This window comes from Dipodomys merriami, unplaced genomic scaffold (assembly GCF_024711535.1).
Source record: "Dipodomys merriami isolate MVZ:Mamm:240054 unplaced genomic scaffold, mDipMer1.0.p SCAF_81, whole genome shotgun sequence".
Taxonomy (NCBI): domain Eukaryota; kingdom Metazoa; phylum Chordata; class Mammalia; order Rodentia; family Heteromyidae; genus Dipodomys; species Dipodomys merriami.
The window spans coordinates 4,022,915-4,166,666 of record NW_027206413.1 but is presented as its reverse complement, the minus strand read 5'-3'; the positions used below and the strand labels follow the sequence as shown (position 1 = coordinate 4,166,666).

General features: G+C 46.7%; 2 protein-coding genes across 6 annotated transcripts; one reads left to right on the top strand and one right to left on the bottom strand.

Annotated features, from left to right (window-relative positions):
* The first annotated feature begins 19,383 nt into the window (after window positions 1-19,383).
* LOC138819715 (peptidyl-prolyl cis-trans isomerase C) lies at window positions 19,384-33,548 on the top strand. 2 transcript variants are annotated; one of them, XM_070011256.1, is made up of 6 exons: window positions 19,384-19,536; window positions 22,458-22,571; window positions 23,129-23,222; window positions 24,911-25,095; window positions 27,300-27,460; window positions 33,303-33,548. In XM_070011256.1, exons 1-5 carry the CDS (start codon window positions 19,420-19,422, stop codon window positions 27,426-27,428), a joined length of 639 nt encoding a protein of 212 aa, XP_069867357.1. In that variant the 5' UTR covers window positions 19,384-19,419; the 3' UTR covers window positions 27,429-27,460; window positions 33,303-33,548. The 2 variants fall into 2 exon arrangements, with proteins under 2 accessions (XP_069867357.1, XP_069867356.1); XM_070011255.1 differs by lacking the exon at window positions 33,303-33,548 and having other exon boundaries at window positions 27,300-28,207.
* Window positions 33,549-36,200: 2,652 nt separating this feature from the next.
* LOC138819717 (sorting nexin-24) lies at window positions 36,201-137,167 on the bottom strand. 4 transcript variants are annotated; one of them, XM_070011257.1, is made up of 8 exons: window positions 117,316-117,436; window positions 99,678-99,911; window positions 88,665-88,748; window positions 81,942-82,046; window positions 43,745-43,839; window positions 42,213-42,245; window positions 41,715-41,779; window positions 36,201-37,666 (listed from the first exon to the last, which is right to left on the bottom strand). In XM_070011257.1, the coding sequence occupies exons 2-8, from the start codon at window positions 99,741-99,743 to the stop codon at window positions 37,599-37,601; spliced, it is 516 nt and encodes a 171-aa protein (XP_069867358.1). In that variant the 5' UTR covers window positions 99,744-99,911; window positions 117,316-117,436; the 3' UTR covers window positions 36,201-37,598. The 4 variants fall into 4 exon arrangements, with proteins under 4 accessions (XP_069867358.1, XP_069867359.1, XP_069867360.1 ...); XM_070011258.1 differs by lacking the exons at window positions 99,678-99,911; window positions 117,316-117,436 and adding an exon at window positions 137,084-137,167; XM_070011259.1 differs by lacking the exons at window positions 99,678-99,911; window positions 117,316-117,436 and adding an exon at window positions 133,564-133,676.
* Between the last annotated feature and the right edge of the window lie 6,585 nt (window positions 137,168-143,752).

The following is a 143,752-nucleotide window of genomic DNA, read 5'->3' as shown; positions in this document are numbered from 1 at the left end:
TCCAGTAGACCCATCTAGTTTACAATCACACTCTACAGTTCTGGGAAACTTTTGAAAATACTAAATTGATGTTTTTCCTTCATTTTCTTATGTCCTCTATAAACAAATTTCTCTCTCCGAAATATAAAAAACTCCTATAATTGAAACATCTATATACATTACCTAATTTTATTCTTTTCATTTCCTAGTTTCCATTTATTTTTCTCTAAAATCTACAAGACTCATTCAACTTTGTCAGCACTTCAAATTCCACCCCTCGTATCTTTTTGACATTATGCTGTTAATTTCCAAAAATCATTTCTTTGCATTTAGGAAGTTCTTGAGCTTTTGCTTTTTTTTCTTCTTTTCCTTTCATTCTCTTGCTTTGCTTCTGATTGCTCCCTAGTTCCATTTTCCCATGTTGATCGACTTTGATCTCTAACTTCTAGGTTAGTGACATTGCTCACACCCCATTGGTTGAAGCTCCCATGTGCTTCATTTAGGCTTCCCAGGGTTGAACTTCATTTCTGAATCTTCATTTCTGAATGACCTGGCAGGGCTAAAGGGTTGGGGCAATCTCGGGTATCAGTCTAATCTAAGTCCGGTCATGTCCAGCCCAAATATCCTTCTCTTACTCTCTGCAGGGAAGTAACATCCCAGGTAGGGGAAACAGTCCCGGGTAGGAGAGGCAGCCAGTGGAAGCTCCACTTGCCTCCCAGCAGTGCCTGGTTGGGTCTCCTTATTTTGCTCCTCATCAACCCCTTTCCAGATGTCCCAACTGCTGCCAAGCCATGAGACTCTTGGGACCTTGCAAGTCAGATAGGCTGCTCCGTGGCCCCTCCCAGCCCAGGGTTAGAACTCCGCCTCCTGCCTCTGCAGAGATGTGTCCTAGCCACCCACTCTGAAACTTACAGTACTGTTCTTAATTTCTGTCACGTTCATTTTGTCCTGGTGAATTTACCTTTATTTTACAACTCCGTGCTAAGATTCTCAGTTGGGTTTCAAGGCTCAATTAGACAAATGTGTTCAACCTGCCATATTATCTAGGAAGTTCTATTATGAATGATTTTCAAAATTCTATTATAAATACTTATGCTTGCTGTATGAAGTATGTAATTCCAGAATATGTGAGAGGCCAGGCATGGTGGCCTATGCCTGTAATTCCTCCAACTCAGGAGGCTGAGATCTGAGGGTGAAAGTTCAAAGCCAACCTAGGTGGTAAAATCTGAAAGACTCTCATCTCAAGTTAACCAGAAAAAAGTCAGAAGTGGAGATGTGGCTTAAGTGGTAGAGCACCAGCTCTGAGTGGAAAGGGCCAAGTTCAAGCCCCAGTACCAACACACACAAACACACACACACACACACACACACACACACACACACACACACACACACACACACATCCCAGAATATATGTAAATTGTGATACCTACATAAATAACCACCTTAAAAAGCTTAAGTAACCATATCAGATAAAATAGTAAAGTAAAAACTAGACTCTCTGAATTTTAAAAAACAAAGCTGAAGAAAGAAAGAGAAGAGCTGGGTGCTGGTGGCTTACACCTAGCCACTCAGGAAGCTAAGATCTGAGGATTGTGGTTAAAAACCAGCCTGGGCAGAAACATTCATGAGACTCTTAACTCCAATAAACTATCAGAAAGCCAGAAGAGATGCTGTGGCTCAAGTGGTAGAATGCTAGCCTTGAGCACAATAGCTCAGGGGCATTGACCAGACCATGAGTTCCAGCCCCAGGACCAGCACAAAAGAAGGAGAAAGAAAGATGGAGGAGGAGGAGGAGGAGGAGGAGGAGGAGGAGGAGGAGGAGGAGGAGGAGGAGGAGGAGGAGGAGGAGGAGGAGGAGGAGGAGGAGGAGGAGGTAGAAGAAGACAAAGACTTTTAATCTAATGTGGGTGATTTCAAAAGTCCAGCTTCCTTGTAGACCAAGGGCAGTGAGCTATTATACAAGTGGCCACACTGATTCACAGATGGACGGTTATTTGATATTTGCTCTCCGTTCAGGCAGGTGGTCTAAGCCATCAAGGACTTGGCAGCAGGAGCTGGGATTTTTGAGCAAGACTAAGAAGGAAAGAACAGCTCAGGCCTGGCAAGCAATGTGCCAATAGAGAGATGCTAGTGGAGAGCAGTGTTCTGGAAGGGAGACTAAGGGAACCCCAATGTTTGGAAGCCATGGGACTTCCTTCTGAATTCAAAGACCCCAAAATGGAGGACCCAATGTTCAAATAAATGAGAAAGTGAAGACAAGGGGAAAGCTCATGCGAGTTTAGTTTTCACTAGGAGAAGGAGCTGGAAAGTGAAAACGATTTTTATATATGTAGTTCCAAGTAATATATTAGTTCATTTGGAGCTAGATGCAATAAATATTTAAGTCACCTTCCTGGAGTACCTTATTCATCTCTTTAAAAAAAGTTGGATTCTCACAGAAGCCTGGAAGATGTACGATTTCACAGAAGCCTGTGGCATAGGATGGAGGGTCAATTCCAAGAGTAAGAGGCATAGTCTTGGGTGATGGATTTTGGAAGAGAAAATTCCTGATCTGGCTGGCAAATTAGAAGGAGTCCTCTGTTTGGGGTTCTGAGCTTCTCTATGGGAGAGAGAGAAACTGAGATGCAGCCTTGCAGGGAAGGTTGCTTTGGCAGTCCAACTGCAATAGTCTGGTGGGATTACCTTTTCATTTATTTCATATTGTACAACATCAATGGAGCGCCACTTCATGACAGGCAAACCAGGGGCACAGGAAGAATCTGGCATGGCATGTCCCAATAAGACATTCTAAGAGATATTTTAATGTGTGTGTGTGTGTGTGTGTGTGTGTGCAGGTACAGGTTTGAACTCAGTTGCTTCTTAGTTTTTCTCTCAAGGCTGATGCTCTACACTTCAACCACAGCTCCACTTCTGGCTTTTTGTGGAATTATTGGAGCTAAGAATCCCATGGACTTTCCTGCCTAGGCTGGATTTGAACCACCATCCTCAGATCTCAGCCTTCTGAGTAGCTAGGATTACAGGTGTGAACACTGCTGTCAGGTGTGGGAATGCTTTTGAGCATCAGGAGACTGCGTGGCTATTCCTCGAACAAGGAGCATATTGACCCCTAACTGGAATCTCCATGATGCTCTGCTTTTACTTCCCTTTGTTCCTTGCTAAATATAGAAGCCTAAGACATATTACATCATTATCCACATGCCTGCTTTCATTGAACACATATGTGATCCAGTCTTTCCCTGTCCAATAGCAAAAGGCTGTTCTCTGTGTTAGTCTGGCTCTTTTCTAAGTCAGGAAAATTTCACTTGAAATCCACTCGACATGCTTTTCTTATAGAGCTGGACGGGACAGGGATGGTTGTGGCAGGAACTGTGGTACCCTGTGTGTGTGCTCGGCTTCATGGCCAGCCGAGAAAGAGCTTGGAGCACCATATGTCTATGTTCTGGTTTTCCATTTCTCAGCGACCTAGCCTGGGACAATCAGCAACCCTTGCATTGCAGGGCATGCGCATCCCGGCTTGAAGATCTGCAGCTCCATGTCAGCAGGATGTGCACCAGAGCTGCCAAGACTGTGTCAGTCAGAGGCGCCACGAGGCCTGTGCTGCCCAACGTTATCCATGTCAGCCCTCTGGGTCACGAATCCATCACGTGCGAAGATCGGGTTCTACAAGTGCTGGCTGAAACAAGCTGGTCTAGACAAGAGAAAGTGACTGCCAGCGAAGGAGCACCACTGGTATTAGTTTCCCGTCCACTGTCTCGAGACTTACACCCCCAAAGAAGGTACTGTACTTGTGCAGGGGTGACTGGAAGTTGTGCGGGCCACCCAGGGCTGTGGATTTAAGAATGCTCAGGTAATCCTAAAGGTTTTATTGGTTTAGTTTGTTTTGTTTCAGACAATGGTCTTGACCTTTCCATTTCCTGTTTCAGTCTTCTCAGTGCTGGGATTACAGGTGTGAGCCACTATTCCTGCTTAAAGGGTTTTTAACTTATTTTGTATTGTTGAATGTAACAAAATACTATGCACACCACTGATGTTGGAAGAATTATTTAGAAACATGTAAGATGTGCAGTTAAGAACATTTGCCACAAGAGTAATGCCAGAGGTATACAACAAGCACAAAAATAGTAGCTGTCATAAAGAAAATACAAATGACTTGGGGAAAAAGATAATAAAATTGAGAATGAAATCTTCCTTAAATTGAAGTCATACAATGAACAGGAAAAAAAATCTGAGATTGGTGAGTATAGTAATACCAGTCAATGATAATGTATGTGGTATTGTATAAGCAAACCTTGACGAACCCTTTTATTTTCCTTTAGTGCCAGTCCCAGGGCTTGAATTCAGGGCCTGGGCATTGTCCCTTAGCTTTTGTTCTCGAGGCTGATGCTCTACCACTTGAGCCATCCCTCCAATTCTGACTCTTTGGTGCTTAATTGGAGCTCAGAGTCTTGCAGACTTTCCTGCCTGGCCTGGCTTTGAACCATGATCCTCAAATATCAGCCTCCTGAGTACTTAGATAACAGGCATAAGCTACCAGCACCCAACTTGGTTTTTCTTTATATTTTTTGGCAGAACTGTGGTGAACTCAGGACCTTGCGTCTTCCTAGGGAAGTGCTCTACCACCAAGCTACAATACCCCAGAGCTTTATTCTAAAGTCTATTCTTTGCATGGTTGCAAATAAAGTGGATTTTTTTAAAGCCCCAAGCAAAGAAATTCTCCAGGTTTGGGCACTGTTCCTGCAAAAGGCATTATGTAAAGATTTTCTCCAATGGCCACCCGCCTGAACTGGTCCCATCATGAGCGCAATGGGATTGCTTCCCAAAGCAGCCAGTGCCTGCAACAGCTTCTTCCTTGGCCCCCACCAAAACTTAGTCCCTACCCACATACTTCCATCTGTCCATCAAAGGAAGGCTGGCCACGGACGGTGCTGGTCAGAGGAGGCAGCAATCTAACTTTGGTTTGCTTCTACAATTTCCTCTTGGCTTGATTTATCTTATTAGTTAATACACTAAAGCATGGCAGTATTCGGAATTAAAATATTGTTATGCTACATTGGCTGACTGAGCTAAATTGCCTCTGATTCACTTTACATTTTTAAAACAAAATATATTCATGATCTCACATTAGTTTATTTAATATGCTCATTATATCATTCTCAAGAATTATGATCCTATCTGTCTAGTATGGGGGGGGGGTTGGAGATGGTACTTCCTCCTTCTCTGGGAGGGGGAGGGGAGCAGCTCCCGGGCTGCATACTGCAGCACGTCCTGGGAATGATTAGGACTGTCCTGTCCAACACGATTAAGACAAATATTCCTGCATGAGGGACAGCGTTCTTCACAGTGGTACTGAGTTGGCCAGATGGTACTCACAAAATTCCATCTGTCTTCTGTTTCGACTGGGGCGTGAACTCAGGGCTGCTCACCCTCCCCTGGCTTATTCACTCAAGGTGAGCACTCTACCACCTGCAGCCACACGTCCGCCGTCAGCCTTTTGACAACTGGAGAGAAGAGTCTCACACACTTTTCTGCTTGAGCGGGCTTTGAACCTCGATCCTCAGATCGCAGCTTCCTGAGTCGCTAGGGCTGACAGGCAAGCACCGATGCAATTCCATCTGGGCCTGGTATCCTGGCACCCCTTGGTTGTGGATTCTCTGGTTTATTTCTGCTAACAGCCCGAGGCCTCTGTGAACTATGGGTAGGGGTCAGCCTGTGCTATCCCTTGGGCTTGTGTTGCTTATCCAGCCTTGCTCGGTGGCTGAGGCTGGAGATGGGGGTGAGCGGGAAATGGCCTTGCAGTGACTGCGCGTCCGGAGGCTGGGCTGCCTGGGCTGCTGGGACCGGAGGGACAGGGCGCACCTGTGGTGGTCGGGACTGGTTATTGCCAACAGCAGACTTATGGCAGCTAGTTGAATGGCAGCTAGTTGAAGCAGAGACATGTTCAAGGGGTGTTGAGTTCCTTGTAGAAACTTCTGGACAGGCTAGATGGCTGGGCTTCGGATTCTGGAATCTTCAGCCCTGTGGCTCCTGGAAGTCCAGTGCCACCGCCCGGCTCTGGCAGGTCTGCTGTGCCCCCGCTCCCACCCGCTTGGCATCCTGAGCTCCAACGGCACGGCTTCTTTGGGCAAGGAGACCCTGTGTGGGGGCTAACTGCAGGGAAGACCAGAGATGGTCCTTCAGGACGGAAAATGGGCAATTGAAAAAAGATGTTGACTGAGGCCATTTTCTACATCTGTCACCCCCTACACGAAAGCAAGCTCCTGTGACTCACGTGGTATGAAAAACCCCTCATCCGAGGGCCGGTGGCTGGGAGTCTGGACAGCAGGCTGGGCGTCAGAGGGGGCCACCGCAGCAGGAAGCCCCACAGGCTGGAGCTGGTGCCGGCTCTAAGGGAGGGTGACCCGCATGGAACACAGCCACACCCACGAGTCCTGGTCCTGTCTCTGCAGCTGCACTCTGCAGTCCCCAACTGGAGCTAGGCCTCCAGGTTTGCATCTTACCTCCCCCCGGCACCAACTCTCCATCTCTGCGTTTCATACCTGTCTATACACATACATCTTTTTGTTTTGTTTTTGTGGTGCTGGAGATTGAACCCAGGACCCTGCACAGGCTAGCCAAGCACTCTACCACTGAGCTACACTTCCCAGCCCAGGATATATATTTTATATATCACAGGAGAACATACATCCATTTATAATAATACTATATATTAAACAGGACACGGCGTACAGTGATTACTATAATGTTCGATCTCTTCAACTGGGGATGAGATTACATGCTTTTTACAACTCACTATAAACTGAAAATACCAACAGCTGAAAACACATTGCATATAACTAACCCCTTCCTCAGAGATTTCTGAAATAACTGCATTTGTTAAGCCCTGACTCATGCTAGCCGGGAATGGAGCAGATTCTGTGACCTGATACACACTTACCAGAAGCATTGTGCAGCAGCAGTTGGAAATATTTCCGATGGAGCTTAGCAAGGAACATTGTGTGTGTGTGTGTGTGTGTGTGTGTGTGTGTGTGTGTGTGTGTGTGTGTGTGTGTTTTAATTACTGGCATTTTGGGAAGGAAGACAGAAATTCTTTGCATTTCACCCTCACAGGTTGTAGTTGAGAGGGGCGGGACTAGCCACGAGGGTGGGTTTGGGTGGGAGGGCGGTCCTTCAGGTGTGTTTGTTGGTCTGGATTGGTTGGCTGGAAGCACAATGTTGCTAGGGCATTTGAGAGAAAGTTTTCACCTTCAAGAAAGTGAAATGGTCTTTTGTTCTCAGCTAGCCTGTAGCTTGGGAACTGAGACATCTGTCCCCTCTACCCCTCTTTCAAGCCTTGTTATCAAACTAGCACACCTCAAGATTTTTCTCATTACCTCTTGCATTATACAATGACATTTCAAACACAGCACATATCATCAAGTGACAGCAAGCCTTCTTAATTTGTTTATGCGACGTTTACATCATGATGAATCTTGCCTAATGAGAAATGTCTCTGAACATAACCTATCTATCTATCATCTATCTATCTATCTATCTATCTATCTATCTATCTATCTATCTATCTATCTATCTATCTATCTATCCATCCATCTATCTATCTATCTATCTATCTATCTATCTATCTATCTATCTATCTATCTATCTATCTATCTATCTACCTACCTACCTATTCTATCTATGTGCATATGTATTTATATTGGTTCTGCCTCTCTGAAGAATCCTGAGCAATACAACGTGGAGTGTGTGTGTGGGGAGGGGGGTATATTTTCTCCCTTTCACGTATTTCTAAATCCTTGGCAGGCATCACAGAAGGATGGTTACTTGGGTGCCTGGAAAGTGCACTTTACCATCACTTTAACAAAAGCTCTTGGGAATGGGATTCATAACCTCTGGGGGGTTTTGTTTGGTTGTTTTGTTTTAAACTATAGTTTAAATGCACGGACTTTATGAAACCCTTCCAGGCCCAAGTATCTAGAATTCCAGGATTTACATCAAGCCTTGAAGCCTAGCAGTTCTCTCTTGAGTCTTGTTATTGAAAATGGTAGTTTTCAAATGTGTCTGGTACGTTCTTCATTGAGTGGAAAACGCCAAGGCTTTTCAGAATAATTTCCAATGAGCTACTGGATGCTGGAGAATTGTGCCTGTGATACTAAGTACTCGGGAGGCTGAGATCTGAGGAAGAGGTTCAAAGTCAGCCTGGGCAGCAAAACCTGTGAGGATATTAGCTTCCATTAACCAGCAAAAAAAAGCCAGAAGTGGAGGTGTGGCTCAAGTGGTCGATTACCAGCCTTGAGTGTGTACGAGCATGCACGTGCACACGCGTGCACATGCACACAGATGAGAATCATTCAAATGAACTTATGATGAGCTTGTGGTAGGAAAGCAGGGGAGGTAGAAGCGTTCCCCTATTTTAAAACATTCTCTCTGCCTTTGCTTGCACAACTGCCTCTGGCCACCGCAAGTGGAGGCAGCTGGGGCAGCAGCTCCACCTGCAACGGGAGGCAAAGTGGCCCTGCAGCGTCCCGCCTGCTGACAGAGCTGCCCCTACACAGGTCTGGGTCCGTTCACTTCCCTGGACCTCGGCTTTCTTTTCTGTTAAGTGAGGGCTTCTGGGCTGCAGTTGTTCCTGGAAAGACTCTAGCGTCAGGCTGCATGGGGCCGGGCATTCGTGCCACATTCTTCTCTGTGCATACACCACTGACCGGAATGTTTCTGTGCGTGCCCCAGAGCGGGAGGGTGGGGTGGGGGCCTTGGTTCTCCCTAACCCTGCCCCGTCCAGGTGGAGATTCTTTTACTTCTCCCCACTACCTTTAGTCCTACTCTGCAGAACAGCTGTGTGGTGTTTATGGGATTTGGAAAACAACTCCTCCTCCTCCCTCTCCTCCTCCTTGTCTTCTTCTTCTTCTTCTTCTTCTTCTTCTTCTTCTTCTTCTTCTTCTTCTTCTTCTTCTTCTTCTTCTTCTTCTTCTTCTCCTTCTCCTTCTCCTTCTCCTTCTCCTTCTCCTTCTCCTTCTCCTTCTCCTTCTCCTCCTCCTCCTCCTCCTCCTCCTCCTCCTCCTCCTCCTCCTTCTCCTTCTTCCCCTTCCCCTTCCCCTCCTCCTCCTCCTCCTCCTCCTCCTCCTCCTCCTCCTCCTCCTCCTCCTCCTCCTCCTCCTCCTCCTCCTCCTCCTCCTCCTCCTCCTCCTCCTCCTCCTCCTTCTTCTTCTTCTTCTTCTTCTTCTTCTTCTTCTTCTTCTTCTTCTTCTTCTTCCCCTTCTCCTCCTCCTCCTCCTCCTCCTCCTCCTCCTCCTCCTCCTCCTCCTCCTCCTCCTCCTCCTCCTCCTCCTCTTCCTCCTTCCATTATTGCTGGCACTGGAGTTTGAACTTGGGGTCTCACGTTTGCTCAGCTTGCTCAGCTTGCTTGGTGCTCTACCACTTGATCAATGGCATTTTGCTGAGATAGAATCTAGAGGGTTTTTCTTCCCAGGCCGGCTCAGAACTGCAATCCTCCTACGTAGGTAAGATTACAGGTATGCATCACCAGTGCCTAGCTGTAAAATCCTTTGGATTGAACAATTTTGTTGTAGGAAAATAATTGTTTTTCTGTAAGTTATCTACTAGCTTCAAAAAAAAAAAAAAACCTCTCTTCATCATAAGATCTCAGAGCATTATAGTAATTGAATTCAGTGAGAGTCACTGGATTCAAATCAAATCAAACACAAACAGAAAGAATGGAATGGGAAGCACAAAAATATGAGTAGTGTTTATTTGAGGAGTCTGGGAAATAGAATATTCCTTCCTGAGCCATAACTTAAAATTTTATTTATTTTACTCTTTTAAAAGATTTTTTTTATTTTATTCTGTGTGTGTGTGTGGGGGGGTGAGACAGAGAGAGAGACATAGGGAGGGATGGATGGAGGGAGAGAGGAAGGGAGGGACAGAGACAGAGACAGAGACAGAGAGACAGAGAGAGAGTGTGTCCTGGGACTTGAACTCAGGATCCAGACTCTGTCCTTGAGCTTTCTTGCTCAAGCCTAGTGCTCTAACACTTTATCCACTGCTGCACTTCGGGCTTTCTGCCTGAGCTGGCTTCCAACGCAGTCTTCAGATCTCAGCCTCCAGAGTAGCTAGGATTACAGGCATCAACCGGCAGCACCCAGGCTATTTTATTTTACTTTGAATCTATAAAGGCTTGAACTCAGAGCCTTATGCTGTTTATACTCAAGGCTGCACACTACCACGTGAGCCATGCCTCTAGGTCCAAGCTTTTAAAAAGTGTTACATACAGGAAAAATAAGTTTATTTTAAAAGACTGATCAAATAGTCTCATGCAACTGAGAATTTCATTTTCACTCTCATTAGCTTGTTTGTAAAGACTTGTGGAGTGTATCCAGCAGCCCACTCTAATTTTACGGCCACAGATTAACCTGTGATAGTGAATGCAGGTTGGATTTACAAACTAGAGTCTTTTCCCTCCAAGCAAAGCATTTAAGCTGCCATTCTAAAGCCCCGGCCCTCTCTACCTGGAACCTCAGGAGCCTTCAAATAGAGGGAAAAAAGAACAAGCCAACAAAACTCAAGAGAAGGGACTTTCCTGCAGCAATTTCAAATATGTACTTGCTTGCTTTCTTAAGCTGGGCCCTCCCCACTAAGCCCAAGAGAGACTTGCTTATCAGTAGATGGAGGGAAGATACTCAAAGGAAAGCTATACAGATGCTGTTAAGCCAGTGGCCAGGACAGAGCATGCGAAATGATAAGAATGTCAATGTTTAAAAGAGCTGGAACTTTTTGAAACAGAAGAGTACATGGACTTTGTCAATCTGATGTTTTAACGAGGAGACAGATGCCACCACTTTGCTCTGCCAACTTTTTTCTTGGGGGAGGGTGGTGTTGGGGGGGGGACAGTTGTTTCTGGGGATACTAATTATATCTGAAGTTGCAGTCAAGAAAAAAAAAGTATGTAGATTTTACTGTTACCACCAGGGCTTACGATTGGGTATTTGTATAAAACAACAGCCCTGGAAGTATCTTAAAGTCATTTGGAAATACCGATATTTTGAACTTTCCCAAATTTCCAACTTTTTTTGTCAGTTGTGAGGCTTGAACTCTGGGCCTGGGCGCTGTCCTTCAACTCTTCAGCTCAAGGCTAGTGCTCTACCACTTGAGCTACAGTGCCACTTCTTTTTCTGCTTATGTGGTGCTGAGGAATCAAACCCAGGGCCTCATGCATGCAAGGCAAACACTCTACCACTGAGCCACCTTCCCAGCCCCCAAAATTTCCAACTTTTAAAGGAAAATCATTTAGGCTATTTCTCTTAATAAAGAAGTGACAGAGCTGTATGCTGGTGACTCACACCTGTAATCCTAGCTACTCAGCAAGCTGAAATCTGAGGATTTAAGTTCAAAAACAGCCTGGGTAGAAAAGTCTATGAAACTCTTATCTTCAATTAACCAGCAAAAAGCCAGAAGTGGAGGTATAGCTCAAGTAGTAGAGCACCAACCTTGAATGAAAGAATTAAGGGACAGCTGGACAGGGGCTCAGAGTTCAAGCCCAGTACTGGTACAGGAAAAAAAAGAAAAAAGACAAAAAGAAAGAAGGAAAAAGTGACTGGAGAACTAGGAGCATAGCTCAAGAGACATAACCTTATCTAGCAAGAACAAGATCCTAATTGAATCCCTATTCTCCTTTCTCTGTCTCTGTCTCTCTTTCTCTCTCTCTCTCTCTCACACCAAGGTGAATATAGCTAGGACTATAGTTCAGTGATAGAGTGCTCACATAACATATTCAAGGTTTTTCTCTTCTACAACTCTACAGTTTTCTCTAATACAATGGAAAGTCATTATCAATACGAATTAACTTGTATTTTACCTTTTCAACACAACATATCGTATGATTCAGTCCCAGAAAACAAGACTTAGAGTAGATAAATCTGTTTGTGGTGACTTAGCAAATGTTCCTTTGACTTTGGATTTGTTATTTCAACGGTCTCTGCTGAGGGCATTTCATGTCCTTATAAATCTCTTCCGTTTCTTTTTGTGTTTTAGTGCCTCATGTTAATGGTTCTGTAACTGTTACATAAAACACATCTATCAGCAAAGGTTTAGGCACAAACATTTATACCACGACTGTTTAAAAGTTGGCAGCCTTGGCCAACAGTAAATAACAGTGAATAGGACAGAACATAAATACACAGATCAATTTAATAACAGATTGTCTCCAAAGAATTAAAACCAGGGTTGCCTGAACTGTCAAGGAACATTCCTGGATCCTTCTAATCAATGCTGCATGAAGTGGAACCATCAGACGTCTTCACAATGAGACTTCAGCCCCCCCCCCACCCCGACTAAAGAAACTTCCTTTAAGTTTGAGTGATCTCAACGTTTCATTGAGCTCTTGTTTCATGTTAAGATGCAAGAGCCCTGTCTATCTTTGTCTTTGCTGTTCTTTTCGGCGGGGGCAGTGGTGGGCCTGAGCTCATACTCTCACGTGGCTTTTTGTTGAAGGCTTGCACTCTATCATTTGAACCACAGCTCAACTTTCAGCTTTTTAGTGGTGAACTGGAGAGAAGAATCTCGTAGGCTTCCCTGCCAGGCTGATTTGAACCACATCCTCAGATTTCCGTGTTCCGTGTCGATAATGGCTATGGCTCCAGCGGTAGAGCAGCAGCCTTGAGTGAAAGGCTAAGGGGTAGTGCTTAGACCCTGAGTTCAAGTCTCAGTACTTGTGCCAAAAAACAAAAAGAAAGGAAGAAGGAAAGGAAGAAAGGAAAGAAAGAGAAAGAAAAGAAGTAGAAAAAAGAAAAGAAGAGAAAACTACAAGCCCAAATGACTTCTACCAAGCATTGATGGGAGACGTAACAATTTTACAAATGGGAGATGTAACAATTTTACAAACTTCTTTTTTTTTCAATACTGGGCTGACTTGAGCCATGTCTCCAGGCAGGCCTTTTGCTGGTTAATTGGAGGGAGAGCCTTGTTAGACTTATCAGCATGGGCTTCAAACAGCAGTCCTTCAGATCTCAGACTACTGAGTAGGTAGGATTTACAGGTATCAACCATGAGTACCCTATTGCCCAGCCCCCTGCTAAGCCCTGCAATCCTGGCTTCAGTCAGAAGCACCTGCCAATGAGTCAGGACAACACCAGTGCAAAACCCAACCGGAAATTCCTGGACAGGAAAACTTTGGCCTAGTCTAATGCTTCCATTTACATAACTATCCTAAACATTAGATTAGCAACAGGAAAATGTCAGGTGGGGATCACCTGGCTTTTAGCTGGGAAGCCAGAGGGATACCTGATGTTTCTTTCCTCATTGTCAGGAATGAACAATGCCTTTTGGTTATAGGTGTCCAGGAAGTTTGTTAATATAATAATAAGTCAGGCACTAGTGGCTCATGCCTGTAATCCTAGCTACGCAGAGGCTGTAATCGGAGGATTACAGTCTCACAGTCAGCCCGGACAGGAAAGTCCACGAGGCTCTTATTTCAAGTTGTAGAGCTGTGGCTTAAATGCCAGTCTTCAGCAAAAAAGCTAAGGGAACACTCCCAGGCCGTGAGTGTAAGCCCCCGACTGGCACAAAATAACAACAACAACAACAACAATACCTCAGCAAAGCACATGTAATATATACAAAGGCCAATCAAGTCAGGTAGCAGTGGCTTACACTTGTAATCCTAGCTCCTTTGGAGGCTGAGATCTGATAATCATGGTTCAAATCTACCCCAACAAGAAAAGTCTGAGAAACTCTTTTTTCCAACTAACCATCAAAACACCAGTAGTGGAGCTATGACTCATACAATTGTAGACCACAAGCCTTGAGCAGAAATGTTCAGGGACACTGCCCAGGCCCTGAGTCAAGCCCCAGGATCAAAAACAATGGGGTGGTGGTGGGGAATCTATGTTGGACATAGTCCAGAATTCAAGATTGTATTATGATTTGAAAAGCAATGCAATTCATCCCATTAACAGAATAAGAGAAAATTCATATAATTGTTTTAGTTGATATCAATAGATGATGTTAAAATTCAAATAAGTTCATAGTTAAACAATAAAACACTCTTAACAAAGTAAGACTAGAAAGGAATGTGAAAAGGACACAATCTTCACCCAATATCATACATAATGGTGAAATATTGAAGTCATTCCATACGGGCTTGGAACCAAGACGCAGTATATAAAGTACCCCAAATCGGGACACAACATAAGAGAATGGAAAATTACTACTTTCCAAGGTTAGATATTCAAAACCCAGTTGGTGCTCCCTCTTAGGACTCGAGGGGGAGGATCCTTCCTTGGTCTTCAGGGAGTTTAATGCAATAAATCTTTTCACTCTCTGCTTCCTCTTCCCATGATGTTCTTTGTGTGCCGTGTCTCTTCTCTTCTTTTGGTAAGAACACCAGTCATAGTACAATATGAACACCCTAATGCAGGATGACCTTATCTTAACTTGATTCCTTTGTAAAGCCTCTATTTCCAAACGTGTCATGTTCACAAGTGAATGTATCTTTTAAGGAACAATGCCACTCACAACACACAGACTTCCACTACTGTCTCTGTCTTTTTTTTTTTTTGTCGGTTGTGGGGCTTGAACTCTGGGCTTGGGCACTGTCCCTGCACTCTTCAGCTCAAGGCAAGCACTCTACTGCTTGAGCCACCTGCCACTTCTGGTTTCCTAGTGGTTTTTATTACAGATAAGAGTCTCACAGACTTTCCTGCCCAGGCTGGCTTTGAACCTCGATCCTCAGATCTCAGCCTCCAAAGGAGCTAGGATTACAGGCATGAGCTACCGGTGCCCGGCTGTCACTATCTTTTGTAGAATAGCATACAACCAGTTCAATAAGGTAAAAAAAAAAAGAGAGAAAGATGTATAAAGATCAGGAAGGGACATGGTCCCCAAAGAAATATTCGGGGTGAGGGGAGCTGGGGAGTTCAGGGATAGAAGGGCTAGTGGGAGGTAGGAGAACAATGCTTGACAAGAAATGTACTCATTGCCTTACTCATGTACCTGTTACTCCTCTGTACAGCATCTTTACAATAAAATAAAATTTAAACAAAAAAATAAATACTTATTAACTATAACCCCTCTGCACATCACCTTTATAATAGCAATAAAAAATGTGAAAAGAGATTAGGAGGAATAAAACCTCCATTATTCATGAATGATATAATAATCTATGGAAATATTCTATATATCCTATAAACAACTAGAATACATTCACATATATGTTTACTTATAAAATTAGTTTTATTTCAATAGAAATAGGAACTAGAAATCAATGCCTAAAAAGGTACTGTTGAGAATAGTATATAAAACTAAATACTTGGAAATCAATTACACTCACACTCACACACACACACACACACACACACACACACACACACATCCTTTTATGCAGGAGGGTATAAATTCTTGTCAAAAAATTTAAAAATACCTAAATAGGTTATGTGAACAAAGCCTATTCATAATTCATGAATGAATTGTAAATTTTGAGTCTTTACAAAATGATCTATACATGCAATATGATCCCAGTCAAAATCCTTGCTGATAAGATTTTGGACAAGCTGATTCTTGGGTTTATATGAACCAGGAAAATGTCAAGAACAGCCAAGAATTTACTGACCAAAGTTGAGAGGACATATACTGTGAATATTTATTATTAAGCTACTTTAAGACCATGAGGTATTAGACAGATAGGCCAACGGGATAGAATTAGAGTTCTCCCAAACAGGCCTGTGCATTTATGGACAATTGTTCCAAAACAGTTGCAGTGACAGAGCAGTGAATAAGTGAGACATTCTTTAATAAATTGTGAAAACTGGGAGAGAGCAACGGAAAGAGTGACACTGTCCAAAAAGAAGTGTAGTCCTTACCTGACTCATGTAACTGTAACCCCTTTGCACATCACCTTTACAGTCACAATAAAAAATAATACAGTGGACACACTCAGATTTGCCAGTCTTTAATGTTTGCCTTTTTATGTGTGTATATGATGATGTGTGTTTATCATACACTATTATATAAAAATTATACATGAGCTACTATGTGTATATACAATAATTATTTATGCTTTTTCTGCATTATGGCTGAATTGGATAACATTGGTAGCAGATATCATTTTAAATACCTTGGGCTGGGAAGGTGGCTCAGTGGTAGAGCGCTTACCTTGCAAGCCTGAGGCTCTGGGTTCGATTCCTCAGCACCATATAAACAAAAAGAAAAAAGCCGGAAGTGGCGCTGTGGCTCAAGTGGTAGAGCGCTAGCCTTGAGCTGAAGAGCTGAAGGACAGCGCCCAGGCCCAGAGTTCAGGCCCCATGACCGGACCCCCCCCCCAAAAAAAAAATAAATACCTGGATACCTGCATGTTAAAAAAATAAAAAAGGAAATTTGCTTCACCTTAAACTATACATCAAGCTGGGCACCAGTGGCTCATGCCTGTAATCTTAGCTACTTAGGAGGCTGAGATCTGAGGATCATGGTTCAAAGCCAGTCCAGGCAGGAAAGTCCGTGAGACTTTTATGTCCTATAAACCACCAGAAAACCAAAGTGGTGCTGTGGCTCAAGTGGTAGAGTGCTCACCTTAAGCTGAAGAGCTGAGGCACAATACTCAGGCCCAGACAGAGTTCAAGCCCCATGGCCGACAAAAACAAAAACAAAAAACCCCCCAAAACTATGCATCAAAAATAGCTGCATGCAAAATCATTGAAAAATTTCACAAATTAAAAAAGATCACACCAGAAGATTGCATTCATTTAAAGTTGAAGCAAGAAGTCAGGACTGAAGTCAGAAATACAGTTAATTCGAGGAGGAAAATGTGTTTGTAAGTAGGACAGGGTAGAAGAGAACTTTCTATAGAGCTAGTAAATATTCAATTTCTTTTCCTAAAGGTGGCAGGGTGGTAGTATAAAAATAGTTGAACGCATCTATTCACATAGCAGGAAATATTTAGCACTCTCTTTCAGGCACTGGGCTAGATCTGGGTCATCCTTAGGAATAAAACCAGCCAGGATCCTTGCTCTGGTGGTGCTGGGTCTGATACCAGAGCCAGACTAAAGCAATTACAGAGAGGAGTGCAGATAAATCTACTCAATCACCCCGTGGGGTGTATGCTCTGAGAGATGCCCTTGGCGTGTTCCACACAGGGCCTCTCACTTTATTGGGTGCAGGGTGAGAATTGAGGCGATCAGATCCTCAGTGGACTGCATTATAAATACCTTCTATCTCTAAGAAGTGGTTACTCCTCTCAACGGGAGCAAATGTTTCCAAAGTCATTTTAGACATACTTTTGGAAATGTCATCTTCTTATCCAAGGAAAATCTTACTTGGAAAGTCACATCAATAGTTCCTAAAAGAAAAAATCAAGAGAATTATTATTAACTATAAATGTTAAGTTTAGGGATATCATGCTAAAGTCAGAGTCTTTTCAGATTCACAGTTCAAAATGCAGTGTTTTAAGATAAAACTTGCCAGGTTATAATATGCTTATAGGTTCAATATAGAAGGCCAGGACCTCAGAAAATTACCAATTCCCTATTTCTATCCCCACAGCGATTGTTTTAGTGTATCTCTTTAGCTGTTGTTGCTGCTGCTGCTGCTGCTTTCCAGCTGTTTGAATTCAGGGCTGCTGCTGCTTTCCAGCTGTTTGAATTCAGGGCTTTATTTACACTTTCCAGGCAGGTGATCAACCACTTGCATCACGCCTCTAGCCTCTTCCAATCTTTTCGTGCACATATGGGGACTTGAACTCAGGGCCTAGGCACTGTCCCTTAGATTCTCACTCCAGTTGAGCCATGCTCCACTGACAGCTTTTTGCTGGTTAATGGAGGTAATACAAATATCAGGGACTTTCAGCCCTGGCTTCACTGCGATTCTCGGAGTGGAGCCGCTAGGGTTCTGGGCTCGCCGGCCGCTCTCAACTTATAGATAGATTGCCGTTCTGTGCTCATGCTCTTGGTTCTGTGGTGTTCACGCTCTCGAGTCTGTGTTCACGCTCTCTGTTCTGTGTTGATGCTCTCTGTTCTGTGTTGGTGCTCTCTGTTCTGTGCTGGTGCTCACGGTTCTGTGCTGGTGCTCACGGTTCTGTGTTGGTGCTCACGGTTCTGTGGTGTTGGTGCTCACGACTGTGTGTTGGTGCTCTCATCACGGTTCTGTGTTGGTGCTCTCATCACGGTTGTGTGTTGGTGCTCACAGTTGTGTGTTGGTGCTCACGGTTCTGTGCTGGTGCTCTCATCACGGTTCTGTGCTGGTGCTCATGGTTGTGTGTTGGTGCTCACGGTTCTGTATTGGTGCTCACGGTTGTGTGTTGGTGCTCTCATCTCGGTTGTGTGTTGGTGCTCACGGTTCTGTGTTGGTGTTCACGGTTGTGTGTTGGTGCTCTCATCACGGTTGTGTGTTGGTGCTCACGGTTGTGTGTTGGTGCTCACGGTTGTGTGTTGGTGTTCACGGTTCTGTGTTGGTGCTCACGGTTGTGTGTTGGTGCTCTCATCATGGTTCTGTGCTGGTGCTCACGGTTGTGTGTTGGTGCTCACAGTTGTGTGTTGGTGCTCACGGTTCTGTGTTGGTGCTCACGGTTGTGTGTTGGTGCTCTCATCTCGGTTCTGTGTTGGTGTTCACGGTTCTGTGTTGGTGCTCACGGTTGTGTGTTGGTGCTCTCATCATGGTTCTGTGCTGGTGCTCACGGTTGTGTGTTGGTGCTCACAGTTGTGTGTTGGTGCTCACGGTTGTGTGTTGGTGCTCTCATCTCGGTTGTGTGTTGGTGCTCACGGTTCTGTGTTGGTGCTCTCATCTCGGTTGTGTGTTGGTGCTCACGGTTCTGTGTTGGTGCTCACGGTTGTGTGTTGGTACTCTCATCTCGGTTGTGTGTTGGTGCTCACGGTTCTGTGCTGGTGTTCACGGTTCTGTGTTGGTGCTCACGGTTGTGTGTTGGTGCTCTTGGCTGTGTGTTGGTGCTCTTGGCTGTGTGTTGGTGCTCTTGGCTGTGTGCTGGTGCTCACGGCTGTGTGTTGGTGCTCACGGTTCTGTGTTGGTGTTCACGGTTGTGTGTTGGTGCTCTCATCTCGGTTCTGTGTTGGTGCTCACGGTTCTGTGCTGGTGCTCTCATCACGGTTGTGTGCTGGTGTTCTCATCTCGGTTCTGTTGGTGTTCTTCGCCAGGCGATTTCCCACTGAAGCAGCGGCTAGGCCGGCTCCCCACCGTTACCGGATCTTCCCAACACACTCGGTCCCCACGGGGTCTCTCTCCACAGGGACTCCAGGCGTCCCCACGGCGTCCCCTCGGGGTCCCCGCGGCCTCCACCGCGCCCCTCCCAGCTCCGGATGCCGGCCTCGCCCCGCACGGAGCCGGGGAGGCGCGCGTCCCGCCCGGCCCGCCCCACCTCCGGTGCCCTCCCCGGCCGTCCCGGAGCGCGCAGGCGCAGCGGCCGGAGCCTCGCCGCGTCCCCGCCGCGTCCCCGCCGCAGCGCTCGCCATGGGCCCCGGGCCCCGTCTGCTGCTGTCGCTCGCGCTCGGCCTGGGGCTCGCGGCGCTCGCGTCGTCTTCCGGGGCTCCGGGCGCGCGCCGGCGAGGCCCCACGGTGACGGCCAAGGTGACGGGCGGCGGCGGGCGGCGGGCGGCGGGCGGCGGGCCGGGCTCCGGGCAGGAGCGGGCGGGCCACGTCCCTCCCGCGCGGCGGCGACGGGGACGGACGGACGGACGGAGGCCCCGACCCCCGCCCCCGCCTCTCGCCCTCCTCCTCCGGCCTGTGTTGCCGGGTGTGGACGCGGGGGTGTCGGAGGAGGGCGGCCCGTCCCCGGCGGGCGCGGGGCGGGAAGGCCAGAGGCTCGGGACGGGGAGAGGGGAGGCCCCGCTGTCCCGGGCGCGCAGGCCGGGCCCCCCGCGGGCGCACGGAGCCCCGGGAGCCGGTGTGCGCCAGGCCGGGCCTGGACGTGCCCAGGGCGCCCTGCCGGGTCGCCTTCCCGCCGCGCGCTCAGCTGTCACCCGCCGGGGAGCCCGAGCGAGGTCCGGGCGGCGCGACGGCCTTGACCGCGTGGCCGGGCGGTGCCCAGAGCCGGGGCCGGGGGAGGGGGGGCGAGGCCAGCAGCGGCCCTGAGCTGGGCGGCCCCGACCCCGGGAGACCTCGTTCTGGGTGCGGGTAGAGCCGTCCCTGACCACCCTGTCTGTCTGTCTCTCTGTCTGTCGTTCTGGGTGCGGGTAGAGCCGTCCCTGACCACCCTGTCTGTCTGTCTGTCTGTCTGTCGTGCGGGTAGAGCCATCCCTGACCACCCTGGCTGTCTGTCTGTCTGTCGTTCTGGGTGCGGGTAGAGCCGTCCCTGGGGCCTCATGTTTGCCCCAGGAAGGACGGCCGCCATTCAGTGCCCAGCGTCCCGGGAAGGCCTTCGAGCTCCGGTGGACTTGGATTCGGGCGGTTGTCTTAGGCCGTTGAAATTGACGTTGGAGGTCCAATTAACAGGTGGTTTAGAGCAGAGATGGTGAGGGGAAGGAGGTAGGATTGCTGAGAGAGAGAAAATCAGGATGCATGGCCTCCCATGTACCTCTAAGATGAATGACGACTGACCTTAGTAGTGTTGAGACATTCCATCCAAGAAGCCTGTGAAGCAGCCAGCAGCAGCAGGGCCTGTTGGCAAAGCTTGAGGTGTGCCCCCTCAACCTACCTTTTAACACTTTCTAGGGGTTCTGGGGTGGGGAGCCAGGGCCGGGAGGCAGAGGCCTGGCCAGCCTGTTCCCAGGCGGAGGGCACTGTCCCTGAGGGATGTGTGCCAAACTCTCTGAAATGTCATTTCTCTAATCTGTTTATCCATCCAATTTGTCAAGGTCTGAAAGCTCATGGTATAGGCCCGTCTTGTACACATGTCCACTTACTCTGTTCAATTTATCCCTTTGCTTTTTAGAACAACTAAATAAGATGGAGCTGTGTCAAGTGGTAGAGTGCCAGCCTTGAACAAAAATTGTTAAGGACCATGCCCTGAGACTCTGACTTCAAGTCCTAGTACCAGCATACACAACGTGTGCACGCTGTGTGTGTGTGCACACACACTCACAAAGTTGAAAGCTATTGCACTTTGGGTGGGTGGAAGTATACTGCAAGGTTGAGTGCAAAAAATGGATTTTGATTGACCAGCAATGCTGGGTGACCAGCTTTCTTTCTTTTTTTTTTTCTTGCTTTCTAACTCCTCACAGGTGCAAGTTTCTCCTCTAGTTTAAAGCTCTGCAAGACCTTTCTGGTGCTGGCTGGCCGTTTCTCTCAGATTGCATGGCTGGATCTTCTTGGGGCTGCCATGCTGGGGCCTATGTTGTGTTGAAGCAGTCTGGCATTGACCCGGTCTGGCAAGCTTCTCTATTTCGAGGATCAGTCTCAGTCTTCCATGATGGGCACTTCCTGCCCTTGGGCCACACAGAGTTCTTTCCTTTTCTGAACTGCCTAACCAGGAGGGAGGGTCTTAATGCTTTCTGGAAAGCTCTCTTACATAAATAATAATAAAGCTAGTGCCGCCCTGACATGTAGAAACTGTAAATGCCACACAGCGCTGAATACCCCATCACACATGACAGGCCTGCTGACGTATTGGCAGAAGCTCTTGTCTTGAACTTCAGCTTGACAGTCTTTACTTACTGATTTTTCTAAACTGCAAGACATCTTTTTCCTTTGACAACCCTTCTTATATTTTTTAAAGCCATCTCGTGAATGTCTTTTTTTACCCATTCAAACAGTAAATTGGTTCCTATAATCTAAACTTGCTAATAGAATGCCCTTTGACTCCACGGCCTTTTCAAGCCTCTGTCTCAGAATTGTCTTCCGACAGTGATTTGTGAAGCATAAATGTGTATAATTTTGTTGCAGATGAACCAGTTTAAAAAAAAAAGTCCAAGAGAACTTTGAAGGTTTAATCTGCAAAGAAAATGACTCGTGTTCCCTTCTGGATGTGTTTCCTTTCTTTTGTTCTAACATGGGACAGAGAAAGTACAAAGTCACGTGGGTGACTGTGGGACCTGGGGGCGGAATCCAGTTCTAAGTTCAGCTTAGGATCTGAGTGGGTTTGCTGCTCTCGGGGTGAGGCCAGGACCCGGGGCCTTCTCTAGGTGCATATGGACGTGCATATGCACTTGTGCAAACACATATTCAAGTACATGTACACACACACACGCACACACAAGCATGTTTTCTACTACTTTCCTCACCAATGAAGTCAGGACACCGGTAGAGTTGGCCTCAGGTGCAAGGGAGCAGCTGGGTTCTTGAAGACTTTGTTGACTGAATTTGAGAGTACTGAATCAACGTTTAAACTCAGTATCAAGTGCAATACTTGCACTTGGGTACCTCCAGTACCCAAAGCAGTTTCCAGTAAGTACGTGTTGAGTGAATTTCTCACATAATGTATTTAGGGCAGGAAGTTTATCTGATATCAGGTCTCTTTATAACTCCATTGTAAAGTATTTGTAATGTTGACTTAGCTTGAAATTTGCCATATTGTAAAATCCTTTCATTTTTTGTATTTCACTTACCCACAGGTCTTCTTTGATGTGAGGATTGGAGACAAAGATGTGGGCAGAATTGTGATTGGCCTCTTTGGAAAAGTTGTGCCCAAGACAGTGGAAAATTTTGTCGCTTTGGCAACAGGAGAGGTCTGCCTGTTTTATTTCCTTTAATTGGGCATAGCATTCATTTCATCTTCTTTCTCTGTCCTTTTTCCTTTCGGTAGTACTGGGACTTGAATTCAAGGTCTTGAGCTTGGTAGGCTGGTATTCTACCACTTTAACCACACCTTCAACCCCATTTTTGTTGCTTTTGTTTTCTTTTGCCAGCTGTGGCTTGCACTCAGGGCCTGGGCACCATCCCTGAGCTTTTCTGCTCAAGGCGAGTTCTCTATCACATTTGACTCACAGCTCCACTGCTGGTTTCCTGATGGTTAATTGGAGATAAGAGTCTCATGGACTATTCTGCCGTGGGTGGCTTTGAACTGTGATCCTCAGATCTCAGCCTCCTGAGTAGCTAGGATCACAGGCGTGAGCCATTGGTGCCTTGCCATGTTTTTTTGTCAGCTGATGATAAATTTTTCTCAGCCTAATGGAGTTCCATAGTGATTTTGGTATCTCATTGTTAATCAGTCCAGGGGAGCACAAGGGCCTCTCAGGGTGGGGGTTATTTCTACTTGCATATTTAATTGAAGTCATCTCTTTAGAAAGGGTACGGATACAAAGGAAGTACCTTCCATCGCGTCATCAAAGACTTCATGATTCAAGGAGGTGACTTCACCGCTGGAGACGGCACCGGTGGTAATGTTGCCTGTTGTCTGCTCCTTTCTCCTTTCCCCCTTGCTTTGCTAAGTTAGGCCCTGAGATGAAGGCAGCATAGTAACCCGGTGCGTCAAGGAACAAGGCCCCAGACTCAACTCTGCCTCTGGAAAGGATGGGGTGGGAGCCTCCGCTAGCACACACTCTGTGGTTCTCTTGTGGTTCCAGGAAGTGGTCAGCGCTCACTGTCTTCCACAGTGGACGTGCGTTCATTTGGCAGAACATTTGCAGTTATTACAAATGCAGTACTACCAGTTGGTAGCGGTGTAGACAAATGGGTGGCCACAGAGGGTGGAGCTAAAGCACCAGGCCATGCGCGCTTGAGGGGGCGCCAGTGTGGATGAGGGGGGTGGGCGGAGGAGGGGCATTGCACAGGAGCATAGCACTTTCGTCCCTTCATTCAGAAGTTTCCTGTTATTGCAGGGTGCCAGAGGCTCACACCTGTAATCCTAGCTACCTAGGAGGCTAAGATCTGAGGATTACGGTTCAAAGCCAGCCAGGGCAGGAAAGTCCAGGAGACTCATCTCTGATTAACTACCAAAAAGCTGGAAGTCGAGCTGTGTTTCAAAGAGGTAGAGTGCTAGCCTTGAGCACAAAAGCTCAGACACAGTGCTCAGACCCTAAATTCAAGCCCCAGGACCGGCACACAACACACACACGCGCGCGCGCACACACACACACACACACACACACACACACATTTCCTGTCATTATTAGCCTTTTGTTGTTGTTAATGTTATTGCTTTTTGTTGTGGTTGTTTATTGGACTAGAACTTGAACTCGGGGCCTCTCACTTCACTAAACTTGTCTGCTCAGCTAGTGCTCTACCACTTGAGCCACACCTCAGTCTAGCGTTGCCAGTTAACTGGAGCTGGAATCTCCCAGGCTGTTCTGCTTGGGCCGGCTTCGGCCTGTGATGATCAGATCTCAGCCTTTGGAGTGGTTGGGATCACAGGTGTGACCCACCGGAGGGAGCCTGGAGAGACACTGAGAGCCATGGCTCCTGCTGCGGCCTCTGCTTTGCTGAGCTTTTCCTCTTCGTAGTTGGTCCTTGGTTGCACGTCACTGCGGTCACCCTCTTTGTCCTGGAACTCTCAAGTCCTGGGCCTGACTGCGGCCAGCTGCTGTGGTGTTGGGGCTGAGGCATGGCGCACTATGGGTTCTAAGTGAAAATCTTGCTCTGTTTTTTTTTCAAGTTGTGTGACTTTCCCAGTGCAGCCTGGGACAGAGCAGCCTGCCCCCTTGGGTCGCTGCAAGAATAAGCTCCATGCTGGGGTGGGTGCAAAGGCGGGAGTGGCCCGGAACACGCGACCTGGACCCAGGCTGCCCACCCCACTGCACCTGGCTTTGGGGAACACGCGACCTGGACCCAGGCTGCCCACCCCACTGCACCTGGCTTTGGGATCCCATCCTGCCCTTCCGTCCCCCCTCCTGCCAGAGAGAGACTATTGGGTTTCCCTTGGCCTTTGGGGGCACGCCATCTTGTGCTCTACGGAAGGCTTTGTCTGTGGTTTGTTTCAAGTCAGTGTCTGGTTTCTTTAAGAAGTTCGCCTGTCCCCGTCTTGCGTCTTCTTAGGTTTGGCCATCTTTTCCCACTCCTGTCTCCGTGGGGTTCTTTGAAGAGTTTTGGTTTGACTCCTGCTGCCTCCCTTCCTCTTCTGTCCTACCAGGCATGAGCATTTATGGTGAGACGTTTCCCGATGAGAACTTCAAGCTGAAACATTATGGGATCGGGTGGGTCAGCATGGCCAACGCCGGGCCCGACACCAACGGCTCGCAGTTCTTCATCACCCTGACCAAGCCCACCTGGCTGGACGGCAAGCACGTGGTGTTCGGGAAGGTCCTCGATGGCATGGTAACTCCCGCTCTCTCTCTTTCAACACTTGGTGTGTGTGAGGGCTTGCAGGGACTCATGTCAGTCTCAAAGTATATCGTCAGAGGTCGGCATCTTCCGATAGGAGGAAGGATTATAAAAAATGAGCCACTGTCACCCTTGAGAAGAATGGTTTCGACAATTCCCCAAATGACATGAATAATAAAAACACTGTTTTCTTCTCCATCTACATTTCTCCTGCAGCCTTCCAGGGTAGTTCCCCATCGCCTAAGCTCACAGCCAAGTGCCGGGCATGACCCACACCGCCCATAACCCCCGACCTTCCCCATGTGCGTGCAGCCGGGCTTTGTACTCCTGAAGATCCCAAACTTCCTCCTCACACCTTCCACCTGTTGCCTTGATTCCACTCAGTCACCATCCCAGAGATGAGCTGTGTACTCACTGTTCAGAAAACTTATCTAAAGTATTCCTCTCTCTCTTAAGTTTTTTAACTGGAAGTAACCGTGGTTGGAACTCGGGGCTTTGCGGCTGCCAGGATGGTATTCCACCGCTTTATCTGTGCCCATCGCCCTTTTGGCTGTAATTTTCTTTAAGTAGTGTCCCAGCCTTTTCCCCGAGTAGCTGAAGTGATAAACGCACCAGCACACTCAGCTTTTTCGCTCGGGCTGGCCTGAAACTGCCATCTTCCCCATCTCAACCTCCCAAATAGCTTGGACTACACATGTGAGCCACTACGCCCGGGCAGAGCATCTTTCCTGGTCCCTGATGTCCTTTGTCCATTAGTGTGAAGCACCGGTGGTCTGGGGGCCTGTGAAGCCAGCCAAGGCAGAGAACTGAGACTGGCTTGTACAGTGCCCGACTCAACACTGAGATCGATGGCTCTGATCACTTTGGAAATGGGCAAACCCAGAGCTAGGACCCTAGCTAGGACATCTAGCTTCTTCGGGTTCATTTTGTTATGTCCAAACTAGTACCAGAACAGAAGGGTCGCTTAGACTCCACACTAACTCTTAGTTTGGTGGTAGCAGGTAAGTAGAAATGCCTTCTGTCAGAGCCAGGTGCTTAGAAAGAACCTAACATTATTAGACCATCAAGTACTTCCTAAAGAGGAAATGAGAAAATAATACCAATATATTATCTGATGAACAAAATAGTAAATTTTATTGTGATCTATGTCTATATTATTGCCATACATGTATTGCACATATATGCTTGTAAATGTATAGCACACATTTTCCCATCCCCCATTTCTCTACCTCCATATTAAGTTTTCACACTTAGCTTGATTTAATTTTTTTCGTTTTCTTTTTCCTAGTATCAGGGCTTAAATGCAGGGCCTTGCTAAACTCTTTATTTTTTTAATCTCTCTCTCTCTCTCTCTCTCTCTCTCTCTGTCTTGTCAGTCACGGGGCTTGAACTCTGGCCCTTCAGCACAAGGGGAGCACTCTACCATTTGAGCCACAGCACCACTTCCGGTTTTCAGGTGGTTTATTGGAGATAAGAGTCTCACGGCCTTTCCTGCCTGGGCTGGCTTTGTATCACGATCCTCAGATCTCAGCCTCCTCAGTAGCTAGGATAACAGGTGTGAGCAATCAGTGGCTGGCTACTCTCTCTTTTTTATTGTTATTATAAAGGTGATGTACAGAGGGGTGATATTACATAAGTCAGGTGCAGGATGTATTTCTTGTTGGATGATGTCACTCCTTCCCTTGCTCCTGTTTTTTCCCTCCCATACATCCACAAGTTCTATAGTTAATTTTCATCATAGTGTCTAGTGAGTACCACTGTTGTGTTTGTTCATCCTTTGTCCCTCCCTTATCTTCCCAAAGACAGGTAAGTGAACAAACAAGACAGAAAACAAAAACATCAACAAAGAAAAAAAACTTGTTTCCATTTCTTGGAATTCATCTCAATAACCTTACTAAACTCTGGCTTTTCTTGCTCATGACACTCTACCACCTGAGCCACGCCTCCTGCACAGCTTTTGCTAGTTAACTGGAGATGGAATCTCTCAGACTCATCTTCCTGGGCTGGCTTCAAACCATAAACCTCCAGATCTCAGCCTCCTTAGTAGCTAGGATTACAGGAGTGGGCCACTTGTCCCAAATACTTGCATAATGTTTGTAATGCTAAACTTATTTCCCACAGAGCTGAGTTGGTCACATCTTGGGACTCCCATAGCTGTCAGTCAAAACTGAGTTCCATGTCTGCACTTGCCTCCCCAGACGGTGGTACACTCCATAGAACTTCAAGCAACTGACGGGCATGACCGTCCACTCATCACCTGCTCGATTGTCAGCAGCGGCAAGATAGATGTGAAGACGCCCTTTGTGGTGGAGGTTGCCGACTGGTGATGACCAGGAGAAAAGAAAACACTCTCGCCGGGGTGTGTGTGTACACAGGTGTGAGTGTGTCTGAGCGTGCACGTGAAATATGTGTGTGCCTGCTGGCCTGTGGCTGTCGATTCTCCAGTTTCTGAAAGTTTTGCTTTGCTTTATTATGCTCTTTTAACTTGCCACTCTTTATCACAGGAAAAAAATTTTAAAACTCATCGCTCAATTGGGTGCCGGTGCTAGTGCCTATAATCCTAGCTACTCAGGAAGCTAAGATAGGAAGAGTGCAATTTGAAGCCATCTGGGCCAGGAAAACCCACGAGACTCCTGATTAATCAGAAAAAAAAAAAGCCTGATCCGCCGCTCACGGTGGAGTGGCAGTCTTGAGTAAAGCTGAGACAGCACCAGGCCCTGAGTTCCAGCTGCAGTTCCAGCACAGACAACAGCACAGAACCCACTCAATGTTTGCTCTCTATGACTTGATAAATCACCTGTTCAGGGTCTTTTGAATTGAAAAAAAAAAATCTCTTCCTCTAATGGTGCTAGTTTACATTAGAAAGACTGTATTGGCTCTTTAAAGAACACAATCATTTATTTAGTTTCTCCTAAACTCATTGGTAGCTCCATGTTGGGTGGTGCTGAAGATTTGTTTGAAAAGATGAAGGCCTGAAGTTTATTATAGTGAATTAAATCATTTTTTGCTGGGCAGATGGAAGTTGGATTGGTACAAACTGGTGCACATCATAAGGAGTTTTGAGTGATCCAAGGTGCTTTATGTTCTCCATATTAAATACTTTTGATATAAATTCACTTTTTTGGTAAGAGTTCCTTTAAAATTTAAAGTTCTTCAAAAGTAAGTACAGAAAAGTAAATATACAAGTAAATATACAAATACACTTTAAAAGTAAATACACAAAAGTAAATATACACCTGTAATCCTAGCTACTCAGGAGATCTGAGATCCTGGTTTGAAGCTAGCCAGGGCAGACAGATCTGAGACTTTTACATCAAATTAACCAGCAAAAAGCTGGAACTGGAGGTATGTTTCAAGTGTTAGAGTGCCAGCCTTAAGAGAAAAAGGAGAAAAAGGTAAGGGACAGTGCCCAGGTCCTGAGTTCAAGCACTAGCCCCAGCACTTTAAAAATAGCTTTTATGTGTAATAGATGTATAAAATGTATTCACTCTAGTGGTAATGATGAACACATTACAAAGAGTTTTATGAATCAAAATACACAATTAGGTAATTTGGAATGGAAAGTCATAGAAATTATGTCCATCACATCCCAAATACATATGCGGATGATTCACTGTTTCACTCACAGTAACAGTAACCGTATTAGAAAGTTCCCTCGAGTCTAGCTGCAGTGGGAAGGAAGAAGGAATCTGTTAGTCCCTTGCATGGTTACAATTATGATTCAGGTTGTTTTTAAGCCAGATAGGACAGTAATGCCCTCCCGGATGAGAATCCGAGCTTTACAATAATAAGCCTAGTCTGTCCAGATGGGAAGGAAACAGCCCGTACCTCTTATCATACACCCAACAGAAACCAAAAGAACCCAGCTAAGGAAATATCTCAACAGCAGATGGAAATGGCCCTGCCTCCCACTGCTGTTGGGGACAGAGTATGTGGATCACTAGCACTCTTGTAGGACAGTATGGCGGCCCTTGCTGTTTTATGTTTAGATGTTTATTATTAAGTAGTCGTACAAAGGTGACAGCTCCACACACGTTTATTGTGGGTCTTGTGGATGCCAGGGGCCAGTTGGAGCTTTGAGGATACAGCAGTGAACACAGAGCCCTGGCAGCGGAGGTCCTTGCAGGGGAGACATGAATGAAAGGGGTGGTGAGAGCCATGAAGAGCACCTCTCCCTGGGGAGGCGGTGAGGAATGCCCCGTGAGGCCAGCTAGGAGCGCGGCTTTGAGGGATCTGTCCACGCAAAGGCTGGGAGGAGGGCAGGCAGGGTCACCAGGGCAAGCCAGGCAGGGATGAGGGATTGCAGGGCAGAAAGCTTTTTGGTGGTTCATTGGAAACAAATCTCACAGACTTTCCTGCCTGAGCTGGCTTTGAACCATGATCCTCAGATCTCAGCCTCCTGAGTAGCTAGGATGACAGGTCTGAGCCACCAGCATCTAGCCTTTTGGGGGGTGAGCAGGGGGCACCTTAGATCCAAACCACAATAGACGGATATACACCTGGACTGCTGGAGTCGGTAAGTCCCATGACGCGCATTTACTCAGTACAGGTCAGGGCTCTGACAACGTCCGCCCTCACAGCTCCATGAACATGACAAGAAATTCAGAAACACGCTACGTGGATACGCGGCAGGAAATCAGCTGGGAGGTAAAATGGGAGAGGGGTAGAGGGAAGGTGGTCGAGGCCAGCCTGTGTGGGGACTGATGGAGAAAGGGAGCCACTAGCGATGGGGACACTGGAAGAAGAGAAAGTGGGTGGAGGGACAAGTACAGAGCTGGGTTCCAGAAGCAGCAGAGAGGCCTGTGCGCAGAGCCTGGAGTGGGGGAAGGGCCAACAGAGCATCCCTGGGCCTGGGCCTTGGTGATGGCTTAGGCCTGAATAGTTGACCCCAGTGAAGTGAATGATGCTCAGTCGTGGGACTTCCTATAGGATTATTAGGAAAGTCAGCCCTCTTTCTACCAGAGGACTAAGAATGAACTCACCCAGAAGGGAGCCGCTCCAAGAGATAGTTGATTCACACCCAGCTTTCCATGACACAAGCCAATCATCTCTGGTTTTGCTTAGGCCAGGGTGAACTGATTTCCCTTGACTTGCAACCTAAGGTCTTTGTCTAATACAGCGATACTGAAAACATTTTCTGATAGAGACAAGGATAAGGAATTGCTAACAGAAACTTGAACCCCAAATGGTTATGAAGCCTACATCTCTGAAGACTGGTATGGCAGATACGGATGCAGATAGGGTTATGTTTAAGGAAAAGGGCAGAAGTTCTGCATGTAGCAGAACAAGGTCAGACTCACACAAAGTAAATGCAAGGGGTGGGATTTTTTTTTACATTTAAAACACATTTTTCCAATTTAAGGCCTTGGTTTGTGAGCACAGTGTATCCAGATCAACGTCACCCATCCCTCCCAACCCCACCCCATCCCTCAGTTTCCCTGCTTCCATTTTCACATATGTTCGTTGAATATTACCACCCTTCCTCTCTCCCCTGTCCGCCCTCATTTGATCTTACTTCCCCTTGGACTCCCAGGTCCCAGAGTCCTGGTAGTCATTTTGTTAGACTGTATGCTACTTGTTCAGAGGAGTTATACTATTGGAATCCTCCCCTGCATGGACCATATTCTAGTTCATACGTTTGTGTATATATTCAAACGATTCTGCTTATGCTTACACATATATTTATCACAAATCTAACTTTCACACATGAGAAAAATCATGCATCTTTTGTCTCTCATAAATTTTTACCAGTCCATCCATTTCCCTGCAAATGATGCGCTGTCATTCTTCCTGATGGGTGGGACTTCGTACTTTCTTTTTTTTTTTTTTTATTGTGAAAATATTGTACAGAGTTACTCTTTATTTCTGTACTTTATTTTCTTTGCAGGTTTCCAATTTTTCTCTAGGGTGCAATTAAGTAAAAGGAAAATTTATTTTTATCTTCTCCTTTGGAATTTTCTTTTTTTTTTTTTTTTTTTTGTCGGTCGTGGGGCTTGAACTCTGGGCCTGGGCACTGTCCCTCAGCTCTTCAGCTCAAGGCGAGCGCTCTACCACTTGAGCTACAGCGCCACTTCCGGTTTTCTGGTGGTTTATTGGAGATAGGAGTCTCACGGTCTTTCTTGCCCGGGCTGGCTTTGAACCGCGATCCTCAGATCTCAGCCTCCTGAGTAGCTAGGATTACAGGCATGAGCCACCAGTGCCCGGCTCCTTTGGAATTTTCTTAACACCAAGCAGTTGGCCTAGGGGTTTTATCTTCACGTGTCCATGTGTATAGGAGGTGTCTTGATCAGTCACCCCTCCCATGGCTCTTCCTCTTCCCCTCCTCCTCTCGCTTGCTCTGTTTCCACACGTGTGCATGTTCGCCCTTCCTCTCCCCCACCCTTTGCTTCTCCTCTCCTGTCAGCTCCCACCCTCCAAAAAGCTTCAACTTCCTCACCTGCCTGGTAATTGCTCAAAAGGGTTTCACCAACCTCTGGAGGTGTGGCTCGGCAGTTTGGAGCCAGTCTTACCTTATTTAAAATAAAAATGACCTAGAGCTGGGAAGGTGGCTCAGTGGTAGAGCGCTTGCCTTGCACGCATGAGGCCCTGGGTTCAATTCCTCAGCACCACATAAGCAAAAAGAAAAAAGCCGGAAGTGGCGCTGTGGCTCAAGTGGTAGAGCGCTAGCCTTGAGCTGAAGAGCTGAGGGACAGCGCCCAGGCCCAGAGTTCAGGCCCCAGGACCAGACCCCTCCCCCAAAAAATAAAATAAAAAAGATCTAGGATGGAATTAGGAATAACTGACCTTTTATATGTGCAAAAGTGCCTTTAGTCTCTGAGGTCAGAGGGCACAGCAGCTACTGCAAGTCCCCCCAGGGACCCCTCCCTCCCGGCCCAGCCTTCTAAGTGTGCTACCAAGGGTTTAGCAAGTGCCCCGTTCAGCGACAAAGCCAAAGCAGTTTGTGTTGGAAGTGCTGAAATTCTGAGACCACCACTCACAGGTAATAGATTATCACATCATCTATCTGTGGTGCCAAATGACACTGGCAGAGTTCTTAGCCTGTTGGGTGTCAGGGGCTCAGCCCGTAATCCTAACTACTCAGGTCTGAGGATCACTTTGGAAGCCAGCTATGACAGAAAAGCCTGTGAAACGCTTATCCCCAAAAAGCCAGAAGTGAAGTTGTGGCTCAAGTGGTAGAGCACCAGCCTTGAGCCAAACGGCTCAGAAGACATACTCAGGCCCTGAGTTCAGTACACACACATGCCCCAAAGGGAGGGGAGGAATGAGTTTATTTCTCCTCTGATGTGTTCTCCATGAAGGCATCAGATGAAAACATCAGCCAACTCGATGGCTGGGGAAGTAAGAGAGAACTGATCATTTTATTGGCCAGCATGTTCAGCGAAAGCTTTTGGAATACACTTCGGTTATTTTGTCAGCGGACACAAGAGTCCTGGGAGTGGGAATGGAATCAGGAAAATATTAACTGGACACCATGGCCAAGCCCGAATTATTACCATTTAGTCTAGGATCACTTGTTATAAACGATTTTAAACGTGTTGTTGTCCTCAGCCACAGTCTGTTTTATTCTCTTTCAAGTGCTATTCAGCCATTTTCTGTATCATCAACTAAGAATTCAGTGAAAATTATCCATGGGTCAGATTAGTTAGAATGACATTTTGGGAATTATCTCTTACTTCATTTCTGATGAATTTTTAGATTTTGAACAAAATTTGAACCTCGTTTCTCAGTTCAGCCGTTTTGAGTTACATAAAGACCAAAACATGGCAAGGATTTTATAGCAGGAAAAGGGTTTTTGTTTTTGTTTTCCAATATTCTTATAATTCAGACAGCTGAAGAAATCTTTGATCTAGAAGGTTTGGCAATTCAAAGACCCTTCAGGGCACTTTTCCCCCTTCCAAATTAAAAAAGAGTAAAAACAGTATTTGTAATGGAAAATGTTGGTGCCATAAAGGACATTTATGCCTTTCACTTAATTCTGTAATTCATCTTGCAGATTGAAGACATTGGCCCAGAGTAAATTCTAGGTGTGATATAACATAGCTTGCTCCAAGGCTTTCAAGTGTTGTTGAGATGCCGGAGGAGTGGGAAATAGCTGCTGGCATTAATGCAGAACTGGATGAAACAGTGTCAGAAAGAAATGTTCTATGTGGGATAAAACAAATGCATTTCAAAATTCATTCATGGAATCTTCTTTTTTGTAGGTTGTGGCGCTTGAACTCTAGGCCTGCGCGCTGTCCCTCACCTCTTCAGCTCAAGAAGATTGCTCTACCACTTGAGCCACAGCGCCACTTCCGTTTTTCTGGTGGTTAATTGGAGATGAGACTCTCGGACTTTCCTGCCCGGGCTGGCTTTGAACCATGAACCTCAGATCTCAGCCTCTTGAGTAGTTAGGATTACAGGTGTGAGCACCCGCACCCGGCTTGATTCATGGAATTCTTTTATTTTTTTTTTGGGGGGGGGTCCGGTCGTGGGGCCTGAACTCTGGACCTGGGCACTGTCCCTCAGATCTTCAGCTCAAGGCTAGCGCTCTACCACTTGAGCCACAGTGCCACTTCCAGCTTTTTTTCTTATGTGGTGCTGAGGAATCAAACCCAGGGCCTCAGGCATGCAAGGCAAGCGCTCTACCACTGAGCCACCTTCCCAGCCCAATTCATGGAATTCTTATCCCCTGACTAAGTTACAATAATCGGGAGTCACAAATTTGGAGAAGCCAATACACCCAACCCCCATCTCTCCACCCCTTTTTGTGACAGTTCCAGGGCTTGAATTTCAGTCCTTGTACTTGCTTTGGCTTGCTCGATGGTGCTCTACTACCTGAGCCACACTGCCAGCACAGCTTTTGGCTGGTTAATTACACGTGGAGTTTCTCAGGCTTGTTTACCCATGCTGACTGACTGACTTTGGACTGCAATCTTCCAGGTCTCACCTCCTGAGTAGCTAGGATTAAGGCGTGAGTTACCATGCCTGGATCCTCCCTGCTTTTTCTGTGAGTGTGCCAAGCCTGCGGCTTGAACTCAAGGGGGGGAGGGGCTGAACCTTTTTGGCTCAAGATTAGCACTCTACCATTTGAGCGGCAGCTTCATATCTGTTTTTTGGCAGTAAATGGTGATCGTCTCATGGACTTTCCTGCTCTGGCTCGCTTTGAACTGTGATCCTCAGATCTCAACCTCCTGAGTAGCTGGGATTTCGAGGCCTGGGCCACGGATGCCTCACTGATTCCCTGCTTTTGAGGTCCTGTGGAAGCATGTAGGAAGTGCGTGGACGTCTCCAAAGCCTCTCGAGTTTCAGTGTCAGGGATTTGCTCCTGCTCGTTCTAGGCCTTTAAACGCAGCTAGCGTGGCTGTCTGTCCCGGATGGGAGCTCTTAGGCTGGTCTCTGGGTAGAGAACCTTGCATGAAGACGTCCCCTGTCTTCTACCTGGACTCTGAAGGCAGATCTGCTTCGGGGACTCCGGCAGCTGCCCGTGATGCGGAGGCGCGGTCCGGTCAGCCAGGAGCAGGACAGGACTCTGTGTCCGGGCCTGGGCCCGCCGCGCAGCCTCACCTCCGCGCTCCACCGCGGTGGCCAGGCCTGTGGCTGCCTTGTGCCGCTCCCGGTGGCCTCGGCGTCTCGTGGGCTCAGCGGAGGCCCTGCCGATGGGCGCCCACCCGAGGCCTCGCTGCTCACTCCCTCGGTGTCCCCCACCTCCTCCCTGGACCAGAACGAGGGGTAGATGCTGAATCCGCTTCTCCTGGACAGAACGTGACCCACACCCAACTGCTGCTCCATCTGTAGGCCTAACACCGGCGACCAGCAACACCACACCCGGCGGCATGAGAATCCCTCAGGCCGTAATGGTTAAACACTGGCATTTGTATTTCAACTCTAGTGTTTTCCCAAGAGCATCTTTTTTTAAAAAAACAAAACCAACAAGGAAGCTTTCCCATTTGAGCCTTAAACAGAAGTAGCCTGGCAGGAGTGAGGCAAGTGGTTGCCGGGTGTGGTGGTAGACGCCTGTAGTCCCAGCCTCTAAGCAGAAGAGGCAGGAGGGTTAAGCCTGAAGCCAGCCTGGGCTAAATACTTATCAAAACCCTGTCTCAGCCCAGCATGTGACCCCCAAGTGCACGGCAGTCGTACTGAAATGACACGGACTGTCGCAGCCTTGGGAGCCAATGAGGTCCGCGCCCGCGGTTGTACCCAAAGGCAGGAAGCAGCTCATGTGTGCAGGCCACGTTTCCAGTCATACTCTTAGGACATCGATTTCTCTAGCAAATGACGACTACTCCCGTGGCCCAACACCGTCATAACACCTCCCCTTAATACAGGAATGTGTGTCCCTGCCTTCGCTGGAGCCGTGTCTGCCTGGAAAGCCAGCCAAGGCCCAGCATGTCGTTTGCTCCTTAGCCTGACTTTCTGCTGCTGAATTCAAAGCCTAGAATTGCCATTGAGGATGAAAACCAAAACAGCCTGGAACTGAGCTTCCCACTCAATTTCATAAACCCCGAGGTCTCTCCCTAGTAAATGGCTGGAAAACTCCAGCATCACATGACCACCACAGTGGCTAAGGCCCCGGGGAGTGAACGCATGACGTGAACAGCACTTTTTTATCCGTCTGGCATGTTGATGGAAACTGCCTCAAACAAACCAGCCTACAAGCTTTCTCTGAGCCTCATCCTTTGGCCAGGCCTGGAATCCCAGCTACTCGGCAGGCTTCAACCTGGAGGATCTGAGTTCAAAGCCAGCCTGGGCAGAAAAGCTCATGGGACTGTCTCACCAAGTAATGAGCAAAAAGCCATGCTAACAGTATGGCTCAAGTGGTAGAGCACCAGCTGTGAGTGAGCAAGCCAAGTGAGCATTAGGACCCGAGTTAACTCTGGGAGTGCCACTCCATCTTCTATTAGCTAACAAAACTGGGCTGGAGGCGTGGCTCAACCCTGGGTTCAAGTTCTGTTACTGGGATACACATTCGCACACAGGAAATGGGACTATGCTGCTAACTCATCCAGTATTCAATGAGTATTTATTGGCCTAATAATAAATGCTTAGAAAGAAGTGAGAGGTTTTATGTTTGTGTTGCATAAAGTTCCAGGCACAGAAGACAAATTCAAATATTTCTTGCTTTCTGTTTTTATTTAACTCAAAATAGCCAGTAACATAAAAACATTTAAAAAGTATCTGTGATACATGACTATTCAGTTATTTGGGGTTGATGGAACTTGATTGTTTAGTTCTTGCTCATTTCCAATATGTACTATAACATAATCTATCATAAAATATATCCTTAAAAGTTTTCAGCAGGGGGTCGACCTGTATCACTGAAGTCTAATAAAAATTCATGAAATAGTTATTATGCTTGATTTTAAATATTTTCTCCTACACAGAAACTTATGAGAACTCCCACAGAATTCTGAATGAAATGCCCACCTGCACCGCATCCATGCAGAAGGACCTATGCTTTGTTCTTGTACTACTCAGAACATGACGGTGGAATTGCGTCACCCACACTTCACTCAGCTCATGAGCTGAATGGGAAGGAACCAATGAGGAAGGCCAGACATGCTGGAGCAAAGCCACCGGGGGCAGATGCTCACCCGTGGGTGGAGGCTGCACGGCAGGCGCTCTGCAGGGCTACCTGGGATCCTGGGGTCGGAAGGTGTGTGTTTCCCCCGTGTTTTTGTTTGTGCCGCACCTCGGCTTCAATGCAGGGCCTCGGCCTTTCTGCGCCAGGCTCATGTTCTACTCCTTGAGCCACGCTTGCACTTCCAGCCTTTTGCTCATTAACTGGAGATAAAGTCTCACAATCTTTCCTGTCCCAGGCTGGCTTCAAGTCAGGATCCTGAGGCCTCAGCCTCCTGAGTAGCTTAGGGTTACAGGCAGAGCCGCCAGCGCCGGCTAAGTGCATGTTTTGTAGACAGACTCCCTGCAAACCTACCAACAGCATCAGCCGGTCTGCAGTCATGCTCATCTCGCCCACAGTAGAGGAAACTGCTGTGGGTTCAGACTTCCAACATGGCCATGCCTTTCCAAACGGCGTACACAGACGGCGGAAGCCATCCCAGGCTGAGCTCTGTAAGGCGGGATTCTGTCAGAGTCATGAACTCCCAGTCTGGCTCCTTCTTCACGGTTAGGCCATGGTGTCTGCGAGCCTCCCGTGATGCTTACGCTCCCACTCGTGGCAAGGCAGAGTAGTGAGTAACGAGCTCTGGACAGAAAAGCCAGCAACGCTGCTCCACCCGAGACGCAGGAGCTTCGGCTGGGAGGCAGAGCGCAGCTTCGGGGTGGGACACGCGGGCTCACGCGGGCAGCCGCCATCTGCTTCAAACACTGCGTCCAAACCACCTCTTGGGTTCTGTTTTGAAAAGCGCCATTCGCATGGAGACATCCTGCCCTGAACTACTGGGGCTGGGGCTGAATTTCTCCCCTAGCTCGAGTTGGGTCCGTGCAAGTGAATTTGGCAGATACCGGTTTTCTGGACTACGACTCTGAAACTCTTCGGCTCCTGGTACCACGGAGGACTTCTACCTGGGCTGCGGATGGGGGTAAAAGACCCCGTGGAGGACTCCTTCGATAACCACATTTGGAAAGTCTGCAAAACAAAAGGAACACTGCTTTTCATAGGGGTGTCCATCAAAGAACGGTATTTTGCAGCCTTGAAACAGAAAGCCAGAGCAGCCCACAGCCACGGCCACCACCACGGCCACGGCCACCGCCACCGCCTGGGGTGGGCGTGGCCTCACAGCCGGCCCTGGGTGTGCCATCCAGTTTTCCATCACTCATATCTGGGGCTGGAGACACTCTCTCTCCCGCCAGGCACTGCAGGAATGTGTGGCCAGATTTGTAGCCTATTGATTTAAGGGATGTTCTAATGGTGAACACTGCTAGGCCAGCTCTTTATCTGAATGTTTTCTCACAAGGAAGATGGATTACACTGGCAATTCAATTTCTAACAAAATCTCAGTATACTTGAAGGAATTCCCAGATTTCTACTGGGAATACTTGGCTGCAGTTTTTCCACTGTGGTTTACAGCAGCGTGGAGGCTAAATTGTCTTGAGTATACTTGTTCTGTTAAGGTTCTGCTCTCTATAAAAGAGCAGAAAGAGGAGGCCGGCCTTCTTAACCTAAAAGGGCAAATTCCAATCAAAAGCTATCCTATTCAACTTAGAAAATCAGCTCCGTTTTTATCGGCACTACAAAGGAAACCCAGAGTTACAGAGCACTGAGTGTCACATTCTGGGTATCAGAGCAGGAGAAATATGAACAGCTTTGATTAAATGAGACCCAATCTCTTTCTTGGTTTAAATGGTGTGTGTGTGTGTGTGTGTGTGTGTGTGTGTGTGTGTGTGTGTGTGTGTGTGCGTGTGTGTGTGTGTGTGTGTGTGCACCAAGGCTTGATCTCAGGGCCTGAAGCTGTTCCTGAGCTTTCTTGCTCAAGTCTGGTACTCTACAACTTGAGCCCCAGGCTGGCTTCAAACCATGATCCTTCCATCTCAGCCTCCTGCGTAGTTATGATTATAGGTATGAGCTACTGGTGCCCAGTCAAATGTTTCATTTTAAAATTTCAATCTATACATAATCACAGCTACAAGTTATGCTAAAGCCAAGCATAAATACGTGCTCCTTTAATAATTATGTAAGGAAACTGAGCACACCAGTACTGTAAGGCAGAGAAAAATAAGTGGACTGATCATGCTCTATAGAATAAGTACTGTGTTGTATCAAGTACTAAGGACTTCAGTCTCATTAGGAAGGCAGCAAGACTTCAGGCAACTATGAGGCAGGAAGAAGCAAGAGAACATTCAGAGACCCCAACAGAAGACAGGCAAGAAGAGTCACGTGTGAAGAGGCTGGAACGTAGAGGGTGCCGAGAGATGCCTAAAACAACAGAAATCCTGGCTTCACCTGCGACACTACGGAAGGGATTTAAACCAAGTGAGATGGCTTATCTATCTGAATATACATATAACATCAGTTAAATTATGGGATTATTTAAGAGGAGAAGGGGAAGCAAAAGGGAAAAAGAAAAGGTATATATTATTAAAACAATGCAGCTATATATGAAAAGAGCATAATGAATCTCAGTCAAGCTGTTAGTGATTTGGGTTGGGGCAGGCAAGGTAGAAGGCTCCATTGAGTAACAGGCCCCAGAGAAGGGGCTGTGCTAACACGGCAATGAATGAGGAGGAATATGATCCAAGCAGTTCATCTTCACGTGTGAAAATAGATCAATGAAAACTGTTGGAACTATTTTAGGAAGGGGTAAAGGAGAAAGGGAGAATGGTAGAGGGGTTAAGTGGGTGGAAATATCCTGAACACACCTCCCTGGACATGAAGAGAAGAGCAAAGATGATGACTGGCTGTCACGCACACGAGTTCTAAGTGGATATAGGTCAGTCCCATAGCTGCAGTAGCTCGCGAGGGAGATCACGGTGGAGGGTAAAGGGAAGTGGATGGCTTCTAAGAATGAAAGAAGGCTGGGCGCCGGTGGCTCACACCTGTCATCCTAGCTACTCAGGAGGCTGAGATCTGAGGATCGCGGTTCAAAGCCAGCCTGGGCAGGAAAGTCCATCAGACGCTTCTCTCCAATAAACCACCAGAAAACCAGAAGTAGTGCTGTGGCTCAAGTGGTAGAGCACTAGCCTTGAGCTGAAGAGCTGAGGGACAGTACCCAGGCCCAGAGTTCAAGTCCCATGATCGACAAAAAGGAAAAAATAAAAAAGAATGAAAGAAGTTACCTAACAATAGATTAGGTGTGATGAACGGTAGGAAGAGAGAAGCCCCCGGGGGGTGCTGAGCATGTGGCCTGCACCTCCAAGGGGAGGGGAAGAAGACCCAGATTGAGAGGGAAAGAAAAACCATCAGCTAGGCTCCAGTGGCTCAGACCTGTGGTCCCAGGAAACCGAGATCTGAGGATCATGGTTTGAAGCCAGTGAGGGCAGCAAAGTCTATGAGACCTATATTGGCAAGTTGCTACCAGAAAGCCAGAAGTTGGAGGTGTAGCTCAAATGGTAGTGTGTCAGCTCTGAGCACAGAGCTAAGGGACAGGGCTCCATCTGGCAGCACACACACACACACACACACACACACACACACACACACACACACACACACACACACACACACACACACACACACACACACACACACACACACACACACACACACACACACACACACTAAAAAAAACAAAGATCGTATAAATACTTTATAAAAATACTGCCTAATGCCTGGCACTGGCGGCTCACACCTGCAACCCTAGCTACTCAGGAGGCTGAGAGCTGAGGGTCATAGTTTGAAACCAGCCCAGGCAGAAACATCTGTGACACTCTTATCTCCAGTGAACTATTCAGAAAAAGTCAGAAGTGGCACTGTGGCTCAAGTGGTAGAGCACCAGCTTTGAGCAAAAGGAGCTTAGGGATAGTACCCAGGCCCTAAACTCAAGCTCCAAGACTGGCACCAAAAGACAAAAGAAAAAACAAACCACCACCACCACCACCAAAAACCCAGCTGCCTACTGCAGCTGCCTAGGTTGCTTTGTGAGTATTTACTACATACAGCATTAGCATTGCTAGGCAGAATCACATTATATCTGATAAACATGGGCAGCTGAGCGCATGCGAGAGGTAACTAACGACTCCACACTGACAAGACCTTACAGGAGAACCACTGAGATGACACTCTGTATAGCGATGGCAGCTCTGTCACCAGGGTGCTAGGAAGGGAAAGGCTGGAGTCTTGGTCACAACCAAGACAGAAAAGCGGGTGATCTGAGTGGGTGTGGACACACAGCAGTGTTTTGTCTCTTTCTGGGGGTGAAGTTTTGCTGTCAGAAACAAGGAACGGCTTTGGAGGCTCCTTCTATTCAGCATGCTGTTTTAGTGCCTCTCGGAAACAAAGGCGGAAAACTTACCAGGCACCAAGCACAGAGGAGAATTCAGGCAACAAGGTCTGTTCCCGCGCCGGTCCGGTCTCACACCTACCTGGGCCCTCATGTTCATAGTCAGCCTGTGCTAATGCCACCCCTGCCTATTCTCAAGGTTGCTGGGAAAATTAAATGAGATGATGTCTGCAAATGTGCCTAAGTCAACATTTTGAGAAGGACTCTAGGGAATTGGAATGGAGAAAGGACTCCGGCTACCGTATTGATCTCAGTTATACTTCAATCAATTAGTTGTGTTTAAAATATACAACGTCTAAAAATCATAGACTCCACCGTGTAGCATGCTATAGTTTAAATGGACGTGGAAATATGACTGTGACACATCTATGCAGTTTGGGAGAAAGACAAGATCCGAGTCTGGCTATCTTGATAAAAACAAAACAAAACAAAAAAAATGAGCAGAGACCCAAATAATACCACAAAATATCAAAGAAAACAAATACCCCTTCACTCTGATCCCTTCCTACTCTAATTCAAAATAGCCTGGTCAGAGAGAGAAAGAAAAATTACATTTCCTCTAGAAAGGCCGGCCCCAATTAAAATTCTAAATGTCTCTTACACCAAGAGCACTAGTTTATTGGCAGATTATTAAACCTTGGACCAATGTCACTCTGTTAGACCTGTATTAAAAACGTGGTTTATGTGGTGCAGGGTCAGATCAGTAAAGAGCTGTTAGCAGATGACAGGTTTGATTACCGCTGGCTACAGGCAAGACGAATGGATCCCTGAGGAACAGCAGCACTGGCTGGTGGGACAGTTTGCTGGAAAGGTCAAGAACAGGCATGTCAGCATCAGGGGACGACGGTAAACAGAAAACACTACAAACTAGCTTTGAGGGGATCAAACTGCCCAAGGTTTATGCATCTACCACAGAGTGTGTGAAGAGGAGCAAATACATCTACCAGAGTGGGTGGCAAACCAGCCCTCAGGGTATCATCTCCCTGTGCTCAGGGAGCTCTGCCCCACAGATACGGTCTACAACCTCTAACGCACTCATGCTGAGATCTTGGGGTATGGTCTCCCAGAAAACAGCATGCACACCATGCCTACCTGTAATTATAATGGGATGCTCCCCTCACTTCTTCATCAAGCGGTTATAATCATAAAACCAATTTCCAACAACATTCATGTCACGGGCATTTTTTTTGGTAACAAAACAAAAACAAAAAAAGCTCTAGGACTAACGAATCTTACCTCGACTCTTCTGATTCTGTCTCATCAAAAGATCTAAAATTGTTGTAAAAGAGGAAAAAAAAACAGACCAAGTTAGTAAGTTAGGTCAATGTTTGTGTCAACAATGAAAAAAATTACTAGGATTTTTAGAGCACTGAATTGGAAAATATTAGGAAAGAGAGAGAGGGAGAAAGAGAGGGAGAAGGAGGGAGAGGGGGGGCAGGGAACAGGGAGAGGGAGGGGGAGGGGAGGCCTGTGAGATTGTCTGAAACTATGGATCAGTAGGTTGATGACTCATCTCAAGAAATCCAACACTAGAAGATTCTTGCGTTTCAATTTTCCTTAAGATCACTTCAAAATCCTCAGGTTTCATGATCTGGATTGACTTTGTGCAATGGAGAAACTCACAAGCCATCACTGTCGGTGTCTCTTCTTAAAATACTCAACCTTCCCAGTGAACACATGCACCCACCTCGACACCGACCGCATAGACTGCGGGGCAAGCGTGGAGTATGACTAGGGGTTTGGGCATGCAGCTGAGTATGTACAGCTGTAGGGAGGGGCTGGGACGGGGTGAAGCCCTTCCCCGCTGCTGGCACCTGGACAGATTGTATTCTGCAGGAGGGTGAATCCTGTGGCAGCTGGCCCTGCCCAGGCATGCGCTTGGAGCTGGGTAAGGGGCTGCTTGCGGACTTAACTCTTTTTTTTTTGGTTGTCCTGGGGCTGAAACTCAGGGCCTAGGTGCTGTTCCTTGAGCGCTTTTACTCAAGGCTAGCGCTCTACCACTTGGAGCCACAGCTCCACTTCTGGTTTTCTGGTTGTTAACTGGAGTCTCGCAGACTTTCCTGCCTGGGCTGGCTTCCAACCTCAAGTCCTCACATGGGCTCCTCCTGAGTAGCTGGGATTATAGGTGTGAACCACCAGCGCCCAGCAGAGTTAATGCTTCCAGGGAGCTTTTTCCAGCTGCTGTGGTAGTGAGGCCTGGCTCTCTGGTGGCAGGGACTGGGGTCTGCGTCCAGAGCTTCCATGTTTGCGAGACAAGCTACATGTCAGAGGTGGAGGAGGGCTCACGCAGTGCAAGGCACGGGTCTGCCCGGCTACAAGGGAAAAGATCTGGGGAAGGGTGAGTAATTCTTGTGTCTCTGTGTAACCATGAAATGAAAGGAGTTGGATAAAAGAATCTGAAGGGTGATTTTAGCTTTAGAATGATACAAATATGTTAGCCAGGGAGTTGCAGGCTTGGCGGACATATCTACAGGTAAACAAACTATTCCTAAATAGGCTATCTAGACTCGGTTTCCTCCAGGGAACAGCTCTCTGGGCAACTTGGAAGGTCCTTATGACAAGCATGACTTACAGAGCCTTAGCCGGCTGGCTGTAGGATGGAGATAAGGACTTGGGGGGAAAATTCTTCAGACTCTAAGTGGAGGCAAGCAAGTGCGACCCAACCAAGACTGGGGCCCTGCGGGGACCATGATGAGATACTTGCTAGGCTAATCACTATCCCACAGCGACCTACGCTACAGATCCAAGACAGAGACAGTAGTTCTCACCCACAACTTTCGGCCTTTGGTAGAGAGGGCAAGTGTCTGACGTTGAGGAAATCAAGAAAGAGTTTGGGAAGTTCTTCATTTTCTAAAATGACAGCCTGTGAAAGAAGAACACAGAATTAGAAACTGAAATCAAGGTTGCTAGGCAATCAATCAAAGGAATTTTATCCAAAAGTCGTAAGTGTCCATCAAAGTCCTTACCAGCAACAGCTCTCCTCACCAATGGAGGTGTTATACCTATGTCTCCCCAAGAATCTGGACTGACACTGCCATGCAGCATCAGCAGACACTGTACTTCATTCATTCATTCCTTCAACCAGCTTTGATACAACACCTTCAACCCTTGAAATGCTGGCTTACAGATGAGACGGGAGAACCAGGTAAAAATGGTTCGTATCTGAACGAAGATCCTAACCCAGAGTGAGTATTTTAATACATGTTAATTCTACTGCCAAGATGTGTAGATCAAATTTCCCTCACAAAATGATAACGTGGCCTAGTATACACAGCTTTTCACAAGAGACAGTCAGGAAATAATTTTTTCTAACTGGAAGACTGAGTTTACCTCCTTAGCTATATCACCTATTTTGGTCTAAGATCAGATGACATTGCCTTGTGGACAGCTCTACAATTTTACTGCTAACTGTAAATCAGGGTATATCATTTTAAAAAATCCAGTTTTTCCATTTAAAGAACTCTGCTAGGGCTTGGAATGTGGCTAAGTGGTAGAGTACTTGCCTAGCATGCATGAAGCCCTGGGTTCCATTCCTTAATACCACATAACAAGATAAAGCCAGAAGTGTGGCGCAAGTGGCAGAGTGCTAGCCTTGAGTAGAAGAAGCTCAGGGATAGTTCCCAGGTCCTGAGCCCCAGGACTGGCAAAGAGAGAGAGAGAGAGAGAGAGAGAGACAGAGACAGAGACAGAGACAGAGACAGAGAGACACAGAGACAGAGAGACACAGAGAGACAGAGAGACAGAGAGACAGACAGAGACAGAGACAGACAGAGAGACAGAGACAGAGAGAGATAGAAAGACAGAGAGACAGAGACAGAGAGACAGAGACAGAGAAAGACAGAGAGAGAGAGAGAGAGAGAGAGAGAGAGAGAGAGAGCGCATGCGCACTCTGCTAATTAGCTGGAATAATGACATAAACAAGTCAGTACTCCAAGGTCTAAATGATAACAATTTTCGGAAAGAAATGGATGGAAAACAGAAGTGTCTGTTTTCACATATACTTGAAAAGAATCTGTCAGCAAGTGTGGCCTACTAACAAATTTGCCACCTCTCCCTCCCTCGTCCCCACTTTTTTTTTTTTAAACTCAGACTGGCCAAAAAGCACCAAAGATTGTGTGATAGGCTCTGGAATGAACAAGACTCTTTTGCTAACTCACCCTGAGTAACTGTTTCCCAGTAGAACATGTTCTTAAAGAACAATGAACGGAGCTCCTTCTTATAATCCTAGCTATTTAGGAAGCTGAAATCTGAGAATCTGCAGTTAGAAGCCATCCCAGGCAAACAACTCGGAGAAACTCTATCTCCAATTAGCCAGCCAAATGCCAGAGGTGGAGGCAAGGCTTAAGTGGTAGCGTGCCAGCCTTCAGCAAAGCAAGCAAGACTGGGAGGCCCTGGGTTCAAATACTGCCACAAAACAAACAAAAACAAAAACACCTGAGAGGAAGGGAAGCGGGCAATTACACCGAGTATTACGATGACGACAGTCAACAGTCCACGCACACGCAAGAAAACAGAATTAGGAGCCTGAAGGCGATGGATGGGGAAATGCAGGGGAGACTAACACAAGGATGGCGGATCAAGGTGTACTGCGCATACACAATGGGCAGGTTAACCTGTAACTCCTCTGTCCAACCATTTGAAGATTTTTAAAAAGAAACCATGGAAGGAGGTGGTGACATGTCAGGACCAACCATGCAAGCTGATGCGAAGACACAGAACAGAAGACGATGAAAAGCAGGCCAAATCGCGCGCACACATCATTGGACACGCGCGCTTGTTTCCAGCCCTCTTCACATCTTGAACTGCCTCATTTCTCATGAGGTGGTGGAACCCGCTACCCAGCCACACCCTGAGGTGTACACAGAGTCGGGGATGACCCGAGCTGTCAGTTCTAGTAGGCCTTTGTGGGTGGGACTTGCTACACCAATGCCCAATCACAGTGCTGCTTAGTCCCTCGAGACAGGACTGCCTGGGCCTAGCTCCATTCCTCCTGGTGCACCGTCACCTCAGAAGAGTAAGAAATAAAAGAGAAGAATTGTGATTGGGAATTCTACTTCTTATTAACAAAGTACTTACAAGTACTCGCTAGACATCTATCATATGAAGCACTGGAATGGTGCAGGGATCAGAGGCAGTAGAGCGGAGGAGGGGAAGGAGCCTTGTGAAAGGCAAGTAAGCTCACACCAGTTAAGGTGACCTAGAGTAGCAGACTCAAAATACTGCACCATTCCTGAATGATTCCACCCACCCATAAATAGAGAATAGGTACTCTGGTCCTTGATCGTGAACAAGTAAAAAGTTCATAAAATTAAGGTGAGGGTAAAGCCCATCCTCTGTCCAAAGACTTATTTTTATACTATTTCAGTTAAGTTCCTTCGAAGCCTTTGAACGCATCTGCTACTTCCCCCCAACGGAATTTTTTTGAGTGCCCAGGTCATTATTTTAGTGGCTAGAACTCAGAAGTTCTAGAAATCATGATGTATATGCATCTCCAAGCAAGTTTTGCAATGATACAAGAGGCAATGGTTACTGACCGGTTTCTAGCTCTCTACTTAGGAAGACAATGCAATACCTACTGAACAATAATGCTTACATGCTGTGACAAGTACTGAGCTGGTGGCCTGAGCCGTAGTTTTAATTATCTTTACAAGTGGTAGCTTTCAGATTTCAAAAAGAAATGAGGGAGGGTGCCACCATCTCATCTCCACCCCCACCTTTTTAAAATAAATTAAATCAATAACAAGTGTGGGACACTTTTAATGACCTGAACTACTTAATTTCCAGGATCTTAAGACATGCCATCCATCACAGCAGTATGGAGCAAGACATGTCTCGAGTGTTCAGGGGTTACTTTGGTTTTATTAATGCAAGATTTAGGGAATTTTAACAAGGTGAATTGTTTATTTGCCTTGACAGATTGGCTTGCAATGCACTGGCTACATCTATAGCATGATCATTAATGACAAAAGACAGGCAAAAAGCTGTTTACACTGCAACATGGGGACGGGGAATTAATCCGCTCAGCCTCTGTGCTCTCCAAACAGATGATCACATTGTTGGAGTTAAGACATTCTGGCCAAGGCAACACTGAAAACTCCAGAAACTTGGAGCCTTTGCTTTTGTTCCTTGAATATTCTCAATTAATATTTTCCAGAAAATCAGGACCAAACCGTTCTTGAGGATTTAAGAGCTCTAAAGAAAGCAACACCGTGGGGAGGAGAGGTTAGTTAAGCCTTCAGTTATGTGGGGCAGGAATATTTTCTAAACTCTGTTAAGACAGCTTGTATGAAAAGAATTAATGCTTAAATCCAAACAGAGATGTAGGGTAATAGGGCAGAATTTACCTAATTTAATATAATATGTACAAGTGAAACAACTGTCATTAATTAGTACAGAAATGCAAAAAGGAATTAAATTAGTTCAACCCAATCTTTCGGTTCTTAAACACATGAGCTCACTCAGGAGCCTCACAGAGATCCACTTACATCTTCTTCGTTTCTTGAAAAGCTTTAGGTGAAGAGGGACCCCCCCTCCCCTCAAAGCCTGCTCAGAGCTGCACCCCAGCTTACTCTCGGTACTAAGGACCCTGGTCTGGCTTAAGTCACCTAGCTTTAAGCCGCAGATAAGTTCTTAGTTCTTATATTTCTGAATGCCAAATTATCCTTTCCCATTATTTCCGACTGTTTGTCTTTCGTCTTCGGTGTTACTCATCTTCGTTCTTTAGAAGCAGTGTGGTGTACCGAGCTGGGCTTCAGAGCCAGGCCTGGTTTAGATCTGTCCTCGGTCTGCTTTCAGGAGACTTGGGAGAGATGAAAGGCGACGGCTCCGAGCGTCTCTGCCACACAACCAGCATTCAAAACACGTCCATGCTCTTTCCTTGGAGAATTTTTGTTCTATCAGATCCCAACAACCAATTTCATCCTCTGTGGACGTTCGGACTATTATCTAGCCAGTGCACAGGCTCCCGGCCCTTTATTTGCTGAGCAAGGCAGTTACGCATGTGATTGGGCTTTTAGAACAGATGTTCCCAGACCTCTGGCCGTCGTGGGAGAACACCTGCTTTTCGCTCAGCCCAGACAGGCATACTGCTGGGCACCCTGCTCGGGCCTGGAACCGGACACAGGCGAATCTGCGCTGTGTGCCAGCTTCCCGAGGGACAGGCCTGCCTTGCTCCCGCAGCTCTCTTCCCCTGCTGGAGAGTGTGCTGCCTCCCAATTAGGGTTCATTAATGCTCTCCGCACTGGGCTGTGGCCGACGATGAAACAGGATGGAACACAATCTGCCTGACAGACTCCAATCTACTGCTTCCCCAGTTCAAGAAATGAGTTCCTCTCCACGCTGCCATGTTCTGTGTCTTCTACATATAACTAAAAATATATATACCCGTTAGCCAAGGGCTGGTGGCTAAAGCCTATAATCCTGGCTATTCAGGAGGCTGAGCTCTAAGGATCTAGGCCAGCCCAGGAAGCAAATTTGAGAGAATATGCTCTCCGATTAACCAGCCAAAAGCCAGAGGTGGAGATGTGGCTCAAGTGATTAAGTACCAGTCACGAGCAAGAAAGCTGAGTGCAAAGCCTCACTATTGGCAAACACAACGTAGAACAAATGTGAGGATATGGGCCTGTGCTGGACACGGACAGTCCTGACAGTTGATAGGCTGTGGTGGAAGGATCGCGAGTTCAACGCCAGTCTGGGCTACCCAGAGAGGCCCCATCTCAAACAAACCAAAGGAAAAAATAATTGAGGAAGAGCCAGGGGGTAACAATGAAAACAGCTAAAAAGAGGCCTCTGCTAGTGAGTGCCAAGCATGGAATGAGGCAGCAAAGGGTTGCGGGAAAGAAGAGCCCTTGTTAACTGCGTGCTCTGTGGAGGAGGGAGGAAATGGACACAAAACCCGTTCCATGGTGCTAGAACAAGAAGACTGAGCTCCACAGGCTGGCGACCACATCCGTAACTCTAGCTACTCAAGAGGTTGACAGCTGAAGAGCACAGTTCAAAGCCATCTCAGGCCGGCAAATCCGTGAGCTTCCTCTCTAATTAACCAGCCAGAATCCAAAAGCGGAAGTGTGGTTCAACTAGTAGAGTGCCAGCCTTGAGTAAAAAAGCTAAGGGACAGGGCCAAAGCCCTGTGTTCAAGACTCACTCTAGCATGAAAAGAGAAGGAAAAAAAAAAAAAAACGGAACTGTCTCAACTAGCAGGAAAGAAATCTCCCTCATTGAACAATAAACTGGCCAAAGTGGGTCAGGCACGGGAGGAGGCGGCGAAGTAACTACATGATGTGGGCCTTTAGCCCCTGGCAGACGTGATGCTACAGATGAGTAGTAAAGTGCATCAATACAAGTTCCACGCAGATTAGCACTTAGAAATATATGTGGAATAGACACCAAGATTATTAATGTCTTAAGACATGGAGTTAAGTAACTGTGATATGTGACATAATTCATATTACGACTTCAGACTTCAAAGAATTGTGCTTTCTTTTTTCTTTTTGTATTTAGTGCCAGCACTGGAGCTTGAATTCAGGGTTTGGATGCTGTCCCTCAGCTGTTTCATTTAAGACTGGTAACCCACTTCTGGCTTTTAGCTAGTTAATTGGAGATAAAAGTCTCACTGACTTTTCTACTTGGGGCTGGCTTTGAACTGTAATCCTCAGATTTCAGCTTCCTGAGTAGCTAGGACTCAATGCACTTTGTAAAAGGCAAAAGACAGTTTTCTTTTTACAGTACTTTTCACTTTTGTAAGTATAAATGACTATCCTTAAAGAAGATCAGCTCTTCCTTCAGAAATATTACTCTAAAAAATAACTAGGAAAAAAATCTCCTATAAAAAAACATTTGCCCAAAAACAAAAACAAAGACAAAATGGCCTGAATAGGGTAGAAAAACAACAGCAAGGCTACCACATCAGCTCTCCAAACTTGATGTTTACTCTGAGAGAAATGTCTTTTTTATTGAAAAGGTGTAATTATCATCATGTAACACAAATCACAAAAATCCCAATTTTTCCACCTTATCAGCTTCATAAAATCACGTTCCCAAAGGACGCCATTGATTAGTTGCACATGCTCCTTCGGTGACATCCCAAATACTTAATTGTCAGTCATCTTTTCTTCTCCGGGAAGTAAAATGCAGTCACCAAATTACAGAGGGACTTGTTCCGCTGTAACCTCCGTGAGCCGCCGTCATGCGGCAGAAAACACTGGGAAAATATCACAGAATAACGCCGGCCGACAGGGGAGACATATAAACACTGTAATGATTTCCCACGAGTTTCCATTTTCGAAAATTGTCACTAAAGCAAGGATAAACGGTGACACGTCTCCGCCGAGGACACGGCGAAATCGAACGCTGGCATTCTAGTTAGGCCCAAACCTACCCGGCAGCCAATTATAACAGGAACAGAACATCTTCTTGAACACTTGGATGAGACGACTTGGCTATAACCTTCCACGCGAGCTGCACAGAGCTCTCTCACCAGCTCAGGGTCTTCCATTCTCCTTTCAACACACACACACACACACACACACACACACACACACACACACACACACACACACACACACACACACACACACACACACACACACACACACACACACACACACACACACACACACACACACACACACACACACCCATCAGGATTGCTCTGAACTAGAAGGAACCTCCAAGTCACACATGCAAAGAGGTTTGCCAGCAGTCCTGCAAGCCCCCTTTTCTGTCCCACCCATGTTTGCTCTGCAAGGCCTGGGTTTTATTGTTAAGGGGGGCGAGGATGACAAAGTTCACCTGCCAGTTCCCCCTCTTTCGCCAGGAAGGGCTGCTTCCTGCTGTAGCTGCTTTCAGAGGTGTGCGAAGCTCGGGAGGGAGAAAAATCAATAGCTCCTGCGGCAGGAAGTGGGCCACGATGCCATCCCCTCCCCCGGGAACGCCAAGGACCAGCTCACCCAGCCCACAGCTTGTCTCCTCCACTTCTCTGCACGCCGTCCCAGCTTCACGAGGGAGGTTAGCTACGAAATGCTCGGAAAAAACAAGCAAGCAGACGATCTAAGAAAGGCCCCGGGTATCTGTACAATAAACCACACGGGCTTCTCAAGAACCCAGAGCACCACAAATCCTTCTTCAGGTGCTTAGGACACCGGTGCTCGCTTGTGAGGATAGCCAGACCTCATGAAAACTGCACTAAGCATGCACCTTGAACAAACATGGGCTACTCATTCACTGGGCTTTCGTGACCGTTTTATAAATCCAGCACTTAGCATTAAATGCTGCAAAGGAAGAATGTGTACACAGAGACAAGGTAATCTGGTGAGACTAGAGTTTTGTTGCTCAAGCTGTCCTCGAGCTCAAAATTTTCTGTCTCTCTGCTTGTCCAATGCTGGGATTGTAGGCATGTATGTCCAGAAGAATATCATCACTGGTGATGTGGTTAAAAAGACAGATATATTATATAGTGTAAAACCGTAGGAAGTGGAAACTCAACTCTGATTTTGAGTTATTCTAATATCAATGCATATGCTGTGTATGTTTCTGGATTATCTGTTTATATAAAAACATTATCTTTTACTAAGCACCAGCATCATTCTTTGGGTTTTGGGGTTTTTGTTTTTGTGTTGTTTTGTTTGCCAAACAGACATGGTCCTGAGCTCCCAGGGCTTAGTATCTGGTAGTGAAGATGGTTTCTGACCCATCACTGCCCCGCAATGTGAAATTGTAAACTGAGTCAGTACCTTGAGAGGAGCTAGTTAATTAGTTGACACACTTTATAGAGACTGCCAAAGACAGAATGGAATGTGTGGCCATCTGATCCACGGGATGTTACTTCTGCTCCAGCTGTGGTCAAAATATAAACGAGATCATGCCATAGATATATATATATCTAATACCCCTCCTATCGTCCAGCCACGTAAAGATGACCTGGTGGCTCCCAAACCCAATAGGGAGAAAAGTATTAACTAGGTCTAGTTTAACGACTTTCTCATTTCATCCTCAACTCCTTTTCAAATCAACCCGTTCTGTCCTTCTTGGGTGTTTGCTATTTTCTTATGGCGTTTGGTGAAGTGTTCTTTCATTTGAAGCTCTGGGGAGTCCCTCCTACCGGCGGGGTGGGGTCAGGTGGCTTTCAGTCACCTCGATTCCTTTCATCCGTGTTTCTAGCTCTGGTTCATGAACCCATCTTCCGTCCAGCCTTCTCTGCAGAGCCCACGGTGGGCCAGGTGCAAGGATGGCCTTCCAGAGTGGTTTTCCTTCCTTTCTAGGAAGCAGGTTTCAAAGCAACATTATTAGGAAGCATTAGAAAACTTCTGTCAATGCTCAGTGGATTTTTTTCATAGAGTTGTGGACGACACATGGAGTTATGTCACATCATTGTGATTCAAGAAAAAGAAATCAGTACTTCTATTTCTAATTACAAAACAAAGAAGTCTATCTTTTGTTTTTTTGCTGGTCATGGAGCCTAAACTCTGGGCCTGGGCGCTGTCCCTCAGCTCTTCAGCTCAAGGCTAGTGCTCTACCACTTGAGCCACAGCACCACTTCCAGCTTTTTCTGCTTATGTGGTGCTGAGGAATCGAACCCAGGGCCTCATGCATGCAAGGCAAGCACTCTACCACTGAGCTACCTTCCCAGCCCCAGAAGTCTATCTTTTTAAATGTCTAATGTGTGGATTCACAGAACAGGAATAAAGCTTACTATTAAATATACATACATTGGCTCAAACATTTTTTATGGATAAAGATGCACAGCTCTAGGCCAGTAGACTATGTCTTTGACTTTAGTTTACGATAGCCAGAAAGGCCCAGCTTATCCACCTAACACTACTGGTGTTATTCCAGTGGTGCTACCCTAGCTCACCTGTAGCCAAGTAGGTACATACACAGCTCTATTATTAGAAAGACCCTTTCTGCCCACTTCCTTTCAACTGGCCGACTCCTACTTCAGGTCTCAGTTCATGACATCTCCTTAAGCAGGGCTGAAGTTGTCTTTTTTTCCCCCCTATAAAATAATGGAATGATTTTATGTGATTTAATAGTGCTAGGTTGAATTAGATTAATTATGGACAATTTTTGGTGTGTGTGTGTGGGTGGGTATGTGTGTGTTCTGCCAGTCTTGGGCTTGAACTCAGAGCCTGGGCACTGTCCCTGAGCTTCTTTTGTTCAAGGCTAGTGCCTTACCACTTGAGCCACACTGCCACTTCGAGCTTTTTCTGTGTATGTGGTACTAAGGAATCGAACCCAAGGCTTCATGCATGTTAGGCGAGCACTCTACCACTAAGTCACATTCCCAAGCCCTAATTATGGACAACTTTCATCTACTGAATACAGCAATTTTCATGTGGCTTATAACAATAATGGCAAGAATATGTATTTAATGTGTCCTCTGTGTCAGGCTCGTGATTATATTTAATGATCGCAATGCTATGAGACGTTATCACTATTCAATTTCCATAGATGAGGAATTTGGATCTCAGAAAGGCTTAGTCACCTGCGTAAATAGTCTCAGAAGTGAAGGGGACACGTACTGGAAATCTAGGTCTCTAGCTCCAAACTAATGTCCTTATGGCTTCACTGATTCACCAATGGAGTCATTCATTTCCCAAATATGTATTGACGGTACATGCATGCTACAGTGCTGTCCTACACAGATTACAGTATTGTGCTTCCTTACTGAGTTTTCTTGTAATGCTTTTAATCTTTTGAAGTATATATTGTTCTACTGTATTTATAAGCTTAATGTGGTTGAATACTCACACAATCTGCTACTCAGCAGGCTAAGCTGTGGATGACAGCCGTTCCAGGCAAGCCCAGGCAGAACAGTCTGTTGAGACTCTATCTCCAAAATGAACAACAAAAAGCTGGGCTGGAGGCATTGCTGACATGGTAGAGCACCAATTGAGAAAGCAGAGTGAGTGAGAGAGGACTTTCATTCACAACCTGGTACCAGAACAAAAGCTTTGTATTTTTGTTGGTTGTGGGGCTTGAACACAGGGCTCTGTCTTTGAGCTTTTCAGCTCAAAGCTAGCTCTCTACTAGTTTGAGTCACAGCTCCACTTCTGGTTTTCTGGCGGTCAAAACTAAGAGACTTACCGGGTGCTGGTGGTTTGCTCCTGTACTCCTACTCAGGAGGCTGAGATCTGAGGATCACAGGTCAAAGGATCTGGGGCAGAAAAGTCCCCATGAAACTCTTCTCTCCAATTAACCACTCAAAAAAAGAGCCTGGATTTTAATGAGATTTCCAATGAGCATAGCCCATGCTTGTTGAATAACTGATAAAACAATCTACTCTCTCAAGTCACATACATTCCTCCAACTACCTAGTTCATTCTTCTGGTAATTATATTACATATTTATTTTGTGCTGGTACTGGGGCTTGAACTCAGGGCCTGGGCACCGACTCTTAGCTTTTTTGTTCAAGGCTGGCACTCTGCCACTTTGAGCTACAGCTTCACTTCCAGCTTTCTGATAGTTAATTGGAAATAAGAGTCGCACAGACTTACTTTGGAACCGCAATCCACAGATCTCAGCCTCATAAGTAGCTAAGATTACAGATGTAAGCCCTAAGTTGGCTCGTCGGGTTTGCTGAGCATTCTCGTTCTTTATAAACTGACCACCGCGTCTCGTTCTTTATAAACTGACCACCGCGACCAGGTTGCAGCACAGCTGGCTGACAAGTGTTCTAATTTAAATGGATCAGGCCTTCCTACACAGACATGTTCCCACTACATTATAGTTAAGACTCATTGCATGGATTTACACATTTTTTTAAATGAAGAATTTGAAAATGATCTTATATTTCTGGTTAAAAACACTGCATCAAGTTCTCTATTTAAATGCTACCATTAGCTATACCCTTAATGTTTTACATGGATTGAATTAGGAACCCTGGATGAGCAAAACTCAGTAGAAACACGGGGGAAATGGCTCAGGAGTATGACAAGAAACTTGATTCCAGTCTTCAGAAGAAGAAGGAAAAGTGGCTATGGTGAAGAAGCCTCATAGGACGAAAGCTAAAACAATCTACACAGGAAACACATGGAATTTCACGCATCCACAAGAAAGGAGGATATTACGGTATTTGTACAGAAATGGTCTTTTGTGTGCTATTCTTTTCCTTCTTCTTTTTAAGACACAGCCTTTCTTGCATATTCTCTCTGATATGCAGAAATTAGACCTAACATACACTGGGATATGAAAAATTACACAGGATCCTAGATACTCACACACAGTGAAACCAAAAGAAGATACTCTTAGAAGAGAAACACAAAGGTGCAATGCCTACATGCCTCTTCATATTTATATAAAATTATATATGGCTTAATCCTAGCTACTCAAGAGACTAAGATCTGAGGACCATGGTTCAAAGCCAGCCCAAGCAAAAACGTCTAGAAGGCTCTTATCTCCAATCAAACACCAAAACTTTGGAAGTGTAGCTATGACTCAGTGGTAGCACAACAGCCTTGAGTAGGAAAGCCAAGTTCAAGCACAAGGTCCTTAGCTCAAGCCCCAGTACTGGACATGGACATATGGAAAGGAAGGGAGGGAGGGAGGAAAAGAAAAAAACTGGAAAATCAAAGCAAGAGAAATGTGTCCAGCTAACTCGGCAGGTACCAGACACATAGCAGGACAGTAAGGAAGTCAAGCTTACAGTAAGGGGTAGACTAACCAAAGAAAAATGTAAGCGGATGATCGAGAAAGATGTCCCTCAAATAAAGCCTTGTACACCAATCATGGCTAATATCCCTAGGAAAATGGGCTGTTACATTCAATCTATTTTTACAAAGGATTGTCTGAATCACTGTAGAATGTCCATGGGGAATACTTTAGCATTGTCTGGTGGCAGAAAATGCAATTCTACTTTTATAGGTCTTTTTTAATCACACATTTTATGATCTTTTAACAGTCTTATATTAAGAACAATTAAGAGAGATAGCAAGGGTTCACTCTAATATTCTAGGAGGATAAAACAACTCTCTCTCTCTATATATATATATGTATATATATATATACACACACACACATATATATATATCTTCAAATAGAGGTTTTATAGCTTGATGATACTGAGTCTGAGGGAGAAACAAGTTTCTGGGATTTTGCTTTTTAACTGTGGCCTGAACTCAAGGCCTAGCGTTCACGCAGCTTGATTTCTGGGGTGGCCATGCCTCCAGCTCAGCTTCTTACTGGTTAACTGGAGTGTGGTGTAGGGCAGACTTTTCTGTCTGGGCTGGCTTTAAACTGCAATACTCCAGATCTCAGTCTTGTGAGCAGCAAGGATTTTTTCCCCTAATTTGTTTATTCAGACTGTCAATGGCAGTGTTGGTGATTTTTACATATGCATCATGTTCACACCCTACAGCGGCTGGGATTGCAGGCATGAGCACAGGACCTGTCTGAACCACCATCTCCGCCAGCATACCACCTGGCCTTTCTGTCCAGTCCACTGACTGGCTTCATCCCCCTTGAAATTGTCTGCCCTCCTTGTTCTGGTTGATTCGAGAAGCCACCATCAGCACCAGCCCCCTGAAGTCCCTCCAACGCCATCAGTGCCCTGTCTGACCTGTGCTCAGAACAACCAGGCTGAACAGCAGCACTGCCTTGGCCACGCCTCCGCCCCCAGCTGCCAAGCCTGAGACCCTCACACAGGATGAACACACAGGCTCTTATTTCACTGTGTGTTTAGTCTCTGTCCACTCTAGCTTCAAGTATGTCTCATTCAGGACTCCGTATCTCCGTCTCCCTGAGTCCCTCCTTCCTCCTCTTCCCTTTACTTCTGTCCCCTCCTCTTTTCTCTTGCCTGCCCTTCCTTTCATTTCCCTCTCTCCTGTTTCCTTCAACAGCTCTTGCTATATAGCTCAGGCTAGTCCTGAACTTGAGATCCTCCTGCTCTGCCTCCTGAGTGCTGGAGTTACAGGCCTGTGCCCAGCTCCACACGTTCGCTTTCAGTTCGAGCTCTTCTTTTCCAACACAGTGCAACCGACTTGTGACTTTTCTGTGGGCAGTGGCGCTGCCCTGAGCTGGCATCCGTCCTACCCCAGCCTCACGAGGGCCAGGCGCCGATCCCACGCCAACCGTGTGTGACTTAGCTGGTCTTTGGTGGAGTTAGACAACGTGCATCTCAAACAAGTCGCCAAGGTTTTAAGTTCTGCCACTGCTCTAGAAGATGCTAGATTCTGCTCCTCCAGTCTTCGCAGGCCTTCCTCCATCCTCCTCCCAGCTGCTGAAACGCTCTTCAAGCTTTGGGGAAAAGGCAGGCACCCCTGAACCCTCCTCCTCCTCCTCACCCACCAACTCAGCCTACACTACCCTTCTCGCCAGCTCCCCTTCCTGGCCTACGCATCAGGAAGGGCTTGCCAGCAGGAGACGGCTCTTGGCCCAACCCTCACTTGTCCATCATTTCCTTTCCCCTGGTGCTCAGGCCCTTGGCTCTGTCCCTTAGCTTTGCTGAAAACTAGAATACTACTCCTTGATTCACAGCTCCCCTCTGGCTTTGTGCTGGTTAATTGGAGATAAGAGTCTCAGAGACTTCTCTGCTTTGGCTGGCTTTAAACCATGGACCTTTGATCGCAGACTGAGGAGCCAGGATTACAGACAGGAGCCACAGGTGAGGCGGGCTCCCAACTCCTCTTTCTTTCCCTAGCTATTGTGCATGCGCTCTCTCTCGCGCTCTCTCTCTCTCTCTCTCTCTCTCTCTCTCTCTCTCTCTTTCCCCTGCCCATTCACAAACTGCCTTCGCCTCCTCACCCTTCTATCTATCCTCCACCCACTTCTACCTGTCCTCCTTCAACTTGGGGATCAAGGTTCAAAACCAGCCAGGGAAGAAAACTCTGTGAGACTTTTATCACTAACCAGCAAGAAGCCAGAAGTGGAGCTGTGGCTTAAGTGGTAGAATACCAAGACTGATTCTCCTTCCCAACCTGTGTGTGACTATACACATTTCTCTCAACACATATATTACGTTGTAGTAATTTTTTAGACATCCGGATGGCCAACCTCACTTCCTCAAAGGCAAGAATTCTACATCAATAATTGGCTCTGTGCCAGGTAACTCTAGCAGATTCTAAGGATCTACTGATCACTGTCACCTTTCTTCTAATAGGTGGAAGGCATGCTCCACTTTGTGGTAACTGAAACTTTTACTCCACGAGAAATGCTTTTGATATCTGAAGTCATTGGCAATGCTCACAGTAATTTGAGTTCTGTGGTTGTTGTTTTTATTTCTGAGACAATCTCAGAAAGGAACCCAGGTTGGCCTCCTTTTCAGTAACAAACAATGAAGTTGCCAATAATTCTAAATTTTTGTAAGACACAAAGTAATTTGATCTGTGTATTCTCTAAGCAAAGTAGAATATAGGTAAGTGTGCTAAAAGAACCAGTTCTGAGACCAAGGGAAGGGGTAACATCATCCAAAAAAGCAATGTACTCATTACCTGACTTACGGAACTGGAACCCCTCTGCATATCACCTTTATAAGGACAATTAAAAGTATTTTTTAAAGGACTGGTTAAGACAAAGGGTTAATGGAAGGTTCTCTGAGGGTCTTCAGCTGAATTTCCCCGTAAGTTGGAAGGTCTCAGCAGGTCTCAGGCGGCTGAAACAGCCCGTGCCTGCCAATCCCTTTTTGCCTGGAATTTCCTGCTACTGAGGAGGCAGGAATGGCATTGTCAAAGAAAAGGTTTCAACTACCCACCAGCCCCTCTTCCCAGGGAAACAAACGTAGTCACTTGCCAAAGGAAATAATGACTAAGTCTCAAACAGAGTGAACATTAAATTACTTTCTTCCTGCCTTTTCTCTGTCCCTGCCCTCTTTTCCTTTCGCATGATCACCTGGGAGAACAGCTTCCAAATGCCACATTTTAAAGCCACACTTTCAAAGGAGTCTACATTTCAGGAGCAAGTCACCTTCCAAACCTGAGACAAGATAGTGAGCAGATAAGCATGATGGGTAAGAAAAGGAGGGCCAGCCATTTGTTAATATGAATTTGACTTTGAGATTTCAAGTTCCTAACAAAAATTGTGCCATGTGCTAATGGCTCATACCTGTAATTCTAGCTGCTCAGGAGTCTGAGATCTGAAGATCATAGTTCCTATTCAGACTGGCCACGGAAGACCGTGAGACTCTCATCTCCAATTAACCACCAAAAAAGCTGGAAGTGGATCTGGAACTCAAGTGGTAGAGCTCTAACATTGAGCAGAAAAGCTTAGAAAAGCCTAGGTCCTGTGTTCAAGCCCCAGGACACACACACACACATACACACACGCACACACACACACACACACACACACACACACACACACACACACACACACACACACACACACACACACACACACCAAAAATTATGCAAAATGGATTGGATGGTGTTGGTTACAAACCATGAATTTATTATAATATGTGGGGCTGGAGATATGGCTCAAGTAGTAGATCACCTGCCTAACATATGAAGCCTGAGTTGAAAGCTTGATTTGTATACCTTGTGTATTTTATGGTATGCCAATTTAACCTCAATAAACCTGTTTAAAAGTACTTTCCTGCCATCTTTTCATTTTCCTGTAACTGATATCCAAGATTCTGTTGGATGATTGATTGGTGCTGATCAAGGGCTGTGTTGAACACAAACATGAATGAACACGGTTGACGCACAGCACAGTGCCACGAGAATGGGGAGGAATTTGTTTTCTGATGAAACAAACTTCATTTTTTATATTTAATTGTAGGCTAAGATGGAAATACTATTTAGCTACTAAAAACATATAAAGTTGACACTAATGGCATGTTTTATCTGGATTGGGACATATCCAAAATGAAGAATTATGTAGATTTTATTTTATTTTATTTTATTTTATTTTATTTTATTTTGGGTCCAGTTGTGGAGCCTGAACTCTGGGCCTGGCCGCTGTCCCTCAGCTCTTCAGCTCAAGGCTAGCGCTCTACCACTTGAGCCACAGCGCCACTTCTGGTTTTTTTCTTTTTGCTTATGTGGTGCTGAGGAATCGAACCCAGGGCCTCATGCATGCAAGGCAAGCGCTCTACTGCTGAGCCACCTTCCCAGCCGAATGATGTAGATTTTAATAACTTAACCTCTAGTAGGCTTAGGCAATCCAATTCTAAGACTGCTGTGTGTGTTTATGTATATAATATGTATATATTACATATCATTATCAGAGTCTTTTGGTTTGGGTTTTTTATCTTTTTTGTGTGGGTGGGTTTTTATTTTTGTTTGCTTTTGATTTCTGAGACAGAATGTTACTATCAGGTTAGTCTTGAACTCTCTCCCTCTCCTCTTGCCTCCAATTCCTAAATGCTGGGATGCACTGGAGTGTTGTCAACATGCCTGGCAAAACAGTGATAGTTTTGCTTTAATGTCCACCTCCCCCCCCCTGCACGATCAACACAGTGGTGCGGATGCATTGGTATAGATGGAGTGCTGGTAGCTTGGTTGTGATGCATTCAGCCATTTATCTCCCTGACAGCACGGCCTCCACTTTAGCCCTCATGGACACCACCTTTGTTTGCTTGAGACCCAGCAAGAGCCTCACTGATGGCACTCGCAGGCCCTGTTCCCAACCATCCGTGGCAACCACGCAAATCCTTTTGAGCCTGAGAGACGTCATCACCACTACTCTTTCCTTGCTGGATAGAACACGGAAAAGGCAGAGTGAGTATTCTCTGCGGCACACTAGCCTCGCAGAAGGGCCCGGGCTCAGTTCACCACGGCAGCCAGTCTCTCGGCCTGAATCGACACCCTGGCATTTCAAATATGTCTCCTTCACCTTCTACCCTGCAGCACGTCCCTGTGTGAAAGGTCTGAGAAGTGACTCCAGATTTCTAGTACTAGAAGGCCAGGGAAAGAAGCGCAGAGTCCAGCTCATTTTTGTGGGAGAAGCAAAGGCATTACATTTTATCTGCAACATCTTTACGGTCCGCGTGGGTGGAGGGAGAGAAGCGTTCACCGGGGACCAAGCAAGAGGAGCTGCAGTCACCAGCGAGGAAAGTATATCACAAAATGACCCCACTGGAAAAACTAAGTGTTCCAGAAATGCTTAAAGTGTTTCAGAAATGTTTTCAGAGCCTGGAGCAGGTGGTTCACGCCTGTAATCCTAGCTACTCAAGAGGCTGAGATCTAAGGATCATGGTTCAAAGCCAGCCTAGGCAGGAGGTCCACATGAGGCTCTTATCTCCAATTATCAACTCAAAAACCATGCTGCTATGGCAGACAGCTCAGGGACAGCTCCCAAAATTGAAGAGAGCCTGGAAAGTCTTCTCTCTAATTAATCATCAAACTGGAAGTGGAGCCAAGGGCCAAGTGGTAGAGTACCAGCTTTGAGCAGAAAAAGCTAAGGGACAGTGCCAAGGTCCTGAATTCAAGCCCAAACCGGCACCAAACAACAGCAACAGCAGCAGCAGCAGCAGCAAAACAATAACAACAACAACGCTTTTAGGACAATTATTTGTGACAGTACATTAGAAAGATCCCAGAGAAAATGTGCAAAATTCTGTGACTACAGGCCAGTGACTTCACTCTAAAGTTTTTGCATATTTTACTTAATATTTAAAATGACAAATTTAATGAAAGTATAAACATGATTAATGTATCTTATTGAATAACAATTAAATATTTTATCATGTAAATCTCCTTACTATCTGTTCATATTGTTTTTGACAAGAGGTTGTTGGTATTTAATTCAGGAAGGGTAAAAACAAAATCCACATTTGCTAGGTTAGCTTACCCCTTAGTTTTTTGGTTTTTTTTTAAACATATAGAGTCATTATTGGATGTTGCTTCAAGGAAAATGTTTATAAATTCAACATGTTACTACCTCTTGTGGAAGGACCGTTCATAAGCAAATGTGCCTGCTGACATAGGTATCAGGACGGAGGCTGGGCCTGGTCAGTGGAGTTGGTAAGGCAGGGTGCTGCAAGGTCCATCTGAAGATGACCTAATTTCCCCTTAAGGCAGCAGGAAAGGTTTTATTTAAATATCACATGCTCCCGATTAGTATTCTGTGATTACTCTACTTGTTATTCACCGGAGACATCTGCATAAATGATGATCACAAATGTTCTTTCCTAAAAGCCTGGATGCATTAAACACTCCTACCACAACCAACGACGTTTTCATCTATGCAGATCTGCCGAGTTCCCCAGCAAGACTGCTTTTCTTAGAATTTCAGGCAGACTAGCGAGTCCTTGGGTTTGCTCCTGGTTCCCCAAATCTACACCCCTTTTTCACAATGCAGCGGGCACGCCGGGTTGCAGGCTGTCTCTGAACCACGGAAGCAAATCAATAGCAGCTGAATGCCATCTGCTTCGGGCCGGGGAACAGAACCAAAGTGGAAGCCATGCATCTTCCCTTATTGAAAGGTTATTTTATGCAAGTAAACAATTCATCGTCTTCTTGCACGCTTGATGCTCATTTACCACTTTGATCAATAAAATATGCAAAACAACAAAAAAATTGAATCCTAAGAGTAGTTCTGATGCCAGCGTGATAGTTAATCAATACCCAGCCTCTGTTCACGAGGGCAAATGGGGGGGGGGTCCTCCATTGTAACCTGGAAACCCAGGGAGGTGGACACAGCTTTCAGAAAAGGGGATTTTAGAGACCTCCCATTTCTCCCCCAGATAAAATAAAAGGCGTTCTGACTGAATTCAATCAAAACACTAACATCAACAGGCTTGAATGTTACTGGTTCAGGCCAGTACTTCCCAGAGCTTGAGAAAAAGTAATTTTGGTTCCTATGCCGTTTAGAATCTCAAAGACAAATATTGGATGTGATCACTGACCTGGGCTGTGGACAGCCTGCCACACAGCTCCTCGCAGCTCTGCCTTATTAATTCTTGGTTTCAATGTATTCGTGTTTCAAGTGAACTCAGTTTTTCTTGTGAAAACACACTGCTGTGGGAATTTCTGTGCACAGTATTTTCTTTTAGTCATACCACAAGCTGCCTTATTATATTAAACCTCTTGACAATTGATTCGAGCAGAATGCTTTTCTCCCAACAAAAAAAGCTCTATCATCTCACAGAATCTCTGGTGTCTCAAGCCCTCAACACGAAAGTATGAAAAAGGGTGGAAAATTTTCCCACTTTAACCCGCTCTCTGCTGGTACGTTGTGAATTTTTGCATATCAAAGGAATAAAAAAGAAGATGAGATAAATTATCTTCCTAGAAAATCTAAAAGCACTTTGAACACAAAATGCCCCTGAGAAGGATCCGCTTTTAGCATAATCTCAAGTTTTCTGGGTGTTACAGAAATGATATTTGTCCATTAGTCAAGTGCTCTTTAGTTTTCTAGATAACCATTGAAGCAATTTTAAAACCTACTTTTATTCTTTTCCCTGATCTACTGAACTCATCACACTTGTCAATGCTGCCTTGATTATTAGATATAATTTGTGTTATTCAATAAATATATTTGCCTCATTTTTAAACCCACATCACATTTATCAAAGAAGATGTGGTAAAATGAAAAAGGTTATTTGTTTATTATATAGAAGGAAGGAAGATAAACATTAAGTATCTTAATGAGATCTTTAATATGAAGGAAAACATAATAAAAAAATATCCCACCCAGTAATAACATAAAACACTGTCATTTCACATTTTAAAAAAAAGCCTAAAAATCCTGTTTTCTATGAAGTATTTAACTAGGACTGAAATTTTCCCAAAGTTTTCGATTATGGAACAAACTCAATCTGAAAGCTTTGGGTGTGTGGAGAGATTTACTTGTGATAGTCCTAGCTTTGTAAGAACTCCAACAATAGAATTTTCTATCCTGCAACTATTTACATCCTGCTAGAATATCCTATCTAATTCATCTGCTTGGAATTTTTTAAAGCACTCCATATAAAGAACAATTTTAAATATTTGTTAAGTTCAAATAATTGTGTTGAAATTAAGAACAACAGCACGGCTACGGGAGTGCGGTGGCTTTGAGTCCGTGACCCAGCCAGCAGCAAGGGTATAATTTAAAGGCAGAAATTTCCAGTGCACGCACCGTTAGCCACAGTGAACCTGTTACTACTCTAAAGGGAATTGTTTGCCTCTTATTAGATTTTCTACAGCACAGCCATAAGTGATAAATGTACTGCTGTACTCACTGTCAAGTTAATCAATGCTGCCAAAGTTTTGTTGACCTAACAGTAATCCATAAAGAGAACAGCATTTCTCTGTATCCCTATGACATCTCAGTCCATGGGAGGGCTACGGATCCAAAGGTAGCTGTGTATGAGTGTGAGTGTGTGTGTGTGTGTGTGTGTGTGTGTGTGTGTGTGTGTGTGTGTGTGTGTGTGTGTGTGTGTGTGTGTGTGATGGGGAGAGGCATTACTGAGAGATGGTTGGTAAGATAGACAGATTGTGTAACTTGTAAAATGAGCTGGTGTTATGGATCCCTGGTCTGATAAAAAAAATAGCATTTGAAATGATAGCCATGAATAAGACCTCCTATTTGATGGCTAGAACCCTAATGAATAACTGTCCTGATAAATGGGGGTTCCTTTCACAACCCCCGTTCCTCACTTTAAAGCAAACCAAACAAAGTACACTGCCCCAAACCTTCAAGAACTTCAGACACAGTCCAGTCGAGAGCGTTGTCTCTGTCTGTCTACAGTTCAGTGCACAAGCAAATCCAGCGCGGGGCACCAGCAATAAGAATGGTAATGTGGACAAGAAAGAAATGTCGGCACACCGCCTCCCGGCAAACCCGAGCGTGTGAAAGGCACAGCCACTGGAAATGAGAAAAGGAAGGAAACAACGGGAGGGAAAAAGCTGCCCTGAAAACAACGCGGCCGTGCACTCACAAGCAATTATAGACATATGAAATATGAATTGCAATTGATTTTTCTTCCTGGGGTCGCTGTGCTGTGTGTTTTACGCACCCTAGGCATTTATTTGGGCAGCAGACTGACAAGTTTTGTAGGATGGCCCGAGCAGTGTAACCTTTGCCCAAATCACGGGGGCTCCACTGTGGCCTCTCTCCCTTGACACCTGTCCCTCCCCCCAAAAAACTCACTGCCAAGGGATTCCTCAATAACAGCGTGGACAATGCAATTACCGCTGGCAGAGCCTGACCAGGACATGCTCAGAAACCTCTGTGTGCCCGTGGAAAACAAACAGCATCGCTCCAGAAGACAGACGTTCACCCTCGGACGGCTAGAGCAGATCTCTTTAGGCCAGAGATAATACAGCAGGATTGTCAACCTCATGCGGTTTAAGGAATAAGTAATAGAGAATTCTTGTACTTACGGCTTAAAAAACAAAACAAACTCTAGCCATCAAATGATTTAAAAAGAGATTTTTATTAGCCTATTTTCTACAAGATCTTCCTCAATGTTGGTAATTCTCAGCAAGCACACATATTCATGTTTTTGCTTTACTATTTGCAAATCTCAAAGTAAATATGCTATCTTTATTCACCATTACTAATACAGCAGCACTTTCCTCTTTTTGTAATTATTTTTCAATAAGTTCATTTTGCCAATACTCATATGTGGTTATCTTCCAGTAAATTTGTAAAGCTCTTTTTCCGTCATAAGAATTAGAAACCTGTCATATTTTGGCACATTTTTTTTCTCTTTTTGTTTTGTAAGTTGAATTTTTGGCTGTACAGAATTTGAAATTCCTGTGTAGCCACTCTGTGTGTGTACGTGCGCGTGCACGAACGCGTGTGTGCGTGTGTGTACCTGTCCTGAGGTTTGAACTCAGGGCTTGGGTGTTGTCCTCAGCTTCTTCTACTTTTTTCTCTCAAGGCTAGCAGTCTCCCACTTGAGCCACAGCTCCACTGATGGCTTTTTGTTAGTTTACTTAGCAATAAGAGTCTCACGGACTTTCCCGGCTGGCTTCAAACTATGATCCTCAGATCTCAGCCTCCTGAGTAGCTAGATTACAGGTGTGAACCACTGGTGCTCAGCCACTTCTGGGTTTTTATCCATTAATTGAAGGTAAGAGTCTCATGGACTTTTCTTCCATGGCTGGCTTTGAACCACAATCCTCAGATCTAAGCCCCGAATAGCTAAATGTAGCCAAATTTTAAAAGCTGCACATACCAAATAATATGTTAATACCACTATCAAATTAGAAACACCACAGAGTGAAATCAGACAGAAGAGACTCATGTGGATATTTAACAGTATGTTCCAACTGCTGGAGAAGAATAAAAGCATATAAATTTAATTTCAGCAAGAAAAAGTTGAAATAATCAAATATCATGATGTAGAAACTCGGAGGCAGCTCTGAGACAGCTATCAGGACGAGTTAAGCAAAGTTAGGAGCTAAGTTAGGAGCTAAGTAGGTCACAGGCAGAAAAAGAACGATCTGTCTTTCAAGGGAGGGCCTGTATGAGAAAGTAAAACCCTGTGGGCCAGGCTCAGGCCTGTAATCCTAGCCACTCAGGAGGATGAAATCTGAGAGCCACAGTTCGAAAACAGCCCAGGGAAGGAAAGTCTGTGAGGCTTTTACCTCTAAAAGTCAGAAGTGGTGCTGTGGCCCAAGTGGTAAAGCACTAGCCTTGGAGCAAAAAGAGCTCAAGGACAGGGCCTAGGCCCTGAGTTCACACTCCAGGGCCAGCACACACACACACATACATACACACGCACGCACGCACGCACGCACACACACACACACACACACACACACACATCTGGGTGTGGAGAATCAAAAAAACTGGGAAGTCTTGGACACACAGGGAGGAGAGCCGAGGATGACATGGGCTGCTGCCAAGCTCACACCGGGCTTAGTACAGGTAAGCTGGGGGTGCAGATGCACACGATCCCTGCAGGAAAAGCCTGGAACCCTGAACACCTGCCTTAGGAATATTATCATCTGGTACTTGACAAGGAACCATAAACAAAGGGTTATTTTGTTTTTTGTTTTTATTCTTCCGGGGGGAGGTAGGTGTCATAACAGAGATGAAGCTGACACAGACTGTTCATGCAGAGACCGCTCGGTAAACTAAAGTATCCGCGGCTGGTGAGGCAGTGACAACATGAACAAAACGATGCTAAGCGGTGGTGGCAGCAGCCAAGCAAGGCGAACACAGCTCGGACTCATCACCAACAGCTTTCCAGGCACACTTGGCCTGAAAAGCACCATTGAAGTGAAGAGTACAATTGTGGGGTTCTTTTTAGTAAAGACAGTGGTTTATCAAAGAAGGGCCCACAAAATGCCCGGGTTTGTCCAGAATTACACCACGGGGGGCCGGTGGAGAAAGTGTCTGATAGCGGGGAGACTACATGAAGAACAGGACATCGGGTACAAGCAACACTAGGAGGAGCAGCCTCGGGGAAGAGGCCGGGCATGGTTATAGATGTGGACAGTGGGGGTCTCGTGGGGCCTAAGGTGCCCAGAGTCCATCTCCAATGATGAATGGCGTACACAGTAACAGAGACAGATGAGTACAGCTCCAACACCATACCCACACTGCTCTGCCATTGCTGTCTGGGCGAAGGAGGGCTACGAGATCCATCCCTTTGTTTCTGTATGTGTCTCATGGAAGGCCTTCCAAGAACACAGACAATGTAGCACTTGAGTAATGGGAAAAGTCACAGTGTCAGTGGATTTAAAGAAGCAAACCAAACCAAACGTTCTGTCAAGGAAGGTAAGAAAAGCAGAAAAGGAAAACCAAGGAATGTTATAGCAAGTACTAGACTTTTAGAGTTCACTCTGAATTCAGCTTCTTTATCCAGCCTGAGAATAGTCCACCACTTAACCTCATAAACGAGACTTTGCCAAATTCTGCATGGGAAAGAACTTTTTAAACAAAGGTTTCAAAGGGAGAGGATGTAGCTCAATGGTAGAGCCTGACCATTTACCACGTGCGGAACCCAAATTCCATCCTCAGCACCACGGTGAACAAAAGCAATACGTTTCTTAACCTACTTTATTTAAGAAAACCTTCAAAAAGTTCTTATATACTGTCACCATACTATTTTACTTACTTAAAACCTGTCAGCACAAATGGAGTAGGATAGGGTGTTTTTTATCCAAGGCAGCAAATATACACCTCTCAAATGAAACAGATTTGAGGCCTTCACTGTAATAGATGCATATGTATTATATAATATACAAATAAACACTATGCCACGCACCAGTGGATAATTCCTGCAATCCTAGTTAGTCAGAAGGCTGAGATCTGAGGATTGAGGTGCAAAACCTACCCTGTTAACCCTGGGAGACAAATATGAGGCCCTTCTCTCTAAGCAGTAAAAAGCCATGTGGCTCAAGCGGTGGATGTCATCCTGCAGCAAAAGCCCTCAGCCATTGAGTGGAAGCCCTGGTGCAGCAGCCCCGCCCCCACCGCCCTGTCCCCACTACAATTCCAGTTGTGTTCTGAAAGTTCAGTTTACTTCACATAGATTTGGATTTAATAACCATTGTTGAAAGCAATACCTTGCAAAGACAAGTAAGTAGATCCAACAGCTGCGCTTATTAAATCACAATACTAATTTTTCCAGCTCCATTCACCAATAATGCAATGACTTTCAGATGAGATCTGGCCAAGAAATTTTCTTCTTGTAACATCAAAAGTGATGTTACACAGTTACAGAGCTGGAAATGCTGTGTTTAATAAATTTTTGGTGAAAGACCAATTATGACTCTGAAGAGTCCCTGAACAGGCTCAAAACTTCTGCCTCCAAGCTTTAAGGAAGGCAAAGGATTTCTTTTCGGGGGGAGGGAGGGGACGCCAGGGCGGGGGAGGTGTGAGGAGGGGAGATGATACTAAGGCTTAAACTCAGGGCCTTATTTGGCTTTTTCCCTCCCAAGGCTGGTGCTCTACCACTTGAGCCACATTCTTCACTTTCTGGCTTTTTGCTGGTTAATTAGAGCTAAGAATCTCATGGACTTTCCCACCCAGGCTAGCTTTGAGCTGTCCACCTCAGACTGCAACCTCTTGAGTAAGGACTGTAGAAGCCAGCAAGGGGTGTCAAGTTTTACAGGTTACACCCATTCATGCTGCTGACGAGATCCCACCAGCACAACAACGTTCTCCAACATCCACATTCCAGATGTTTTCTCCAAAGCTGATGTCCTTTGAAAAGACACCGGGGTGTTGGAGGCTCATACCTATAATCCTAGCTACTCAAGAGACTGAGACCTGAGGATCGCGGTTCAAAGCTGGCTGGGCCAGCAGGGGGCAGGAAAGTCCGTGAGACTGAAGGGCTGTTCATCTCCAATGAACCACCAGAAAACCGGAAGTGGCGCTGTGGCTCAAAGTGGTGGAGCGCTAGCCTTGAGCTGAAGAGCTCAGGGACAGCACCTAGCCCTGAGTTCAAGCCCCACGACTGACAAAACAAAAAGCCAAAAAAAATCCCACCACTTCCTGTCCCATGTGCACTCAAAGGGGAGGCCGCAGAGCCACGGGAGATGGACAGGAGTGGCCTGCGTGCTGTCACTGGCTTAGAGTCGCTGGTGGCCTCTTTCACCTTCAGTCTGGGGTTTGGTTATAGGACCTGTGTGTGTGTGTGTGTGTGTGTGTGTGTGTGCGCGCGCACGCACGCGCGCGTGTTCATGCACGTGCATGCACATGTACCTGTGCTTGCACACCAGTCTTGGACTTGGAGCCTGAGCGCTGTGCTTGAGTTGGTTTTGCTCAAGGCTAGCATCCCACCACTTGAACCACAGCTCCATTTCTAGCTTTTTGGTGGTGAACAGAGATAAGAGTCTCACGGACTTCCCTGCCAGGGCTGGCTTCGATGGTCCTCAGATCTCAGTCTTCTGAGTAGTGAGGATTACAGATGTGACTACTAGGTGGCCGGCCGGGTGGCATGACTTCTAAGAAGCCACAAGGGCTCCCTGAACACAGATTGCATGGCCCACAAATACACCTGACTAGGACACACCCATGGCAAGAGCCGCCAGGAACAGGCAGGTCCCAGCCCGTGGTCCAGGTGTTCTGACACTGGGATCTACGCACCAAGCAGGCTTCCTTCCTTGCATCATGCCCCACACAGCACGGCACATGCTCAACAGGGAGCAAGCGTGCCCATGGCAGGCACGCTCCCCCGGCTGTGGGATCCCTGGCAGATCCCTCGCGTGACTGCCTGGGTCTCACGGACCTTTCTGAAGGATTTCTATGCTGCTGGCTGCTGGGCTTTCAGGCAGGCGTCACCCATGGCCCAGAGGCAGGCTGATGGGGAGGATGTGGTGGGGGACCAAACACAAAGCACCTTGCAGAGGCCTGGTCCATGGGCCTCCTTCACAGATGCTTGTTGGTGAAGTCACGAATGGAGGAAAGACTTCACCAGAGCCTTCTAGTCGTGACGTTCTGCATCATCTCTAAAATTTCGGCCTTGTCTTCTTCCCAAATAGCATTTAAAATTAGTCATGGTTTCAGTAGAATTTCAGAGCTGGTTCATGAAAGAACATTTTTCTAATGTAATTGTCATGGCTAAATAATTAAGATTAGGCATTAATCCCTGCGCCTCTCTGTAGCTGCAGGGACCTGAGGAAACGTGGGTAATACGTTTCAGGGACCGGAGAATGCTTTGTGAATATTCGCTAATTTAGTTATCATTAACAATGCCGAGGCGAATATCCTTTTATTCCTTTTTATTCAAAAAAATAGAAAAGGTCCCCGTCCCCTTCCCCAGAACAGGCTCTGCTCTTTTCGCCAGCCCACCATCATTGCCTGCCTACCTCATCTGCCACCAGCCCGGGTCCACAGGCCAACTGTGGCCAAACCTGGGCGCTGTTGCTGGTATAAATAGCCTTACTGCACACAGCCCTTTTGCTTCGTTTCCAAACCATCTATAGCATTTTGCACCTAGAAAGGCAGAGTTGAGTAGTTATCATCAGAGCCATAGGAGGTGCACAGTCTAAAATATCGACAATCTGATGGTTTGTGTTCCAAACCTGGGGCTTGAACTCAGGATCTGGGAGCTGCCCCTGAGCTTTTTTGTTCAAGGCTGGCTACGGTACCACTTGAGTCACACCTCCACTTCTGTTGTCTTTGGAGATGAGTCTCAGTAGACTTTCCTACCCAGCCTGGCCTCAATCTGCTATGCTCAGGTCTGTCTCCTGAGCAGCTAGGATTAGAGGCGCAAGCCATCGGCGCGCAGCTTTATCTGATCTTTACATAAAATCTCCCTTCTGCTCCTGCTCTGGGTATCCTTGTGTTCACAAGTCTCCCTCTCTCTTGGAGTGAGGATACATACTTCTCTTAATTCAATCCTTTTGTTCCTTTCCAAACTCAAGGGTCAACTTGGATTTGGAACACGAAGCATCCTTTTTCATCCATCTAGACATTTTGGAAGGAAAATGGTTTTGGTGCTAAAAATCATAAGCCATATGATGATGTTTAGTCAATTTCCTTTTTTCTATTAGCCAGAGGTAAAAGTGACACGTTTACTATGCCCCAAATTGCCAGATTCATTAATAATGTTAGTTCACATTCCCTATTGTAAGAAATCTGGAACTAATTGCTCTCAATTAATCTGCTCCACTCTTTGATAGCTTATTTATCAGATCGGGAAGGAAAGATTTAATAGTGCTTGTTGGAAACCAGTTCTTTAATTGGAAACATCACAGCATTTAGCTTACTTTGTCCTCTAGCAATTAAGAACAATTTGGAAAAAGTATTGTTGATTTTTTTTTTTTTTGGTGCTATTGTCTCCCTGATTAGATTTCCGAAGATCCAGACAAACAAATGACAATACTAGCTAGCACACTATTGGTACAAATAAAAGCCCGGCAGCCAGACAACTTACTGTGAGAAATGAGAGCCATCCCCATATGTTGGGTCAGTGTCTTGCATTTATTTCCCATAGCCTTGTCTCTCGTGTAGGGACGTGGCAATACCTCTTACAAAAGGCACTGCCGGTGCCTACCTTTATACAATTATCTTTTCTCCAAATAAGCCAAATCAACAGGAGAAATTATTTTTCTTGATTAAGCACCCACATTTCTCTTGGGAGGGAACAAAACAAACAATTAATCTTTCCTTATTTGTTCTCAGAAGTCCCTGCCTCTTGAAACAGAGGCTATCCAGGTACCTGTGGCAGCCAGTCTGCAGCAATTAGGCCTGAGCAGAAAATGAATGGACTCTGGGCCAAGGGCCTAATCTGCTGAGAGCCAGGGAGGGAGGGCAAGGTTACACCAGGAAAATTCCCTGCTGTCAGAACACCATGCAGTATTACTACCCGACTTCAGCCTAATTAACCAGGCCTGGGAATTTATATGAACTGAGTAATTGGAAAGAATTAGCAAGAGATATGTACATTAATCTTTACCAGTTACAATGGTTAATGAAATCCAGGGCCGGGTGCTCGTTCCTGCCTTACTTAGTTTGCACACTTCCCACTTCACCTGTAGAGCAACGGGAAGGAGAGAAAGGGGCCTCTGAAAACTACAGTGAGGAAAACCCAAACCCGACCAAGCAACGGCTTCCACAGGGAACATCAGAAACAGCCTCTAAAATGCAATGGTCTCTTAAATAAAGTCTAGTACTCCCAGAGCATAGGCTATGACACAGTCTTTATTAAAAATTGTTTTACAAAGAATGTTTACTAGAGATGAATACTGAGATATTTATGGGTGAAAACATAAATCAGCCGGCACCCATGGCTCATGCTTATAGTCCTAGCTACTTAAGATCCAGGTTCAAACCCTGCCTGTGCAGAAAAGTCTATAAGACCCCCCCATCTCCAATTAACTGACAAGATGCTGGACTAGAGGCATGACTCAAGTGGTAGAGTACCAGGCATGGGAGAGAAAACCTAGCAAGCATGGACCCTAAATTGAAATGCTGGTGCCTGGTATGGCAGAATCTGTCTCTGTCTGTAACATACATGTAATATATATTATTAGAGTTTCTTCAAAATACCATGAGGTAGGGAAGTGGGGGCACAGTTATTGAAATTGGATGATAGCTATTTGGAGTTACACTGTTTCTGTATGTTTTATATACTGAAAACTTCTTAAATAAAAAAGTTAAGAATAAGCCAGGCACCTGTAGCTTTTGCTACAGCTTCCTAGCTACTCAGGAGGCTAAGATCTGAGGATCATGACTCGAAGCCTGCCCAGGTAGAAAAGCCCATGAGACTCTTACCTCCAATAAACTACTTAGAAAACGCTGTTATTTTGCCTTGGTTATTTTCCAGGCTTCTTGCTTTATGTCTGGGATTGCCTGGGCTGATCATCCTATATGTGCATCTCTCTGTCCCTGGGGACAGCCATCGGTAGAGATGGCGTCTTTACAACAGTTATACCAACATGGATCTTTAACCTTGATCCTCTATCCTCTGCCCTCTAAGTAGTGTGGAAATATAGGCTCAAGGTACCTCTCCCTGCTCAAAGACTTATCTCATCAGCACGGGGCTCAAGATCATTACATGGAATCTTAACAAAAATAACTATTGAGGATTAAAAGAAAACCAGTACAGTACACACTGCTAAAACAGATAGTTGACCGCTGATCTCCTATAGGTTCCAAACTCTCCAAGTTTTAAGTGTAATCAACATGTTGGGGTTGCCATGCACTTCCGTTCGCTTTTCTAATTTATTCTCAACACTCACATGAGCTCCTCTCCATAGACATTTTTTGAGATTCCTAAGGCTACTGCAGTTGCTATTGCTGATGGCACAGCTGAAGGATCGTAGGATGACTGAGTAGGCTAGCTGGCACAGGCTTGTCTGCCCTCAATGAGCAAGGAGGCATTAGCTAACCTGCTGAAATACTTAGGTGTAGCAGCGGATGGTGATTTGGCTCAGATGCAGAACACTTACCGATATGCATAAGGCCCTCAGTTCAATAAGAAAAATAACATAAAATGCTGGCTTTTTCAATGGTTTTCTGAAAAAAAAAAAAAAGATGGCTAGCCAAGGTAGCTCCTGCCTATCTATAGTCTAGGTACTCATGCGGGAGGTCTGTAGTCTAGGTATTCACGCGGGAGGTCTGTAGTCTAGGTACTCACGAGGGAGGTCTGTAGTCTAGGTACTCACGAGGGAGGTCTGTAGTCTAGGTATTCATGAGGGAGGTGGGGACTGTGACCAAAGGCCAGCTGGGGCCGTAAGTGAGAAAGATCATCTCAATCAATAAGGTGGGCATCGGGGCAAGCACTGAGCATCCCAGCTACAGGGAAGGGGGCCCTAAGTCCCAGACTCACCAAAGGCAAAAATGTGAGACTCTACCTGAAAACTGTCTATCGAGCTGGAGGCACGGCTGCAGCGCAAGAGCACAAGGTAGAGCTCCTCCTCTAACACTCCATTAACCAATGAAGAAATGCATGATGACGGAGGGAGGAAGGAAGGAAACAAAAATAGTGCTAGTTTCAGAAATCTCCAAAACTGCACTAAAACTATTTTAAAGAACATATCATTTTTAGATTGGTTGGAAGCATGTCAGTATTTGAAATTCAATAGCACGATTCTCTATAGCTGAAGGTGGAACCCTTTACAACATGTAAGAAGAAATCTCACATCCTGTCGTACAAAATTACTTCATAAAGTATGTCTGGCTTAGCTTCAGTCTTCTAGAGCACCGTACAATGTGTCTATCGATATCTAGGTCCCTGCTTAGCAATACTAAAGTTAGAAAACAAAGACATCTCGTGCTTTCTCTTTTTCATAATTTGTCAATCACTTCAAGAATGATGCTGACACATTTGTTGGCCAGACCTTCGACTCACGGCTCCAGTTTTCCTGGATGGAAAGCCAGCCACTGAAACAAGTGTATAGGATTCCTAACCAGGCAGAAGAGAAACACAAATGCACAACAGAATCTGAAAACACTTGCTAGCAATGATGGATTTAAGTTATTAACAGATCAAAAAGAGATGGATGGTGGCTTGCTTTTCTTAATCTACATCATCATCTAGATCTATTTAAAGATACGTGGTGCACTAACAAACTTGGTTACGGTTTCGATAAAATCAGTAAAAATAATCTGCCCCTGTTACATTGAGTCTGTATGGATCAATAAAATCACTTTGTACAAGGAAGGTACTGTTAAGTACTGACAATCTCAGCCATTAATATTATTTAACACACTGCTCACAATCTTTAACAAGAACAAAGAACAGCTTGTCTCATGTTATAAGCAAGACTTACACAGACACTCTTACTACTTCTCCAGGCTTCTCCGGTGATTTTATGAAGCTCAAACTCTGTCTCCTTCTTTGCTAACAGCCCTCTTCCCCCACCCACTCCCAATACATCTAGTCTTGTTCTTGATTTCAACCAGAAGTTAAAGAAAATCCGTGGGAAAAACTAAAGCTGCTCTCTATGAATTAACTCAGAACTCCCTGAGCATGCATGGTCAGGGTTGGGGTGGGACAGGGTCACTCTGGGCCTCTCTACATGGTCAGATGCTCAACTTCATCAGTGCCTTTAACTTGAGCGACGAATTAAAAGAGAAATTTTTCAATTACTCCTCAGGCAGAGTTAAATGGGCAGAAACAGAAACATGTTTGAATATAAAGACTACAAAAATGGTAGGTAAACAGACTAAACGTATTTTACCTAAGAAAGAACCCATTTTACATAAGATATCTATGATTATATGAGGAATAATAGTAATGAAAATGTTCCTTTCAGAAGTAAAACTAATTCAGAAATCATTATAATGCTGTGTGTGTGCGCGTGTGCACGCGTGCGTGCCTGCATACCCAGTGTGTGTGTGTGTGCACGTGTGCGTGCCTGCATGCCCAGTGTGTGTGTGTGCGCGTGTGCACGCACGTGTGCCTGCATGCCCAGTGTTGGCGTGTGCGTGCCTGCATGCCCTGTGTGTGTGTGTGTGTGTGTGTGTGTGTGTGCGTGCATGTGCACGTGTGCATGCCTGCATGCCCAGTGTTGGCGTTTATTACAGGTATGAGCCACTGGCACACAATTAGAAATCACTGTAATTCTGGTATAATTTAGGGCTGGGAAGGTGGCTCAGTGGTAGAGCGCTTGCCTTGCATGCCTGAGGCCCTGGGTTCGATTCCTCAGCACCACATAAGCAAAAAGAAAAAAGCCGGAAGTGGCACTGTGGCTCAAGTGGTAGAGCACTAGCCTTGAGCTGAAGATCTGAGGGACAGCGCCCAGGCCCAGAGTTCAAGGCCCATGCCCGGACCAAAAAAAAAAATTGGAAGTGGTGCTGTGGCTCAAGTGGTAGAGCACTAGCCTTGAGCTGAAGAGCTCAGGAACAGTGCCTAGGCCCAGAGTTCAAGCCCCACAACCGACCAAAAAAAAAAAATCTCTGGTATAAATTAGAAGCCTATTCTAAACTTAACCTTTGAAACTGACTACTCCAAATCGAGGTAGCTCTGATTAACCACCCATGTGGAGCTGTGACTCACGTGGTAGAATACTAGCTTTGAGGACAAAAGCTCAAGGACAACACCTAGATCTTGAGTTCAAGCACAAAAAAGAACAAAAAAGTGAGAAAAGGAGAAAACACGTAACATACCTGAAAAACAGATCTTGGCCATACAGAACAGGTATTTTAGGCAACTTAGGAATAAAAAACTCAAAATTATAAGAGGCTGATGAGAAGCAAGTCCAGAAACAGACCACAGCACAGAGGCAAATGTGGCTCACACAGGAGTTTCCAGGCACGTTCTGTTCTTTGAGAACACAGACTGCTCTGTGAACATAAGAACACCTCAGAGAAAGGTGCCGCACCTGCCTGCCACCTCTACCCACCACCCACCTCTCCTCTAGGGCACGCGGGGCCTGCTCAAGCTTTCTGTGAAGCAGCAGGTGGCAGTGGTAATGGGATAGCTCCTAACTCAACCATTTCATAAAAGGACACGTACAGCTGGGAGCTGGTGGCTCACACTTCTGATCTCAGGAGGCTGAGATCTGAAGATCAAGGTTCGAAGGCCCAGGCAGACAAATCTAGGGAAACAAACCAGAAGCAATGGTAAAAAAAGATAATCTACTTGTGAGGATTATACATTAGGCTACATATTAAGTTCAGTGGGTTTAAAAGGAGGTATCATATAAGGTTTCTTATACAATTACAGCAAGCTAGAATCAATAGAAAAAAAACTGTGACATTTACAAATTTATGGAAAGTAAAACACATCTCCCCAAAAAACCCGACAGGTCAAAGAAGAAATGGCTGATTATTACACATTGCATACATGTGGCAAATGACCACGTTGTACCACAGAATGTTGTGCCTCTGTGTATCAGAATACTGACACTGTAGCTGAAAAAGAGAGGAAAAAAGGAATCAAGGGCTGGAAGCATAGCTCAAGGGTTCGAGAACCAGTTGAGAGAGCAAGCCAAGTAAGCACAAGACCCAGAGTTCAAACCTAGCACAACAAGCAAGCAAGAATGCAAGGAAGGATGAAAGGAAGAAAGGGAGGAAGGAAGAGGTCAAAGAGAAGCTAGAAGGTACAGAGACAAATGAAAACATATCAAAACTGATGGGGCATAGCAAAAGCAATGCTACAGCAAATTTCTATCGCTTTCAATGCTTGATTAAAAATCAAGAAAGAAGCTAGGCACCAATGGCTCACACCTGTAATCCTACCTGCTCAAGAGGCTGAGATCTGAGGATCGCAGTTTGGAGCCAGCCCAGGAAGGAAAGTCTGTGAAATTCTTATCTCCAATTAACTAGCAAAAAGCTATAAATAGAGTGCAGCAACAAAGTCCAGGTCCTGAGTTCAAGCCCCAGGACTGGCACCAAAAAAAGATAAACTGTTAGCTAAATATAATAAGAAAATAAGAACAAGAATAAAATGGCTAAAATCAGAAGTGGAAGTGGGTTACTGCTACTAATTTTAATGGAGTAGAAGCTTTTAAGAGAACTATGAGCTGTCCTTTGCCAGGAAATTATATAGCCTAAGTAAATTAGTTCTAGAAACACAAACATTACCAAGCCTAAACCATGATGCCCTGGGAAGCCTCAACAGATCTATAATAAGGACTCAGTCATCAAAACCCTCCTGACAGCCGAGTGTGGTAGTGCAAGCCTGGAATCGCAGCGCTCAGGAGGTGAAGGCAGGAGTATTTTTAGTTTCAGAACAGCCTGGATTACATGGTTAAGAACTGCCTCAAAAACCAGATGAAACAAACCTAGAGCAAAACAAAACAACAAATCTCCCGACAAAGGCCCTGGACTTGAAGGTGTTACGGAGAATTCTACTAAATAATTTAAAAACTAACATCAATCCTTCTCAAGTTTCTCCAAAAATATCCTCTATCAGGCTAGCATTAGAACCAGACGCCAACAATACAGGAAAAGAAAACTGTAGATTAATATCCTTTATGAACGTGAATACAGAAGTCCTCACTGAAATGCCAAAAACAAACTCACACAATGGCCAAGCGAGATTTATTCCTGAAATGTAAGGTTCACCATGAAAACATCAATCAACTCAATGACTGATCAGGATCTCTTGTGGACACGTGTGGGACTGTCACAATGAGCCCCTCCCCCCATACACTTCATATATGCAAAGAGAAAGAGACTTCTCGCCTCTTCCTCAGAAAGTAGTAAACGAGAGCTATATCCTTTGGTGTTCCAGCTCCACACTTCGCTGGTAATAATAGAAAGTGTTGAATGAAAAGTATATTCGTGAGTCATCTGTTATTTTGGACTTTCTAAACAACAGGGAAGGGGACATCTGCGGATATGAAATGTCCAGGACACCTGAAACTTACTGTCTTGAATCTTCAGGAAGGTGATTTAGCTCCAGCCTCAGGACCGTCTCAGCCTTTCCAGGCCCTTGGGAAAGTCACTCCACTTAGAAAAGGAGGGCCGTGTTCTTCTTTCTTAAAAATTACCTTGAAGTAGTTGTACAAAGGGTGTCCGACTCCGCACACATAACGATTTGTGAGTGCAATCATTTGATCAATGCCATTTCTTCCAAGGTTTTCCAGGCACTAGCTGTCTGCCTCTCTGTGCACCCCGGAACACTCCCTGTGTCTCAGGAGGAGCTCCCAGATTACCCCCCCCACCCCCCCCCCCCCAGCTTTAGGAATTAGGCTTCAGCTGACCACAGTGCACTGGGATGCAGACAAACCTCTTTCTTTGCCCATTCGAGTGGAAGAGACCCTGCCCTTCCCCTGGCATCCAGGTGAAGCTCACCCGGCACACAGCAAGAGAAATGGATAAAATAACTGGGATCACTTGTGGTTGGTCACCGGCAGGACCCTGAGTGCCTGGCAGTGCTTATCACAAAGAAGGCTGACAGGTGCTCACAAGAGCTGTCAGTGTAGTGAAATGGGGTCTTGCTAACTTTCTACCCGGGCTGACCTTGAACTGAGGATCCTCCTGATCTCTGCCTCGGGAGTAGCTGGGATTACAGATGAGAGCAGCCAGACCCAGCTCTAGCTATCATATTGAATACTTCAGTCCTCAGACTCAAGCAATGACACCCGTGTCAGGATTTTGCATTCCACTTGAGATGACTAAAGCAGTCATGTTCATCCCGCCTGCAGACAGAGCCAGGTAGAGAAGGGAGAGAAGAATGTTCCTGAACTCACCCCGCCCTCCTTGATCTCAGCGGGGAACTCGGAGGATGTGGAATTGGATGTTAAAGGCGCAGCAGGAAGCCAGCTCTCTACCCTGCAACCACATCTTTCAAACCCGATTTCTGCGAGTAGAAAATTCTAAGCTCAATTTGAGTGTCACCACAAACTCTTCTGCGGGCTTTTGATTGTACCCACACATTCATGTCCAAAGTACAAACAAACTCACAGTGTTTACACTGAGTCCTAATGGAAGTCATGTGTCAAACCCCAGCGTGGGGGTGGGGAGGAGACCGCTGGCTTCGGAACGAGGGCGAGAGCGCAAGATATACAATATCTGTGGAAAATCTGGCTTACGAATGCAAACGCATTGTTTACCTGTTGGGTTTAATTATGAAGAACATGCACTGGGAGCCTTTGCCTGCAATTTCCGAAGTCTGCTTTGGGGGGCTTTCGGTTTGTCTCTTGCTCTGAAGTGTGGCCTGAAGCTATGGAAGTCTAGCTGCATCCACAGAATCTCCAGGAACACGGCCACACACGCGCCCTGTGATTTGCGGTCCCTTTGGGCGGAGCTCCCTCTGGCCCCCTGAGTTCAGTGAAGGTGGATGGGCAGAGACCGCTGCCAGTCCTCAGAGCAAAGCTATCCTTGCTGCCTGGACGCTGCAAGGACCCGGATGAAGGCAAGCAGCAGGGATTGAGTGCTGTGACTTTGCCACCAGAGACTCGCTGTGCAGCCAGCCTCTTCCCACCGTCAAGCATCCCTGGCGGCTCAGCCAACCACCCACAGAAGCTCTGCGGAAACAGCAAACTAGCTTCACGCAGCCACCACTGCCCTCATACAAAGAACCCACCCTTCAGCTCACCACAGACCACCACGAAGACTTCAAAGGCAGTGTACCCATCCGTAATCCTTGCCATTCAGGAGGCGAGAGCTGAGGATCAAGATTCGAAGCCAGCCCAGAGGCAAAGTCCAGGAGGCTCTTATCTCCAACAGACTAGCAAAAAGCCAGAAATGAAGGTGTGGCTCAAGTGGCAGAGCATCACGCTTCAGTGAAAACACCACCCTAAACTCCAGCCCCAGTGCCGGCACGAACACACCATAAAGAGACATTAAAGGAAGACACAGTCCTGGTCCGCACGCCTCTGATGTGAGCGTGACAATTTTAGAAGGTCGAGTCGAATCGGAAGCTCTTTGATAAAGTTACCTCTTCTCGCCTCCCTTCTGCCCTTTTTTTTTTTTTTTTATTTTGTCGGTCATGGGGCTTGATCTCTGGGCCTGGGCGCTGTCCCTCAGCTCTTCTGCTCAAGGCTAGCGCTCTACCACTTGAGCCACAGCGCCACTTCTGGTTTTCTGGTGATTTATTGGAGATGAGTCTCACACACTTTCCTGCCTGGGCTGGCTTTGAACTGCGATTCTCAGACCTCAGCCTCCTGAGTAGCTAGGATGACAGGCATGAGCCACGGGCACCCAGCTTTTCTTCTTTCTTTTGCAAGTACTGGGATTTAAACTTAGGGCCTTGAGCTTTCTTGCTCAGAGCTGGTAGTTTACCACTTGAACAACACCTCCAGCCCAGCCTTTTGTTGGTTAATTAGAGATGGAGTCTCATGGACTTATGGCTAAGCTGGCCTCCAACAGCAATCCTCTGGATCTCAGCCTCCTGAGTGGTGAGGATTATGGGCGTAAGCCACTGTACCTAGCTCCAGCTATCCTTTTCTGAGAGGTGAAGCCTCTCCCGCCCCTGCCCTGCGCACCTCACGTTCACAGGTCCCTTCTCGAGTGCGCTGGGACAGGACACCGCAGGGCCTGCGTAGCTACAGCCTGCACACAGTCCTTGCACTACGGGCTTCAGGCGTTCAGAGGCAAAGAGCCCACATGCTTCCTACTCTTCCCCTTGCTTTGTCGTCACCTGACAGATCGGCTCTGTCTCCTGGCACTCAGGCAGTTCTGCTGGGACAGAGCCTTCGAAGGCCGTCTATTTTCAGTGAAGAGGGCCTTGCAGCAGGGACCCGATGACGCACACATTCTCAATGGGATCCACAGACCTGCTCCTCCCACTAATCAACCAGCCCCGAACAAAGTTGCTTTTCCACAAACCAAAGTACTCTGTAGAGCTGAACTGAAAGATGGACGGATCCTCTCTATGTAAGCTTTTCCTTCTATACCCAGCTGTCAGTTCCCCCAGGCAGTCTTTACATGGTACTTAATAACAGCTAAACGATCAAGCCAATCATATATTTGTAATTTTAAATACCTTCATCTTAACTGAGTGCCCATGGCTCAGATCCATAATCTGAGAACTGCTGCTCCAAGCCAACCTGGGCAAAAAGCTAGAAGTGGAGCTACGGCTCAAATGGTAGAGCACCAGCCTGGAGAAGAAAAACTAAAGAACAAGGCAGGCCCCAGGCCCCAAGTTCTGACCCCAGTACTAGCACCCAAAAAAAAGTCCTTCATTTTAATTCAGAACTGCTAGTCGCTGGGTATGTTTTATATGACACTCATCTGTCTTGAGAAAAAGGAGTATGATATGATTATGTAAGCAATATGATATTAATTAAGGATGCATCTTACCTGTAAGTAGGTCTCCAAACCTTGTCGCCGTTGCTCCAAGACTTTTGGTACCCAGTTTCTAACATGCTTAGAAGGGATTTCTGGAGTTTTTATACATTTCTTAAGCTATAAAGGAGAGAGAAGGGGGGGGTCTATTAATTTTAATGACATTATTTGGTAGGAAAAAAAAGGTCAATAAAAGAAAGTAAACCATTGTTATACCCCATGGGGGGGGGGAGAAACAGAACAATTATACTGACATACTGTCAAAAATTCTCTACTTAGATGTTTCAAGAAAAGAGTTGGTGTTTTGGTATTTACTGGTATTGACATTCCAAAACAAAATTATTTTTACAAAAATTAAATATTGAACACAGGAGAGAAAACTATAAGAAGCTAAGAAACAAATTCTTTACTTTTAATAAAATTATTTGGGGTAAGCTTCATGACAGGAGCCTAGAATCCCAGCGCTTGGGAGGCAGACGTAAATTCAGTACAACAAAATCCTGTTTGAAGTCTTTTTTTAGATAAAAAATCCTACTCTAGGCTAGGTGCTGGTGGCTCATGACTGTAATCCTAGAGACCCAAGAGGCTAAGATCTGAGGATAAAAGTTCAGAGCCAGCCCAGGCAGGAAAGTCTGTGAGACTGTTATCTCCAATTAGCCAGCAAAAGGCCAGAAGTGGAGGTGTGGCTCAGGTGTCAGTGTCAGCCTTGAGCAAAAATCCTGAGACAGCACACGCCCTGAGTTCAAGCCCCAGTACACACACACACACACACACACACACACACACACACACACACACACACACACACACACACACACACACACACACACACACACACACACGGGAAGACTATGTCACTGTTGCTTTTATTTTGATTTAAAAAAAAATCCCATTCCAGGTTGACTGGCATGAGACAGGATTGTATGCAAGTGTCTTAATCAAAGCGTGGGGCTAGCAGGAGGAATTCAAATGGTGTAACTCCTTAGAAAAGTGAACTCACAGTCCAACGAAATGAATACCAGAAAACTAGTTCTCAAAAGATGGGAGGGGTTAGGGAAGGGAGGAATGAGGGGAGGAAGGAAGACAGGAAGTGGGGAAGAATACAGTTATGATATTCAATGGAAAGTCTACGAAATTACAAGAACTGGGGGGGCGGTGAACGTGGGGTTGGGAGATTGGAGGAGAATGATGAAAGGGGTGACACCAATCAAGATGCGCTGCATTCCCAGACTGAGCTGTTGAATGGTAACTCCATTGGTCCTTACTTAAAGATAATTTAACACATAACTTCAAAACGCTAAAGTGTGTTTTCTCTCAGATGCAGAAGTTAGATGTAAATACATGGGGGCGTGATAAATGATATGGACTCTAAACATTCACACTCAGTGAGACCAAAGGAGGATACACTTAGGGAAGGGACACAAAGGCACCGTGCCTCTGTCTGTGCCTGTGATTATATTAGGTAGTATTTATGGAAATGGCCTCCAGGAAACGGAAACAAGAGGTTTTATCCTTTGTTTTTGCTTTCCTTTTGTTCTGTTTGTTCATTTGTCAATCTTTGGGAGTGTAAGGGGGGCACAGAAATGGAGGGACAAAGGGTGAAGAGATGCAGTAGTGACACTCAGCGTACACCACGTTGAAAATGAACTCCACAACTTGTGGGTGGGGGTGGGAGGGAAACACTGGAAGAGAGCGAGGGGAGGGTAACATCGTTCAACAAGAAATGAGCTCCACCTGACTTATGTAACTGTAACCTCTCTGTGCGTTACCTTTAAAAGAACGATCAAAAATAAAAATTGGGAAAAAATAAACTAGCAAAAACAGCAACTGTCTTCAATGTGTAAGGAAGCTGAGCGGCTACTATAAGCCACAGGCCACTTGTTACATAAGGGAGTCAGTGGTTCTGTTTGGAGATTTAAGTGGACCATGTGCCCATGCGCCGGAGTGGAGAGGAGGAAGCAGGCACATGGGGTCTGTGTGCGGGGCGTCTGCGTATCTCGGGAGCGTTGAGAAGCCAAGAGCTCACCGAGCTCAAGGAGCCGGGTTTCTGCAGAGCGGCCTGGCTGCGGGTGGCAGGCCGGAGGCCTGTGCATCTCCAAGCTCAGGCCTGGCACACTGCTGCTTCCACAGGGCCGCTGCCATGTGAGGGGCCCTGGGGTGGCCTTGGGGGGCCGAGGGCTGTCACGGTCATGGGCCAGCAATCAAAGTGACGGCGGGAGGTGTGGCTCAGCTGGTAGAGCGCCGGCCTGAGCCAGGGGCAGCATGTCAGCCCCGAGTTCAAGCCCTGGCACCAACACAAAACACACGGAAACGCCTTTGGACAACCACTTGAAGGTGATAAAGAAAAAACATCAAGGGGAACATTAAAAAAAAAAGCCTTCGCCAGGTGCTGGTGGCTCACGCCTGTAATCCTAGCTACTCAGGAGGCTGAGATCTGAGGATCGCGGTTCAAAGCCAGCCCGGGCAGGGAGACCGTGAGACTCCTATCTCCAATAAACCACCAGAAAACCGGAAGTGGCGCTGTAGCTCAAGTGGTAGAGCGCTCGCCTTGAGCTGAAGAGCTGAGGGACAGCGCCCAGGCCCAGAGTTCAAGCCCCACGGCCGACCAAAAAAAAAAAAAGCCTTCTTCCCAACGACTGAAACGCAATGTTATCTTCTTTTTGAAAATTAAAAAGAAATCAACTCCATAATCTGTCTCCTCTCCTGTGATTCCTTTTTTTTTTTTTTTTTTTTTCTGTCTTGAAGCTGCAACCCCAGAACCCGGGAAGCTTTTCCCCTTTTCTTCCCATTGAGGACACTGGAGGAAGGGGAGGTGAGCGGGGCTGTGACACGGTGGAGGTGAGTAATGGATGGCTGCAGATGAGACAAACCCCAGACAATGCATTTCCAGCAGGGCTCAGCTGCGTCCAAGATAAATACCCCTCTGCCACCCGAACACATGATTAACTTTCCCGCCATGCGGAGGCCAGGCAAGGGGCCCTTCTGAGCCACGCAGATAATAGCAGATCCCATGATACCCTCACAAACCCCCTTCCCTGAACTTGCCCCGTGCAGACCCGCCTGCCCAGAAAGGATCAGAAATACCTACCTCCAGCCCAGCCCTGAGAAGAACAGAAAAGCACCAAGTCTAAAGAAATAGGCATTTGGGGGTAATATCTAACTCTCTGTGCCCCCCACCCCACAGTCAACCCTTGTTCTCTTGGGGATCTCTTCAGAAACAGAGCAAGGATGAGCAATCTTGGTCTGATGTCATCCAACAGTTTTCTGGATCTTTTTAAACGGAAGAACTTCATTGAACAGAAGAGAATGCACAACAGGACTCAAATCCCAAGAAGGCAGCTGGTGGTTCCCGCCTGTAATCCTAGCTACTCAGAAGGCTAAGATCTGAGGATTGCAGTTCAAAGCCAGCCCGGGCAGGCAAACCAAAGAGATTCACAGCTCTAATTGACCAACAAAAAGCCACAAGTGGAGAAGTGGTTCAAGTTTAGAGAGCCAGCCTTGAGCAAGAAAGCTAAAGGAATATGTGAGGTCTAAAGTTTAAGCCCCAGTACTAGCACAAAAACCAACAAAACACACACCCACAAAGGGTTTCCATGAAAAATTGTGAATAAGGGTGGATTTGCGGGGAAGGTTTCCTGCCTTGCATGAGACCAGGGCTTCTATAGGTACAGTGCTTTCTATCTACTGTCATTAACGATGGTAAATGACTTGGCTCTTGAAGGACCAGGACAACCGAAAATGCACGCGCACATGCGTGAGCGTGCACGCGCATGCACACACACACAGAGTATCAGCTGTGATGACTCACACCGATAGTTCCAGTTACTCAAGAGGATCAATGTTCAAGGCCAAAAAGTTCCCAAGACCCCTTCTCAAACCACAGGCGTGTGCAGAGGTGTGTGCCTGTTGTCCCAGTTCCACAGGGGTGGTAGTTCCAGGCCAGACTGGGCAAAAAAAAGCTGGAGAGACTCCATCTCCATTGAAGACGACCTGGGGCTATGTCTTATTCCAGCGAAGGCACGCAGTGTCACTAAGCCCGGCCTCAGCAAAATCTATCTCAAAAATACCCAGAGCCAAGAGAACTTGGAGGTATGGCTTAAGCGGTAGAGTCCCTGCCTCAAAAGCACAAAGTCCTAAGTTCAAACTCTAGTATTGCTTAAGAAAAGGTATCTTCTAATTCAACACAGAAAGGATAACTAGGACTGAATTATCCTAAGATCTAATTTTGAATTCTTACATGGAAATTTGTATTTGAAGTCGGATAGGAGTTCAAAGAAGAGAGACTAGGAACAAAGGAGCTAGCCCAAGAAGGAGAAACCGAAATGTTCTGGTTTGTTTGAACACATCAGAGCACAAATAGCACTCAGCCTAGCAGACACAGTGTGCAGGGTGAGAGACAAGAATGGCTGACACTCAGTGTTCTTAGGAGAAACAGTAACAACTGAGGCTAGTTTGTAAGGGGTTTCAGACAGACAAAATAAGGGTTGTGTTAGATGCTAGAGAACCCCCTGTCTGGAATCAAGGAGTTTGCTCACCAGGGGAAGAACATGGGATTTAATTAAGGATCTGACTGACACCCACAAGTCCCATCTAGAGAAATCCTAGCTACTCAGGAGGTTGAGATCTGGAGGATCAATATTTTCAAGCCAGGCAGAAAAGCCCTCAAGACCCCATCTCCAAAATAGTCAGCAAAAGGCAGTGCTGAAGGCATGAGTCGAGCAATAGAGCATTAGTTGAGCCAAGCATGTGACTCTTGAGATCAAGCTAGATAGGAAGGAAGGAAGGAAGGAAGGAAGGAAGGAAGGAAGGAAGGAAGGAAGGAAGGAAGGAAGGAAGGGAGGGAGGGAGGGAGGGAGGGAGGGAGGGAGGGAGGGAGGGATCTAAATCGTTCTGGGCCTGCATTCTCACAATGAGAAGGGGAAGTGAGAGAGGGCTGTGTGGACAGAAAGCTCTGTGAGGGGAGCTGCAGGTGGAGGGGATTACTCTGAGGATGCAGAGTAGCCAAGGCAGCAGGCCATCTCTGGCTGGGTTTTAAGGACTCGGAGAGAATGGAGATGAAATAGTGCGTTAGGAAAACTAGTCATCAGACAGGGATGGGCAAGAAGACAAGAATTAGAAATAATTAGAGCAATACTAACAGAAGGGAGAATGAAGCCTTGCATGGATGGCCTCACCTGTAACCCTAGTTGTATGGGAGGGAAGTTAGATGAGGAAGGTGGTTCAAGACAGTCTGTGATCTCCAATTAACCTCCAAAAAAGCCAGGAGGGGAGCTGTGGTTCAGGTGTTAAAGCGCTAACCTTGAGCAAAAAAGCTCAGAGACAGTGTCCAATTCAACCTATCACAATGGATAGGTAGGTAGGTAGGTAGGTAGGTAGGTAGGTAGGTAGGTAGGTAGGTAGGTAGATGGATAGAGTATACTTCTATACTAGAATGGCAGGAGCACTAACTGGAAAATCAAGTGGTACATATTACATACACATTAAAGAAATAAAACAGTAAAATCACTCACATGGGTAATTTTTTATGAGGTATCTCTAGTTATTAAAACAACTGCAGCGCCGTGACAATAATTTACAGCCCTCAAAAATTAAATGTTGGTAAAAGATTAAAAAGTATGCATTTCTCGCCATTAGTGGCCCTGTCTCTGAGCTTAGTTATCCTTTTGCATTTCTGTGTCTGCCATCTATGACTTTTAGCAAACAGCTTAGGGAGGAACGGGGGGTGGGGGGGAGGATGAAGGGGTGACATGATCAAGACACACTGCATTTGCGAGTGACACACTGAATGAAACCCTCTGCACAACTGCTTAAAGACCATACAGAGCCTAGAACTGAGCCATCCGTCATGACCGGGCTGAGCCACAGTCTCTTCTTCCTAGGTCCCCGGCCCCTGAAAATGAGCTCGTGGGTGTGATGCTTGCCAGGAACATGTAGGTTGAATTCCATTAGTGGTCATGTGTTTCCCCTGCCCGCTCTGGTTTGGTTTTGTTTTTAGTAAAGAACATGAAGTACACACTTGGGTAAAACAGGGTCTGATCTTTATTCTTTCTGACCCTCTGATTTCTAACACAATACACTGCAAATAGCACATACATCAGAGTTACATACATAAGCAATCTTTTTTTTTTTTTTGTCAGTCCTGGGGCCTGAACTCTGGGCCTGGGCGCTGTCCCTCAGCTCTTCAACTCAAGGCTAGTGCTCTACCACTTGAGCCACAGTGCCACTTCCGGCTTTTTCTGCTTGTGTGGTACTGAGGAATCGAACCCAGGGCCTTATGCATGCAAGGCAAACACTCTACCACTGGGCCACCTTCCCAGCTCCTATATAAGCAATCTTAACAGTAAGCCAACCTGCTCAGAAATGACACTCAACAGAGTGAAAGGTCATTTCAAAAGGAAATCTATGTCACAACAAAGAACCCATGCAGATTGGGTACTAGTGGCTCATACCCATAATCCTAGCTACTCAGGAGGCTGAGATCTGAGGATTGTAGTTTGAAGCCAGCCTGGGCAGGAAAGTCTGTGAGGTTCTTGTCGCTAATTAAGCACCAAAATTCTGAAAGTGGAGCTGTGGTTCAAGTGGCAAAGCATCAGCCTTGAATGAAAAAGCTAAGATCCTGAGTTAAAGCCCCAGTGCCAGTACCAAAAATGCTCTTAGAACCACAGACTGGAGTCTTCGCATGCATTACACATGTCACATACAGAAAAGAGAGGAAAAAAACCAAAATACAAAGTTTACCTTTTTGTGCAAGGCATGAAATTCACTGTACCTCTTCTCCACAAAATGTTTTCTTCCATTCATGAATACTTCTATCTTAAACACCTAAAACAAAATTAAAGCGAGATTAATTCTACTGGTTCAGAACCTTCCACTGTCTGATGGGGTAAGTTTGTGACCATGATATATTTCATCGCTCTAATTACAGCAGCTGATTCTCCCCAACCCTGAAGGCTCAGGAGACCTTGGCCCAACAGCGCTGATTAATGAGCACTGGAACCAAATGAATGAGCATGCCGGACAGGGTGTGGATGGGAGAGACGGTAGAGCAGCCCCCGTCCAGAGCCAGCGCCTGCACGGGCCCTCACCACGGCGATTTCAGTCCAGGTAGCGCCGTATCATCTGCCCAGCGATCATGCAAATACAACAGCAGCTAGGTTAATTTCCCCTAACCTGCATATTCATCTCTAGTCACCGCTGGGCTGATGGGGTAGTTTGCAACACAGAGGACCTGGAGTAAGGCTCATTTTCCCCCAGTGACATGAGTGACAGCTTGAGTCTCTACCTCCAGGAGGTTGAAAGGCCACATGAAAGGGCTCTAATTAGTAGGCACTAACATGACATTTTCTTGATTCTTGGGGTCAGTGGGTCAAGACTGGGAAGAGGGGATGAGAAATATTGTGAAATGCTCATGAAAATATAATGTTTGGGTCGGGTCAGGGGAAGCCTAGCAGGTGCTCTGTTGTTGCAAGCGCTGATATGTGATCCAGTGTTGCTGAGAATTTGTAAATAGCACGATGAACGAAAAAGTACTGGATTATTTGCTAAACTGAATTTCTTGTGTTCCTCCGCCCACTGCTACTAGGGGAGCAGAAAGGTGTGTGTGTGTGTGTGTGTGTGTGTGTGTGTGTGTGTGTGTGTGTGTGTGTGTGTGAAAGAGAGAGAGAGAGAGAGAGAGAGAGAGAGAGAGAGAGAGAGAGAGAGGGAGAGACAGAGACAGAGACAGAGACAGAGAGAGATTTGATTACTTGAGTTGGGGTCTGTAACTACGCTGATCTGTAACTTGATATGAAGCCCAGCATAGCTCTGAACACATGGTTCTCCTTCTCAGCCTTACAGATCTGCCTCACTGTGCTTTTCTAATTCTTTTTTTTTTTCTTTGTGCTGGTCCTAGGGCTTGAACTCAATGCTGTCCCTGAGGTTTTTCTTTCTTTTGCTCAAGGCTAGCACTCCACCACTTGAGCCACAACTCCACTTTCAGGTTTTTGGTGGTTAACTAGAGGTAGACTTTCCTGTCTGGGCTGGCTTTGAACCTTGATCTTCAGCTCTCAGCCTCCTGAGTAGCAAGCATTACCAGTTCATTGGTGTCCTAATGTTCTGTTTTATTGTCCTTTTAGAAAAGAAAAAAAAAACTAACTGTAGATAAAGATGATAGAACATCAAAGTGGAGAAAACGTGGTTACTCTGCATAAGAACTATAGAAGTAAGAACTACTACCAAATGGAGAAAGGAAACAATTTTACTACCAGAATAGCTCCCTCTGGCTAATCATTCCTGTCTTATACATAAATATATCTATAGCAGAAGACCAGAAATCATCATCAAACATAAAGCCTGTTTGTATATTTATACTTCTTTAAATTATAAACACTCCACTTCAAGCCTCAGTTTTAAATCAGTAGGGAACATTTATCAATTTAATCAATGTTTTTATATTGCTTTAAAAATCTACTTTTCATTGGTGTATTAATGAAAAATATTTTCTTCTAAAAATATATACAGTGGAAAGCTATGAAGTGAGTTCTTCTGATCAAAATATACTCTATGAGCTGAGCAATGGTGGTTCACATCTGTAATCCTAGCTACTCAGGAGGCTGAGATCGGAGGATATGGTTCAAAGCCAGCCCGGGCAGGAAAGTGTGTATGACTCATCTCCAATGAACCACAGAAAAGCAGAAGTGGAGCTGTGGCTCACAGAAGTAGAGCACTAGTCTTGAGTGAAAGAGCTCAGGGATAGTGTGCCCAGGCCCTGAGTTAAAGCCTCATGACCACCACCTCTCTCCCTCTTTCTCTCTCTCTCTCCCTCTCCCTCTCCCTCTCTCTCCCCCTCCCTCTCTCTTTCTCTCTGTCTCTCTCTCCATAGATAGATAGATAGATGGATAGATATAGATATCACACACCTATCTCAACTATTTTTGAGGGGAGAAAAGTTTACTAATTCTTCTTCTTCAAGACCCTAGCCAGAAATGGAATCAGGCAAACAGAGAAGCACCGGATGCAGCCCAGCCTGGCCATGGGCTGGGCTGGACGTGGCCGGGGAGTGGGCTACAGAGCCTCCCTTTGGTGTCAGGGCCTCATCCTTTCAACCAGCACCAGGAACAATGAAAGCGGCGTCCATCTCCTGAGCTGAATGGGAAATACGTCCTAGGTCTGGTGCCGTGAGGCTGCATCCCAAAGCCAGCACTTTAACTGGCAGGTTTGCCGCAGAATCCAGAAGAGGAAAAGAATGGCTAGAGAGGCTCAGACTCTGGGGCGCTCCTCCGCTGCCCTTAGAAACCCACAATTTTAAGTCGAGTCATTTATTTACTTTTTGGGCTGGGGCTGGGGCTGGGGCTTGAACTCAGAGCCTCTTACTTTCACTTGGCTTTTTTGCTCCAGTTTGGCACTCTACAACTTGACTACTTCCAGCTTTGGGAGACAGGGGTCTCTCAGACTTTCCTGCGAGGACTGGCTTCAAACTGCAATCCTCAGATCTCAGCCTCTGGATTAGCGGCAATTACAGGTGTGAACCAATGGAGCCCAGCGTAGAAATTTGAGTTCTTAAGAAACTATTTACACAGAAATACAAATGTAAATAGAGAGACAAAGGGTGAACCAATGCAGCAGTGGTACTCACTAGACACTATGTTGCAAATAATGAACTACACAACTTGTGTGTAGGCATGGGAGAAAAATTGGGGGAGAGTGAGGGAAGGGTGACATTGTCAAAAAAGAAATACACTCATTATCTGACTGTAACCCTCTGACTGTAACCTGACTGTAACCAAACTGTAACCCTCTGTACATCACCATTATAATAACATCAAAAATGATTTAAAAAAGAAAATACTTAGCCTGGCGCCGGTGGCTCACGCCTGTAATCCTAGCTACTCAGGAGGCTGAGATCTGAGGACTGTGGTTCAAAGCCAGCCTGGGCAAAGGAAGTCTGCTCTTATCTCCAATGAACCACCAGAAAATTAGAAGTGGCACTGTGGTTCAAGCAGCAGAGCATTTGCTTTGAGCTGAAGAGCTCAGAGACAGCACCCATGCCTAGAGTTCAAGTCCTATGACAGACAAAAAAGAAAATATTTACCAAGGTTTTGCTCTCTTGGAATATGCTTGGAGGCAAAATGATGATATTCATTTACTCTGATCTTTTCATCACCTACCCTATGGCTTGACCTAGCTCAAGTTGTCTCTGGTCTATCACCGAAGTAACATGATGAGCCCTGTCCCCGAAGGGTTTACACTCGAGTACGGGGGCAGCAAAGGACGAATGTAGAAAATAAACAGGAGCATGAGTGCAGATGAGGAGGAGGGAGCCGGGTACGAGAACTGGCGCACTGGGGGAGATGGCGGCCTCCATGCAAGGCCCAGCACACAGCATGCAGAAGACTGTGATGCAGTGGGAAATGGTGTCCCAGCACAGCCCACGGGTCTCTCGTGTTTCCCAACTTAAGTTAAGCCACTTAAAAAACACATATACACACACACACACACTGCGCAGCTGTGCAGCTTTAAATACTAAGTTTATTTATCAAAAAAGTTTACAATTTTGAGTATCAAACCAATTATGTCTTCTTCCAGATCTAGACAATGGAAGCCTCCCCGGGAGAAAGGCGGGCGTTCAGGGCGAGGCCAGGCATGCTTCACCAGCAGCTGCTTTGGGAGCAGCCTTTCTGAGCCCAAATGGAAGCGGCTGGAGAGAGAGGAAAAGGCCACTCCAAAAGCCCTTGTATTGATTTCTTTTACCCCAAACAGAGAGACTTCCTAGTTAATAGGATATATCATAATCACGTAATTTGTCTGACTGCTTTAAAAGAACAATGAATTCAAGAAAAGCTGTTCACTGGCAAAAATATAACTACTTTGCAGAGGGTTTTTGTTTTGTTTTGTTCATTGTTGTTCTTATGGGCTGCTTTTCCTTGGTAATATGACACATGTGTTCTCCATAGAGAAAGTAGAAATGTTCCCAGGAGCCTGTGCCAAGTCTAAAGTAACTGACATTGAAAACTCACGCTGCCCTAGCACAGGCCGGACGGCTTTCCATTCAGCCTTCCCTCTAGGATTAATGTCTTAGAAATTCACAGGAAAATCACCTGTGAAAATCAGGTATGACCCCCCCCCCATCACTCACACATACACACAGAGTCCACATAAACAGAGCGTAACTGAATCTTGGGGCATGTGTTCCCCATGATGAGTGATGCACAGACTTGCACTTTTTGATGAAGTAAAAAAGGTCACAGAATAGCGAATTAATGCCTCCAAAAGTGATTAGTATTTCGTCATTTCTTGTATGTATGTATGTACGTATGCATGCATGTATGTATGTATATGCTAGCACTAGGACTGGAACTCTAGGCCCGGGCACTGCCCCTTAGCTTTTTCTGCTCAAGGCTGATGCTGTACCCCTTGGGCCACAGCTCTACTTCCAGCTTTTTGCTGACAGCCTTCACTGCCCAGACTGCCTTCAAACCATAATCTTCAGCTCTGAGCTTTCTGAGCAGCTAAGTTGCTGGTGTGAAGCACAGTGCTGGGTCCCCATTCCTTCTTAATGTCCAAAGTATTCAAATGTCCAGAGTGGCTGCTGAAGATTTACAGACTAAGCTTTACAGCATCATTCCAACATGAACACAAAACCACTACTACCCTACAGAGGCAGGCTGCTTGTTGCTCAGAGATAAAGTCCAGCAAATTCAAATAGAGCTGATGTGGGGGAAGAAAAGGTCCATGAGACCTACTAAGGAATTACTCTGAAGATACGTACAAAGAATAGAAATGGAGCTGGGTGTCCGTGGCTCGGACCTGCACGCCTAGCTACCCAGGTGGCTGAAATTTGCTGATTGAGATTCAAAACCAGCCTGGGCAGACAAATCCAAGAGACTCTTAACCAGTAAAAAAGCTAAAAGTGCAGGAGTTGCTCAAGTGGCAGAATTCCAGCCTTGAACAAAAAAGCTAAGGGATAACACTCAGGTCCTAAATTTAATCCCCAGAACAGACATACAAAGCAAGCAAGCAAGCAAACAAATATAAAATAAAGACCAAAAGAGACTACCAACTTGACTTCTCTAGTTTCTGGATATTTCCTTTTGCTTCATCCTACCACCAAATAGTGTAAGCAAACAGACTTAGCCAATGAGTATTATTAAAAGATTCGGTTCAGCCAGGTGCAGGTGATTTACGCCTGTCATCCCAGCTACTCAGAAGGCTGAGATCTGAGGATTGTGGTTCAAAGTCAGCCCAGGCAGGAAAGTCCATGAGACTCTTAGCTCCAATTTACCACCAAAAAGCTGTAAGTGGAGCTGTGGCTCAAGTGGTAGAGCACCATTGAACTAAAAAAGCAGCACCCAGGCCCTGAGTTCAAGTCCCAGTCCCAGCACACACATGTACACACACACACACACACACACAAACCCACAAAACAACAAAACCCTTCAGATCCCTGATGATGTGACACACAAAACCAGGCCCAGATAACGGTCTTCTCCTCGAATTGTTGGAAGCTTGTGATAAAACTGCACACAGGAAGCTGGGTGCCAGTGGCTCACGCCTGTCATCCTAGCTATTCGGAAGCTGAGATCTGAGGATCACAGTTCAAAGCCAGCCAGAGCAGGAACGTCCCTCAGACTCTTAACTCCAATGAACCACCAGAAAACCGGAAGTGGCGCTGTGGCTCAAGTGGTAGAGCTCTTGCCTTGAGCTGAAGAGCTGAGGGACAGCGCCCAGGCCCAAGCCCTAGGACGGACCAAAAAAAAACAAAAACAAAAACAAACAAACAAACAAAAAACAACCAACTGCACACAGGAAGTGTTTGTTGAGCGCTGATATATATGTAGTCTAAGGCCAGGGTCTGACCTGAAGAGACACTGGGGCTTAGCGAGCCTACTTGACTTTGTTTTGGCTACCAAGAAAAAATACATTTCATCTGACAGATGAGGAAAAATCAGAGTGGTTATTTTATCCAATTAAAATTATGATATCAACTATTTCCTAATACCAAAGCAACACTCACTTAATCTACTATTGGAATACCTCTCAAAACATTTCCTGTGATACAATGAACCTAAAATGATCAACTTTCTGGCCCGATCAACACTGCAGAACTCCTCTGGCTTCTGTCTGATTGCAACACATGACCCCCAAATGAGTTCGGTACTTTTGCTTATTCAAAGATATTCCCACTTCATTAACAAAATTCTTTATTTTCTACTTCTTTGTTAGCACCTAGGAGAAATTCCAGGCTTGAACAGATTCAAATGACTCGGATCTAAATCAGCACGGGGCTCTCCTGTGTCAGCAGGCAAATTTCCATGAAATCTCTTAGAGTTTCTCTGCTTCCATGCAAGGCGGACGCCACCGCCCATCAGGTCCAGGTCTACCTCTTTGTACCAACAGTCCAAAACAGTTTTCCTGATCTGTTTCAACTTGAAGTGTTGTCAATATATGGATTGTCTTGCTTTCTAATTCAGTGAAAAATCTAGTTTTCCATTAGTCTCTGCCTCTCTAATTTTCAATACAGCTTTACTAAATGTAATTATTAAAGGCAGATTCAAGAAAGCAATTACTGAGCTACGGGTTTGTATCTCTGAGGTCTTAATAAATGGCCAAAAGTTGTACTTACCCTAAGAGGATGAAATACATTTTTCTATAGATTAGACCTACATGCCCTACACTTTGTATATGGGGAGACACATATTAAAAACAGTGCATTAGGCACTGCCCCTTAAATCACAAGTTTTAACCCTCTTTACACTTCATTCAAAGGTGGTGCAGGCAGGTAATAGAGCTGGAAACCACACTGCAGATAGTCTGCATTCTGCTCTTCCTCCCAGGCCCTCTGGCGTGGGCAGATCTTGCGAATCTCCTTTCTCCTTTCAAGTCAAATACATCAGAATGTTAAAACCGCCGCTCATCACACCCTGTGTCCGCTCTAACAGTCTGTGAAATATGGATTGCTTTCCTAATCCATGCTACACTTGGTTCTAGATCTGGAGTAGAGTAAGATGTACAAATTCTGATGAACAGTTTCAGCAGACTTCAAACTAGGTAAAGAAGCAGGCACTGGTGGCTTACACCTGTAAAATTACTCAGGAGGTCGAGATCTGAGGAGCCCAGTTCAAAGCCAACTGGGGCAGAATAGTCTGTGTGACTCTATCTCCAATTAACCACCAAAGAGCTGGAGGTGGGTCTGTGGCTCAAGTGGTAGAGCATCGGCTTTGAGTTGAAAAGCTGAGGGAGAGTACCCAGGCCCTGAGTTCAAGCCCCAGTACTGGCACAAAATAAATAAACGGGGGAGGGGGGGAATCAACAGTAAAGAAAAAAGATCAATAGGATCAATGACAAAGCAATACAAGAAAGTTCTATCCCAATGCTATAAACCAAATTATCTTTCTACAAAGTCCTACAGCTTGGGTGGACCCGTGATTGTGCTCATTCCAGGGTCACAATTTAGCTCTCTAGCTGAAGCCAGAGAGCAGACTCTTCATGATACAGCTGCTTGACGCTGGTCTGGGGCAAACAAGGAACTGAGTGAAGCCACTGCCTCCGGCTGCCACAGACTCGGCTGGAACCCTGCGGATTCCTGAGTGGAAGCCTCACTCTAATGTGATCCAGCTAGAGACGGAGCTTGAAGAAGATAATGGGGGTAGGCAAGGTGACACAGGGCCCTCATCTGACAGGACAGGTGTCCTCAGAGGGAAGAGAGACCAGGGATCTAGCCTTTCCTGGGTGCTGAGGGAAGGCAATGTGAGCACACAGAGAGAGGGTGAGTGCACAAGAAAGGCCCGACCGGAACCCACGGAGAGGGCATCCTGATCGTGGACCTCTGGTCCCCACAAGAGTGGGAAAGGCCTGTTTGTGGTCAGGTGTTAAAGACTCACACCTGTAATCCTAGCTACTGCGGGGGCTGAGATCCAGAGGATGACAGAAGTCAACCCAGGGCAGCAAAGTCGCTAAGACTCCATCTCCACAAGAATCAGCCAAATGCAAGGCTAGAGGTATGACGCACATGCTAGACCACAAACAAGCAAGCTAAGCAAGCATAAGGCCCTGAGTTCAAAACCCAGTACTGACGGGGAGGGGCGGGGGGGATGAGTTTCTGAAAGTCTGCAGATTAGTGGTGTCCTCCTGGGCAGATAATGGCTTTCTTTAAAATCAGTTAACAGAAACGGCTATGGAAGCCTTCATTCCTGTTTCCTTTTCTCTGCCCACAGTCTTCACTGCTTAGACAATGTCTCTGGGTTAGTCAGCCTCCTTCAAAACAGCCCCCGCCACTTTCCTGGAACACCAGGAAAGCACTGGCAGCTCTTCACTTTCCCTTACTTTTATTGACCTGATGCGTGAGCAATGGAGCTTCATGATTTCTAGATTCTGTGCTAATACATTCTGGGCAGACTCATTCGTACACTGTACCTAAAATTTCATGATGAGCAAATCACCACCATCACCATTTGAAAACAAATCTGCAACCTGAAAACCTACCACAGTGGTTTTCTTCAAGCTCTTTTTTTTTTTTTTTTTTGGTCAATTGTGGGGCCTGAACTCTGGGCCTGGGCGCTGTCCCTCAGCTCTTCAGCTCAAGACTAGTGTTCTACCACTGGAGCCACAGCACCACTTCCAGCCTTTTCTGTTTATGTGGTGCTGAGGAATCAAACCCAGGGCCTCATGCATGTGAGGCAAGCGCTCTACCACTGAGCCACCTTCCCAGCCTCCTTTCTTTCTTTTTTTGTGTGTGCTAGTCATGGGGCTTGAACTGAGGGCCGGGGAGCTGACCCTGAGCTTTTTTTCTCAAGGTTAGCACTTTATCGCTTGAGCCACAGCTGCACTTTTGGCTTTTTTTTTGGTGCTTAATTAGTGGTAAAAGTCTCAGACTTTTCTGCCTGGACTGACTTTGAATCTCATTCCTCAGATGTCAGCCTCCTGATTGGCTAGATTTATAGGCACAAGCCACTAGCACCCAGCTAAACCTTGTTTTTTAAATGTCTTACAACTAACTGAAAGCAAGAGAACTAAAGAGATATGTAATGAAGCCAGCAAATGGGCAGCATGCTTATCTTCTACAGAGACGTTAAAAACCTATGTAGTTGGTACACAGCAAATCACCAGATGAAGGTTTACTGAGCTCAGCTCTGGAGGCTGTGGGCACAGGTGACTGAAACACGGGTAAAGTGCTGTGGGTTTGTCCTCATTCTGACAATGGCCATGCCGTCTTGGATAAACCACTTCCTCTCACTTCTCACGCTGGCTACTTGGTGTATTTTGTGAACAGGGAGCAGAGGGGCCCGTGGTTTGCCCCATGTGACCGAGGCTGTGGGGCAGGGACCGAGGAGAGCCTGGAAAGGCAGAGGCCCACCCCCGCGTCCAGGCTGGGCCTCCTGGAGGGGGGCGGGCGGAGGCCGGAGCCACAGATGAAGGGCGACACTGATCAAGATGAGTCGTATTCCTAAAGTGACATCTGAATTAAAACTCTTTGTGCCACTACTTACTAAAAAAATATTAAGAACAAAACTCCACTTTAAAGATTTTGTGGCAAAAATGCTCTACTTTAGCATATTGTAATGATACGTGAATTAAAAAGTAGACTCCTCCTATGATCATTAGAAAACTGGGTCTTCAAATGGTACGAAAGAAGCTAGACAGTGGACATTTCCAAATTGTTGGACAGTGCACACCTGTAATCCCAGCACAGAAAGCTGAGGTGCAGGGGCAGGTGCTGGAGCTCATGCTTGTATTCAGGAGTCTGAGGTCTGAGGACCTCGGTGCCAGGCTAGCCCAGGCAGGCAAGCCCATGAGACTCTTATCTCCAATAAACTACGCAAAGGGGGAAAAAAGCCAGAAGTGGAGCTCCAGTGGTAGAGCGGTAGCCTTGAGAAACAGAAGCTCAGGGACAGTGCCCAGGACCAGCACAGCACAAAGAAGTAAGGAAGGAAGGAAGGAAGGGAGGGAGGGAGGGAGGGAGGGAGGGAGGGAGGGAGGGAGGGAGGGAGGGGAGGGAGGGAGGGAAGGGGGAGGGAGGGAGGGAGGGAGAGGAGGGAGGGAGGGAGGGAGGGGAGGTAGGTAAAGGGAGGGAGAGTAGAGGGAGGGAGGGAAGGATAAGGTAGGAGGATGTGAGTTCAAGGCTAGTTCAATTCCTAGTACTTCCCAGGGAGAAGAGGGAGAAAGAGGGTAAATGGGGAGAATGAGAGGGAAAGAGGGGGAGGGGGAGAGAGGGGGAGAGAGAGGGAGAAAGGAGAGCAAGCAAGCGAGCGAGAGAGAGAGAGAGAGAGAGAGAGAGAGAGAGAGAGAGAGAGAGAGAGAGAGAGAGAGAGAGAGAGAGAGAGGGGCTCTCATCAAGGTGGGAAAGATGAAGAGCGTGGTGTAGTGTCCTGGCTGCCTGAAGAAGTCAGTCCCTCCTTGGACAGGTGTGATGACGTGCTGTCCCTGGGTCGGATCCTGACTGCAGTGCAGAGGGCAGGAAGAGAGCCGCAGCTCTCCCTGGGCCACTGGGAGACACAGATTAAGTGAGGATAAGCAGGTGATGACGGCAGGGGGAGCTGGAAGGAAGTCTAGCATCCGACAGAGGAGCTTGGCGGGAAGGACCACCCAGACGGCGCGACCGCTGCTGCTGCTGCTGCTGCTGCTGCGCTGGCTTGTGAGGCGCAGCGGGGAGCTGCACTGGCTTGTGAGGGGCGTCCTCGGGCAGGCGGCGCACAGGCCTGCTGCGTGCCTGGCCTGACCGTGACAATTCTGTCCACATTGCTCCCACACTCCGAATGTATCTTTTTGTGCCCATACTGGGGTTTGAATTCCTGGCGTAGTTCTCTTGCTCGGCTTTTTCACACAAGGCTGGTGTTCTGCCATTTGAGCCACACCCCCGCTTCTGGCTTTTTGCTGGTTAACTGGAGAGAGGAGTTTCAGGGACTTCTTTTCTGCCCAGGCTGGCTTCTAACTGTGATCTTCCAATCTCAGCTTCTTGAGTAGCTAGGATTACAGACATGAACTGCCAGGAGTGGGCTTCTGGATTTATCTCTGCAGAGATAAAACCCGAGTTCAAATTTCAGTTTTATCATATCCTAGCTCTATGACCTACAGGGTTATTAAACACACCGAGCACCATGTTTGCATCTATTAAGTAGAAAACAATAATACCTTCTCTGTAAGAATCGAAATAAGTTAATATTTATAAAGTACAGAGTATGGTAGCTAGCATAAAAACAGCTACCGAATTTTCCATTAGCTAAGTGTCCCTGAATTGTAGTCAATGACATTGAAATTGTTTAAAATAGCATTTAATGAAATGTTTACAAGCCTCCGTTCCAATACATCTACATGCTTTTCTTTTAGCTTAGTAATGAAGAATCTAAGCAGTGCACTCTTGAAACACGTCTCCGCTGGCTACATGGCCAGACCATATTTCTTTTCCAGTATGAAAGATAATTTCACGTGTAGAACAATTTAATGGCGTGTTATAATTTACTATTTTAAATAGCAATACAATCATATGGGGGTGTTTGGTTTGGGGGACTGACTACAAGCCTCTCACTTGGCTTTTGCTGTTGTTTGGTTGGGTTCCCCTCCCACACCCCGCTCAAGGCTGGCACTTTACCACCTTAGCCCACAGCTCCACTTCCAGCTGTCTGGGGGTTCACTGGAGGAATCTCCCGAACTTTTCTGTTTAGGCTGGCTTCGGACCGCAGTCCTCCAATCTTAGTCTCCGGAGGAGCTACCTGTATGAACCACCTGTGCCTGGCCAATCATATGGTCTGGAAACGGACAGGAGGTGACACACAGTGAGCGGGGCACCTCTCTGTCCACCGGGCCTCTGGGGGGGGGGGGTGGCATCAAGCCTGTGAACAGTGAGGGCCGGCACCGACCCCCCCCTTCTCCAGACCAGGCCTTCTCACCAAGCAGTGGCTCTTCCTCGTCTTCCGTGGGTGGCCAAGCAGCGCCCCATAAACGTCTTTGGGCCTGCAGCTCTTTCTGAACAGGCCAGCTTTCCGTCGCACAGTTCTAGCAATGACTGATGTCCCAAATGGGTGGAAATACAGCCTCTTCGCGGCATCAGGTATTCTTTGTCAAAAATGAGCATCCGCTAATAACTTTTGACTGAGTTCATAACAGCTCACCTATATAATCACTATGCGGTAACTCCAAAGAATGTTTTCCCCTAACTTACAGAGGAACATCTGTTCTGTTTTTGTCGTATAACGGGATCATTTTCTTTCGTGTTTATGTAGGAAAACTGCCGGCCGCTCCCATACCCAAGATGTCAGCTGTCGACCACGTCCATCGCTGAGATTTCCCCCTCCCTCCCTCCCACCCACCCTGGGTATGCTGTCAAGTTTCTAGTTTCTGACGTGCACGTGCATCACTCAATGACATCTGACAGCAGTGAAAGGCCACAGAAAACTGCTTATTGATCAGAGCAAAACTAGTTGACGGAACAGATGAGGTTGTATCACAGAGACGCAGCCACATTCGGGCGCTGACATTTGGCTCCCCATACACACGGCCTAATGGAATACAACTTCATTACATCATGCCACTAGTTCTGACAGCTCAGAGCCGTCTCCTGCCTGTTTTGTCTATGTGGTGATGAGGACAATCTATTTGTGCTGGTATCAGTGAATCACGAACCTGATTTGTTCATGAACACTTGCAAACTACTTGTGAATGTGTCCTGACAAATAGACCAAGTGATGCTGAAATCTCAATCCTACCAAAATCTAATTGTGCTGTCTAGTAAGGAAAAAAATACCATTACCATATAGAGAGTTACAAGGGCTCAGCTGAAAACTTTTCTAGAACTCTGGAAAGATGTGTAAAAGAGTGGTGCTTTGATTCTTTTGCTCTTTTTCTCCCAATAGAAAAAGAATGAAAAACTGTTAACTTGAGGTACAGCTAAAACTCACTTTTTTTTTTTTAATCTTGAGGCTTGAACTCAAGGCCTGGGTACTGTCCCTTAGCTTTTTTTTTCCCCCTCACGGCTGGCATTCTACCTCTTGAACCACAGCTCTACTTCCTGCTTTTTGGTGGCTAACTGAAAATAAGAGTCTTACGGACTCTCCTGTCCTACCTGGCTTCAAATTACGATCCTCAGATCTCTTCCAATGCGTAGAGAGGATTGCAGGCAAGAGCCAGTGGCACCAGGCTTAAAACGGACTTATAACCAGCAGAACGCAACTGTTTCTAAGAACGGCAATATCAAGCGGAGCCCAGCCTCTCCACTCAACTCCTTTTAGTTTAGCAATAACAGCGTCAACCCCCACACACCTCCACTGTCAGCGGGAAGTGGATCACCAACTGAGAGACCTCTGGCCTCACTAGCGCAGAACGGTAACTCACACAGACTTGGTATTTTGCACTGTGGTTCTGCAAACATAAGAAAAGGCCACAGAGGCAACTGGGCCAGAATCACCATCCTCGGCCTCCAATGTGGGGGACGCAATGTTCTCCCCTGAGGTCTGGCTGGCTTTTGTCTCTTCTCAACTCCCCTCTTGAGGGACTTCGCCCCAACTCCACAGCTCACCCAGCCCTCACAATCTGTCCCCCTATCTGGTCTTTAGGTTTTTTTTCATTAAATCGGGTTTTCACTTCAGTGTGATTTAAAGAAAACGATGGATATAGGAAATCGCAATCACTTACCCCCCCAAAAAAAAAAAAGAAGGGGAGGAGAAGAACAGAGTGTTCACTTTTAAATGATGGTTTTTGCTGAATGCTCTGGGCCTGAGCTGCTCTCTCTTACTAAGGTAGAGAGATTAGCAATGTCAAATTAGAGCTTTTGGAGCCCTTTTAGGGGTGTGGGGGAAGTGGCATAGGATTAAAAGGTAAGTACAGTGTCTGGGTGCCACTTAGATCATTTCCTGCCGCGCGGTGGCCCCTCTCCAAGGCGGGAGCAGCCTGGAGTGCAGCAGGACGGGGAGCTGGGGTTCTGACAGTGCCCAGGCTCCAGTCCACCCTTCCCACTTACTGTTTGACCCCCAGCGAGTCTCTCAACCTCTGTGGATCTCCCATTCCTGGCCTCCAGCTTCCCAGGTATTGCTCAGCACTTCCGGGGGCAGATAGGACCCATTCCTATTCTTCAAAAAACAATCAATAAAAACAAGAACCACATGCTAAATGGCTCACACCTATAATCTAGCTACTCGGGAAGTTGAGATCTGAGGATCACAGTTCAAAGTCTAGCTGGGAAGGAAAGCCTGTGAGACTCAAAACCAGCAAAAGGCTGAAAGTGGAGGCGTGGTTCAAGTGGTAGAGTAGCAACGTTGGATGAAAAAGCTAAGCGGTAGCACCCAGATCCTGAGTTCAAGCCCCAGTACAGACACAAAGAAAATCAACAACAACAAATACCTCCAAAGAACCAAAACCTAAACCTCTTGATGAGAAATTGGCACAGACAGACTGCTCAGTGGACACCAGCTACAACCACAAAGGAGCAGGGAGTTACAGTATGCGACTGCACAGGATAGATAATGATAGCAAATATTCCCAAAAGGCTAGAAGAAGGGCTTCAGCACTCAGACATTAATTAAATGAACTTAAATGAAATGAGTGCTTACCCTGAGTTGAGCTCCAGGTTAGGCCACACAGTCAGCCAGGCCCGTGCCCAATGGCACCATCATTTCAGTCCAGAGACACATAGGTGGCACATTCACAGATCAGTGCTTTTAATGTTAATACGTGGTCTGTCTCTAAATCTCACTGATTGTGGCTACTAGAAAATATGGGCTGGATACGAGTGGCTCACGCCTATAACCCTAGCTACTCAGGAGGCTGAGATCTGAGGATCACGGTTCAAAGCCAGTCCCCACAGGAAAACAAAAAAGCCAGCAGTGAAGCTGTAGCTCAAGTGACAGAGCACTAGCTTTGGGCAAAAAAGGATAAGAGACAGTGTCTGGGCTCTGAGTTCAAGTCCTAGCCTGAGATTTATATTATATACATTTTTATATTCTATATTTATATATTTATATTTATACATGTATAGGATATGCAGAAAAATAACTTAGAACACATTTGTGGAATAAGTAGAGTATTCTCACTGGAAACAACAGTCCATAAGCAAGGAAAGACAGCTTATCAGAGGTATAAAACTTTTACAACCATAGCCTTTTTGAACAGATTCACACAGCAGTTATGCTTTCAATGACAGGCGGTTGGGGGCAGATACTCTCATCTAAATCCTAGATATTCAGGAGGTACCTTCTCATTGGTATAGTGCCATCAAGTAGAATTTGTCTCCATCTTCATTGCTGACACCAGGGAAAGTAAGGTCAAAGGTGACGTAACACAGACTGTGGGAACAGCCCTATGTTCTAAGAGGGTGGGCAGCACCGGCCATCCCCTATTAGGGCCACACTGGGTACGTGACAAACAGACAGAATGTTCCTGATGGCTGCCCACAGCCTACCTGCCTGGATCCCTCATTTCCTACGTCCCATAATGATGTTAAAAATATCCAAATAGCCTTTGGCAGAAAAAAAAACCTCCCCCAGCCCTGCCCCAGAGCACACCCCACCCGCAAGAGTCTTCTTGACATCACCCGTCAGTCATGAAGGTGCCAGGAGCTTTCTTCGGAAGGCAAAGCCCACGCCTAATGGCTTCCTGCAAGAAATCACCAGCCCTGCGCTGGGCAGCTGAGCCGGGCACTGGCAGAAGCAGGCATGCGCGAGGGAGGGCACTGAGCACAGCACTGCCCGGCGCGACTGACCGCCACGGCAAAGCCACCAAGACACAGAAGACTCAAAACCAGCACTTTTAGCTTCTGAAGAGGCCAAGAAAGCAGAGAACCCAAAGAAAACAGACTCGGGTACTTAGACAACACACGTCCACTGACAGAATGGAAAACAGGGTCATTACAATTATGAGGCGTGGTAAGAGCTGGCTCTCAGCATGAAGCATTGGACATTCAAATGAAACATGAAATCCAAACTCCCCTGTACAACCTTTCGATGTGTGGAAATTTCTAATAAGAAACTAAATGATTATTATTATTTTTTGCTTTAAAAATGTTCCAGCCAGCCGGGCGCTGGTGGCTCACGCCTGTAATCCTAGCTACTCAGGAGGCTGAGATCTGAGGATCGCGGTTCAAAGCCAGCCCGGGCAGGAGAGACCGTGAGACTCCTATCTCCAATAAACCACCAGAAAACCGGAAGTGGCGCTGTAGCTCAAGTGGTAGAGCACTCGCCTTGAGCTGAAGAGCTGAGGGACAGCGCCCAGGCCCAGAGTTCAAGCCCCACGACTGACCAAAAAAAAAAAAAAAAAAATGTTCCAGCCAGGTGCTGGTGGCTCGTGCCTGTAATCCTAGGTACTCAACAGGCTGAGATCTGCAGATCTCAGTTCGACATCAGCCAGGTCAAGAAGGTCTGTGTGACTCTTCATCACCACTTAACCACCAACCAGCAAGAAACGGAGCTGTGGCTTAAGTAGTGGAGCCACCAGCCTTGGGTGGAGGAAGCTAAGGTACAGCACTCAGGCCTTGAGTTCAAGCCTCAGTACAAGTACTAAAAAAACAAAAAGTTTCATCCACTCCAGAGAAACAACAACTCTGGAAAGTGTCTTAATGAATATGTAGAGTACCTAAAAATACTTAAAGACTCATCAGAGCGAAAACTTATTCTCTGCACATTTATAGATAGTTCAAATACTTGCGCTGTCATAAACATCTGCAGTGAAGAAATCAATTCTCTAGAACAAAGGCTTCTAACAATAAGATTCTACACAGAGAGAGAGAAGGGGGGGAGGGGACACGTGTAAAATGACCCATTATTTTTACAGTTTAACTGGCGAGTCCAGGGCTGGGCGCAGGTCTGTGGTAGAGCAGTTGCCTGGCATGGACCAGGCACTGGGTTTCATCCCCAGCGCCACAAAAAGAAAAAAAGAAAATGTTAGTCCACCGATAGGTGGATTCTTATCATGTACCCCAAAGAAATCTACCAGGCACGGACACACACAGGCAAGGTTGGCAGGGCTGGGAAGGTGGTTCAGTGGTAGAGCGCTTGCCTTGCATGCATGAGGCCCTGGGTTCGATTCCTCAGCACCACATAAGCAAAAAGAAAAAAAAGCCGGAAGTGGTGCTGTGGCTCAAGTGGTAGAGTGCTAGCCTTGAGCTGAAGAGCTGAGGGACAGCGTCCAGGCCCAGAGTTCAAGTCCCACGACTGGACCCAAAAAAAAAAAAAAAAAGTCGGCAATGGCAGCAGAGAAAAGAACAATGTTGAGGCATCTTGAAGGTGATTTCTAAACATACACCCAGGAAAGGGGCACAAATGATCTTGTTTACTATGCAAAGCTGCTTTGAAAAGAAGGCGGTAATGACACTTGATTTTGGAAATGCCTTCAGTGACATCTTTGATTTCCATTTAATGTACACAGTGACACCTACTGGCTCCCGGCTGAGACAGGAAAGTCAAGATGGAGAATGCAGGCCCAGGTCTGTCTACTCTCAAAGGACAAGAGTGTAAAACACTGCATCCATCTCTCCAGTCTATCCTGGCCACGTAAGTAGAGCACAGTGGGCCCGCCATGGAGTTTGTAGGCATTGCTCATGTTCAGTTCCCCAAGTTCAAACCCTGTGAGCATGTCTGATGGATGGCGCTGAGCCTCAGAGCTCACTGACATCAATGTTTGGTTGAGAGTAGTGCAAGATGTGCTCACTTTTTAAAATCGTATAAGCCAAGCCGGGTGCTGGCGGTCATGCCTGTAACCTTAACTACTCAGGAGGCTGACATCAGAGGAGAGGTTTGAAGCCTGCCTGAGAAGAAAAGTCTGTGAGATTCTTATCTTCAATCAGCTGCCAAATATCCAGAAGGAGAACTGTGAATCAAGTGGTAGAAGGCCAACCCTGAGCAGAAAAAGCTAAGGGACAACTCTCAGGCCCTGAGTTCAAGCCCCAACACACACGCACACACACACACACATACACACACACACACACTCATAAAAGCTAAGAAAACAGCAGTAGAGAGGAGTAAGCTGTTTCATAAATAAGCTGTGGCAAATTATAAATTATAAATAAGAAATAAGCTGTGTTCAGTCACAGAAACAAAGCAAGACTTAAGACTTGCTTTTTTTCCTTCCTTCCTTCCCCTCCCCCCTCCTTCCCTCCCTTCCTTCTTTCCTTCCTTCCTCCCTCTCTCCCCCCCCCTCTCTTTTGGTGCCAGTCCTGGGCTTGAACTCAGGACCTGGGCACTGTCCCTAAGTTTGTTTTTTGTTGTTGTTGTTTTTGCTCAAGGCTAGTAGTGCTCTAACACTTGAGCCACAGCATCACTTCTGGAATTTTGGATAGTTAATTGGAAAAAAAAAAAAAAAAAAGCCTCACAGGCTTTCTTGCCCAGCTGGCTTTGAACGGAGATCCTCGGATCTCAGCCTCCTGAGTGGCTGGGATGACAGGCGTGGGTCAGCGGCGAGTGTCCAGCCAACTTTTTTAAATCAACTATACATATGCTATTGTTGAGTTCAGCCACAAACAGCAAAATAAACTGAAGATGAAGCCGCCAGAAAGAATGTGGATAAGTGGGTGGCAGCCATCAGAAATCAGCTTAACCATATGGAATCTAACGTTAGTTAACACAATGATCTGGGTGGCTTCCACCACTCAGAGCAAAGAGCCTGAGCATCTTGGCCGCAACAATTCAACCAGCCTCAGTCCAGTGGGGTCAGCCGGAGTGACATGAATATGCACAGGACAAGGTCTGTCTGTGAGGTCAGCCTGTGGACAAAATCTAGTTATCTTAGAAAAAATGTGCAACTCACTTGCCAAAATCTCACTGGTGAGGACGGTTGGAGCATGCTGCTAACGTTTCCATGGAGTCTACAGCAAAGACTGCTGGGATCAATTAGTCATGCCTGCCCTAGCCCTGGGGAAAGGTGCGCCAAAGGTCTGCAAACCCATTACTTCAAGATGAAAGACAAACCATGCTTTATAAACCCACCTACCACACACTGCTGTGTGTACAAGTGCTTGCGAGTGTGTGTGAGTGTGTTTTAGTCTTTCTGTTCCAAGTGAAATCCATTTTGAAAAAGAGCCTCATATTTTGGTTCAATAAGCAAAAGGGGAGATTTTCTTTGGATGGCTTAAGAAGCATGAGCCATTGCTAAATGAGAGCATTAAAAGAATTAAAGGGACTGGGAAGGTGGCTCAGTGGTAGAGCGCTTGCCTTGCATGCATGAGGCCCTGGGTTCAATTCTTCAGCATCACATAAGCAGAAAAAGTCAGAAGTGGCGCTGTGGCTCAAGTGGTAGAGCACTAGCCTTGAGCTGAAGAGCTGAGGGACAGCGCCCAGGCCCAGAGTCCAGCCCCTATGACCGACAAAAAAAAAAAGAATTAGGAGAAAGCCATTCAGGGTAAGAACATTTGTTACGCAATGAAGACAAGGCACAATTTCTTGTGTGATTATTTAAAATTGTACAATCTGAAAGCTTTCCATGATTTGGGTTTTTTAAGGCTTAACTGATATAAACTAAAAACTATCCCTGGAATATTTACCAAGATTCACACGACTGTCCTCCAGATACAGAGTATTGATCTATTTGGAGTTTTCTCTGGAAGTTAGCACCTGAAGGCTTCCAGGAATTCCGCACTAAAGGATGAAGGTCACTGTTGCCATGGGCCTTCCAATCACCACACACACACACACACAAACACACACACACACACATACACACACTCACACACAACACACACACACACACACACACACACACACACACACACACACACACACACACACACACACACACACGAGGCACAGCAGAGACGTCAGCTGGAAGATGGAACCCAAGACTCTTGGCTTTCTTTTTTGGATAATGTGTTTGCATTGGCACACATGAATGGTACAAATGGGGTTCACTCTGACAATGGCATATATGTTCTGTCTGGAGCATTCTGAACAAGCTCACTTCCTCTGCCTTATTCTGCTTAGTCCTTCCTCTGCCCCAGCTCACTGACAAGCAAGATGTTGTGGGTTTCATTAGTCTATCTTCAGGTATGTATGTGTGCGTGTATGTACATATACATACATACATAGACACGGACACATATTATAGGTAACTCTTTCATCTTCACCATTCCCCAGCCCCCCCTTGCTGCTGCCCTCCCCCCTGTGAAATTCTTTTAAACCCCTGCCCTATTCTTGTTATCTTCATTTTAGGGCTATCTACTTATGACTGCAAACAGGTGACCCTTGGGCTTTCAGAGTCTGACATATCTCACTCAACATGATGATTCTCCAGTTCCATCCGTTTTCCTGCAGATGACCCAATTTCATTCTTCCCTATAGTCATAGTTCATTGTTTAAAGAAAATGCAGAAAAGAATAACCACATTTTCTTTATCCGTTCCTCACTTGCCAGGCAACCTATGCGGATTCCACAGCTGGGCTGCTGTGAATAGAGCTGTGATAGGAGGGTATGAGCACTCTCTTAAATGTTCATCTACACTCCTTTAGATGATGCCACTCCTATGATGCAGCTATACTAATAACCCCCATGCTGTTGATCCATTCTGATCCTGCAGGGCTGCAGTATGGCCTAGGGCCTGCATTTCTTTTATTTATTTATTTATTTATTTATTTATTTATTTATTTATTTATTTATTTACTGCCAGTCCTGGGGACTGAACTCAGGGCCTAGGCACTGTACCTGGGCTTCTTTAGCTCAAGGCTGGCACTCTACCATTAGAGCCACAGCTCTACTTCAGGCTTTTTCTGTGTAGGTGGTACTGAGGAATCGAACCCAGGGCTTCATGCACACTAGGCAAGCACTCTACCACTGAGCCACCTTCCCCGCCCCTCGGGCCTGCGTTGCTAACGGGTCACTAGAGCAGCTGAGCCACGGGCCTGTAGCAGGGCTCTAAATACGCAGTGGCTTGTTTATAAGCCGTGGCTTCTAAAAGTTGAGTGTGCTGTCAGTGATACATTTCCAGAGGCAACCCGAAAGAAACGAATGCGTCAGATAGATACCACACGTGTAGCAAATGTTTCAGAATCAGAAGACACAGTGGTGATGTGCAAATGGGGAAGAATGATGAAAGAAAGGGAGACATGAAGTAAGCACGCGTAATCTCACCTGATGACTCGGAAGCCCTTTGTACAACCAAAAAGTAAAAGAGAAAGACAGAAAATATAACTGCAGAGCCTAAAGTAATTTTCAGTGAGGTAAGATGAGTCTCATTTTTTTTGCCCACATTCCTGTTGTCTTTGGCAAGGAAAGCCCCCTCCCGCATCCTACCTATGTCCCAACTGGACGGGTCTGTGTCGACAAGCAGACCCTCAGAACCTATTAAAATTAGAGCCCACTGATAGCCGCGGGACATGACAAATCGCAGGCCAGGAGGCTGATACCAGGGAGCGTGCTTCTGAGCTGGGGGCCAGTCCGATTTGCAAGCAAATGGTCTTGTGTGCGGCCAGCACGCTCCGTACATGACAAACCGAAGCAATTTCAGTGCTGTCTGCGGTCCAGGGGAGATTTCTCCGATGCTGCTGGTGGTTAGTTTACAGAATTGTGCAGAGTTCCCAGATTTGAATCACTTGGGGCTTGAAAGGGCTTCACTTGACAAGCTACAAATAATTACACTCTACTCTTTCCATTGTACTCTATTATTTTGCCCCTCTTATCTCTAGGATTTGAGCTTTTGTGAACAAGTAAGGTCGCTTCTATTTTGACCACAACACAACAAAACATTGTTCTTTTCTGATATGATAAATAAAACAAGGTCTTGCAGACTAAACATTTTTATCAGGCCTATTTTCTACTTTTTATAGGCAAAACCCAGCTCTGAGCTCTATTAGAAGGCCTGAGCTGGACATAAAAGCAAGCAGGCAGGTGCATGCATCCTCTCTAAGTTTTATCATCTAACTGGGTTTTTAAAACTCATCTGAAAAAATGCAGTCCCTCAGGAGACTGAAATCTGAGAACTGCAGTTCAAAGCCAGTCCATCAGAAAAGTCTGTAAGACTCTTACCACCAATTAAGTACCCAAAAAGCCAGAAGTGCAGCTGTGGCTCAAGTGATAGAGCGCTAGCCTTGAGCAAAAAAGCTCAGGGACAGCTCCCAGGCCCTGAGTTCAAGACCCAGGACTAGCACCAAAATAAAAGGCAGCATTAGTTAACAGTAGCTTTCCCAATATTCTACTTCGCTCACCCACCCAACTCTGTTCTATCAGCCTATTCATTCAGATGGTTTTGGTGTGTGTGTGTGGAGGGGTGGTGGTATTGCTTATCTATTTGTTTTTCTAGTATTTGGGTTTAATCTCAAGGCTTCAAACTCTCACATGACATTCTCTGCTCAAGGCTAGCACTCTACCACTTGAGTCAGAGCTCCACTTCTTTCTGGTTAACTGAAGATAAGAGTCTCATGGATTTAACTGTCTGAGCCGGCTTCAAACCGAGATCCTCAGATCTTGAGTAGTGAGGATTACAAGCATTAGCCACGAGAATGCAGCTGCAGACGTTCTTAGTGGAAAAGGTTTTCCACCTTGGCAGGCAAGTCGAACGAAGCTGCCCGGGTCTGCCACACGTTCCTCAGAAACACCAGCCCCTATTTATTCTATTTATTTATTCTACTTCTGAAAGATGGCAGAGAAAGCATCTCCTGCTTCCCTCAGAATAAATATTGATAACTGTGCCATATATTTTAAGTTAGAAGACACAAAACTTTAAGAAATCACAAGATTCAAAAACGTGTGGCAGTTTTGTTTGTCCAAACTCAAACTTCAACACTGTCGAAACTTTCCATTCCCCAAGATTTCTTTTAAATAATCTACAACAGGGCTGGACACTGGGTGGCTCATGCCCGTGATCTTAGCCACTCCGGAGGCTGAGGTCTGAAGATCACAATTCAAAACCAGCCCTGGGCAGAAAAGACTCCGAGGCTCTTCTCTCCAGCTAACCACCAAAAAGCCAGAAATAGCTATGGCTTAAGTGGGAGAGCATCATTTGAGTGAAAAAGCAAAGGGCCAGCATGTTGGCCCTGAATTCAAGCCCCAATACCAGTACCCAAAATAAACAAATAAATGAATAATCTCAACAAAGCAGGTGATGTATGCCCAGCACTTGGGAGATCAGAAGAGGACTGGAGTTCAAGGCCACCTGAGGTACATAATGGGGTTGGGGAGGAGGAGACACCAGAGGCTCTCAGAGCACAACCAGTCTTTGAGGGATCTTTGGCTCCAAGGAGGAAATGAAACTGCTTGGAAAGGGAAGACGCAAGCTGACCAGCTCCACACAGGGGCGGGGCGGGGCGGGGCAGGGCAGGAGAACTGATGGAATTCCTTTAGACAGGAGTACCTGGTCCCCACTTCCAAGTCAGAGGGCAGATCAGGAGTGCAGGGAGAGGAATTGGAGGGAGAGTAGGTAGAGAGAAATATACAATACTACATTTTTAAACTTGTTTTCTTCTTCTAACATGTATTTTATTATCCTCAAGTAGTTGTACAAAGAGAGTTCAGTTCAGTATGTCAATTTGTGATTATAATGGATCTCTATCAGTCTTTCATCAGTGTCTCCCATAATCTCAACCCCACCTGCCCACTCCATTTACTTGGTTCTGTTTTCTTTTTTCTTTTGCTAGTCCTGGGGCTTGAACTCAGGGCCTGGATGCTGTCGCTGAGCCTCTTAGTCAGCACAGGCATGAAAGTCAGTGGGACTTTTCTCCAGTTAATCAGAGAAAAAGCCAGAAGTGGTGCTGTAGCTCAGGTCATAGAGTGTTAACCTTGAGCAAAAGAAGCTTAGGGAGCCGGGCGCTGGTGGCTCACGCCTGTAATCCTAGCTACTCAGGAGGCTGAGATCTGAGGATCTCGGTTCAAGGCCAGCCCGGGCAGGAGAGACCGTGAGACTCCTATCTCCAATAAACCACCAGAAAACAGGAAGTGGCGCTGTAGCTCAAGTGGTAGAGCGCTCGCCTTGAGCTCAAGAGCTGAGGGACAGCGCCCAGGCCCAGAGTTCAAGCCCCACGGCCGACCAAAAAAAGAAGCTTAGGGACAGCACCCACCAGTTCAAGTGTGTGTGTGTGGTGGGGGACAGCACCCACCAGTTCAAGTGTGTGTGTGTGGTGGGGGAGGGGGGGGAGTCACAGATTTTTCTGCCTGATCTGGCTTCAAACCACGATCCTCAAATCTCAGCCTCCTGAGTAGTTACAGGGGTAAGCCACTGGTACCTGGCTCATAAAATTATCTTAATGAATTATTTTATTGTTTTACAATACTATATATAAGTAATCAATTGGTTCACAAAAACTAATGGTACCCCCTTTTCTTTTTGGTGCTGGTTCTAACTCGAACTCAGCGCCTTGTGCTCTCACTTGGCTTTTTTGCCCAAGGTTGGTACTGTACCACTTGAGTTCAAGCTCTACGTCTAGCTTTTTGCTGGATCACTGGAGATAAAGAATCTCACAAACTTTCCTGCCTGAGCTGGCTTTGAACCATGGTCCTCAGATCTCAGGTTCTTAAGTGGCCAGAATTACAGGTGAGATTACAGACAAGAACCACCGATGGGTGGCAACAGGATCTCAGAGTCCCTGCGTGCCAGCCGCGCCCTCCTCCGGCCAGCGCAGCCCTCAGGGGACCATGCTGGCAGAAGCAGGGCCACGACCGTGAGATCCTGGATCGGGTGGGATCTGGCTATGAAGAGTAACGAGCTCCCCGGAGCGGCACAGGCAGAATCTACCTAGCCCACGAAGCTGTGTCTAGGTTCCTCCATCAATGAACATGCCAAGGATTTCTGTTCCCAGGAAAGGGTGGGATGGAGCAGGTGGCTGGAGGAAGCACGCAGGGTCATGGGAGCGCGCTGCAAGGCCTGGCTGCAACAAAGAGAACCATCTTCCCCTTTGGCCTTTTAGTACTTGCTTCATGATCTCAGTCAGATGCTATTCCTCAGGTACCTGTGTTGTAAGGTAAAGCACCATCCCAGAAGCCACATTTTAAAATATAGAATATTAGGGCTAGGAAGGTGGCTCAGTGGTAGAATGCTTGCCTTGCATGAATGAGGCCCTGGGTTCGATTCCTCAGCACCACATAAGCAAAAAGAAAAGCTGGAAGTGGCGCTGTGGCTCAAGTGGTAGAGTGCTAGCCTTGAGCTGAAGAGCTGAGGGACAGTGCGCAGGCCCAGAGTTCAGGCCCCACGACCGGACCCAAAATACATAAATTAATTAATTAAATAAAATATAGAATATTGGAGTCTTTATTATAGAGTTAACAGGCTGCAGGCCACCAGTTGTTACAAAGGCCTGCAGCACGCAAATACACATAACACAGCCAGGAAACACGCTAAAGAGGAAAGAAATAATAAGAACAATACCAACAAGCCAATTCAGCTCCAATGGAGAGCTGAATTGGGACTCCATGATGACTGGAGACGAGCCAAGAGACAGGACGCAGGACAAGATCACAGGCACATGTGGCATGGAATCCAGAGGCTAGGCTGGTCTGGACCTAAATAGGCCGGTGCAGGGGGCAGATCCTCAAGAAATTCCCAGTCCCAGACACTGGACTGACAGATTCAGTAACCTATCAGCCAAGTGCCTGCCCCTGCCTCCAGGGGTCCGGGCACGCCCATTATCTGGGAGGCAGGTGAATGGGGGTGGAGGGGATTTCCTTCCCCCAGCATGAAGATAAGATGCCAGGCCCTACCATCCACCATGTGGCCAATAATGCTCCAGCCAGACCTGACCTCCTTACTTCACCTGCTCCCCTCTACCACCTGTACCCCCACAGATGATGGCAAATGGTACAAGGAGCTTAGTACAGGCTGTTATATCCTTCTCCCTGCAAAGTGAAGCCCTATTCCCCCAGCTCTGTTAGATCCACATGCTGGTGTTGTTCGTGGCGCTGTGGTTTTCATTTGCGGAACAGTTCTACCACTGGCTCTCACAGCATCTCTTCTCCACACTCTGCACACGTCCAATTTCACTTCAAGTTTCTGGGCCCTTCTGGAATTTCTATGAACTATTGACTTGAAAAGTCTATTTTGCTTATTTAGCTTTGGTGGTGAAGGAATAGGAGATGGTTTTACAGAATTAACTGCACTCAAAAAAAAAAAATCCCAGTACTGGGAGGCTGAGGCTTGAAGGCACGAACTACAAGGCCAGTTATTATTTTTTAATCAAATATTAAGGTGTTTTTTTTTTTTTTTTTTTTTTTTGGTTGGCCGTGGGGCTTGAACTCTGGGCCTGGGCGCTGTCCCTCAGCTCTTCAGCTCAAGGCGAGCGTTCTACCACTTGAGCTACAGCACCACTTCCGGTTTTCTGGTGGTTTTATTGGAGATAGGAGTCTCACGGTCTCTGCCTGGGCTGGCTTTGAACCGCGATCCTCAGATCTCAGCCTCCACCAGCGCCCAGGGTTCAAATATTAAGGTTTTGATCTCTAGAAACAAAAGCTAACACTAGTTAGGGTAGAACCAAGTCCTAGTTACGGTTAGCATTTCATTTGTTAAACAATCTCCTTTGGCTGGAAGCTGATAGTTATCTCAAGGAGGAGCCACACCCACAGCACTTACACAGGCTTGCCCAGATAATTATGACAGAATCCCTTGTGAGTGGTCTAACAGAGTCATTTAAGCAGTGAATTGATTAGGGAGTTAGGGCTGGGAAAGTGGCTCAGTGGTAGAGCCCTTGCCTTGCATGCATGAGGCCCTGGGTTTGACTCCTCAGCACCACATAAACAGAAAAAGCCAGAAGTGGCGCTGTGGCTCAAGTGGTAGAGTACTAGGCTTGAACTGAAGAGCTGAGGGACAGTGCCCAGGCCCAGAGTTCAAGCCCCATAACCAACAAAAATAAATAGATAAATACAGAATTATCCAAAGTTGAAAAAAAATTATGGATGGTAAAATAGATGATGTTTTAATCCCAACTGGGAAAAAAATCGAATGAGTGATATTAGAAATAACAATATTTCTGCTGCTCCAGATAGTGAGTTTTTAATATGGGCCAAGTTTGTACTTGATCCTTACAAAAAGGCTGAAGCTGGGTGTTGGTAGCTCACGCCTGTAATCCTACCTACTCAGGAGGCTGAGATCTGAGGATTATGGTTCAAAGCCAGCCCAGGCAGGAGACTCTTGTCTCCAATTAACCACCAAATAGCCAGAAAGTAGATCTGTGGCTCGAGTAATAGAGCACCAGCCTCGAGTGGAAAAAGCCAAATGAAACTGCAAGGACGTGAGTTCAAGCCTCGGTACCCGAGGTGGGGGGAGGGGAGGTAGTAGGAGGTGAAAACAGGCATTTTTGGGGAAATGCTTTGGTGCTGTGACTTTCACAAATCAGTCTCAGTAGCCACAAGCCAGAATGTGGAAGCAAGTCTGTCCAGTTGCAATACTTAACAATGACACTCAGAAGTTCCTCAAACAGGCTGGGGGCAGAGAAGCTTTTCTGAAGTTCATTTGGGTACAAGTCAGCACCACGGGCGCTGAACATATGGCCAGCGCCATAAAGATTAAAGCAAAGCTAGGGTTTCTTTGGGCTCAATATATATGCTATACTACATAGTCTTCAAAACAAGACAAGCTACTTGACATGCAAGCTGTAGGTTTAGGTAATAATTACGATCTTCTGTTGAGCATTTAAACAAGTCTGAGGCCTGGCTCCAATTCCATAAGTAGCTCTAGGACAAAACTTGAAAATGTGGTATTTTAAAATATTTCCCCAAACCACTGAACTACCTCATTAGGATGTGTTACAGTCAGGTGCCAGTGGCTCACTCCTGTAATGCTAGCTACTCGGGAGGCTGAGATCTGAGGATCAGGGTTCAAAGCCAGCCTGGGCAGGAAAGCTCATGAGACTCTTTATTTCCAATTAGCCACCAGAAATATGGAAGTGATGCTGTGGATCAAAGTGGTAGAGTGCTAAACTTGAATGAAAAAGCCAGGCAAGAATGTAAAACCCTGAATTCAAGCCCCAACACACACACACACACACACACACACACACACACACACACAACCACACACACATACACACACACAAACACACACACACACACACACACACACACACCACACACACACACACACAATGTTGGAGCAAGTAACCCACCTTCATAATCCACACACCTGTGCTGAGACATTTGAGCACAGTAATTCTAACCCTCCATAGCTCATTACAATGCCCCAGGAACCATTTTAAAAAGCCTTATGTGACACTGTTCGAAAAGGACTGTGCTCATTACCTGACTTACATAATTGGGACCCCTCTGTACGTCACCTTTAAAACAAGGTGTGGAGCTGCAGAGGTAGCTCGGCAGTTGGGCACGCCTGTGGGCTCAGTCCCCAGAACCACCAAGAAAAGCAGGGTGCTCAATCCACAGCCCAGAACATTCTGGCTCTCACCTGACAAGGACTGAGCAGACGCACCGGCACCTGGCAGTGGCCCAGAAGCCCAGCCCTCCCCGGGACGAGCTTCCAATGCGCGCGGCCAGCAGCGTCCACCGCGGACAGTCAGCGTCACGCTCCCTACCTTGTCCCTTCAGCAGACACCCAAGGGGACTTCTCTTTTGTCAGCGCCCTCACGCGACTCCTCAGACACTCAAAGGTCTTTCCGTTGGCCCAGCGGCTCCCCCAGCAACGTGCACAGGAATGGCCACTTGGGAGAAATGCTCTGTGCCTCTGCCTCCACCCCTGCCGATGAGTACTTCCTGTGCATGACTCAGCCCCGTGCACTCGTGACCTTGCCACTCTCTCCACTTCCCTCTTCCTCCTGACCACCAGCCTGCCACTCCTCCTGCTACCACGGACAAACTGGTGTGGATGCTGTTCTGGAGGCACTGGACGTCCGCACGAAGCGGCGGGCGACACCAGGACGTTGTGACTGCCGTTAAACTGGCACCGCAGGGCAGGGCTGCGGACACTCGTGGGCGGTGGGCAGAGCCATCCTTTTTGTCCTTATCTAGGTAAGAATTTAGAATGTCTGGGGTTTGAGAAGCTTTTTGTGGCCCGTGATTGCGCAGAAATCCTGGCAGCAACACTGAAAACACCTTGACTGGCACAATCACAGTTTGGCTGAAAGTGGAGATCTTCGTAATTAAGAAGAATAAAAGCCAGTCATGGGTGTTGGGAAAACTGGGCAGCCATAGGCCGAAAACTAAAAGTAGATCCCTGTTTGTCACCAGGCACTGATACCAATTCAAAGTGGATCAAAGACCTCAATGTCAGACCTGAAACTGTGGAACCAGAGAGAGGAGGACATTTGAACGCATAGGGAGAGGCAGGAACTTCCTGAACAGACAGGAGAGACACTTGACAAGTGGCGCTACATTAAAATAAAAGGAGCCAGGCGCAGGTGGCTCACGCCTGTAATCCTAGCTACTCAGGAGGCTGAGATCTGAGAATCGCGGTTCAAAGCCAGCCCGGGCAGGAAAGACCAATAAACCACTAGAAAACCGGAAATGGCGCTGTAGCTCAAGTGGTAGAGCGCTCGCCTTGAGCTGAAGAGCTGAGGGACAGCGCCCAAGCCCAGAGTTCAAGTCCCATGACCGACAAAAAATAAAATAAAATAAATAAATAAAATAAAAGGAATCTGCCCAGCTAAGGACATAGTTACTAAACTAGAAAGACAGCCAATAGACTGGGAAAAGATCTTTACCAGCAACAGATGGCCTAATACCCAATATATACAAAGAGCTCAAGAAATGAACCCCTCCCACACCTAATAAACCAATCACTAAATGGGCAAGGGAGCTAAGGAGAGAATTCTCAGAAGAGGAGGTAAGAAAGACAAAGAAATACATGAGGAAATGCTCATCACCCCTGGCCATTCAGGAAATGCAAATCAAAACAACCCTGAGATGCCATCTTACCCAGTTAGACTGGCCAACATCGTGAATTCGAACAACAGATGTGGGTGGGGATGTGGGGAAAAAGGAAACCTACTACACAGCTGGCAGGAATGGAAACTAGTACAACTGCTGTGGAAAGCAGTCTGGAGGTTCCTCAAAAAACACAGACCTTCCCTGTGACCCAGCCATACCACTCCTTGGCATCTACTCTCAGCATCACATGCCAGGAGATGCTAAAGACACCTGCACATCCATGTTCACTGCTGCACTATTCACAATAGCCAAGATGTGGAAACAGCCCAGATGCCCCACAATAGATACATGGATCAATATCTATATCTATATATAGTATCTAATACAATGGAATTGTTATTAGAAACAGTTATTAGAAAACAGTTATTAGAAAGAATAAAATAATGTCATTTGCAGGGAAATGGGTAAAATTAGAACAAATCAGGTTAAGTGAGATAAGCCAAGCTCAGAGAGACAAGTGGTGTATGTTTTCTCTGATATGCAGAAATTAAACCTAAAATATACTGGGATATGATAAATGATACAGGATCCTAGATATGCACACACAATGAGACCAAAAGAGGATACTCTTAAGAGAGAGACACAAGGTGCGATGCCTCAGTGTCTCTTCATATTTATATGAAATAATATACACAGTGAAATGAGCTCCAAGATATGGAATCAGGACTTTTTCTTTTTTTAGTTTTTGATGATTCTGTCTTGACTTTACCTAATGTATCGTGCATTCTTCCAAGCGTATATATCTTCTAGAGGGCGGGGAGGGGCACAGAATCCAATTAGAAAAGGGTGAAAAAGTACAGCAGCGGAGCTCATTGGACACTTATGAAGGTGACCTATACAACTCATGGGTGGAGACAGGAGGGAGGGACTGAAGAGAATGAGGGAGTTGAAGACACTGTACAAAAGGAAATGTACATCTTGGAGTGGGTGACTCACGCCTGTAATCCTAGCTACTCAGGAGGTAGAGATCTAAGGATCACTGTTTGAGGCCAGCCCAGGCAGGAAAGTTCATGAGACTCTTCCTACAATTAACTACCAAAAAGCCAGGAGTAGAGCTGTGGCTTAAATGGTAGCACACTAGCCTTGAGCAAAAAAGCTAAAGAATGGTGTTTAAGCCCTGAGCTCAAGCCTCAGGACCAGCATAAAATAATAATAATAATAATAATAATAATAATAATAATAATAATAATAATAATAATAATAATAATTTTCATGCAGCAATACTTAGATGCAAATGCGCCGTGGTTCTGAGGGAAGATTCTTTCTGAAAGGTCAAAGAAGACAGGGGTCCACGCTTCCCTGTGACCTCACTGCTTTGTCCTACTAGTGAGTGGGTGGCAGGGTGCGTCTACACACCACACCTGCGTTCCAAAGCCACAGCAACACACAAAGCTTCCGGCATGGCCATGTTTGCTCCCTGACTGGCTTCCTGAAGAGGGGAAAACATGTCCCATATTTTTGCTTTTTTCAGTGTTGTGTCCGATCATTTCTGTAAATCCATGCACAGAAAAGCCATAGTGAATTCAATCTAGTGAAAAAAGCATCTCTGCTTTCTATACAAACTATTAGCTAAAGGCTGGCTGGACCATCCTCCAATCGTAATGTTTGTGAAATATGACTAGTGACTCTGTGTGTGCACAGGTGTGCCCATGTGTGTACCAGTACTAGAGGCTTGAACTCAGGGCCTGGACAGAACCCGTAGATTTTTTTACTCAAGGACAATACTCTAGCACTTGAACCACAACTCCACTTGTGTCTTTTTTTTTTCTTTTTTTGTCAGTTGTAGGGCTTGAACTCTGGGCCTGGGCACTGTCCCTCAGCTCTTCAGCTCAAGGCAAGCACTCTACCACGTGAGCCACAGCACCACTTCCGGCTTTTTTCTGCTGAGGAATCGAACCCAGGGCCTCATGCATGGGAGGCAAGCTCTCTACCACTGAGCCACCTTCCCAGCCCTGCCACTTGCATCTTTTTGCTTGTTAATTGGAGATAAAGAGTCTCATAGACTTTCCTGCCTGGGTTAGCTTCAGACTGCGATCCTCAGATCTCAGCCTCCTGCATGGCTAAGGTTTCAGGTGTTAGCCACCAGCTCGGGCAGATGACTTTTAAAATAAAATCTCTACCAATGCTTTAAATTCATTTCAATCTTGTTCCCAATAACTGGTACTTGAAAAATAATGTAAGCGTGATATTCAAAAGTTAATTAAAAACCGTGTAAGCATTCACGCCAGTCAAGCCTGACCCCTGCTCCAGCATGCATTGAAATGCATGTCACCTTGACCTGTAACATAGCAATGTGGAAAAAAAAATTGGTCAATATAAATCAAATGTACACTAATTTATTCAGCAAGTTTCCTAGTATCTGAATCCACGTCAGAAATCTAACCAGTATTTGTTATTCTATTATTGACAAAAGGAAGCGTATTTAAATGATAACAGCTACTCCGGGATGTCATTTGGAAGTTAAATTGCTCCCCAAGGACAGCTTCCATAAGTGGTTGCATTTAAAGGTCATTTACCACCAAATTATGAACAACTGTTGCATTTATTAGCACAGGCTCAATAGTTTGGAAGCTTCCCTCGTCCATTTCTACTGACTATAAGCTCTAATTGTTCACAGATAACAGACAGGGAAATCTGTAAACTTTAATTCTCTGCACCATTACTATATTTTAAAAACTGGGATGTAAGTGGTGGCTCACATCAGTAATCTTAACACCTGCTCCAGAAGCAGAGATCAAAGTTTGAAGTGTAATGCTAGTCCCAGGCAAGCAGTTATCAAGATTCCATCTCAATGACCTGCTATGCTGCTGCTCACCTGCATTTCCAGTCAGGCAGGAGGTATGGTAGGAGGATCATAGGCTAGGCCAGGGAAGGCAAAAACCCTGTCCAAAAGGTAATGAAAACAAAAAGGAGTAGATAGACAGCTTAAATGGCAGTGTGATTGCGTGCCCTCAGTTCAATCATATATGCAGACAAAAAAAACAAAACCTGACATGCAAAGCTGAGCATGGTGATGCACACCTGTAATCCCATCACTCAGAAGGCTGAAACAGGAAGGACGAAAGTCTGAGGCCAGCCTGGGCTATGTAGCAAGATCCTGTCTCAAAAACAAAGCAAAGCAAAGCAAACCACTGGAATACAAGATTGTAATAAAGCTTCCAACTGCAAGAAAGACAGGACATGGTTTAAGTAAGTTTCAGATAACAAAATAACCGAAACCTCTCCCATGCTACATAAATCTGAACTAAAACAAACAAGAGGAGAACACAATAATGTTTATGAATAAAGATATGTATGGGGGCGGGTGTAGCAGCAGGCCTGCAATCCTCGCTACTCAGAAGGGTCAGATCTGAGCATCTTGGTTCAAAGCCAATCTAGGAAGCACAGTCCAAGAGAAGCTTATCTCCAATTAACCACCAAAAAGCTGGAAATGGATCTATGGCTCAAGTGGTAGAGAGTCAACCTTGAGAGAAAAAGCTAAAAGACAGCACCCAGGCCGTGTTCAAGCCCCAGTATTGGTACAAATAATGAAACAAACCAACAAACCTAGTCAACCTGACTAGGTTAGCAAACTTCCCCTTTTCCCCTCCCTATTCCCCTAACAGGTGACCTAAGACTCAGGGATGTTGTATCATAATAGACCAATACGCATGGGGAGAGAGGGATGTCTCAGGCTCCACCCCGCTCTGGAAGGGAGTTGGTGCGTTCCAGATGCACACCGCGCTCTCCTGACACGGCCTGAGCGTCTGGAATGGACGAAGGCCAACACTAGACAAAGGCCAACGCTAACTCGCTCAGCAAGAACCCACCGGGTGGGTCTTTGTGAAACCTGTCTGTCTGCCGGCCACTGGCAGAGTGGAAGCTGGCATCTTCGTTCCTGTTGTCCTGAGGCCTCCACCCGCCACAGGCACCTCATGAGGCCTCCCATCACCCCACCCACCCTAACCCCACCCTCTATTCTCTTCCCCCATCCGCACCCCCACCGGCCTCCTTTCCATCTACCCCCGTACTGTTCCCTCTGCGAGAACATTCTCACGCAAGCTCGCCACTCAGCCTGCGCCTCCCGCAGGCCGCCATCTTCACAGCCAGGGCTTCTTTCCCCAGCCCCAAATGAACGCCAGCCAGGCGTTCTACCACTTGAGCCATACCTCCAGCTCCTTTTTAGGTGGGATATTTTGAGGCAGGATCTCTATTTATGCTGAGGCTGGCCTGGACTGCCATCCTCCTACTTCAGTGTCCCAAAGTCACTGGGGTGACAGGTGCGTGTCCCCATGCCCAGCCACTGGCTTTCCCTAGAGACGGGAAAGCAGACAGACTCCGCCCACCTGCCACAGCGGCCCAGTGAAGTCTTTTTCCCGGGGGGAGGGGGGGCACATGAACTGCAATCCTCCAATCTCTGCCCTCCAAGTAGCTAGGATGGCAGGCTCGGGCCACCACACCCACAGGGCTTCTTGGATGATTCCACCCAACGTGGTTCACCTCCCTCCTTTTATCTTTCTCCTTAATTAAATTATACACAGCATCTCTCCCTTGTAATTAGCAGGTTTCTTTCTTTCCCCATGTCAGCTTTCTGCCCCAGCAGACTCAACTGTGTGTGTCACTGCTAAACCCTGGGAAACAGAGGCGGGCCTGCCAATACAGCAAGAAAGAGTGGTTGAAAAGCAGATGCCTTGATTCTACTTTCTCTTGACGCTGTAAACAGGGCTCCAGAAACAACTTCCCATGTTGATCTTTGTGCACTGGGGACAAGGTTCTCACGGCGTAAATATCTCATTTAACAAATGTAAAGTCAGGGGCCAGGAACTCACACCTGTAATCCTAGCTACTGAGGAGGCTGAGATCTGAGAACCACAGCCCAGGCAGGGGGTGGGGGGCGGGAACTAGGAGGAGAGTTGTAGCTCAAGCAATAAAGCTAAGGGACAGGCCCAGGCTCTGAGTTCAAGCCCTGTACTAGCACATAAGTAAATAAATAAGGCCAAATTGGCCTCCTAAAGTCTCAATCACAATACTAGAGCCTCCTTACATCTATCCTCATGGTTTCTGTCAGTCATGTTTATTTTTGCCTATTAAATAAACAAGGCGGCTTGTTTGACTCTGCCATGACCTCTTACTGCAACCATTCTCCCTCCTCCTCTTCCAACTCCAGGCCCACTGTCTCCCCTGCGGTTCCTTCCTACCCTTCCCCGGGCCCTTCCTTCCACCTCAAATGACTCCTTTTGTAAACAGGCAGACTTCTGCTGACTCTCAGCTCTGCCTACCCCCGCTACCAGCTCAATGCAATGCCAGTGAGGTTTTGTCCCACCTGCTCATGGAATCGTGTGTGTGCGTGTATGTGTGTGTGTGTGTGTGTGTATGTGTGTGTGGGGGGGGGTTACTGGGGTTGAACTCCAGTGTCTGGGCTGTCTGTCCCTTGCCTTTTGCTGCTCAGAGCTGGTGCTCTCTACCACTGGAACCACACTTCCATTTTCAGCTCTCCAGCTTTTGGCTGGTTAATTGGGGATCACTTTCCTTCCTGGGCTGGCTTCAAACCCCAATCCTCAGCTCTCAGTCTCCAGGGTAGCAGCGACACACGTCACACTTAACCTTTTCAAATCAACAGCAGCAAGAGGACTTGTGCATACTTCAAATGCCATCCACGCCCACAAGAAGGAAAATAATTTACAAAGTAGCTGCAGAGTGCAGTTCCCATCCAGTAGTCAAGAGTTTCCCCCAGCGCTACCTTCCACAGGTAGACGAATGAGCCAGGCTGAAACGATTTCAGTTAGCCAACAAGGGACTGCTTCTCTTTTAATGGGATGCTTTGCTTCTCTGTGCCACGCTGCATACTGCTTTAATAGAACCTCAGCAACTCTAATGAGATGGCTGATGTTTAAAACTGTCTTATAGGGGCTAGGAAGGTGGCTCAGTGGTAGAGCGCTTGCCTTGCATGCCTGAGGCCCTGGGTTCGATTCCTCAGCGCCACATAAGCAAAAAGAAAAAAGCAGGAAGTGGCGCTGTGGCTCAAGTGGTAGAGCGCTAGCCTTGAGCTGAAGAGCTGAGGGACAGCGCCCAGGCCCAGAGTTCAGGTCTCACGACCAGACCAAAAAAAAATAAAACTGTCTTATGGCCAGAGTGGCTCGTGCCTGTAGCCCTGCCTTCTCAGGATCTGAGGATCAAACTTTGAAGCCTGCCCAGGCGGAAAAGTCCATGAGGCTCTTACCTCGAATTAACCAGCTAAAAGCTAGAAATGGAGCTGTGGCTCCAGTGGAAAAGCTACAAGCCTTGAACAAAAAAAGCTTGAGGTCAGCGCCCAGGCCCTGAGCTCAAGCCCCAGAACCAGTACCAAAAACAAAACAACAAAAACCCCCACATAATTCAAATCTGTACGATCAGTAAGAACCAAGTTGAGATGTGACACTCACCTATCAGATCGGCAGGAGTCCCACAGCACGACACGCATTGGGCTGGCAAGCTCCCCCGGAAGCTGCCAGGGACGGAAGCCAGCACAATCCCCTCACCAGCAATGTGACCCTAGCTGGTAGAATCAAATACACACACGATGCTTGCTCCAGCGACACACTACCTGCAATCAATACTACCGGTACAGCAAGGAAAACTGTAGAAAGATTTGTTCTCACCTATAATCCTAACTGATCAGGTGGCTATGATTTGAGGATCTTGGTTTGGAGGCAGCCTAGACAGAAAAGTCTGTGAAACTCTTATCTTCAATGAGCCAGCAAAAAGCCAGAAATGGGGGTGGGATCCCAGTGGCCGAGTGCTAGCTTTGAGGAAAAAAACGCTAAAGAGCAGTGCTCAGGACCTGAATTCAAGTCCCAGTATTGGCACCAAAACAAAAACCAAAAGCCACCAATTGGTAACCATGCAGTCCTAAGCAAACAAGGTGTACACACACACACACACACACACACACACACACACACACACACACACACACACACACACACACACACACACACACACACACACACACACACACACACACACACACACACACACACACACACACACACACACACACACACCCGGGGAATGAGTGATCCTCCCAATACATAAAAAAGGAAAGATTTCAGGCTCAGTGAAAATAAACTTGCAGGGGCTGTGAATGTGGCTTAGTGGTAGAATGCTTGCTTAGCTAGCATGCATGAAGCCCTGGGTTCAATTCCTCAGTACCATATAAGTAGAAAAAGGCAGAAATGGCACTGTGGCTCAAATGGTAGAGTGCTAGCCTTGAGCAAAAGCAGCTCAGGGACAGTACCAAGGCCCTGAGTTCAAGCCACAGGACTGGCAAAAAAAAAAAAAAAAAAAAAAAAGAAAGAAAGAAAAAAAGAAACTTGCAACTGCCATTTTCTAAAGACCCTATTATAAAATTTCCTCCTCTTGCACCTATTTAATTAATTTTTTTTGTGCTGTCCTGGGGTTTGAACAGAGAGCCCGAGTGCTGTCCCTGATCTTTATTTTTAACTCAAGGCGAATGCTCTGCCACTTGAGCTACAGTTCCACAGACTTTCCTACCCAGGCTGGCTTCAAACCATGATCCTCAGATCTAAGCCTCTTGAGTAGCTAGGATTACAGGTATGAGCCACTGCACTTGCTTTTTATTTGTGCTGTGCTAGCCATGAAATCTAGGACTCCATGCACACTAGGTAAGTGCTCTACCACTAAGCAACACCAGCAGCACTAATTTGGTTCTGAAATAAATGTAGCAATCATTCTAAGTTTGTTAAGAACTTCTTTCTTAGCCTCTCTCTCTACTTTTTTAATCCTTGGGGGTAAGGAACATGTGTCACATGTTTGATGAATTCAACCAACAAATATCTCATGTGTGCTTCTGCTGAGCGTTTATCATGGACGAGGCTCTGCGCCAGCTACTGCCCCATTATACAAAGATCTCTCTCCTGACACATAGTTGCACTGGAGGACTGAAGGGCATTGTTGTGGGCACTGCGGCCCAGTGGCACCGTCTGCCCTTCTCCCACTGAATGCCTGTAGGGTTGGGTGGCAGGCATGGCATGACCCTGTCCGGGCTTCAGAGTCCTCCTAGTCTCCTGGCTGTGATGATTGGCCTGAGCCTCCACCAATCAGTATAGAGAATGCTGTTGGCCACAGGACTGTCTGAGAAAATGACTGCTAACAGAATGTGAAGGAAGATGATTCTTCTCTTCCTCTGAATGTTGCAGTACAACAACAACACTGTTATTCTGTCTCTAGGTCGAAGTTACTCCAAGCTTGAAAACAACTGATGCTCTTTCTGCAGGGGCCAGGCCAGGCCCCTCAGCCTGTCAGCCTCACTGTCAACATTATACGCTGCTGGCTGGGCACAGTGGCTCACGCCTGGAATCCTGGCTACTCAGGAGGCTGAGATCTGAGGATCGTAGTTCAAAGCCAGCCTGGGCAGGAAATTTCTGTGAGACACTGATCTCCAATTACTCATCAGAAAAACGGAAATGCAACTGTGGCTCAACGTGGTGGGGTGCTAGTCTTGAGCAAAAGAGCTCAGAGACGGTGCCTAGGCCCTGAGTTCAAGCCCCACAACTGACAAAACAACTATCTATACATATACATATATGTATGTATATACACCTTACTAATAATAAAATGTACGTCACTGTTTAAACTGCAATTGTATAAAGACTGGGAATTCGTTGATATTAAGATACTTCCAATTACAGTAATATTTACATTTTGGTATTGTTTAAACTTTCTGCCAGGAGTGGTGTGCATCCTGTCTTCCCTGCACTCAGGAGGCTGAGGCAGAAAGCGCACACGTTCCAGGCCAGCCTCGGTTGCACAATGAGACTCTGTGTCATAAATGGATGGAGACATGGATGGATGAATACATAGTTTAGCCTGACACAGTGGTTCATGCCTATAATCCCGGCTACTCAAGAGGGCATGGCAGAAAGATTGTAAGTTCAACACCAGGCTGGGCAAAGTAAAATTTGAATACAGGGTGAAGGTTAAAAGTCAGTAACAGAGTACTGGCCAACACATGTGAGGCCTTGGGTTCGATCCCTAGTGCCATGGGGAAGGAGCGGGGTTATTACCTGTCAGAGATCATAGAAAAATATTTATATCATGCCTCAGATTGGCTTTGAAATACTGCAAAAGTTTTTTAAATGAGAGCTGCTGAATGAACTAAGAGTACTGTACATACTGAAGAGACCCAGAATGCTGCCCAATTCGGCATTTTGATCCAAAAAACAGTGGAAACAGCATGGACTCCTGCATGTGTCGCCACGTGTGGTCACACAGGTGCAAAGCTGCCTTGCGTAGGGAGGGGTCTTGTGCAACGTCTATCCACTGAGCACCTGCACCTGGCAGAGCCCGGGACCAAGAGAACGTGTTGGCATCAGCCGCCCGCGCCCATCAAAACCCCCAGAGACGAGCCCCCGGTGCCACAACTCAAATGCTGAAACCCCAAAACACCTCAACACTTGGAGGCAAAAATCATAATCCCAGCTGGGAAGGTGACTTAGTGATAGAGCGTTTGCTTCGCATGCATGAAGCCCTGGGTTCAATTCCTCAGCACCACATACACAGAAAAAGCTGGAAGTGGCGCGTGGCTCAAGTGAAAGAGCACTAACCTTGAGCAAAAGAAGCTCAGGGACAGTGCCCAGGCCCTGAGTTCAAGCCCAGGACTGGAAAAAAAAAACCAAATCCCCAAACCCACAACCCCCAAAAGTTAAAACGCCAAATGCTAAAATCACAAAGGTTAATTCCCACTTGAAAAAGTGGGAAGCGAGGAAGGAGGGAAGCGAAGGCCGGGCTGCGAGGGTGCATCGCCCGTCAGGAACACCAAGAAACTCGGGCTGTTCTGTCAGGACTTCGGGAGAACATCAGTGGAGGGTTAGGCACCTTTGTGAAAGATGAAACTTCGCAGGATCGCAGCTCTTTGGGTGATGCATAGTTGGTGATCTATTTCCGGTTTTGTTTTCTTGCAATACTGGGCTCTGAACTCGTGGCCTCTCATGTTGGCTAATAAGCAGACACTTTGCCACTTTACTCACAGCTCTGGCTATTTTTTGCCAGGTTCTTCTGGAGATAGACACTCTCTTTTTGCCTCAGGCTGGCCTAGACTCCAATACCCCCCACGGACTCCTAACAGGGACAGGGACACCAGGCAAGCGCCATCTGTCCATTTTGTTTTTGTTTTTTTCCTGTTGAAGACAGACTTTTTGCCTGGGTTGACCTAGAACTGGGACCCTCCTTATCTCCAGCTCCTGAATAGCGAGGATTATTGGCAGCAGGCTACTAGTAATGTATGTGAAATTAGAAGTAGTTGTCTAATCCAGTGCGTTAAGATCCACTCTACCACTAAGCCACACTCCAGCCCAAGACCCATGTAGCCCCCCACTCTTATTCTTAAGCCTCACATGCATGAGGTCCCTGCTATCTATGCTGCGCTGGGACTAGTTGGCTCACAGAGGTTTTGGGGCTTGCTGGGGAGCAGTTGCTCATGCTTGTAATCCCAGTACTCAGGAGGCGGCGATCTGAAGATCAGAGCTGAAGACCTGCCAACCTGAGCAGGAGAGTTTGCAAAAACTCTTATCTCCAACGAACCACCGAAACGCCAGAAGTGGAGCTGTGGCTCACGTGGTAGAGCACCAGCCTTAAGAACAGAAAGCTACGGGTCCGTGCTCAAACCATGAGTTCAAGCACAAGCACCTGCACACGCACACACGCACACAAAAAATAATTCTGACCTTTTCCCTCAGCTCTTCCTCTCTCCTCTCACACCCCATGTTTTTCGTCTGAGAGCAAGAATGGGTAAGTGCTAAGTAGATAGGGATACAAAATGGTGGACATGACACACGGCTGATAACGTATGGCTCACCATGACACTTTTCCCCAAAATTCCCTTTCCCAGTGGAAAGAGCTAGAATAGCATCTGCACAAGTCATCAAGCAGTCAACACAAAGCTCAGAGACATGGCAGGAGCCCCAATACCACAGTCCCCTGGAGCACCCTCTAGGGACTGACTATGCATTTTCAAGTGAGCGTGTTCACTGTTTTAAACCTTTTCCTGCCTTTTAATTCTTAAATCAGCAGAGAATCATACCCATACCCCTAGACGTCACCAATCGTATGCTGAATGGCCACCCTGAGCCCAACTCCTCGCCCAGACTTCAGTCTACTCTACACCTCGCCCAACTCCTCGTCCAGACTTCAGTCTACTCTACACCTCAAGATCAGACAGCTGCCACCAAACCCCAGCCGGTTCACAAAGGACAGGCCCACCTCTGCTTGTTTGGTGACTGCGCCGTGCGAAGCCAAAGCCTTGGCTTAGGTCCCATCCCCGCCAAGCCGCTAGTCTGCAAATGTCTCTCCACCGCCAGGCTGCAGGTGGCCTCCGAGGTCACAAGGTTGGAATCTGAACTCTAAAGTGATGGTGTGTGAAGGTGAGCTGTGGAAGGTGACTGCCAAGGAACCTGGACAGGTAGCGCACGCCTGTAATCCCGCCTGCTCCAGGGGCTGAGAGCTGAGGATCGAGGTTCAGGGACTACAAAAGCAAAAAACAAACAAGTAGAAAGATTCCTGGCCTTCCCAGTCCAGGAGTTTGGGAACAAGGAACTTCTGTTATTTAGAAACTACCCCGTGGAGAGTATTTTTGTCCTGGTAGGCGAAACTGACAGAGATAGCCAACTTTCTCAACGCAAAGCTAATCACGTTACTTCCTTCCTTAAAACCTCACTGACCAAGGTCTGAGTCCTCCGGACTAGAAGGCTCCTCTGAGTCACCCCTCCAATCCCTGCTCCTCCCATCCCCCAGCTCATCTCCTGCTTCAACACAAGATGCCGGCCCCAGAGCGGCCCAGCCTCCCCCACCCCGCTGCACCAGGCGCCGCAGAGAACCAGGACAGGCAGTATTCCACGGCCTCTCAAGCAAGCACACTTCCAAGCCAACCACCGAGAAAGCACACAGAAGCTAATACTGAGCGCTAATACTGAAGTCTGTCTCATTTTTTACAGTGTCCTCTCCTAAATTCAGGAAGGAAAGAAGGAAGGCGGGAAGGAAGGAAGGAGGGAAGGAAGGAGGGAGGGAAGGAAGGAGGGAGGGAAGGAAGGAAGGAAGGAAGGAAGGAAGGAAGGAAGGAAGGAAGGAAGGAAGGAATGCAGGCAGGCTGGTGGGCAGACAGGCAGACACGCAGAGAAGCTTGAACTGGGTGGGTGGGGGGGTGGGGGGAGGAGGCTGGGCACGTCACTGTCCCTGAGTTTTTGTGTTCAAAGCTTGGCTTTTTGATGGTTAGCTGGAGATGAGAGTCTCACAGACTTTCCTGCCATGGCTGGTTAGAGCCATGATCCTCAGATCTGAGGATCTGAGTAGCTGGGATTACAGGTGTGAGTCACTAGGCCCGGGCTAGAAGTCACCTTTAACTGAGGAAGAGTGGAAGGTTCACACCTGTAAAGCCTAGCTACTCAGAAGCTGAAATCTGAGGATAGAGGTTGGAATCCAGCCAGGACAGAAAAGTCTTAGAGACTCTTATCTCCAGTTAATCAGCCAGAAGTGGAGGTGTGGCTCAAATGCTAGCTTAACAGCCTTAAGTGAAAAAGCTAAGCAAGCCAGGTGCTGGCCTGTAATCCTAGCTACTCAGGAGGCTGAGATCTGAGGACCACAGTTCAAAGCCAGACCAGGTAGGAAAGTCTGTGAGACTCTTATCTCCAATGGACCACTCAAAAAACTGCAAGTGGAGCTATGGCTCAAGTGGTAAAGGGCTAGCCTTGAGCTGAGGCGCTGAAGGGCCGCGTCCAGGCCCAGAGTTCAAGCCTCACAACCAATCAACCAACAACAACAACAACAACAACAAAGCTAAGCAAGAGGCCCTGAAGCACACACACACACACACACACACACACACACACACACACACACACACACACACACACACACACACACACACACACACACACACACACACACACACACACACACACACACACACACACACACACACACACACCCCAAATTTTCTTTTCACCTGAATGCATGGTATAAGCCTCCAATCCTAGCACTCAGAATTGAAGTTGAGGCCATCTCAGGCTATATAGTAAGTTCTACCTGCCCAAAAAAAAATAGTTTTTCGTGTGTGTGTGTGTGTGTGTGTGTGTGTGTGTGTGTGTGTGTGTGTGTAAGTATATATAAGATGCCTTTTCCCTAAGAGGAGAGATGAGGTTTTTACTGTGCATTTCCTCTTTCTAAAACCCATAAGCTAGCAAAATGAGGGTCAGATTTCAAAGTCAGCATTCCTTGACCCGCCCCCCCTTCCCCTTCCTCTCCCAGCCACTCCACAGAGCCCAGCTCACCAGGCCGGGCAGGGCTCAGGGCCGGGCAGGGCTCAGGGCCGGGCAGGGCTCAGGGCTGGGCAGGGCTGAGGACCCAGGGCTGAGTGCACCCAGGCCCACTGGGAGCATGCCTGGACGTGGGCAAACCCTGGCTGGGAGCATACTCCACCTTCTCCGTTCCCACCAGCTCCACCATCTCAGCTCTGGAAGAGGCAAATGTGTGACTGATTTAACAGCAAAATTCCGTTCTTTACCGGAAAATTCCAGCGAGGCTCACTCCTGGAATCCTGCTGCTCTGGGATCAGATCTGAGGAGCAAGATTCAAAACTAGCCAGGGCAGAGGAATCTCCGAGACGCACACCTCCCCCTCTCAAACACAAAGCCAGACGCGGGAGTGGGGCTTCAGCGGTAGAGCCTTGATTGCAAAAGCCTTGACTGCACGTGTGGGCATCAGGCCCTACGTTCAAACTCGAGTGGTGGCATCAAGTAGATAGATACATACATCATACAGACAGACAGACAGACAGACAGACACACAGACACAGACACAGACACACACACACACACACACACACACACACACACACACACACACACATTCCTCTGTACCACAAGCAGGGTGTGGGAGTGCTTTTTGAAATAGCAGTAGGTAGAAAAACCTAATTTAGGGGCCCTGAAAGTGCCACTTCTAATTAATGTTTTACAGAAATTGTAGAAGTGGCATTAAAAAAAAAAAAAAGCTTGTACAAAGGTGTGTTGTTTTAACTACACAGAGGTGTTAAGACAGCAAAGGTCTTCATCTGTCAGCAGACGTCCAGACAAACAATGGTATCTTACTTATGCAAAGACCCTCTGCGAGTGGTCAGCTGAAGATTTCATCCGGGTCAGAACTGAAAGATGTCCATGGCTAGAGGAATGGCAGAGCAAGATTTGAGCATCCCAAACAACCTGCAGGACCAGTGCCACATGCCTGTAATCCCAGCACTGGCAAGGCGAAGGTGAGGAAATGACTACTGTGAGCCCTAGTTATACACAGAAAAGTCCAAGAACATCTCCTGCCATTTCCCACTAGGACAGAGGCCTACTAGCAGGAGAAGAGCCGTGCCTGAACTTTAAACTTGCTTTTCTTTTTCCTGATACCAGTACCCCAGCTTGAACTTAGGACTCGCCCTCTGTCTCACTTAGCTGTTTCAGCTCAAAGCCAAGTACTCCACCATTTAAGCCACACGCTGCTTGAGGCTTTTTTTTTGGGGGGGGGTGGCTCATTGGGGAAAAGAGTCACATAGAACTGGCATTAAAGAGTCAGGCTCAGCTCTCAGCCTCTAGAGGAGTGAGGATTCCAGGCAGGGGCCACCATCTATCTGTGAATTCGTTAGTTTGGTACAAAAACTTAATCACTAAGATTAACCGGCATTTTTGACACCGAAGTGTATAAACTGTTAACACCTGCTTCCCAACTAGGACACTATCATCTCTATACAGATTCTATAGGTTTATTTGTTGCATTTGAAGAGCTCTTTGGTGGTAGTTTGGCCTGAGACTCCTTCATCACTATCCCGCAGCAAGGTACTTGTAGCTTTTCCCTCCTGGTAAGTTCTACCAGGAGAGACCACTTACCTCATAGGTTCCTGGCATCAAGTCCAAACCTGGCGCTCAGCAGGGACCCCGCCAACCTGATCAGCAGTACCCCACACAGCGAGAGGCGATGCAGAATGAGACTGTATGACTGTGAGTTTCAATTCTGGTAATTTTTTTTAGCTGTAATATTATCCACTGCTCTGTCTCTCTAGCGCCTAAAATAAACATCCAGCAGGCACTCTCTTGGTTAATATTTGTTGAATGAATCATGGCTGCATCATTATAAAATCCTGTCGCTTGAAGGGACTGAAGTATCTCTCTGCTGCTGTACAAACTCAGGAAGGAAAAATAAATCACAGTCCTAACATTGTGGCTCCCAATCTATGAGCAACAGATTTTTTTTTTTAGAAAAAGAAAACTTGTAAAGGGCGTGCAAGCGTTCATCATAGAAGCAAGTTTACCCACAACAGACAGGCAAACCAGTTTGACAATCCAGAGTCTGGTAGGTGCCTGACCATATATAAAAATGCTTTTTCTTTTCTTTTTTGCCAGTTCTAGGGCTTGAACTCAGGGCCTGGGCACTGTCCCTGAGCTTCTTTTGCTCAAGGCTAGCACTCTACCACTTCAGCCACTGCACTACTTCTGACTTTTTCTATTGATGAAGACTGAGGAATCAAAACCAGGGCTTCATGCATGCTAGGGAAGCATTCTACCACTGAGCCACATTCCCAGCCCATATATAAACGTTTTCATAAAAGTAGAGGTATAGCTCAAGTGGTAGAGCCCCCAGCCATGAGTGCAAAATCTAAACTAGAGATCAGGACTCTGGGTTCAAGTCCCAGTACAGCATTAAAAAAAAATGTTTTCAAAGCAGAGGGAAAGAAGTCCTTAAGATCACCATTCTCCTACCTCTGCTTTTTCTGAGAAAAATCTTTAAGAGGAAAGACAGCCATTCATTTACCTCTTCTTAACATACCTGTCTGTGAATTTGTGAGAATGGGGTGTGATTTTATTCTTCCTTGGGGCTGGAGAGACAGGACTGCTAGGGACTGTACTCAGGGCGCCTGCCCAGGAGTTCCAGCACTGGGGAGACTGAGGCAGAGGATCGTGAGTTGGAAGCCAGCCTGGACTACATGGCAAGGTCCTGTCAAGGGCATGCGTGGTAGCTCAGCCTCATCACAAACACAGCCACTAGCAACAGGTCGCAGGAAAACTCTGGGTGGGGGGCCCAGATCTTCTCATTTTAAACAAGTGCTGAAGCCAGGCCCTGGTGGCTCACCCCAGGAGCGAATCCTAGCTACTTAAGAGTCTGCAAGCTGAGGGTTGCGGTTCAAAACCAATCTCACACAGAAAAGTCAGAGAAACTCTTTTTTTTTTCCACCAAAATCACTGAAAAGCCAGAAGCAGAGGTATAGCTGAAGTAACAGAGTGCCAGCCTCAAGTGAAAGTGGAAAAAGCTAAGGGACATCACCGGCCATGAGTTCAAGCCCCCAACACACACACCACACACACACACACACACACACACACACACACACACCACACACACACACACACACACACACACACACACACACACACACACACACACCAAACTTATTTCTGCTGTTTGTGACTATGGCAACCAACATGATCTTTTCTCTGAAGACGAAGCCCCCTCACCAGACATGTTTTTCTCTTCAAATACAAAAAGATTGCTCCTGGGGCGATACCCGGGAGATAGGTACGGGAAGAGTGGAAGACAGCTAAGGCTTTAGGTTTCCTTGGATGAGTTCCAGTGTGTTGGGGAGTTTCCTGTTGGCAAACTAGGCCAACTCGGCGAACACTGGACCACTGACCAACATCCCTAGCACGAGGATCGTTTGTGTCTATTTTTAAAGACGGAGAGTATCTGGCCACACTTAACCAGCCAGAGGAGGAGTTCTATAAATAAGGGTACTACCAGAGCTCCCCGCCCATCCCCATGCCTCGACCCACTTCAAACAAGCAATCTACTTCATCGGAAAGCCCATACACACTCTAGTCTGTTTGTGTGTTTTCTAACCACGGATTTAAGTTCTAAATCTTCCCTCTCCAGTGGGATTTCCAGTAAGAGCAGGGCGCTGGTGGCACACGCCTGTAGTCCTAGCTGCTCGGATCTGCATCCGAGGACTGCGGTTCAAAGCCAGCCCCAGCAGAACGGTCCTTGAAACTCTGGGATTCACTTGGCCAGCGAAGGCCAGGGGAGGCTGCGGCTCGCAGGGAGGAGTGTTAAAAAGCTAAGGACGGGCCCTGGGGCTGCCGCAGCCGCACAGCAATACTAAGACAAGGATGCTTAAGAGTGTCACGCATTGACCGCATTAATACGCCTGATGCGCACTAGTGAGCAAATTAACTGCCGATCAGACGGCAATGCTCCCGCGCTCGGTCCCAGCCTAAGTGTGCACAGATGTCCACGGCGCTTCCACAACGGAAACCGCAGCAGCAGAGCCGCGGGCGAGCGCCCGACGGTGACCGGGGGCCGTGCCGTGCCCGCGCGCCCAGCCTCCCGCACAGATCCCCGCGGTGCCCCGCGCGCCCAGCCTCCCGCACGGATCCCCGCGGTGCTGCGCGCGTGCCCGGCCTCCAGCACGGATCCCCGCGGTGCTGCGCGCGTGCCCGGCCTCCCGCACGGATCCCCGCGGTGCTGCGCGCGTGCCCGGCCTCCCGCACGGATCCCCGCGGTGCTGCGCGCGCTCGGCCTCCCGCACGGATCCCCGCGGTGCTGCGCGCGTGCCCGGCCTCCCGCACGGATTCCCGCGGCGCAGCGCGTGCCCGGCCCCCCCCCGCACGGATCCCCGAGGCGCAGCGCGCGCGCCCGGCCTCCCGCACGGATCCCCGCGGCGGTGCAGCGCGCGCGCCCGGCCTCCCGCACAGGCCCCGCCCCGCACGGCCCCGCGGCGCAGACCACAGGCCGAGAGGCCGGAGCTCGCAGTGTTAGCAGGTGAAGCGGACGTCCCCGAGGTCGGCCTCCCCGGCCGCGCCGGTGCGGGGCGGGCCCAGGCCCGGGTGGGAAGCAGGTGCTCGCCGGGCCCCGCGTTTGCCATGGCGGGAGGCAGGAGCGAAGGGGAAAAGCTGGGGGAACCGCGCGAGAGCGACCCCAGCCCGCCGGCCCGGGGCGGAGCGCCTTCCCGCGGAGGGCGGGCCGCGCGGCGGGGCGGCGGCGGGCGTGCGGGAGGCCGGGCGCGCGGGAGAGCGGCTCCGGCGGGCGGAGGGGAGCGGAGGGGGGCGGGCGGGGCGCCGCGGTCCCGGCCGGCGTCGGCCCCGCGGGGGGAGGCGGGACACGAAGGGACCCGCGCGGGGGTCGGGGCGCCCAGGCCGCGGCGCCGGGGAGGGGCGCGTCTCCTAGACGACCGCACGGGGCCGGGGGGGGAGGAGGCCGGGAGGGCCGAGGCCAGGGGGGAGCTCCGCGGGAGGAGGCCGGAGGGGGGGAGCCCCACGCAGGGCCGGCGGCGGCGGCCCGGCCGCTGCGGGCCCCCGGAGCCCGAGGCCGCGGGCCGCGATGGCGGGGCCCCGGGCGGCCCTCGCGGCGCGCGCCTACCGTGTATCCCCGCTCCAGGTCGCTGTCCTCGTAGCGGAAGGACGGGATGTAGACCTCCATGGCCGCGCCGCCGCCGCCGCCGGGAGGACGAGCGGGAGGGGCTGCGCGCCGGGCCGCCGCCCCGCCTCCGCCGCCGGGCCGCCCCGCCTCCCGGCCCCGGCGCCCGCGTGGCCCCCGCGCCGCGGGCTGGGCGGGAAGGTGCGGGCCGCGGCGTCCGGGGCCGGCGGCGGGGACGGGAGGCGGGGGCTGCGGGCCCGGGGGTGCGGGGAGGGCCGCGAACCGATGGGAAGCGGGGCGCGCGTCCTCGGCGGCGGCGGGGATGTGACCGCCGCGCAGCCCGGGCCTGAAATCTCCGGCCGCTGACGCGACCCAGCCGGAGGGGGGAGGGAGGAGCGGCGCCGCGGGAGGCGGCCGGGCCGGGGTCCTGCGCCGGCGACGCGGAGCTGCGCCTCGGCGGGGTGCGGACCGGAGCCCGGGGCGCGTCCCGGGCCTGCGCTCGGAGTCCACGCGCGGCCGCCGCCGGCCCGGGGGGCTGGGGGGCTGGGGGGACACTGGCATTTCCCTCGGGAGACGTCTGGTTTCGGGAGGTGGCCGGCCTGGAGCGGAGGAGCAGCGTGGCCTCGGCGCGGGCCCTTCCCGCGGCGGACGCGCACTGTTGGGGCGCCCCTGGAACACGAACGCGGCCTGAGGTGAAAGGGGAGCTCTGCTGACCGCCTCTTCTTCCAGATTCTTCCTTCGCTTCCCACCCGCCTCCCACGCCTTCCGTGATCTTCTGTAAAACCAAGCGGGTATCCTGCGTGGGGACGGGGTTGGGGGGTGCAGACCCGGGCCAGAGGGTCCCCCCCCAGCGCCCCTGCTCACCACGGTGAGGGGGTGCTGTCTGTGGCATGCCTTTCCAGCCTGTGCCCTAACTCCTGCATGACACCCCCATGTCCTGAGACACTGGTAACCGAATTGACTCCCTTTGGACCCCGACACGGCAGCCCAAGCCAGGCCTGTCGTGGGCTGTGCACTCGGTGCCTTAAAAGCAGAGGCTGGGCCCGTAGTGGTATAGGTGGGCTTGGGGCCACCAGGGTGAGGGGCGGGGGTTGAATATGGCCCAGGGACTTAACCTGCATAGATGAAAGTGGACATGGTTAAAGCTGTTGAAAGAAGCAGCTTGTGGGGTGCTCTTCACAACCCCTGCCAAACGACGGTGATGCATCATGTGGCTGATCTGCTTACCCACTAGGTTTTAGGGTAGCTGCTTTTTAAAACTCCTGCCATGCTGGCCAGGAGGGAGTATATGGGTGGATCCTTGCACACTGCTTGGTAGGGTATAAATTAGTGCAGCCGCTGTGGAAATCAGGATGGAGAATCCTCAAAAAACTACAAAGAGCCGGGTGTTGGTCCTTCACATCTGTAATCCTAGCTCTCCATGAGGCTGAGATCTGAGGATCATGGTTCAAAGCTAGCCTGGAAAGGAAAGGCTGTGAGACTCATATCTCCAGTTAGGCACCACAAAGCTGGAAGTGGAGCTGTGACTCAGGTGGTAGAGCACTAGCCTTGAGCTGAAGAGCTGAGGGACAGCGCCCAGGCCCAGAGTTCAGGCCCGAGACCAACAGACAATAAAAAAAAAAGGAAAGATAAGTATTACATGTTTTCAGTTGTATGCAAATATAAATTTGTGTGTGTCCTGGAGCTTGAACTCAGGGCCTGGGTACTATCCCTGAGCTTTTTTGCGCAAGGCTAGGGTGCTCTACCACTTGAGCCCCTGCTTCACTTCTGGCTGTATGTGTATGTATGTGTATGTCAATACTAGTCTGGGGACTTGAACTCAGGGCCTGGCACTGTTCCTGAGCTTTTTTTTTTTTTTTTTTTTTTTTTGCTAGTGCTCCACTTGAGCCACAGCTCCACTAAAGCTTTTGGGTGGTTAATTGAAAATAAGGGTCTCATGGACTTCCCTGCCTGGGCTGGCTGTGAGCTGCCATTCTATGTCAGCCTCCTGAGTAGCTAGTATTACAGGTATGAGTCATCAGTGCCCAGAAGAATGTAGACTTAGAAAACAAAAGAAACATGCAGCTTAAAGAGGGCTATTTGGAAAGATGAAAGGAACCAGTGGGATGTGTAGAGGGATGAAAGAGGCTGAAGAATGTGTTATGTGTGTGTGCCTGAGAGAGGGAGGGAATGAAACCATTAACATAGGCAAAGAAACCAATACATTCTATAACATATACATAATATGTAAACTAGATCTATGTGCATATACAGAGTGTCACAATGAAATTAATTTAAAAAAATCTTATCACCTGTGTGGCATAGTACCCAACCTATTTTTCTTGAAAGCTTCTATAATCAGTTAAGTATTCATCTTTACAAAGGCAATAGCACAGAATGAACACTATGGTAGATACTCCTACTTAAGGTCCACTTAAGTTTTATTTATAATAACCCCCATGTGGAAGTGCTGTGTACAAGAAGATGCAATAGGACTTGAACGCAACAAGCTCTGTTTCTGGTTTTTATTTTCAAGGTAATGATAGCCAATGATGACAGGAAACCCTCCCAACAATTTCAAGACTGGTTAAGACTGGAGCTGTCACCCAGGACTGTAGTCATGCAGTCCTTCAGCCTCAGGTGCTGACCACACATTTTGGTTGGGTGTCTTCTGTTTTTCTTCTTTGAATAGGATCTCAGCTTTACTCTGGCTGGCCTTGAACTTCTGACCTCAAGCCCCACTCCTGCCTTAACCTGAATAGCTGGAAATGCAGGCACACAGCACTCTATTGGCCTGACCAAACTTTAGTGTGTTTTCTATTCTACCCTTCCCCAACAACCTGCCAATAATCTGGATGTATTTTTGAAATGGAATGGCTCCGTCGTTTACCTGCTAGACTTGAGACTAAAATGTGTAAGCCCATCAAGATACTTGGCAGTTACACTAATAAAAATCTATTTTCTGTATCCACTCGCTGTGTATAATTTGTTCTTCCTCTACGGAAAACAAGCTCATCATTGTGTTCATTGTGTTCTTAAGGAGCTACCAGCCAAGTCATAAAGAGCAATATTCTTGAAACGAATGGCTCATATTTGTAATCCTAGCTACTGCAGAAGTTGAGATCTGGAAGGCTGCAGTTTGTGAGGATTGCCCTGTAAAGTTAGAAACCCTGTGAAGCATTTTTTTTTCTTTTTTTCTTTTTTTTTTTTTTTTTGTCAGTTATGGAGCTTGAATTCTGGGCGTAGGTACTGTCCCTGAGCTCTTCAGCTCAAGGTGAACGCTCTACCACTTGAGCTGTAGTGCCACTTCTGGTTTTCTGGTGGTTAATTGGAGAAATGAGTCTCATGGATGTTCCTGCCTGAGCTGGCTTTGAACCAGATCCTCAGATCTCAGCCTCCTGAGTAGCTAGGATTACAGGCATGAACCACCAGCACCTGGCTGCCCGTGAGATTATCTCCAGTTAAGCACCCAAAAAAGCTAGAATGTTGCTGTTGCTCAGAGCGGTAGAGTGCTAGCCTGGACAAAAAAAGTCCACTAGACTGCATCTCCAATTAACCAGCAAAAAGTCAAACTGGAGGTGGGCTCAAATGGTAGATGACCATTGTGGTTAAATCAGGAAAAGAACCTGGCTAGATAATCAAGGCAAAGGCCCCTTCCATAGAGGTTCAGCATCCTCCACCATGGCACACCCCTAGACATCACATCACGATGGCCTTGAGCAGTCACACATGTAGGACTCTGGGCATCACATCATGGCCCAATGCCCTGGAAGACTTGTATGTGAAGAATGAACTGATTGGACCTGAGGTGTATGGCACCAGCAGCAGCCAGTCAGAGGGGCTAAAGAATGCAGGAAGAGCTCGTGAAGGCTGCATCGAGCCTCTGATTGGGTCTGAGGACTGATATGGGCCACAGAGTGTCCAATGATCTTGATCATGTAGTTACCTCCTACAGACACCTTATTGACTCATATACAAAGCACTCCAGGCACTGTCCTCCCTTGGAATCCCTTCCATCTTGTCAGAGCTCTGCCAATATTTTTCTTTGATATATCTTTGCCATTTAACTTCTCCCTGTGTTGATGGACTTCCAGAAAATTGCAACAAAGGACTCCAATATTGGATTTTTTTCAGTTTCACTAGCAAATGTGAGGCCCTGAGTGCAAACTCCAGTGCCAGGAAAGATAAAAACTAGCTAGGTACCAGTCGTGCACGCCTGTAATCCTAGCTACCCAAAAGGCTGAGATTTGAGGATCATAGTTCAAAGCCAGCTCTGGCAGGAAAGTGCATGAGACTCATCTCAGTACCCTAGACCTGAGTTCAAGCCCTAGGACAGACACCAAAAAACTTACATATGTATAATTAAAAATAAAATAGCAGTTATAATCTTAAATATTACATATGGTATAATAAAAGATCACAGACAACAAATAACTATGAAATTATTAATAATTAGAAGAGCTTCAGTTTTAACCAAGTTCTGTGAGTTCACCCAAAAGGAGAAAAAAAAATCATAGGACCAAAGTAAGAGAATATGGCAAATATTTTATTGTTCCCAGCAATATTTTAGTGTGACTTTACCATCTACAACAGGATATGTAACTCTTTCCTCAGAACATTAATATAAATAAATGGAGTTGGGCTGGTGGCTCATGCCTGTAATTCTAGCTAATCAGGTAGCTAAGATCTGAAGATTCAAGTCCCAAGCAGGAAAATCCTAAGACTTGTATCTCCAATTAACCAGTACAATGACAGAAGTGAAGCTATGGCTCAAGTGATAGAGTATAAGCCTTGAGTAAAAGTAAGAGAGAGCACCCAGGCCTTGAGTTCAAGTCCTAGCATCAGCATAAATAAATAAATAAATAAATAATGGAGCTGAAAGTATGGCTCAATTGATATAGTGTTAGTTGAGCAAAAGCATGTCTTGGAGTTCAAAACCTCATAAGATAAATAACCAACTAATTGATACTATAAATATCTGGAAATTGCCAGGTGTCAGTGGCTCCCATCTGTAATCCTAGCTACTCAGGAGACTGAGATCTGAGGATCATGGTTTGAAGCCAGCCCTGGCAGCAAAGTCCATAAGACTCATCTCCAATTAACCACCAGAAAATAGCAACAAGCCAAGCCCCAACCTAGTTGACAGAAACAAATAATCAAAATTAAATCAGAAATAAATGAGGGTCTAAAAAAAAATAAAAAGAATCAACAAATAATTGGTTCTTTGGAAAAAAATCAAAAAAATTGACAGACTCAGCAAATCTGACAAAAAAAATCAAAACACACTCATATAAAATTAAATACGAAGCTGGGTGCTGGTGGTTTATGCCTGTAATCCTAGCTACTCAGGAAGCTAATATCTGAGGAATGTGCTTCAAAGCCAGCCCGGGTAGGAAACTCCATGACACTCTTATCTCCAATAAACCACTAGAAAACCGGAAGTGACACTGTGGCTCAAGTGGTAGAGCGCTCACTTTGAGCTGAAGAGCTGAGGAACAACACCCAAGCCCAGAGTTCAAGCCCCATGACCGACCCCCTCCCCCCCAAAAAATATGAAAACATCACGACAGTTCAGAACAGTATAAGGGAATACTTTGCAAACCTTTATGCTAACAAATTGGAGAATGGAAGAAATGGAAGAATTCCTAGTGAATATTGATAAACCCAAACTAAACCAAGGAGACTTAAACCAACTAAAAAGATCCATAACAAGTAATGAAATAAAAATAGCAATAAAAGACCTCCCACTGAAGAAAAATCCAGGACCAGATGGATTCACAGCTAAATTCTATAAGGCCATCAGAGGAGAACTCTCTCCAAATACTCCTCAAACTCTTCAATGAAATTGAAAGATCACTACCAGACTCATTCTATGAAGCTAGTATAACCCTTATCCCCAAACCAGACAGGGACTCATCAAAGAAAGAGAACTATAGACCTATTTCTTTGATGAACATCGATGCAAAACTTCTCAACAAAGTTCTGGCCAACTGAATTCAACAACAAATAAATTATACACTATGACCAAATGAGATTCATGCCAGGGATGCAAAACTGGTTCAATATATACAAATCAATGTAATTCAACACATCAATAAAATCAAGGACAAAAACCGCATGATCATCTCAATAGATGCAGAAAAAGCATTTGACAAGATCCAACACCCCTTTAGGATGAAAGCTCTGGAGAAACTAGGAATGCATGGAACATTCCTCAATATAATAAAGGCTATATATGACAAACCTACAGCTAGCATTATATTTAATGGTGAAAAGTTAAAATCATTTCCTCTAAAATCAGGAATGAGACAAGCATGTTCACTCTCTACACTCCTCTTCAATACTGAAATTCCTAGTAAGAACATTAAGACAGGAGAAAAACATAGAGATGATCCAAACAGGGAAAGAAATGTTTATCCCTCTGCAGATAATATGATCCTGTATTTAAAGAATCCCAGATTCCTCTCACAAGTCACTTGAGCTGATCTTAAACCTTGGCAAAGTAGCAGGGTATAAAATTAACCCACACAAATCAGTAGTTTTTCTTTTGCCAACAAAGAAGAGACTGAAGAGACTGAAATCAGGACAGCAACCCCATTTGTAATAGTCTCAAAACAAAATAAAACAACCTGAACAGTGTAAGAATTAAGTTAACCAAAGCTGTGAGGACCTCTATGATGAAAACTTTAAAAA

Excerpts from the sequence above, each read along its gene's own strand:
- LOC138819715 (XM_070011256.1), top strand. The coding sequence starts at position 19,420 with ATGGGCCCCGGGCCCCGTCTGCTGCTGTCGCTCGCGCTCGGCCTGGGG. Across the intron at positions 19,537-22,457 it reads GCCCCACGGTGACGGCCAAG|GTCTTCTTTGATGTGAGGAT; the intron begins GTGACGGGCGGC and ends ACTTACCCACAG. Across the intron at positions 23,223-24,910 it reads CGCTGGAGACGGCACCGGTG|GCATGAGCATTTATGGTGAG; the intron begins GTAATGTTGCCT and ends CTGTCCTACCAG.
- LOC138819717 (XM_070011257.1), bottom strand. The coding sequence starts at position 99,743 with ATGGCAGAACACCAGCCTTGTGTGAAAAAGCCGAGCAAGAGAACTACG. Across the intron at positions 42,246-43,744 it reads CCAAAGGCCGAAAGTTGTGG|ATCTTTTGATGAGACAGAAT; the intron begins GTGAGAACTACT and ends CAACAATTTTAG. Across the intron at positions 41,780-42,212 it reads ACAGAATCAGAAGAGTCGAG|CAAACTGTCCCACCAGCCAG; the intron begins GTAAGATTCGTT and ends TGACCTTTCCAG.